The sequence below is a fragment of the Pelodiscus sinensis genome, chromosome 15 (assembly GCF_049634645.1).
Source record: "Pelodiscus sinensis isolate JC-2024 chromosome 15, ASM4963464v1, whole genome shotgun sequence".
Lineage (NCBI taxonomy): Eukaryota > Metazoa > Chordata > Testudines > Trionychidae > Pelodiscus > Pelodiscus sinensis.
The window spans coordinates 27,061,273-27,205,451 of record NC_134725.1 but is presented as its reverse complement, the minus strand read 5'-3'; the positions used below and the strand labels follow the sequence as shown (position 1 = coordinate 27,205,451).

Here is a 144,179-nt window from a genome sequence, read left to right as displayed (position 1 = left end):
GCTCCCATGTGCACAGGCTTCTGCGTGATTCCCAGACCACAAAGGCCAAGCAAGGAGCGTGCCCCAGCTCCTCTCCTCACACCCCCTCCACACTGTGTGCATGGGTTACATGATGGAACTCCCCTGGTGTGGATTCCCCAGCCTCAGACAATGCCTGGGACACAGCCAGAGCATGGGGGACTGGTTCCAGGGTCAGGAAGGTGACGGTGCTGGCCTCATCCGGCTCCTCTTCTTCCTCCACCTCTTCCTCCTCCTCCTCTGCATCTCTGTCCCCTGGGAGGATGACAACAGGCATCTTGAGACCCGAGTACACTACCAAGGTGGGGAAAGGGACTGCCCTGTCCCCCAGGATGTAGTCCAGATCCTTATAATAGGGGCAGGTGTGGAGTTCTGCACTCTCGGGCCCTTGCATATGCCTGGCAGAGCTCCTTTACTTTCATCTGCACCTGCTCTTGGGTGTGGATGTGCCCCCAAAATAAACCGCCTTCTATTTCAAAATAATTTTGAAATAACACAATTGCTGTGTAGACTCTTGCATAGTTATTTCAAAATAACAACCATTTTTCTGAAATAACATTGCTCTGTAGTCATACCCTTAGCTAATTGATTCCATATTCACAGTATCGAAAGCATAGTCAATTTGGTTACCAATAACATTTTCTTCTCATTTTCAGACCTTAAGCATTGAGTTAGCTGTGCCAAAACAGACCACTACTCCAAATTTCTCCATTTTATCTCTTTTCTGTAAGGTTTATTAAGATGCAATCCTACTTCAGGCTCATCCTATTTTTCTGGCTCATCTTGGTTCAGACTCTTTTAACATTCACTTAATTATGTGAAATTGGAGGACTGGTGATTCTGTCTCTTTTCTGTTTGGTTTCACAAGAAGCAATCCCATTCGAGGCACATCCCATTTTCCTGACACAACCAAACCCTTATGATGATTTACCAGGAAACTGCATACCCAATTTGGTGGTCCTAGAATTTACCCTTTAAGAGGAGTTCTTGATCAAACAGCCAAACTCTCTAAAACATATAGTAGACTAGAGAGAAGGATGCTTTTGCACTCCAATATGTGCTCACTGGCTCCTTGACAGACGTGTCTCCTCTTATATCTTCATTTGTCCTACATAAACGGCTTGTAACCATTTTTTTCTGTGTGGTTGTATATGATGAAAGGTTACTGCATGATGGCTGCAAACAGCTCAAAATATTTTCCCCTGTCCACTGCACCATGGATGTGTTGCTCAAGTTTAGCATCAGCAGCTGCTCTTCATCCAGGAGCTGATCTTGACTAAACATAGGACCATCTTGGTGGAAATGGTGTGGTGGCATGTGAGAAAGGATAGATAGAGCCTGAATCTGTGTTGTCTGAATGCTTCATCTCATGAGTGCCTGTACATGCTGACAAGGACCCTGAAGAGAGTGGAGCCTTGTGGGGCTTTTATGGTGGAAGTTGTGTCCCATCACTATTCAGGGGCAGTCTGTGAAGTATTTTAGTGCATTACTCAACCCTTCTGCTACCTCTCACAAGCAACACAGTGGAATCTTATGGGTGACAACATCAAATGCTGCAGAGAGAGCAGGATGAGATGGGTGTTTGCCCTTTATCTGTGGACAGCAGGGCTACGTCTACATTGGCCCCTTCTCCGGAAGAGGCATGTTAATTTCCAACTTCAGAATAGGGAAATCCGTGGGGGATTTAAATATCCCCTGAGGGATTTAAATAAACATGGCTGCCGCTTTTTTTCTGGCTTGGGGAAAAGCCGGAAAAAAGCGTCTAGACTGGCCCGATCCTCCGGAATAAAGCCCTTTTCCGGAGGATCTCTTATTCCTACTTCTTAATTATAAGAGCCATACATTGACTAAATGCAGTTGCACAGCTAGACTAATAACTTTTACAGTGTCAGACAGGCAGACATGCCTCTGGCCTGTCGACATGCATCTGCTCACTCAATTTCAGGGGGTACAAGAGTTTGTGCCACTTATCAGATGGTTAACAGGTATACCCAGGGGGGCACTTGTGATATCACTGAGTGGGGAAATTGTTTTTTCTCTAAATGTGAGGCTTTATCAAGGTTTGTAGGCACATTCCAAAAAGGCACCCACATTTAAGTGAATCCATCAGTTCAGTCTCAAATCATCATTGTTAATACCTTAGGAGATGGAAAGTGATAATCAAAATTGCGTGTGAGACATTTTGCACCTAAGGCAAAGCTTCTCTCACTGCCAGCTGGAAAAATTACCACTCTCAGCCAGGAGTATTTTGTCACTAGACACAATAACTTACAAGGTTTTTTTTAATAGTGATAGAAATGTAGCCGTGTTAGTCTGGGGTAGCTGAAGCAAAATGCAGGACAATGTAGCACTTTAAAGTGCTACATTGTCCTGCTTTTTTTTTTAAAGCATAGCTTTGTCTCTGCTACCCAGAGCACTATTCTGGGCAAAGGATGTCAAAAGAAACAATAATATGGATGAAAATAATAGTATATTGTAAAAAGAAAAAAAAAGAAAAGTGTGTAACAGTGTATTTCATTCTTTGCTTGGTGTGTATGCATGCAAGGGATGCACATACCTAAAGAGAGGAAATTCTGGGAGTGTCAGTAGAAAAGCAGAATTCCATAAAATATGAAAGGACAAAGTCCAAATGGGGTAAAAGATAAAACTACCTAACTGGGAAGTAAAAGTACTGATGCTCTGCCCAGCCTGTCATATAATCAGGATCAGACACAGGACTGCTCTAAACCAGCAAAGCTCCACTGAAGTCAATACGCCTATGCTGAGTGATAGTCACTGGGCAGGAGCTCCAGGATCAAGGCTGAAGATAAATTAACTTAAAGTAAATCCAAGGAAGTTTATTGTTCCAGACACTGACAAAGTTAAAGGAACTGTAAGCAGGTGTGACTACTTACACACACACACACAAAAAGTGACATAGATGGCTTGTCTTATCAGACAATAAAATTCCCAAGGCCAGCTAGTAGGTCACCAAATAAATGCTGCAATGATGAGGTATCAAACAAAGATGGGCATGTCAACAGCATATATTCAACACATATGTCAACAGCACATATTCAGCTGAGCAATGTAACTTAACGTCCTTCCTCTCTGCTCAGAGCCACTGATCAGACAAAGGGCCAAGGCATTAACAATCTTTAGACTGAGCTTTCCCCAAGAAGTTTTCTCACTGTTTTGTGACTGATCTTATCAGCAAAAACATCAGGGTAAAGCACGTGCAATGTTATTACTTCCTTTGCCTGGCTTATTGTTTATTCACATACATTTTCCTTAAGATAAACACACTTAACATAAATTGTATCCTTTGGTATATATGGTTGTGACTACTTTCTTCCACTATTTGATCTGAGGAAGTGGGTCTGGCCCACGAAAGCTCATCATCTAATAAACCATCTTGTTAGTCTTTAAAGTGCTACATTGTCCTGCATTTTGCATAAAGGATAATTATTCTTTATCATCTATTTTAAGGATCATGAAGAATTGAAATAGGGAGAGATCAGGGAGGGGGTAACCTTTGTAAATTAGCAGAAAAGCTGCTGTAAATTCCATCCAGAGACACATGGCTAAATGCAGCTGTGCAATATTTGCATCATGAGCCTAGAAAACGGACAAATTTGCCCTGTTCTCTATTCTCACCTGCTGGCAAACATTTATGTTCCCAAGATGAATACTTACGCTTGTTTCAACCCCAGTCATAACTAACAGCCCACTCTCCAACCATCATTGGACAAATAAGACCAATACTCTCATGTTGACACACTTTATTTAATTTTCCTTTGTGGGAAACTTTTTTTGTGTTTGTCTAGAATTAAAAGTAACTTGAAACTCATAGACTCAGTGCTGTTTTCAGTATTGATCCCATAGATTGCCTTTAATGAAAATACCAACTAAACGAAATTCTGAAATATTGACAAATAGCTTAAATTCTCAATCTTTCTTGCTCTTTCTCTTACTGTAGCTCTCTTGGTTGTATAATTAATTGGCTCTGTTGTACAGATAGTGATCTATGAATGACAAAAAAGGCAACAAATGGTCTGGTAGCACTTTATAGACTAACAAAACATGTAGATGTATCGTGAGCTTTTGTGGGCACAGGGGCGGCCCTAGACTAGCTGCTAGCAACTAGCCCTAGGTGAACCATGCAATCGGCACCCCCCCCCCACCTCCCCCAACCCCAAGGGCAGATATCGACTGAGGGTTTTGGTTCTGTGCTGGGGAGGAGGCGCTGGGGATGGAGTTGTGTGGCTGGGGGCCAAGGGGGTTGGGGGCTGGGGGCCAGGAGGATGGAGATGGAGTTGGAGTTCTGTGGCTGATGACCGAGGGGCCAGGGGGTTGGGGATGGAGTTGGACTTCTGGGGTTGGGGGCCGGGGGGTTGGAGTTGGACTTCCGGGGCTGAGGGCTGAGGTCCGGGGGGCTGGGGATGGAGTTCTGGGGCTGGGGGCTGGGGAGAGGTAACAGGGTGCCAGTCGGGGGAGAGAGTCCCCTGCACCCACCTCCTCCCAAGATCCCCACCCCAGAGAGAAGCCGGCATGCGCCTCACCCGGGGCAACCCCCCTCCCGCAGCGCAGGGGAAGCCAGTGCCTGCCTCCCTCGGGGCCGACCCCTCCCTGTGGGGTAACTCCCCGTGTTCCTCCTCCCCTGGGGCTGACCCCCCCTCCGCTGTCCAGGGGAACCCCGTCCTGCGTTCCTCCTCCCCCAGAGCCAACCCTCCTCCCTACCCCACATTCTTCCTCCCCCAGGGCCGACCTCCCCCCCCACGGCACAGGGGAAACCCCCCCTTTTGCTGCCTTTCCCAGGACTTACCCCCCTCCTAGCCACAGGGAAGCCGTGCTCTAAGTAAGGCACCGGAAAGGGAATGGGAAATGGAAGGGGCAGGGTTTGGAATTTGGTGCCCCATGTAACTTGGCTCCCTAGGCGGCTGCCTAGTTTGCTTATAGGCATGGGCCGCCCCTGTATGGGCACAGCCCACTTCTTCAGATGAACTGAGTTTAAAAAAAAGCAGGGAAGACATTAAATTATCAAAAACAGTGGGCAGTCCTGTGGCACCTTAGGGTATGTCTACACTACCCCACTAGTTCGAACTAGGAGGATAATGTATGCATACCGCACTTGCTAATGAAGCCCGGGATTTGAATTTCCCGGGCTTCATTTGCATAAGCGGGGAGCCACCATTTTTAAATCCCCGCTGGTTCGAACCCCGTGCAGCGCGGCTACACGGGGCTCGAACTAGGTAGTTCGGACTAGGGTGCCTATTCCAAACTATCAGTACACCTCGTTTCATGAGGAGTAACGGTAGTTCGGAATAGGAACCTAGTCCAAACTACCTAGTTCGAGCCCCGTGTAGCCGCGCTGCACGGGGTTCGAAGCAGCGGGGATTTAAAAATGGCGGCTCCCCGCTTATGCTAATGAAGCCCGGGAAATTCAAATCCCGGGCTTCATTATCAAGTGCGGTATGCATACATTACCCCGCTAGTTCGAACTAGCGGGGTAGTGTAGACATACCCCCAGAGACTAACAAATACATCATGAGCATTTGTGGGTAAACCCGACTTCATCAGATGAGTTGGAGTTTGAATTACAGAATCCAGACTATTTATAACGGCAAAAATAGTTACCTGTCAATTGTAGGACCAGTGATAATGATGCTGACTGCGTCAGGCTGGATGTGTCCCATTTATAGCTTTTGATGTGTAAATGCAAATATTAAAGCTGAGGAAAATTGCTTTTGTAGTGTGTTAACCTGTTAATATCTTTATTCCAGACCATGTTGATATTGCTGAACTTTAAATGATTACTCGTTTTTAAATTACAGACTTTAAAGACTAACAAGAGTGCTGCATAGTCCTGTCTTTTGTTTCAGCTAGACCAGATTAACACGGCTACATCTCTAGGGCTATCGCTCTGAGATTAAGTGAGCAGTTACTCCTGTTGGAATTCTATAGCTGTTCTCCACCCACAAGAATCCCAGCCACAGCAGTCCACCAGGGATAATCAGCTGGCAAGAGCAATTGATTCAGGTAGGATTTAACTTTAGAACTGAAGACTCATGACTTTCCTCCAGTTTCAAAGTCATATAGGCTGCCTCTATTATCCACATATTACCACAGGATTTGTTTAAGACCAAGGTTGCTTATATTCTGAATTTTTAGCATTGACTCCCCAGGGAATAATTCCAAAGCACCTGAAAAAACAAACTTGATTTTTAAAGGACTGATCCTACCCTTTAACAGGAGTTTCCCTCCTCATAGTTCAACTCATGTCCTTCTCTGAAAATGTCCTATCTAAGTTACCGCATATTGCCCGAGACACCATACCATTTCAGATGCTAATCCTAAAGGGTGGCCCGCTATTCAAACATTAGTGCGTGTATAGTGTTATGGCAGAGTTCACCAAATGGCAGCATAATATAGCTTTATAAATTCTTTTCTACAGTGTGCAAGGAAAAAAATAATAATGGAAGAGATTCAGTAGTCCTGGTGGTTTCTGATGCAGATCTCTGGAGGAGTTGTGAAAACCAGCAAGAGTTGTGGAGACCTCTCTACTTAGGGTTAATTCTTGGGGCTAAGTTGCTCCCTGGGAGCCAAGCACTAGTGTTTGGATTGTGATCCCTGAATGGCCTGTGTGCTGTTTGTGATAGTCTCTGTTGCAGGACTTGTGTAAATAAAACAAGATGTAATAAAAATTCACCCAGATGCCTACTAACTTCTCCACCGGGAAGCTGACTTGTAAGGTGCCTGATCTATTACTGTATGGCAGAGGACGGGCAATATATAATAACTTTTATACCACCATTCCAAACAGGATGGACAAAAACACAACAGATGTGGTGTAGGTATTTTTGGTGCTCAGTGCAGAGGCTAGACTAGAAGATCTCTTGACCTCTCTTGTAACCCTACATTCCTCTTATGCATTGGCTACATCTCATAGAATCATAGAATACTAGGACTGGAAGGGACCTCGAGAGGTCATCGAGTCCAGTCCCCTGCCCCGCATGGCAGGACCAAATACTGTCTAGACCATCCCTGATAGACATTTATCTAACCTACTCTTAAATATCTCCAGAGATGGAGATTCCACAACCTACCTGGGCAATTTATTCCAGTGTTTGACCACCCTGACAGTGGGGAACTTTTTCCTAATGTCCAACCTGAACCTCCCTTGCTGTAGTTTAGCCCATTGCTTCTTGTTCTATGCCCAGAGGTCAAGATGAACAAGTTTTCTCCCTCCTCCTTATGACACCCTTTTAGATATCTGAAAATGGCTATCATGTCCGCCCCTCAATCTTCTCTTTTCTAAACTAAACAAATCCAATTCTTTCAGCCTTCCTTCACAGGTCATGTTCTCTAGACCTTTAATCATTCTTGATGCTCTTCTCTGGACCCTCTCCAATTTCTCCACATCTTTCTTGAAATGCAATGCCCAGAACTGGACACAACACTCCAACTGAGGCCTAACCAGTGCAGAATAGAGTGGAAGAATGACTTCTCCTGTCTTGCTCACAACACACCTATTAATGCATCCCAGAATCATGTTTGCTTTTTTTGCAACAGCATCACACAGCATCACACATAGTCTACTATAACCCGAGTACTCCGTCCTAGACGGTCACTTCCCATTCTGTATATGTGAAACTGATTGTTCCTTCCTAAGAGGAGCACTTTACATTTGCCTTTATTAAACTTCAGTTCCTGGATAATCGCAGCATAAGAAGACAATTAGATCTTGCATTCAGACCCATCATTGTTTTCCTGACAGAGAAGTGGAGAGGAAAGACAAATACAAATACAAAAATAAAATACTTAAGAATTTTGAGTCCATTTAGGCTTTTGCAGAGCTCTTATTCACATTCTCACAGTGCTCGTTTTTCTATTAAGACCAATGCCCCATTAGGAGAGGACAAACTTTTCACGAAATATTAGATTCCCTCTGCATCTCAGTTCTGAGGCTAAGTTTAAGTCAATCAAAATATTTTTCTAGGGATTTTAAAAATTGCTTTGAAACTAGGAACAAGGGACAATGGGTTTAGAAGAAAAGAACATAAATTTCATGTGCAGTAATAATAATACAGAAATAATCATAAAAGGCACATGTGCGTGCATTAGCACAGGACCCACAAATATATATATGGCAAACTGTCCCAACTTTTTTATTAAGCTTAGAAAAGAAATCAAATCAAGTATTTTTGAAAGCCCCAGCTTTATAGATGGCATAATGACCTGTTTTCCCGTATCTTGCCAATTTGTCCAGATTGATGTGCTTTTTGAATAAGGCATCTTTTCTGAACTTTAGCCAATTAACAATTAGCCTTTTGACAAATCACTTAATATTTTTGAAATTTGGAATAGATGCAGAAACATTGTTCCTCTTTTCACTTCTTGCCCTCACTAAAACAAATTTAGTCTTTTGCTGAAAGTTAGCTTAGATGTCTCAAAAGATACACAGGTTTATTTTAAAATATTTCATTAATTAAGGCCAGAAGAAACCATTGAATCATCTAAACTGTGCCTCTCTTTGAGATCGGAGAGGTGAAGAGAATGTCCCATGGTCACACACATCAGCTCAATAGGTCACCTAGGAAGAGGACCAAGAAGCCTGTAGTAGGGCCACTCAAGAATACTGCCTCATAAATTCCATCTTTCTTGGGTCATTTGATATCTTCAGAAGACATAATCTGGAAAGAAGCCAAGCAAGAATTAAGGAACTAGGTGACATGGTGCTCCAGGGAAAATATGTAAAAGCAAAGGACTGGAGTGGGAGAATAAAACAAGTTGCAATAAATAAGTTGCAATGGAAACAGAAAGAAATGGGATTGGAGAAACATCCCAGATTTTTCAAGGTTTATCTTTAGTGAATCTCCAAGGCCCAGATACTCACAGATATTTAAGTGATTAGCTCCTTTGAGATCACAATGAATAGTTCTGTAATACATTGTAGACTAACAGATTTATTAGGGCGCAAGCTTTTGTGGGTAAAACCCACTTCATCAGATGAATTGGAGTGGTTACAGAAGCAGGAATATATATATAAGGAAGATGTTTGTGTTAATGAAGCTAATCAAGTCAGGGTGAAAGTGGGTCATTCAAAGCATTTGATCTGGAGATGTGAATATTCAGGAGGGGAAATTGCCCTTGTAATGAGTTAACCAGTTCAGATCCTTATTCAGTTCTAAATTGATAAGAAATTGTCATCAAGATGAGCTATACACAAGTCATCTGAGGCCTAATAATCACTTCTCATCCTGCTTCAGCTTCCTCTTAGCAATTTAACTGGTTCCGTTTGGGGATGTTTGATCCAAAATTTGCCCAAGAAAAACTCCCATGGATTGTTCCTGATTCAGCTCTTTAGTTTATTTTAATGGAGATTTTGCCTGAGTCAGGGCTGCATAAAGGATCTCAACTGTGTCCTTAAAATAGGGAAGTTGCTTGACTAAAACCCAAATTTTGCAATCTGATGCTAGCATAGAATGGCCATTCATGTCACTGACTGCTCCTGGTGCTCTACAACATGGTCTCTGTAAAATCAAATCTTTTTCTGATTCTGTGGCTTGATAATTCTCTTGGCTATTGTAAGGGTTCAGATGTTTAAATGTCATCTTGTAGAGCCTATTTTATATATTTAATATATATACAATTACTTGCTCTCAAAGTTATACCTGGTACATTGCCTCTCTCAGGACCTTTCAGACAGGTTCATTGAATACAGGATTATTCAGTCTACCAAAGATGCATAAATGGAACATGAAGGCTGAGATTTAAACACACAGAAGTCTAGAGGCAAGTTTCCCTTATTTTGTCCCCATTTCCCATCCTCTATATCTCCATGTTTTGTTGCCCTCTCACAGCTGTATTCCTCTCCCACTCTCTTTAACTCTATCATTGATGGGCAGTAGAGGTTAGTGAGTGGGCCACGTGAGTGGACCTCTTCATCTAAGTGGCCATGAGATTGTTTTAACCAAAATGGTCTCCTAGGATAGGGAAGTTTTGCTAATTGTGCTTGCACATCTGGAATTTCTGGGGTGTGCTGATTAAACCGTAGCAGCACTTTGATGTAATGCAGAGGAAGTACATGGCTTTTGCAGTCACTGTTGCATGCAATCAGCACATAGCTCATGTCATGATCCCTTGTTTTACATGCATGTCAATTTAATAATATCAGGAAAAAACTACATGGCCAGAAACCAACAGAATCTGGCAACCCTGCATGTGAGCAAGCATAAACAAAATGTCTCACAGGCCACACATAGAACCCCAGTGGGTCACATGTTGCCCACCACTGCTCTACAAATCTTCTGTTATTTCAATTGCTGCCAGGGCACCTTGGTTGCAAAAGAAAGCATGCAAAAGGGTGCCCATAGTGAGGCAGAGTGGCCGCTCACTGACCCAAAGGGGGAAGAGCACCTCCTTGAACCCTGAGGGGCTACATGTGGTGGAGAATGTGAGCACAACCTAACCTCTGAAGTAAGAAGCTTAGGAGGTACCTGTTTTGGAGGGGAGAGGGGAGGGACCATGGATCTGTGCAAAGTCTTCAAGTTCCTGGCTGAAAGCCAGCAGGAGCAGCAACAGTTGGTACAGCAGATGGAAGCCCCACAGCAACAAATTCTGCAACAGTTGGCATCCCAGGACCAAGAGCTCCAGCTGCAGTGTTTTCAGCAACTGACAGCCCTCTCAACCCACCCAGTGGACAGCTACCTGCCTCCCTCCAGGAAACTGACCCCACTGCCCCATCCGCCTCTCCAAGATGGGGCCCAATGAAAATCCAGAAACCTTCCTGGAAGCCCTGGGAGCAATGGGCCACTTTCTTGACCCCCTATTTAGCTGGAGTGGCCCAAACTGCATAATGAGCACTCCTAAATGAGGCAGTCCAAGACTGGGCAAGTGCAGGCTTTTCACCAACAGCTCTGGACTGTAAGCTACCCTACCAGAGCCCAGCCCTGAGCAGTGGCTCATGAGATAAAGACTCTCTGAGAGCTGTGCCCAGAACAGAGATTGGCTGAGGAGACTACAGAACAGATTGCTCTGGAACAATTTTCTCAGATTCTCCCTGCCTGTGGCTGCGCATGGATACTTTGGCACTGTCAGACAACACTAAGGCTATGTCTAGACACGTCCACTTTTTGGAACAGTTTCTGGAAGAAGTGGACGTGTTCTTTCGGCATCCCTGTATTCCTCCCCCTGGGCCAAATTTTGGAAAAGGCTTTTTCGGAAAAAAAGTGGGAAAAGATATGCAAATTGTGGTTCATAATTTGTGTATCTTTTTCTGACTTTTCTCTGCAGTGTAGACATAGCCTAAGTGAGGTTGTCACCCTGATGGAGGACTTCCTGGCCATCAAAATCCCTGTTGGGCCTGGGGTCCACACTCCAAGCTCATTGCTGGGCCTATTGCCAACCCCAAGACCCATATTGAGGCCTGAACAGTGCTCTGGCACCCAGCTACCCGTAAGTCATATCTGGGATGCCCCGCTGCAGTCCAGGCCCCAGGCATGTGAAATTCCAAAGGCTCCCTATCCTGTGTACCAAGAAAGTTGACACAACCCTTTGTCTGATGGCCCAATGCGAGTTGCAAGCCCTGAGTTTGGGCTTTGCTTCTCCTGCAGCCATCTTGGACATTTGCAGAGGGACTGCCCTGAAATGGACTGTAGTTTTGGCTGGATTTGCATCACAGAAAACTGGGCCGCAGATCAGTCCCACCAAAACTAACAATACCTGTAGGGGTAGACATCCAAAAAGTAGTAGCCCTCCTGGATTCAGGTGTGGACAGACCCTTGTGTGGAAGGAAGTCACTCCCGCTTCCATGATGTCAGAAGGGGCGCTACAGTTGTAGTGCATCCATGGAGATGTGAAAGCGTACTCCCACAGGAGAGTCCTTCTTACCATAAATGAAGTAACAGAGGAAATGGTAGTAGGGGTGACCACCACTCTAGCCTATCTCATCATCCTTGGCCAGGACTGGCCTAGATTTAATGACCTACTCTGAAAGGCCAGCCTCAGAATACCTCCTTCCCAGGTCATCCTAGAGGGAGATCCTGTTAGAGATAACCAGTCTGAGACCAAAAGTGTGGATCCTTCTGGAGAGAGAAAGAAAAAAAACACAGACATGGAAGAGCGTGAGACTCCCAGCCAGTCCATCCCTCCCCCACTCTCTCAAGAGAGAACCAATGAGGGTAAACTTGTCAGACTTCCCCCAGGAACAGCGGGAAGATGCAACCCTGAGGTCAGCATACGACCAAGTGGCCTACATCAATGGGGAGACAACAAACTCCCAGGGAGCCAAGTAGTAGCCCCATTTTGAGTTGATGTCAGATCACCTTTACTGGGTGGCCTGAGATCCTCAGATCCAACAAGTCCAGTCCTGGCTATTTGTCCTGCCCTGCCACTATATAAAGACTGGCTTATGACATCCCTGCAGCCAGTCATCAAGGACAAGATAAGACCTTTGGGATTCTTTTCCAAATGCATTTATATCATTTCTAGCAAACTCAAAAATATCCACTTGATCCAATGAAAATTGTGTTTTTAATCCACACAAGCAAAGCATTTCTCGTTTAGCTTCCAATGTTTTCCTTTCTCATCTTCTAACCATATGTATTATCTACTAAACAAAAGGCAAAAAGGCTTGTGTATATTCAAGTTCATAGTCACAAAACAATTAACAAAATAATGTACTTGTCTCCAGTGTGAATGTGATAAATTTCATCCTGGTGTAAGCACATGCATCTCCATTGAATTCAGTAGAGCTATAGTGAACAGATGTTTTTAACTCTGTAGCCAGATATTGCCCAGCAGAACACTATTCTTAGCAGATGTGCTGCTTTGGAGAATGTGTGAAGCTTTAGGGATAACACTATTTTCATTGCTCCCATAAAGTTCATTCTTAAGTGTTAAAAGAATTCTATATAATTTCTTCATTGCCACACTTCCTGATTGTTTTGTTCTGTGATGCATGGCCATTTTAACATGACTCTTGCTTCTCCAAAGCTGTATAATATTTTGAGTCAGTTTGTTTAAAATCCTTGCCAGGCAAAAGGAAGAAGCTCAGCTTTTAGAAGACCCAATCACTTGTGGAAACAGAGGTGGAATCAACAGGGATATTTGGGGCAGGAGGTTAAACTTCCATTACTTTTCCTAAAGGTGAGGGAGACTCCAAAGAGAGTTGATGATTTCCCCATGCATTCCACACCTTTAGTGAAAATGATGGGCTGCAATTACACACCTTTGTGCACATACACCTGTGTTCCCCTTTGCAGGACTGAAGTTATTTTCTCTCACACTGCTGTATTTCGCCATTTTAATTATTTTTTTCCAATTAGAGCTGGTAAAGTGATTAAAACAACAATTACATGATTAATCACAGGATTAATTGCAATTTTTTGAATTGTACATTTAATCACAGTTAATCCTACAATTAAACAATAATAGAATACCATTTGTTTAAATATTTGTGGATGTTTTCTATATTTTCAAATACATTGATTTACATTACAACACAGAATACAAAGTGTACAGCATTCACTTTAGATTTCTATTTGGTTACAAATATTTGCACTGTGAAAAAGAAAAGAAACGGTATTTTTCAATTCATCTAATACAAGTACTGTAATGCAATTTCTTTATCATGAAGATTGAATTCACAAATGTAGAATTACATACAAAAAACTGCATTAAAAAATAAAACATAGTAACCCATAAAGTAAAATTTAGAACCTGCAGGAGCACCCAGAGCTCCTTCCCATTTAGCCAGTTGGTCAGACAAACAAGTTTACTTACATTTACAGGAGCTAAAGCTTCCTGCTTCTTGTTTACAATGTCACTGGAAAGTGAGAACAGGCATTTGCATAGCACTATTGTAGATGGCAATGCAAAACATTTACATGCCTGGTGCATTAAAGATTCATATGTCACTTAAATGCTTCAACTACCATTCCAGAAAGGATGTGACCATGCTGATGATGGGTTCTGTTCAATAACAATCCAAAGTAGTTCAAACTAAGGATGTTAAGGACCGCAGCTTGGGTGCTGCTGGGTTGGTCCCGTAGCACTGCCCCTCGGCGCTGCGGGACCAACCCAGCAACACTCCAGCTGCTCTACCCCAGGCATCCCCAAGAGCAGCTGGGGTGCTGCCAGGTTGGTCCTGCAGCCCTAAGGGGTAGTGCTACGGGACCAACCTGGCAGCACCCCAGCCACTCTGCCCCCGGCTTCCCCGATTCAGCTGCTGGTTAGTTTCAGCAGTGGCTGAATTGGGGAAGCCCGGAGCAGAGCAGCTCCAATTGTCTGGCTGCCCAGAGCACTTCTGGGTTCCTGATAGTGCCGGACCATCAGGAGTGCCGGAGCATTGGATGCCGGACCAATGGAGTTTTACTGTACAAGAGCCCTATTGGGAGCTCTTGTACACTTCAAAGGAGGAATGCAGAAGTGCCTGTCGAGTAGTCAATAGAAATTCCATCAACTAGTAAATTAACCACTAATTAATATCCTTAGTGCAGACTGCCACATGTTCATTTTCATCCTCTGAATCAGATGCTACCAGCAAAAAAAAAAAGGCTGATCTTTCTTTCTTTCTTTCTTTCTTTCTTTCTTTCTTTCTTTCTTTCTTTCTTTCTTTCTTTCTTTCTTTCTTTCTTTCTTTCTTTCTTTCTTTCTTTCTTTCTTTCTTTCTTCTCCCACATCACAATGTTGCTCTTTTACGTCTTCTGAAAGCATGTTCTACATCTTGGCCATCTCAAATTTTGGAAAGCACTTCAGATTCTCAAATCTTAGGTTGAGAGCTATATCCAGAGGCATAGCAAACGGGGGGGGGCAGTTGCCCCCAGGCACCACACTGGGGGGGGGGGGCGGCGCTGGATTGGTGTGGGACCAAGCAGCGCGACCACTGTTCTTGCAAGCTGTGGGCTAAGTGCTGACACCGCTCTCTCCAGAGTGCAAGCCAAAGCAGCCAGCTGGGTGGGAGGAGCAGTGCTCTGAAGAAAGGTATGTTCCTCTGTGCCTGGCTGGAGGTGGGGGGGGGGGGGGATTTGATTGAGGGAGTGCTCCTTCCCCCTTTCCCCCCCCCCCCCCAGCACTGGAGGTGCCTTGCTCTGGGGGGAAGAACGGGGGGGGGGGGGGGACTGGCTTTGGGGCAGGGGTTAGGTGAGTGTATTGAGATAGGGAGCACTTTCTGCTTACTCCCAAGGCATCCATAGGTCCAGCCTTCTTTCAATGAGCCCACTTCACAGGTCCCATTCTTATTGTTCTTGAATCTGGCTTCCACCTTTCTCCAACCATTGCAAGTGCCCAGAGATGCTTTTCTTTCATGCCTTATCCATTCACACCTCATTTACTCATCAGGACAATCAGTTTAGCAAAGGGGGAAGGGTAAAAAGACTACAAGATACAAGGTTTCTATGTAAAAAGGCTTAATGCAAAGTTTCTATGTTCTGTAAAAGTATACAAAGTTTCTAGAAAGGGACATAATACAACAAACTAAAGACTTATTACAAAACTAAAAGGACTTGATACAAAGTTAAAATAAAAAATGAGAAAATGATTAATACAAAGATTAATGAGATTCACCTATAGTTGCATTGGTATGGAGGGGGCTGAGGTGCCTGTTCTGGGGAAGGGGTGTTGTATTGGAATGGTCACGGCTCGACAAATAATGTAATCTACTCACCCATGGAGAGTAGATTACAACCTGGAAGAGCTGGTGCAGAGAGACCTGCACATGCGCAGAACACAGAACTGCATGAAACTGCGTGGCTGGCAAGTGGGGTTTGACGCCACTTGGCAAGCCCTGGGAATCAGGGTGCCTGGCTCTGGGGCAGGGGTGAGTGTGGTGGGGTTACTTATTTTTTTTTAACAAAAGGATAAACCTAAAAAACAATAATCTGGTAGCACTTTAAAGACTAACAAACATGTAGATCAAGCATGTCAAACTTGAAGCCCTCTGAGGCCACACAATTGAAAACTGATAGCTTTCAGGGACACCAAAGAGAATGTACTTCTATAGGACAGTTGTAATTATTTATTATTATAGATTATGTTGTAGGTATATTTTATAATATTTGTCAGGTCTTTTTTTAATATAATACAATAATTTGATGTGTAAAATTATTTTCTCATATAAAATTATTTTTAATTTAAATATAAATTTAAGGTCCTTTACAAATTTTTATGTGATACATAACTTGTTTTGTTGAAATGAAAGCAGGTATAGACCATGGTCAATCAAATAGGACAGGCTTTTGTGAAAATTTCAGATACTTTGTAAGTCTGAAATTTTGCATAAACATATACTTATTCATGCAATTGGAAAAAACTGACACATTTACTGATATAAAATTAATATACATAAAAAATAGATTTTGATGACATAATTATTCAGTTTGATATAGCTAAGGCAAGAAAAATTAAACTTACTTAACAAAAGTTTTTAATGGTAATGTCCCGTTGCTTCTGGTGTTGAATGCATAGATGACTTTTCAGTCCAACGTTTCATCCAGCTTACTCCAGACATCATCAAGATAGTCCTACTATGATCTACTAACTGATCTAAGGATCTGTGGCTAGTAGTAGTGTTTGTGATTATTTTTTCTTATGTTCTTATTTTTTTGCTGACTTAAAAATAACAGATCCACAGTAAAAAAATATGATTGGGGGAGGGGTGCAAATTTGGCCTTTGTCCCCGGGCGCAAAACACATTCTCTACGCCTCTGGCTATAGCTATTGGCCATTATTCCAAAATAACTATGCAAGCATCTACTCAGCAACTGCATTATTTCAAAATTATTTTGAAATAATGGGAGGCTGATTCCGAAATCTGCAAACCTAACACTACAAAGAATAATGCATCTTCGGAAATAGTTATTTCAGAATAGAGGCTGTGTAGACAGGGCAGCTGCAGTTATTTTGAAGTAAGAAGCCTCCAGCCCTTCCCAAGGTGCCCTGCTGGCTGCTCTGTCTACACTTAGACAAACTCTATATCCCCCACCCATTCCCCTGGAGCCCTTAAAGCTGCAGCCTCAGCTGAAAGGGTTTGTGGCAAGCAGGAGGCCCTGACAACCCAGAGCCACCCTGCAACTGCCCCTGCCTCACTTTTCCCCAAAAATGAGACAGTCTTCTGCTCCCACCCAGTGCTCCACTGCTCCCAGGAACAGTCAGGCAGCTCCCAGGAGCCTGCCAGGGGCTGAAAGAGACATGCACCTTCCTGGTCTGGTGTGGAGATCCTGGACCTTATCAAGGTGATGAGACCAACCTCATCACTGGTGTGGTGATGAGACCAACCTCCAGGAATTCCTCACCAGATGCAGGAATGCAGATGTCTATGGCCAGATGGCAAACAGCCTGGCCAACAAGGGGCACATCAGCACCCAGGAGCAGATGTGGATGAAGGCCAAAGAACTCCACCAGGCACATGCCAGGGCCAGGGAGGGCAGCTACCTCTCTGGGGCAGGCTCCACATTTCAAAGACTTTGACAGCATACTGGGGCGTGGGGCAGTCCCTTCACCCCCCTGGTTGTGGACTCAGGGCTCAAGATGCCTGTTGTCCTCCTGACCCCAGGAGAGAGATGAGGAGGAGGTGGAGGAGGAGTCAGACAAGGCCAGCACCAGCACCTTCCTGACCCTGGAGCCAATACCCCTCCCAGTGGACATGTCCCAGGCGTCACCCGAAGCCAGGGAAGGAACATTATGCAAGTGCCATTATGTTCCCTTCACACAGGTGGTGGAAGGGGTGGATGGCAAGGGGTATCTGGGCGCTCCCTCCACAAGCCATCTCTAGAAGGAGACTGGGGACACACACACACGGCACATGGGATTGCCCACACTCTTGGGGCATCACCCATTCCCGGGGACATCTGGGCCTCTGTAAGAATGGGCCCACTGGCCACAGTGTACATGGCCTTGCTTCAGGCAAATCGCCTTTGTTAGAGCTGAGAACTGTCACTCTTGGCTCACAGATGAGGGCAAGGCTTCAGGATCAGTGCCTCCTGGGATGACTGACCATTTCTTTTTATTCTCCACAACAAGACCAGCTGTGAGAGGGGGAGGTCAACACCACCCAGACATTCTCCCGAACCCAAGGGAACTGCAGGTGCTGGAGGCTCATAGATGAGTTCCAGAGGGAGCACCGCACGGCACTCCAATCCCTGGAGCAGACCATTGACCTCAGGCTCCAGGAGAACATCCAGCTGTGGCAAGACACCTGGCAGAAGCTGCTGGAGCAAGGATGCACCATGTGTATGGCTGTGCAATCCCTCGTTGCCAGCATAATGCCTGTTCCTGCTCTTTCCCCCACTCTTGTTGTCACTTTAGCTCCTCATCCCACTCCCACTCCTGCTCCCACTGCTCCTACTTCTCTCCCAACACTCTTCTCTCCCTGTGGCCACCGCACCTGTGGTGGTGTGATTACCAGAGCCAGGTGCCACTCCCAGCCCTGATCCTCTCCTCACCTCTCCTCCCACTTCCAGCTCCCTCTTCTCTCTTCCAAAGTTCTCATCCCCCCTCTCTTCTCCCCTCTCCCAGGTTCTTTCCCTAGTCTCTCCCCAGTTTCTTTGGCCCCAAATGAAAAGACACAGAGATTTTATTTTTTCCAAAACAAAATCTTTGTTCATTGTCTCAGCAGGGAATGGAGGGAGGAGGGGGAAGGGAGGAATTGTTGAAGGAAAGGCAGAGTGGGGCTATGCACAGGCCTCTAGTAGGACAGCCCAGGGGAGAGTGTCCCTGAGCCCCCGGGGAGATATTCTCCCTCAGGGCCTCCCAGATGCACACAGCCCCCTGATGGGCCTGCCAGATGGCAACTTTGTGCGGCTGTTCGTATGCCCTGCTGATGCAGTCTGCCTCCGCCCCCACCCTGGCAGGAGTGCCTCCCCCTTCCACTCACACACACTGTAGAGCACACAACATGCAGCCACCACATGAGCAATGTTGAGCTCCCCGAGGCCCAGTTAGGTGAGGAGGCATCTGAAATGTGTCTTCAAACAGCTGAAGGTGCCCTCCATGACCATGTGGACCCTGCTGAGCCTGGCATTGCAGACTTCCCAAGAGGGGGCTAGGTGGCCGGTGTATGGTTTCATGAGCCAAGGCAAGAGAGACTGGCATGTCCATGTCCCTAACACCGATGGTGCAATTGTGGAAAAAAGTTCTTCATGCAGCTTCTGGAACATGCTAGAGTTCCTAAAGACACTTGCATTGTGAGCCTTCCCTGATCACCTAACACAGCTATCGGTGAACTGGCCCCGGTAATCTGTGACAGCCTGCAGGGCCATTGAAAAGTATCCCTTCTGGTTGATGAAGAGAGATGTTCTGTGATCGGGAACCAGCATGGAGATGTGGGTGCCATCAATAGCTCCCTGCCGCAGTTGGGGAAGCCCATGTCGGCAAACCCAGCGTTGATGGCATCCACATCACAGGGGCAGATGACCCTGCACAGCAGGATGGTCTTGAGGCCCTCACCGCCTGCAGAAGAATAAAAGAGAATCACAGAAATGCCAGGGTACCTGAGAGTTCCCCCAGCCCACCCATCATTACCCTTCTCCTCCACTCACCAGGAGCAACCCTCCCCACTCACCCCAACCCCCGCAGGGCTTTGTGAGGGCAGGACTGTAGAAATCTCCCAGGGAGGGGGCTTGCACCGCCTTTCCACCCCCTTTTCCCTAGGGAATCACATTCCTGCAATACACACACACACACACGCACCACTCAGAACAATAGCCTAAGAATGCAATGGTTGATCTCCCTACGCCAAACTGGTTCTCCATGGTTTGTTAGCTATCCAGCATGGCAAGCTTCCAGAGGGCAATGGCAACACACCTCTGGAGAGGGATGGTGGGGCTCATGTGAGGGCAGGGGTGAATCACTCACAGAGCTCCATAAATGTGTCATTTCTCATCCTGAAGTTCTGGAGCCATTTCTGGTCTCCCAACCACTCCATGACAGTCCGGTCCCACCAATCTACACTGGTGTCCAGACAACATAAGCAATGAGGCACAGTGTACAGAGGAGTGTTGGAGGGATCCAGCTGCATGAACTGTGCCCTCAAAGATACAAGGAGGGTCTCCCAGAGGAGTTGGGGGCTGGGTTCCTGCAGAGCCTGAGAGGCAGCCTGCAGAAACTGCTGCATGGGGTGCAGCATAAACTGCAATAGCCACAGACTGCCCAGAGGCAGCTATGGCTCCATGTTTAGAGAGCTGAGGGGTCCAGAAGGGCAATTGCAGCAGGCTGAAGAAAAGGCTTTGCTGTCCCTTGTGGAGGTAGGCAAAGAGAAAAAGCCTGAGACACAGCTGTACAGGGGGATCCCTTTAAGCAAGAGCCTTAAGCAGCAGCCACACAAAGTAACTGCTGTCCTGATGTCCTGCCTGAAGTGGTTCAAGGTTGCCTTAAATCCAAGTTAGCATCCAATCAGTGTGGACACTCTATTTCAAAATAACAAACCGCTATTTCAATGTGCATTTTGTGTGTAAACATGTTATTTCGAAATAAGCTATTTCTGAAAATATCTTCAGCAATAGCTTATTTCAAAATTAATGTGCAGTGTAGAAGTAGCCTTAGAAATCTCACATAAGTACTTTCTTTGCATTTTGTCAAATCTGCGGTGAAAGTGTTCTTAAAACAAACAATGGGCAAAACATCATCCAAAACAAATAAAACAGTGAAATATATCAGAATGTGGGTAAAACAGCTAGAGGTATACAATTCTCCATCAAGGATTTCAATCACAAATTTAATTAAAGCATTATTATGAAGATGAGTGTCAACAGTATAGGAGCATGTCCTTTGGAATGGTGGCCAAAGCATGAAGGGGCATATTTGACATGTAAATACCTTGCAATTCTGGCTATAAAAGTCCCATGTGAATGCTAATTTCCATTTTCTGGTGACATTGATAATAAGAAGTAGACAGCGTTCCACTTTCTGTAAAGGTAAACAAACTTGTTTGTCTTAACAAATGGCTGAATGAGAAGTAGGACTGAGTGGACTTGTAGGCTCTAAAGTTTTGCATTGGTTATGTAACAAAAAATGCATTTGTAAGTTGTGCTTTCATGCTAAATAGATTCTTGCATGAGGTGAATTGAAAAATACTGTTTTATCATTTTTACAGTGCAAATGTATTCAAAAATAATTAAACAAAACAGTATACGCTTTGTATTCAGTGTTTTAAATGAAATAAATATATTTGAAAACTTAAAAAAATCCAAAATATTGAATGCAATTCACTTGGTATTCTATTGCTCAACAATGAAATTAAAACTGTGATTAATTTTTTAAATCACGATAATTTTGTTTTATTATGTGAGTTAACTGAAATTAATTGACAGCTCTATTTCATAGACTTAAGTATTTCCAAACCTATTTTACTTAATTAACCAAAATAGATCACCAATGAAATGCTTAATGTGAGAGCATAAGGTATGGACCGAAATGAATGTTTAAACATTCACCAGAGCAACTTGAGCAGCAGCCAGATCACACTAATGTAAATCAATCTGATGGGAATTATAAATCAACTAGTATAGGGGAAATAATTATGCACAAGGACACAAGATAACACTTCAGTGAAGTAGGCATGGGCAGCTGACTCCTTCTCTAGGAAACTGACTATGCAAAAACATTCATCACCTCAGAACAACTCTAATAAGCCAAAAGCCTCACCTTTTGAGGTTTGCATACTTCACACAATTATGCCATGAGTACCTTGCATTGTATACAGCCCAGTCTAGCTTTAAAAAGTACCGCCCTCTGTTGAAAACCCACTGATTTTATGTTGTACTCTGAACTAGATTTCTCTTAAGTGATGCTTTCCAAAAAATTGAGCTCCATTTTGCTTGGGAAGTATCTCTCTCTAATGTCTTAGCTTCAGGGATGCTTGGGCTGCATGCAACTTTTATGTTTTAAATATCCAAAGTGATGATTATGACACATTTTGGATGGGATGTCATTACCCCTTGTGTATCAGGGCTTAAGCTAATCACAGAAGCAACCATGATGAGCCCCAGTGTGTGTGTGTGGAGGGAAGAAACTGTCCCAGAGCTGCTACTGTGCAGTTCTTACACCTGCGGAGGAATCTGGCACTAGTCACAGTCAGAGTCAGGGCACTGGATATGATAGATCTTGGGGCTGATTGAGTGCAGCTTTGCCTATGTTCCAATTAGGGCATCAAAATGGCCTTCTTGCTAGAGCAACAGAAAGATTAGCCCAGTTCCTGTTTCCTACCACAGTCCTTGTTTTGTTTGTTTGTCTGGTAACTAGACAGTCCACGAGTAGTTTTTCAGATCCCAGTGCAGAGGGAAGTCCGTGGAGCTCTTATAATTTACATCTGCTGGCAATCTGGCCCCCTCTCCTCCATCCAAGATCTCTTGCATATGAGACATCACCACATCTGACAAGGACTGGGGTGAAGTAATGCGAGCCTCAGTGCAGGACACTGACTGAAACCAAAGGGCATCAGAGTCCTTCCTTAGTTCATCCACCCACGCATGTTACAGGCACAACAAGTATATCTTTATAACATGGCCAGTGAAATATATGAATCTGAGGTAAATATAGTCAGCTCCTCAACTGTGATTGTCCCATTTGGAGCTACACCTACTTACAGCAGTTGAGCTCTGGCATCTAATGTGCTCTGTTAGTGAGTGAACAGATGCTAATGCATATTAAGGCTAAATGTTTTCTGAAATTATGCACTCAGATGAGGTTGTATAACTCATTCATTTGAATTGTAGGGGACCTCAGATACTGATTCAGTGCCCTGATTCTGTATTGCCTGAACACCATTAAATAAATATACAATATGTGTCCAGATCAATCAGATCTTTGTGAAATTAGCAAAACTCAGCATATGCTGTGGCTTGTAAAGAATACATCAAAATAGGGCTGATACACTCTGTAGTGACTGGGCTTCTCTCAACACCCATTGATGTTTTGCATTTACAAATTCCAAACTTTCAGTCCTTCAGCATATAAAACTGTCCTGAGAATGGAGTGGGGACTGTGCAACATACAACAAGCTCTGCCATGATGAGTGGCAAGTAGGTTTTTCCCCCCTCTCTGTTACATGCCAAGGTGGAACTTTAATCTCCTATATCACCCTTACAGGATATCTTTGGTACTGCAGCCTTGCTCCACCTACCATTTACAGTTCATACTACTTTGCATTTGTATAATACTTTACACATGCAAAGCTTTATGCAGAAATTATTTAGTGACAACACCCTCATACTCATAAAGCAGCTAATTAAAAACTAGCTTTCATTGTACAGCCTGGTGAAATTGAGGCAGAGATTTGCCCATTCCATATAGTAAATTAGTGCCAGTATGATATGCAGTCAGGTCCTCCTGACTGCCAACACTGGTCTCATCACTCCTGACTCGCAAAAGAGCAATCGATTTACTGATCTTACCGTCAATATCTTCTTACTTGTACATTGCTTTAAAAAATGATTCACACTTTCAGCAGAAAACTCAATAGCTCCAATCTAGAGGGTGCCCCTCCACCACCCACTCTCTTGAGAACAGTACAATCACAATAACTCTATTTTCTGACAGGGAGCTCTCACTATGCCATAAAAATGACACCTTGAGTTGTACATTACATATATATACACACTTCTCTGACACTGATACTTATTCAAGCCTGCAGGGCCAACCTAGTTTCTAAGATCCAAAGCATCTTCTGTCTCCTTCATACATCATTGTGGGTGACGGACAGATATTAATAAAACCCAGACATAGGGAATGATTATTGTTGGTTATGTCAAATAAATTTAAATGGTTTTCCCCGTTGGCAAATCACACCTGACAGACTTATTTCATAAGTTATGTTGATTCCCTAGGACTGGGACTTTGTGACTAACAGCTGTTGTTTTTACTAAGTGACTTCTTTGTGCTGGGAGGAAAATGAAGACAGAATAAACATAACATGATTTGTAGAGTCGCTTAGCAATGGAAACTTGTCACACTCGGCCATCTAAATCCTAGCAATGAATGGGGGGTAGCTGCTGATCAAAAGCCCTTCAGTTGTGTTAAGCACCACTCTTGCTCCAGAGAACACAGCAAGTTCTCTTTTCTGGTCAGTGTTCTGGACTCCTTTTCCAAAATGTAGCATGGTGTGGGCAGGAGAGTACAATCACAATAACTCTGCAGGATAATGTGTTGCACAAAACCTGGGGGGCCTGGATGTCAGAATCTGGTCTTGCTTGAAAAAAAAGCTGAGTACAGTTTCTAAGAGGCCTCTGTGACACATGCAAAAAACTCCTCCTCCATACAAACAACACACAACAATGGCTGTGTAAGGACCTCTCACAGTAGCCACTCTTGGGATGCTCTGAGACATGCAGGACTCCTGCCCTGAAAAGCAGGATAGGGTGACCTCCCTGCTCTTCTTCCAGACTCATGGAGTAGGAAAAACAAGCAGCTTCATTACAATACCTCTAAGATTGAACAGCTCCGAAGCGCTTCCTAGTGGACAGCTACTCTGCACCATCCCCTACATTGTGGGGTGGCATTTAGGCCAAAATCTAGCCCTAATTAAGCTTTAGCCCAGAATGCAGCACTTCCAGAGCTTGACTGGGAGCCGCAAACAGGAACAGATCTTTGCTTATGTAAAGAGAGGCCTGGATGTGGAGGCATATTAAGTTTCCACAGCTCCTAGCACAGCCTCTGAGTCAGCAATTCTCTTATGCCTCTGGTGTGTTAGCTGAGGCAACCAGAAATATAGTATATGCTGCAAGAGTCTACACCTGTGTACATCATGCATAGACACAGTCTGCGTCAGAGAAGCATATGGCTTCTAGTTGGATCAGCAGATGCTGTAGGTACATGTGCCAAAAGCAGCATATAGCCACAGGAAAGGGCAAATAATGCAACAGCCTGAAGAACACCAGGCAAGCCCTGCAGTGGAACTTGATAATACCACCATTATCAAAGCATCATCAGGGTTAGCTGCTGGCAGGCCACCAGAGGCTTTGTTTACCTGAGCAACTGTAGGCCATGGTTCACCTTTCCTGGACAATGGTAGTTGCAGGAAACAGTGCAGGCCAGGGCAAGTCACCGGGTGAGAGCAAAGGGGGCAGGCAGTGTACATCAGCAGTTGGTCATTCTAGGAATTCAAACCTGTAAGATTGGTACATCACCTTTAACACCCTTGCCTTTGAGTGATCCTGGAAGTTTAGATCTAATTTTCTGGCTCACGAACACGACAGCAGCTGAGCCCATCCAATCTAAGCTAGGTACATAGGTATCAAAAGTGAAGGACAGATGCAATGGAAAGAGGATTGATAACTAAGAAGTGGCTTGGGTAATGGGACACAGGTGACACCATTTCGGCTATAGATCACCAGTCCTGAGCTAGCCCAGCATGATAGTACCATGTGAAATGGTTTGGTGCTCTCGGTTTAGCTCCTAGTTAACGTCACAACTGGAAATCAGCAAGCAGTCTTAGCAGAGAACTTAAGAGTTAAATCAAGTGGAAATTTTAACTAAGCTTTCAGCTCTATAGCTATCCCTCCAGAATAGGGCAAATCCCCAACAGCAAGGAGGAGGTAGGGGGAAGAAGCATGCAGCGCAGCTAAATAACTAGCACAGCACTGCAGTTCCAAGAACTGTCAGCCAAGCACCTTTTCCCCACCATTAAAACTCAGCAAATCAGCTTTTCCAGAGGTCTGACACTTTGTGTGGGCTGTCACAGTGGTACTCGCTCATTTGGTATTCAAAGCAGCAAAGAGTAACACAACGAATTTGATATTCATAGTGACATTATTATGCATTTTCAGAAGTGTTGATCTGGATGGTGTAATGGACAGTGCATTATCTACAAATGTGTTCTCAAGATCAGAGATGGTTTAAAGGTTATTCAACCTGGGAGAAATTATGCTGTAATTGAATTTATCTTGCATTTATCTATTCAAGGAAACATAACTGCTGCTTAAGGGGAGAAGGGGAACACATTTAGGAGCTACATTTTATTATCAGTAGCACAGAGGCTACAAATTAGTCAATTTCCCTCCACTGAGCAGTATTATTGGCCTGATAATATGGGACCTGGCTCAAAAGAAATCTCCTTCCAGATAAAGGTAATTGTCGACAGGGGAACAGAACAGCATGGTAACCAAACCAGGCTATCTAGTAAAATATAACACCAGGATTTGGGGCTTAGGGTTTCAGTTATGGGACGATTCTGGTTGTAATTTTCAATTCCGAGAAGGTCAGCATGAGAAAAGAAGCGGTCACCTTGTGAGGTGCTCAGTTCTCCCTCAGAGGTCTACATGAAATTACTCCCATCCTTCGACCACAAAAGCACACTGGGTCAAAGTGTGCTCTGACTCACATTTCCGTAGTATTGTTGTGATTTACAGTGGGCCACTTTGCCCAGGACTAACCAAGCCGCGGGTTCAATGAGCTTTTCATGTATTAAGGTATTTGCATCATCAGGCTCTGAATGGGGACTGTGCGAATTTAAAATTCCAGGAAGTAGGTCTAAAGCAGGGATATTGGAATATTTTTATAGTGGGGGTGGGGGAAAGGGAGTGCTGAGAGCCTTTGAACCATACTGTAAGCCCCATGTATCAAGTAATCTACTTCAAGCCAGAGGATGTGTTAGCATCCCCAGGCCTACCACCTTTTATCTAGAGCAGTAATGGGCAACCTAGCCTAATGAGCCGAGTGCATGTGTGGCCCTCCATCTCAATGGGCAGCAAGATTGTTGTAACCAAGATGGTCTCACTTGCGTACCTAGAATTTGAACTGTGGCAGAACTTTGATTGGATGCAGAGGGAGCACATGGCTCCCACCATCAATGTTGTATGAAATCAGCATGCACCTCGCTTCATGTGCTCTTGCTTTATGTGTATGTCGCTCTAGTAATATTGGTAGGAAAAAGATTATGCAGACAGAAACCAGCAGAATCTAGCAACCCTGCATGTGGGCAATGGTAAACAGAATGTCTTGCGAGCCACATATAAAACCCTGTGGCTGCAAGCAGCCCATGGAGCACAGGCTGCCCACCACTGGTCCAGAGAGTCCAGGAGGTGCATGGAACGTACTGAAAATATATTCATGGGGAAGATAGAGGTGTTTCTGGAGGCCCTGATGTGGTGGCATCCACTCCTTGCATTCACCTATCACTCCTTCCTTTAAAAGTGACTCCCCCTCATGTAAATATCTTAACTTTCACATCATAACAGGTATCTCAATTCTTACCACCTTCTTCAATCCCTTTCCCAATTACCTCAGTCACCTCTCAGCAAACAAACAAGTCTCCACCTCCTTTGCCAGATGCCCAAAAATCTTTCTGGAGCTAAGCAAAATATAATCTCTGCATCCCCTTCTCCAGCTCCTCTACTCACTGTCCACTCCCACTTCCCTCCTGCTGCTAAAGCCCACCGGTGACCAATAGCAGGACAATAAAATGCTCCCTTTTAGAGTACATTTAAAAAAAACACCCTCTCTCCTGTGAGCAGCCTCCTTAGCCTGAGGTTTCTGCAGCAACAGTTGTTTTAGCAACACTACAGTCAATATTTGGAAAGCATAAAAGAGGCAGCCTAAGCCTTGCAGAGAGGGGACACACAGAAGGGGCAAGCAAGCCTTCTGTTTGCACTGTAGATTGACAAATGTTCCTCAGGAAGACCTTGTCTTCGTTAAGCCAGCCATTACAAAAACAGAGAAGTGTCCTGAAATCCCAGCTCTAGGAGCCTTTCGGCCTCCTTCAATGCTAAGAAGAAAACAGCTACCCGCTGCTTGGAAAGAGCCAGCCTTGCTTTGGCATTACCCAGTCTGGGCATGGAGGGGAAACAGTACGTGGATATTTAGGACACAGGCAGTTCTGTGTTGGAAAAGGTTTGATCTAAGGATAGGCATCTGGAAAACAAAGCCTAGAAATGCCTTGTCTCTAAGCAGGAAGATTGCCCTCACAGGCTGTGTCCAGACTCAGGGTTTTTTTCGAAAAAAGTAGCCTTTTTTCGAAAAAACTTCACCTGCGTCTAGACTGCAGCTGTGTTCTTTCGAAATTAAATCGAAAGAACGCGGCTTTTCTTTTGACGGCGGTAAACCTAATTCCATGAGGAAGAATGCCTTTTTTCAAAAGTGCTCTTTCGAAAAAAGGCGTTCTTGAAAGCAAACAGGGCTTTTTAGAAAGAGAGCATCCAGACTCACTCGCTGCTTTCTTTCAAAAAAGCGCCTTGCTTTTTCAAAAGTTCTGCGTGCAGTCTAGACGCTCTCTTTCGAAAGAGACAAACATTGGACAAACGTCTCAGACACGTCGCCAAAGAATCAATGCCCACAAAACAGACTTTAGACAGGATCACAAAGAAAAAACAGTTGCTTGCCATTTCAACCAGAAAGGACACTGTCTCAATGACCTACTGACCTGCATCCTACTTCAGTAGATATTCAAATCTGCACTTGAAAGAGAATCCTCTGAACTGGCATTCATGCTAAAATTCGACACTCTCCCCGGAGGCCTGAACAAAGACTCCAGCTATCTTACTGAGGGGGAAATCTTGCTCCCCTGGGGTACAGAGCCCCCAGAAGGGTCCGAGGCCGGAGGTCAAATCAGTGAGGCAGGAGAGAAATCTAGAAGGAAAAACTTTATGATGCATGCATGCAGGCTGTTACACCAAGAGTGAAAGCAGCCCTGAGTTACAGGTTTTTGGATCCTTTATACAGAATGCTTAGACAGTTCAGTTGGGGATTGTTTTTCTTTAACATATCAAAGTCTTAGCAGAAGTACTTTGAGAATTCTGTTCACCCCAGGAGTGCTAGAAGTAAGTTTTACAAAACAAAGGTACACGAGAATGTGGAGTGGAAAAGTCTACAAGGCAAACTGTGACAAAGATAAGGGTTTACATGACAAATTGTGACAGACTAGGAGTATTCATGAACTTGAGATAGGCATTTGTAAGGGTCTTTGATTAGAGCTAATTTGATTTCTCTCTGTTACAGGGAGAGAGGCCTGGAAAACTTTTAAACCTTTACAGCAGTTTTCTTTAGAGAGTTTTGATTTCTGCACAGTCCCCCCTTTAGACACAATTGGAGTTATTTGATTTTTCTCCCACATTACCAATTACAAAGATAGCTTCCCTAATGATCACGTCTAACACTATTAACTCACAGACATCTACCCTTCCCCACTTCTAATATCATTAACTCACGGGCATTCACCTTCCTTCCCCCCACCCCCTGCATCCTCCTTCTGTTCTGAAATGTGATTTGTCCTTTTCATACGTGTTCACTTTTTTTTAATTGTATCCTTCTGTATATATGGCTGTGACTATTTTCTTCCACTATTTGATCTGAGGAAGTGGGTCTGGCCCACAAAAGCTCATCATCTAATAAACCATCTTGTTAGTCTTTAAAGTGCTACATAGTCCTGTATTTTGTTTCTCTTTTGAAAGAGGCTTGCAGTCGAGACATAGCCACAGTTAAAGAACTGGACTAGGACCCACAGAATGAGATTCAAATCACAGCATTGCTACAAACATCCCATATGACCCTGGACAAGTCATTTAATCGCTCTGTGCCTCCATTTTCCATCTGTAACACAGGGATAGTACTCTCTTTCCCTGCCTTGCCTATTTTGATTATGAACTCTTTAGGTTAGGGCCTCTTTACACATTTGTGCAGTACTTTCCACATGCAGGCTCTGTTCTCAAATGGAACTTCTAGGCACTGTTGTAATACAAAGAACTGGACAGATTATACTGATTAGCAGGCAGAATCCTGGGATAATGAGCATACCATAACTAGAAGTCAGGAGAACCCAAATTCTAATCCTGGCTCACTCATAGGCCAGAAGGAATCATCTAGTTTAATTGCTTACATGTTGCAGACCTCCAGCTTCTGTAATGGAACCAAAACCTGTGAGTTACTGAAGTCTTTAAATCACGATTTAAAAGCTTCAATTTACAGAGAATCCAGACTCTGTCAATCTGGAGGAAATTCCTGCCCCACCCCACATATAGCAATCATTTGGACCCTAAGCATGTCAGCAAGCCCCAACAACCAGACACCTGGGAAAGAATTATTGGTAGCAACTCAGCATTCCTCCTGTAGCATTCCATCTCCAGCCAGATGGGGAATACATGCTACTAGCCATCACAGACAGCACTTGCCTCCCCTTTAAACAAGCTACTAAGAGTATATCTGCTCTGCAACATTATTTCAAAATAATTAGCGCTATTCCAAAATAACTTAGTCCACATCTACACAGCAGGCAGATACTGAAATAGTATCAAAATACTGTCAAGCTATAAATGAATGGAGATTGCCTATCTCCTAGAACTGGAAGGGACCTTGAAAGATCATCAAGTCCAGCCCCCTGCCTTCACAGCAGGACCAAGTACCATCCCTGACAAATTTTTGCCCCAAATAGCCTTGAGGATTGAACTCACAACCCTGGGTTTAGCAGGCCAATACTCAAACCACTGAGCTATCCCTCCCCCAAGAAGAAATAAGAAGCTGGAAGACTTCTTACTCTGACTCCTGTAACCCTCATTGTACCAGGAATAAGGAAAGTCGGAGGAAGAGTGTTCTTTCAAAATAAGTGCTATGTAGCTCAATTTGCATAGCATATTTCGAGATAAACCCTGCAGCGTAGATGCACCCTCTGTCTCTGCCTCTCACTTCCTCACCAGTCCAATAGAGAGAATTCATGGATGGTAGAGACATAGTAAAGAAACATGCTCAAACAAACCATTTCCCAAGTATTAAAAGTAGAAGCTACTTGAGCCCATTAGTTTAAGAAAGAATGAGTGCTGAACTGACACACAAAGCCATCCAAAGGACAGTATTATACACTTCCTCATAGGATGACTCTTCCCTTCCGATACTTTGTTGGCGTGGGGGATATGATAGGGATGTTAAATATCAGTTAATGGAATAGTCGAGTAACCTTATGTATTTTATAGGTTAGTTGACTATTCTATAGTCCCCAGGGTCGGAGCCAGCAGCCAGTGTATCAGAGGCATCAGTGCAGGGTGCCAGGAAGAGCTAGTCCATAAGGAGAGCCAGTTTAAAACAGCTCCCCTTCTGCACCAGCTACCTGTCGCCCAGTGCTGCTGTCTCTGACAAAGAGGCAGCAGTGTGGGGTGGCAGCAGCCTCTGTCTAAGGGGGATCTAAACTCCTGACCTGGCACAAGCTGGAACTGAGCCAGGAGGCCTACTCACCTTGCTCCTAATATACTTTAAATGCAGAGCCACAGCAGGGGTAGATTCTGAACCTGGCAGGAGCCAGAACTGAGCCGAGCTGCTGTCCAGACTGCAAAAAATATACTGGCAAGGGTGGGGGGGGGATGAAATGCGTGTAGTTTATAGCATTAACCTATAAGCTTTTGCTTATTGGTTAATCAACTACACTATTACATACAGGATGTGACAGTGGCAAGAAGAAAGCACATTGAATAACTACAGAAGCACCAAGTGTGTGCAGTGACAGAGACTTTCTGAATGCTTTGTTTCCCACTGCTAAAAGTGCTTCCATGCTTCTACGATCCTGTTAAACAGCCTTCTTCTTCTTTGAATGGTTCTGCTCACTACATCATGCGCCACATTAAACCTCCAATTCCTTAGAGGGCAGATGCTAGGCACTCAGGCTGCAATGCCCGTGAAAAATGTAAACAGAGCCCTACCATGGCCTGCCACTGCTGTGCATAGCAGCTGCTTAACAGAGTGTTCATGCTGTCCAAACAGGAGTATGAACTGTTCAAATGTCTCTTCCTAATCTTAGCTCAGCACTGATTTACTATATTGTCTTAAGCAGGCAACTGAGGGGAATAGGGGAAATAAAAAATAGCAACGGGGTATCTAAAATCATGCTGAAAGCCTTAGGAAGTCTTTGCAACTTTATGTAAAAAGAGGTTTTCCCATCCTGATATAGATCTCTGTACATTTGCATTCTTCACACTTAGGGTTTGATTTTTCACAGCACAGATACTGAGTGTTGAGGCCAAAGGAAAATTAAGAGCATATAGTCCTTGACCCTGTATAAATAAGAAGGCTACAGGACCAATGCGAAGGTATTCCTGAGGGATATCACAGAAGGGAGTGTATCTAATATCCATAACTTCCCCATGGAGATCAAGAGGAGTAGTCTTTCTACTTGAGAATTTTACCTGATTTCCAGGGGTGTATATAAGTTTCTTTTGCAGGATTGATTTCCTGATCCTAGTGGTATCAAGTTAAACTAAGGAAATTCAGTCCAACAGAGGTAGATGAAGCATACCACTGTTTCATGCTTCAGTTTATTCATTGTGCACTCATTTTTCATATTTTATTTGAATTCCAGATATGAATCTAAGCCCTTATAAGAACATAAGAACTTAAGAATGGCCGTACTGGGTCAGACCATAGGTCCATCTAGCCCAGTAGGCTGTCTGCCGACAGTGGCCAATACCAGGTGCCCCAGAGGAAGTGGACCGAAGACAATGATCAAGCGATTTGTCTGGTGCCATCCGTCTCCAACCTCTGACAAACAGAGGCCAGGGACACCATTACTAACCCCTGGCTAATAGCCTTTTATGGACCTAACCTCCATGAATTTATCTAGCTTCTCTTTAAACTCTGTTATAGTTCTAGCCTTCACAGCCGCCTCTGGCAAGGCGTTCCACAGGTTGAATACACACTGTATGAAAAAGAACTTTCTTTTATTAGTTTTAAACCTGCTACCCATTAATTTCATTTGGTGTCCTTTAGTCCTTATATTATGGGAACTAATGAAGAACTTTTCTTTATTCACCCTCTCCACACCAGTCATGCTTTTATAGACCTCTATCATATCCCCCCTCAGTCTCCTCTTTTCCAAACTGAAAAGTCCCAGTCACTTTTAGCCTTTCCTCATATGGGACCTGTTCCAAACCCTTGATCATTTTAGTTGCCCTTTTCTGAACCCTTTCCAAGGCCAAAATATCTTTTTTTGAGGTGAGGAGACCACATCTGTACATAGTACTCAAGATGTGGGTGTACCATAGTTTTATACAGGGGCACTAAGATATTCTGTGTCTTATTTTCAAGCCCTTTCTTAATAATTCCTAACATTCTATTTGCCTTTTTGACTGCTGCAGCACACTGCATGGACGTTTTCAGAGAACTATCCATGATAACTCCAAGATCTCTTTCCTGATTTGTCGTAGCCAAATTAGCCCCCATCATATTATATGTATAGTTGGGGTTATTTTTTCCAATGAGCATTACTTTACCCTTATTCACATTAAACTTCATTTGCCATTTTGTTGCCCAATCACTCAGTTTGATGAGATCTTTTTGAAGTTCTTCACAGTCTGCTTCTGTCTTGACTGTCTTAAACAGTTTAGTATCATCCACAAACTTTACTACCTCACTGCTTGCCCCTTTCTCTAGATCATTTATGAATAAGTTGAATAGGATTGGTCCTAGGACTGACCCTTGGGGGACACCACTAGTTACCCCTCTCCATTCTGAACATTTACCATTTATTCCTACCCTTTGTTTCTGCCTTTTAACCAGTTCTCAATCCATGAAAGGACCTTCCCTCTTATCCTATGACAATGTAATTTACACAAGAGCCTTTGGTGAGGGACTTCGTCAAAGGCTTTCTGAAAATATAAGTATACTATATTTACTGGATCCCCCTTGTCCACATGTTTGTTAACCCCTTCAAAGAACTCTGAGGGTATATCTACACTACCCCCCTAGTTCGAACTAGGGGGGTAATGTAGTCATTTGGAGTTGCAAATGAAGCTCGGGATTTGAATTTCCCGGGCTTCATTTGCATGATGCCGGTCGGCGCCATTTTTAAATGACGGCTAGTTCAGACCCCGTGCCGCGCGGCTATACGCGGCATGGACTAGCTAGTTCGGACTAGGCTTCCTATTCCGAACTAGCTGTATGCCTCATGGAACTTCATGCAAATGAAGCCCGGGAAATTCAAATCCTGGGCTTCATTTGAAACTCCGAATGACTACATTACCCCCCTAGTTCGAACTAGGGGGGTAGTGTAGACATACCCTAATAGATTAGAAAGACATGATTTCCCTTTACAGAAGTCATGTTGACTTTTGCACAACAAATTATGTTCTTCTACATGCCTAACAATTTTATTCTTAACTATTGCTTTGACTAATTTGCCTGGTACCGACGTTAGACTTACCAGTCTGTAATTGCCGGGATCACCTCTAAAGCCCTTTTTAAATATTGGTGTCACGTTAGCTATCTTACAGTCAGTAGGTACGGAAGCCGAATTAAGGGATAAATTACAAACCACAGTTAACAGTTCTGCAATTTCCCATTTGAGTTCTTTAGAACCCTTGGGTGAATGCCATCCGGTCCCAGTGATTTGTTCACGTTAAGTTTTTCTATTTGTTTCAAAACCTCCTCTAATGACACTTCAATCCAGGACAGTTCCTCAGATTCATCCTCCAAAAAGGACGGTGCAGATTTGGGAATCTCCCCACCATCCTCAGCCGTGAAGACTGATGCAAAGAAATCATTTAGCTTCTCTGCAATGGCTTTGTCATCCATGATTGCTCCTTTTGTATGTCCATTGCCTAGGGGACCCATTGGATTTTTAGCAGGCTTCCTTCTTCTAATGTACTTAAAAACATTGTGCTATTGTTTTGGGAGTTTTTGGCTAGCTGTTCCTCAAAATCTTTTTTTGCTTTTCTTATTACAGTGTTACACTTAATTTGACAGTGTTTAAGTTCCTTTCTATTTATCTCACTGGGATTGGACTTCCATTTCTTGAAAGATGCCTTTTTGTCCCTCATTGCTTCTTTTACATGGTGGTTAAGCCATGGTGACTCTTCTATAGGTCTCTTACTATGTTTTTTAATTTGTGGTATACATTTAAGTTGGGCCTCTATTATGGTGTCTTTAAAAAGTTTCCATGAAGTTTGCAGGGATTTGTCTCTTGTCACTGGGCCTTTTATTTTCTGTTTAAGTAACCTCCTCATTTTTGTGTAATTCCCCTTTTTGAAATGAAATGCCAGAGTGCTGGACTGCAGAGGTGTTCTTCCCCCCACAGGAATGTTAAATGTTATTATATTATGGTCACTATTCCCAAGTGGTCCTGTAATAGTTACCTCCTCGACCTGATCCTGTGCACCACTCAGGACTAAATCGAGAATTGCCTTTCCCCTTGTGGGTTCTTGTACCAGCTGTTCCAAGAAGCAGTCATTTAATCTATTGAGAAATTTTATTTCTGCATCTCTTCCTGAGGTGACATGTACCCAGACAATATGGGGATAATTGAAATCCCCCATTATTATAGAGTTTTTTATTTTGGTAGCCTCTCTAATCTCCCTTAGCATTTCAATGTCACTATCACTGTCCTGGTCAGGTGGTCGATAATATATCCCTACTGCTATATTCTTATTATTGGAGCATGGAATTACTATCCATAGTGATTCTATTGAACATGTTGATTTATTTAATTTTACATTATCTTTCACATATAGTGCCACTTATCTCTCATGGGGGGAGGGGAGAAATCCAAGTAGCTGGAGTCATGTACTCTTTTCAACCAATTCATTCAGTGGTTGCAAAGTTAGAGCATGTCTAGACTACATGGCTCCGTCCATGGAGCCATGTAGATTAAGGTTGGATGCAAAGGGAAATGAAGCGGCGATTTAAATAATTGCCACTTCATTTCAATTAAAATGGCTGCCACGCTGTGCCGATCAGCTGTTTGGCAGCACAGTACTGTAGTCTGGACACTCCGCAGTCGACATCAAAGGCATTTGTCGACCTCCTCATTATGCCTCATGGGATGAGGTTTACTGGGGAGGTCGACAAACAGCTGATCAGCACAACGTGGCAGCCATATTAATTTAAATGAACCAGCGATTATTTAAATCGCCGCTTCATTTCCCTTTGCTGAGTAAACAAATCTACATGGCTCCATCAACAGAGCCATATAGTCTAGATGTGCCCCTATAGAGTTACATCTCACAGGCAGAAATTCTGCATAGAAAGAGATGCCAGGCTTCATCCAAGGTGAATATTTGTGCCTGCAGAATTCATTGATAACTGGACATATGCATAACCTTTCATTTGGCCGGCAGTTTGGAAAATGCCAGGATGCTATGGGTTAATAAATGAGATGAAATACCCTACAGCCCCTGGCAAAGCTAAACAGTCCCATAACCTTTATTTTTACTTTTGCAAAAGTACAGGTCTGCTATTATTTAGTAAACGGGCTTTCCAACTTAATGCCTCTAGCCACCCACAGCCTGAAACCACACACCCAAAGCCCAGAAAAATGATAATGTATTAATGCATGCAATTTCATGTCTCTTGGCTGCTCAAGAGGTTTGCCTTGTGTCTCCCACAGGGTGACAGGAGCACTCAGCTTTGCTTCACGGTTCTCACACCTTAACACAAAGCAGAAGGCACCACAGCTGACAAGTCAAGAGAGGCAGAAGCATATGCATTGATTGATATAGAGCAGAGCTGGAAAATCAATCTGATGGAGAACAAAAGAAGAATTCCTAGTCACATAAGACAACTTGTTGGTGGTTAAGCAGTCATCACTGGCCACGCATTCTGAGTAACTGCAGATAGATTCTGTAGCTCAGAGCCAGTAAGATGGAAACAATGGGAAGAAAAGCAGAACTCCAATCATACACATTAGAATGCCAGTCAATGGCTCAATAGCTGCCTGAATCGCGTTAGCTCTCTTCCAGACGCACTCCTATTTCTTGATGAGGATATGGGCCACGCAAACAGCAGTGGTTCAAGCTGAGACATGGAATGAGTTGCGTTTTAGGTGTTCAACTTGAGGATAGCCCCGAAAGAATCTTGGGGTGTGCTAAGGTGTGAATCTTGGGAAATCTGAACATTTATTTCTTGTGGGCAGATAATGTATCTCAAAAAGCCAAGCAAAATCATCCAAAACACACTGCAGTTTGGAGCAGTGCTAGGAATTGCATGCCCAGAAGTCAGTGTGGCTAACACCACCGAGTACAGCACAGAGCGTAACTGAGAGTACGAGTTCAGCAGATGAATGTGGTGTGACAGGGTGCGGTCACAGAAGATCCCGGGGGCTGCTTCCTAGTTTGCTGATAAAGGCAGTGATACTTCTCTCCTGGCTCTCTGGGGCTTCTCACCAGCCTGTCTGGATGGGTCAGATCTTCTGTTCTCCCTCAGCCAAGGCACAGAGGCGAGATAACTGCCCCTCCAAAGAGCAAGCAGTCACTGAATTGCTTTGCATTCTCCTCAGAGTTAGTTTCAGGCACAGCATCCAGGAAACCAATCACCCCCTACCCCATGGGATCAGAACCCCAAATAAACCATGCAGTATTAATTTGGTAAGGAGGATGGGCTTTCCCATTAGCCCCCTCACCTCCTAATTCTTTTCAATAGGTAAATCCAAATGTGTATTATTGCAGTCAGCTATTACTAATTTTAAACTTCTCAGTATAGGGTTTTCATAACATCCATGCTGTAGCAGTTGATTTATGCTGCTGACTCTGGGGTAGATCACTTGACCATGCTCTGTAAGGAGATTTATGTTGCAGAATGTGTCTCCTTGTTAGGGCAGATTTAGCTTCTAGTGATTACATCTTCAAATTCAATTCCCACTATTTGGCTTTTAGGGTGGCTTTTTCGTCCCCCCCCCCCCCCCTCACCGAGGCAGATCTTCGAATACAAGCAATTATGAAGCAGTTTATATACTGTCTATTAAATATAATAACAATAACAATTAGTCTCCTTCCCATTACAAACACCAATGGCTAACAGTTATTTAGTTCCACCCAGATGCTCCTTATCTCAAGGTCCCTACCAGAGTCAGCATTCTATCCTTATCTCCGTATGGAGGCGAGAGGCGAAGGCAGCGTCTAATTACAGATCTCGCGTTGTCAGGCCACAGACTTAGCCTGACTCTTGCTCTCTTGTTAACAAGACCAAGATGGCTGCACACAAATTCCCTTATTCCCTTTTCCTGCCTCCACATCTGTTAGTTCGAATTAACTTTGTAGTGTAGACATACCCAAACTGTTCTTATTTCTTGCAAAAAAAACTCCAAGCCAGGGAAGAGGTTTTCTTCTGGGATTTCCGGCTCCCTTAGGATGTGTCATGCCTGCCAAATACAAAGAGACTGAAAACTTTGAATAGACTTCCTTTTGTGCAAAAATTCTTTTTATCCACATTTCCCCCTTCCATTGGAAATTACCTGGTCAGAACCTACCAGATGGAGTGGTCACATGTCTTCTTAAGACCAACCACTGCTTAGACTTAAAGGAAAAAAGGAGGCTGTTCTCTAGTTATTAAGTTGATCACCCAGTATTGGAAACACCCTTGTTGGCTTTCATTTGCACATTTAAAACCATAAACCATTCCATACCCCATATTTCTAACTTTATATATAAAAAAAAAGATACATACACCAAAATAAGATATACAACTCCAGCAGACTGTGACATTGAAAGTGATAGGTTACACAAGGTATTTTGTCCAAAGCATGTAACCCTCCTTTGTTCCCATTGGAAGAAGAGTACAGAGGTGTTAAAAAAGTGAAATCCCTCTTTCTTTCAGAGGCCCTTGAAGAATGTAGAATCTGCTTTTTTTCTGTCATGATTGCTCTCTACACTTTGCATTCCACACTGTAGCCATCTGCGTATGGAGGTGTTTTAATCAGACTATGAGTTCACAGCATTTTGTTAGTACTGCATCGTAAGCAGGTGTGAAGTTACAGCTATTTATTTGTGGCAGAAATGCTATCTCCTTCCTCCCCCAACACAAACACCACAAAAAAGTGTCACTAAGCTGTATCTCCTCCTGGAATGCCTGAAACATTCAAATATACAGGCAACATCCTTGCAGGGTGCGAGACTCTGCAAGAGGGAACATAGTCCACTGTTGACATAAGTTTTTCAGCCTGACATTAGCAGATCCTGCAAACTTGGTACAAAGGCATTGAAAAGACATTTAACATAGGTGACAGGAGCACTAACTGATCATAAATACAGCAATGGCTTCTCCCTGATTGCCTCTTTTGTACTGGGAATAGTAGGCTATGAGACTGATATTCAATGAGGACAAAGGACACAAACACAGGAGGCACCGAGGATATACTGAAGTGTCACAAATAATGTAATAAAAATATGAATTTATGTGGAGGGGAAAAAAATCCATCAAGGTCCCAGTGCAAGGTACCATATGGGTTGGATTGGCCAGAGTTTGACACACAAAAAGAAAAAAAAAGTCACCTCTCCTCAAAGAGCCAGCACAGTCTAATAATGTGTAACTCGCACTTGAGAGAGTGTCCTTTTCTGTGGATTCCTCAGCCCAATATGACATTCAGAAAGCAAACGTAACTGGGGCACCATCAGTCAGGGAAGATTTATTATAGATTCTGAAAACTGCTTTGCCAGACTTCTCCAGCTCTGCTTAGTTCTGCCCAACAGTCATTTTAGAAGCAGCAGGATTGAGCCCAAGGGGTAGCCAGCGACAAAAAATGTCTGCTGAGTAAATGATAGCAGTTTCAAGGTACTTCTCAGTGACAACAGAACAGGCCTCAACATACTGCTGAGTGGTGGATCCATGTCATTATAACCATTATAGGGTATGTCTTTACACTACAAAGTTAATTCGAACTAACGGAGCGCTTAGTTCAAACTAGGTAAACCTCATTTCACGAGGACTAACGCCTAGTTCGAACTTACTAGTTCGAACTAAGGGGTGTGTAGCCCTTTAGTTCGAACTAGTGGGAGGCTAACCCTTCCCAGCTTGCCCTGCTGGCCACTCTGGCCAACACCAGGGAAACTCTACTGCCCCGGTCCCGGCCCCGGATCCCTTAAAGGGGCACGGGCTGGCTACAGTGTTTGTGCCAGTTGGAAGCCTGCCAGCACCCAGCCAGCAGACCCTGCATCTGACACCCCATGAGCCAGCCACCCAATGCCCCTCAGCCCTCCCCCTCTTCCCGGGACGAGCCTTGCGGCTCCCAGGACCCTGCCCGGGGCCGCAAGAGGAGGGCGCCCTCGTGGTCTAGTGCGGAGATCGTGGAGCTCATCCAGGTTTGGGCGGAAGCCTCCAATGTCCACGATCTCTGCACTAACCACAGGAACGCGGCAGTGTACGGCTGCATAGCTGCCAGCCTGGCCGCCAGAGGCCACCACCGCAGCAGGGAGCAGGTCCGCTGCAAAATAAAGGACCTGCGGCAGTCCTACTCCTGGGCCTGCCTGCCAGGGGCCGACCCGGAGGCTTGCCCCCATTTTCTGGCTCTGGACCGCATCCTGGGGGCTCACACCGTCCCTGCCCCCAGGGTGGTCATCGACCCCGGGGCAGAGGGACCACTCAGTGACACGGAGGAGGAGGAGGAGGACACCAAGAGCCAGGAGCCTGCCGGCAGCCTGCCCAGGACCCAGGACCCCCGAGGCACCCCACAGAGCCGATTGCCTGTGTCATCAGAGGCCAGGGAGGCCTCCACATGTGAGTACCATCATGCTCCCCTTAGGTGTACAAGGGGTTGGGGGGAGAGGGAGCCCAGGGACCATGCGCCTGGCCCTTGCCCACCATGGAGCAGCAGCTGGGGATCCTGCAGGGGCCCTGGCGTTGCAGAGGGGCGCTGGGTTTCACACACCTGGGCCCCAGGGAGAACTGACCACTGCTCTTGTTTCAACACAGCTGCAGCACCTGGGATTGCAGGGCGCACCACCCCGCCTGCAACAGCCGCCTGCACCCAGGCCAGCAGGAGAGCCAGGAACCAGGAGGACTACCAGAGGCAGCACCTCCAGTTCATGGACCACCAGCTCCGTACCCAGGACCACTGGGTCCAGGAGGACCTGCAGCTGCACCAGCGGAGCTTGGAGGCACTGGAGGAGCAGGGCCGTGCCCTCAGAGGCCACCTCCAGAGCCTGCTCGACCGGGTCCCACCTCCTCCTGCCCCTGCTCCCCCCGTCCCTCCTGCCCCACCCTCCACGCTTATTCCCCCCCCCCCGAGGCCCCCGCACCCGCAGTGCTGCAAGATGGGAGAGGCATGCTGACCCCCACCCCTGAGCTTTCCATTCCCTTCCCTCCCCTTCCAGCTCCCTCCTCCCAGGTTTCCCCCTCCCATCTCCCTCCCTCCACCCCACTTATGTTAAATAAAAAGAGATTTTTGTTGGCAAAACAGGTGTCTTTATTTGACATTAGGAAGGGGGGTTAGGCAGGGGAAAGGGGAAGGGGGGAGGGTGGAAGAAGGCCCCATTGGGGCATGCAGGGAGAGTTCAGTCCTCTTCCTCCTCCACCAGGAAGCTCTCCCGCAGGGCTTCCCGGACGGCGGTGGTGCGGGGCTGACCATAGTGGCCAGCCATGTGGTCAGCCTCAGCCATCCAGGCTGGCAGGAAAGCCTCCCCCTTTCTCTCTCACAAATTGTGGAGCACACAACATGCTGCCACTACAGGAGGTATATTGTGCTCGGCGAGGTCGAGACGGGTGAGGAGGCATCGAAAGCGGGCTTTCAGTCGCCCGAAGGCCCCCTCCACCACGATGCGGGCCCTGGTCAGCCTGGCATTGAAGGCCTGGCGGGAGGGGTTGAGGTGCCCCGTGTAGGGCTTCATCAACCAGGGCTGTAGGGGGTAGGCCGCATCCCCCACCAGGCAGATGGGCATGTCCACGTCCTCAACCCTGATGTGGCGGTCGGGGAAGAAGGTCCCGGCCTGCAGCCTCTGGCACACGGAGGAGTTGTGGTACACCCGGGCATCGTGTGCCTTGCCGGACCAGCCCACATTAATGTCCGTGAACCATCCCCGGTGGACACACACGGCCTGCAGGAGGATGGAGAAGTATCCCTTGCGGTTGACGTACCGGGAGGCCTGGTGTTCCGGGGCATGGATGGGGATGTGCGTCCTGTCGATGGCCCCCCCGCAGTTGGGGAAGCCCAGGGCGCCGAAGCCCCGGATGACGGCGTCCGGGTTGGCGAGGTGGACCACCCTGCGGAGCAGCACCCGGTTGATGGCCTTGACCACCTGTGGAGAGACACAGCAAAACGCGAATCAGTGGGGTGCCCGGGTGTCTGGGAGTGTTCGTGCCCTGGCAGTGCCCCGTGCCCCACTCCCGGAAGGAACCCCCCCCGGGCAGCGTATAGTACGGCTGGGAGAGACCAGCCCCTCCGGTGCAGGGCACTTTCACCTCCTTCTCCCCCTCCTCCCGTTTTCCCTGGGGCGGCCCATTCCCTCCTTGCAGCCCCCCTCGCCCCCGGTCCAGTGGCCGACGAGTGCCATACCTCCATGAGCACCGCTCCGACGGTGGATCTCCCCACGCCGAACTGGTACCTGACGGATCGGTAGCTGTCCAGTGTGGAGAGCTTCCAGAGGGCGATGGCCACACACTTCTGGAGGGGGATGGCAGGCCTTATGCGAGTGTCCCTTCTTTGCAGGGCAGGGGCGAGCCACTCGCAGAGCTCCAGGAAGGTGTCCCTCTTCATCCTGAAATTCTGGGTCCACTGTTGGTCTTCCCAGCGCTCCAGAACGAAGCGGTCCCACCAGTTGCTGCTGGTGTCCAGACGCCAGATGCGGCGGGGCATGCCGGTGTCCGGGCACCACCGCGGCTTCTCCATGGCCCTCAGGGCGGCCAGGCGGAGAGGCAGGGGGCTGACGTGCACCAGGTGGTGCCAGGCAGCCTCCAGCCATTGCTGGCAGGCTTGCAGCAGCAAGTCCACAAAGTGCACCAGAAGGTGCAAGGTGAGCTCTGGCTCCATGTTGCCACCTGCGGTGGTGTCCCCGAAGGGAAGCACCAACACACACGGGCGCAGAGACCAACGCTTTGCTGTCCCTTGGCGAGGTAGGCAAGCAAGCAGGAAAAGCTGAGAACCGGCTGTTCAGGGGGGTCCCTTTAAGCTCGAGCCTCAGATAGCCTCAGACAGCAGCCACACAAAGCAACTACTGACCTGATGCCCTGCCAGAACCGGTTTCAGGTGCCCTTAAATGCCCCCCTGCGTCCAATCAGTGTGGACGCGCTAGTTCGAATTAGCAAAATGCTAATTCGAACTAGTTTTTTAGTCTGGATGCACTAGTTCGAATTAGCTTAGTTCGAATTACCTAATTCGAACTAAATTAGTTCGAATTAGCGCTGTAGTGTAGACATACCCATACAGAACAAGAGAAACTGAGGCTCAGATTAAGAGATTTATCCATGATCAAAGGGCATATCTATAGAACAATCAGGAATAGAACATAAAAACAGCCATATTGGGTCAGACCAAAAGTCCCTCAAGCCCAGTATCCTGTCTGCCAACAGTGTCCAATACCAGGTGCCACAGAGGGAATGAACAGAATGAGCAATCATCAAGTGATCCACCCCCTGTTGCACATTCCCAGCCTCTGTCAAACAAAGGATAAGGACACCATCCCTGCCTAACCTGGGTAAAAAGCATTGATGAATCTATCCTCTGTGAGATTATCTAGTTCTTTGTTGAATCCAGTTTAAGTCCTGATCTTTACAATATCCTCTGGCAAGAAGTTCCACAGGTTGACTGTGTGTTGCATGAAGAAATACTTTCTTTTGTTAGTTTTAAACCTGCTACCTATTGATTTCATGTGGTGGACACTACTTCTTATGTTATGAGAAAAAGTAAATAATTTTTCCTTATTCACTTTCTTCACACCAGTCATTTTATAGACATGGGATATCTTGGTCCCTGACCACTGCTGTAATCTCTAAAGAATACTTCCTCCCAGTTGCCATCTTATCACAGTCAGTCTTTGTACAGCTTTCATACCTTGACAAGTAAATTGCTTCTCCAGGTTACAGTGTAACTCCCAGTAACCCACTTTTACAATATATAGTCATTCATTTTCATAGCCACGATACTGTTTCCATGGTGACTGAAAGAAGAATAGTAGAGAAAAGCAAAAAGTTGAGATGCACTATGTTCCCATGACAGGAAAAAAATGTCACAGATGCTGTAAAAATTGCATGGTACGTTATGGCCAGTCTCATATTTTAATCCTTGAACAGCTTTGTGACTTAGTAGATGGGGTAGTGAATCAAGGAAAAGGTTCATATTTGGGAGAGAGAGAAAAATGGCAAGGAAAAGGCTATGTTAGCTCCATTAGGCCCAGACATCAATATGAGCTTATCATCCCCATAGAAGTCTGCAGTACTTTAATCTCAAACATTGATGCAGTTGAGCTAAAACAATGAAACCAAGTCACCCAATCTCAGAATACTATCACCTTCACTCAGACTTAAGGGATCCTGGGAAAATGCAAACAGGATGCAAAACCAGCCTTTTGGTTCTGATTTTGTAAAACAAAAGACAGCAATAAGCTTGCTCAAATTCAAGTTGCCTCAGTCTCCCCAAGAGTGTCTCCCCATCCTACAAAACAAAAAATTGCATCTGAGAATAGAGGAATCCAATAAGTTAAAAAACAAACAGACAAAAAAACTCCAACAAACCTTCCCTCGCAAGCACATGATGTACAAACAGGCACACTATCAGTATATGCCCTTTACCTCTTTCTCTATGTGGATATGTCTACACAGCAAAGTTATTTTTGACATAACAGCCATTATTTCAAAATAACTTTGCTAGCGTCTACACAGCCAAACTGTTATTTCAAATTTTTTTCAAAATAGCAGAGGGTTTATTCTGAAATATGTAAACCTTATTCGATGAGGAATAGCGCCTATTCCAAAATAGCTATTTCGGAATAGGTGCTGTGTAGACTGGGAATAAGGGCTATTTCAAAATAGGGGGCCTCCAGCCCTTCCCAGGGTGCCCTGTTGGCCACTCTGGCACACATTGAAAACTCTTCTCCTTCCTCCTCCCCGCCGGACCTTTTAAAGGTCTAGAGTCTGTTCAGAGCCTTTGTGGCTAACACCAGGCCTGCCAGCCCTGAGACATTCTGCTGCTGCGCTGACCTAGTAGCCCTGAAATGAGCCAGCCAGCCGATACCAGCCAGCCCTTCACCACTTCCTGGTGACGTCAGGGAGTCGGAAGAGACAAGAAACTCCTCCTGGTCTAGCGTGAAGGTCATGGACCTTATTGAGGTTTGGGGGGATGCCACCAACCTCCAAGATCTCCACCCCAGATGCAGGAACGCAGCTGTCTATGGCAGCCTGGCTGACAGAAGCCACATCTGCACGCAGGAACAGGTGCGGATGAAGATTAAAGAACTGCAGCAGGCCTATGCCAGGGCCACAGAGGGCAGCTACCAACCTGGGGCAGAGCCAGACAGCTGCCCCTACTTCGATGCCCTGGACCGCATGCTGAGGGGCAGGACACTCCGTTCTCTGCAGGTGGACATTGACTCCAGGGCAGAGCCGGTCAATGTCGTCCTTGTTGGGGGCCCTGATGACAGCACGGAGGAAGAGGGGGGCCAGGAGCCAGAGAAGGCCAGCATCTCCACCCAGCTGAGCCAGGACCCCTGAGCCATCTCTGTGGACCTGTCCCAGGTGTCATCTGAGGCCAGGGATGGAACATCATGTGAGAGCCATCACTATCCCCTTATGCAGGGAGGTGGGTGGAGAGTGGAAGACCAGGGACTGTGTGCCTGGGCCTTGATGGCCACACAGCAACCTGTGCACATGTGAGCACATGCTGTGCCATTCCTGGGCACATGGCCCCTGCTGGCTGCCACACAGGGGCCTTGGTCTGTTAGCCACAAGGATGTTTAGAGAGACATGACATGCTCCTGACCCCGGGGTAGGACACAGCAGGATGCCCTCCCTCCACAAGCCCCCTCTACACAGAGGCAGGGAATATCTTCTCCACTCCCTCCCCCCACACACACTGATACACAGCACAGGGGCATGGGTGCAGTCTCGGGGCAGCTCCCACTCCGGGGGATAGCAGGACATCCAGAACATGGCCTTTGTGAAAGCACATTGGCTCTGATGGTGCAGAGAACTGTCATCCTCACCTTGCAGAGGGGGGCTGGGCTTCACCCACTGTGTCCCCAGGGAGAACCGACCACTTCTCGTGTTTCTCTACAGCCGCACCAGCTGCGAATGGAGCGTGCACCACCCCGCCCGGGACATCCTCCTGCACCCAAGGCCTCCTGGATGCGGACAGCCCCCCAATGGGCCAACCACCCAAGGGCTCTGCAGGCATGCCTGTCCTTTGGACGACTACCAGTGGTAGCACCTGGAGGCAGTGCAAGCCCTGCACTGAACCCTTGACCACTGGATGAAGGAAGGCCTGAAGCTCTGGTGGGAGAGCTGGCAGGAGCTGCTTGTCCAGGGCTGGTGCCATCTGTAGACCCTGGTGCAGAGTGTGCTCCCTCCTCCCACTCCAGCCTCTGCTGCCTCCCCAGCGATCCCTCTTCCTCCCACTCCTGCTTCTCCCTCCACACTGTCCCTACCCCCTGGGGAAGCCGAGGCCCTCACACCCACAGTGCTGGGAGCCAGTGAGGCTAGTGCCACTCCAACCCGGAGCCCTAAGCCTCTCCTCTCCCTTCCTCTACTTTCCTCCCCCTTCCAGCTCCCTCCTCTCAGTTTTTCCCCTCCTCTCTCCCATCTTCTCTCCTCCCTCTCCTGCCTTCTTTCCCCAGTCTCACATGAGTTTCATTCCCCCTTCCCCCCCCAGTTTTATTGAATAAACAGAGTTTGGTTCAATGAAACCACGTGTCTTTATTTGACATCAGGAAGGGGGGTTAGGGAGAGGTAAGTGGAGGGACATGAGGGAGGAATGAGGCACAACCCACAGTGGGGCAGACCAGGGAGCACTGTTATTGCTTCTCTGGGTAGAAGCTCTCCCTGAGGGCCTCCTGGATGCGGACAGCCACCCGATGGGCCTCCCAGATGGCAGCTGTGAGGGGCTGTGTGTACAGGCTGGCCCAGTGCTCTGCCTCCGCCACCCAGCCTGGCTGGAAGGCCTCCCCCTTCCGCTCACACACATTGTGCAGCACACAGCACGCTGCCACCACGTGAGGAATATTCCGTTGCGTGAGGTCCAGGAAGGTGAGGTGGCACCTAAACTGTGCCTTCAGCTGCCCGAAGGCACCTTAGACCACGATGCAGGGCCTGCTGAGCCTGGCATTGAAGGCATGTTGGGAAGGGTTGAGGTGTCCCGTGTAGGGCTTCATGAGCCAGGACTGTAGGAGATAGGCTGCATCTCCCAACAGGCAGACTGTCATGTCCACATCCCTGACCCTGAAGTGCTGGTTGGGAAAGAAGGTCCTGGCGTGCAGCCTCAAGCACACAGAGGAGTTGCGATACATGTGTGCATCGTGTGCTTTGCCCGACCAGACAACATTAATGTCCAGAAAGTGGCCCAAGTGGTCAGTCATGGCCTGCAGGATGACTGAGAAGTATCCCTTCCGGTTTATAATCATGGAGGCCTGATGGTCTGGGGCATGGATCGGGATGTGTGTCCTGTCAATGCTTCCCCCGCCCCCCCCCCCAGTTGGGGAAGCCCAGGGTGCCAAACCCCTCGATGACCACATCAACATCGGCGAGGAGGACTCTGCAGAGCAGCACTCTGTTGATGGCCCTGACCACATGCACATGGACACACAAAACCAAGAGTCACTGGGGTGCCAGAGTGCCTGAGAGTGCCCCCTCCCTGCCACTGCCCGCTCTCCCACTCCCCAGGAGCAACCCCCCTGCAATCCTGGTCACCGTGGGCAGTCCTTAGAGCGGGAGGGACAGAACAATCCCTCCTGGGGAGGGGACTTGCACTACCTCCCCCCCTCCTTTCTCTAGGGCAGCCCATTCCCTCTTTCCACCCCTCTCCTGGCACAGTCGCCATAGATTGCCATACCTGCATGACCAGGGCACCGACAGTGGATCTCCCCATGCCAAACTGGTTCCTCACAGATTGGTAACTATCTGGTGTGAAGAGCTTCCAGAGGGCAATGGCAACACACTTGTGGCGGGGAATGGCAGGCCTCATATGTGTGTCCTGTCACCTCAGAGCCAGGGCAAATCACTCGCAGAGCTCCAGGAAGGTGTCCTTCTACATCCTGAAGTTCTAGATCCGTTGTTGGTCTCCCCAGTGCTCCAGGACTAATTGGTCCCACCAGTCAGTGCTGGTGTGCAGATGCCAGATGTGGCATGGCATGCCGGCATCCAGGTGCTGCAGCTGCTCCTCCACATACTCCAGGAGGGTCTGGAAGAAGGCTTGGGGGTTGGGTTTCTGTGGATCCTGCGAGGCAGCCTGCAGAAAGTGCTGCCGGACATGCAGCAACATGTCCAAAAGCTGCAGAGTGCCCAGGGGCAGCTCCGGCTCCATGGTACAGAGTGCTGTGGTGTCCTGAGTGAGGGTAACCAGAGCATATAGAGAAAAAAATGCGTTGCTGTCCCTCAGTGAGGTAGGCAAGCAAGCAGGAAAACCTGAGAACTGGCTGTCCGGGGCAGAGGGGAGGGGTACCTTTAAGCACGAGCCTCAGATGGCCTCAGGCAGCAGCCACATAAGGTAACTCCTGACCTGATGACCTGCCAGAAACAGTTCTGTCCGGCTTTAAATGCAATTCAGCATCCAATCACTGTGGACACTCTATTTCGAAATGCATTTTGTGTGTAGACACGTTATTCAAAATAAGATATTTCGAAATAACTATTTTGAAATACTTTATTTCGAAATAATGCTGTAGTGTAGACACACCCTGTAAGAACAGATAATGCTGCAGGACAGGAAAATAAGCAGCAGCTAATTTGAGATGGCCATTTAGGGCTTTTCTTTTCTTTTTTTTTCTTTTTTTTTTTTGGTAATTGAGAAACATTTTCAGCAGTTTGGACAAATTTTGTTGGTTTTGAGGAACATTTTTCTTACTGAGCTAAGTTTTTTCCAGCCTTTGATTGTCAAAACCAGAAAAAAATCAAGTTTTCAACAAATAACTTTCAAAAACCAAACAAAAATTAGACAAACTCCTGATCTTGTCTCCTCTTTTGATTTTCCATGAAAAACACCATGTTTCTTGACCAGGTATCCTAGAGATCCAGGTTCATCTCTGTATGGCTTTGGACAAATCACCCAAGCAACTCTGTGTCTCAGTTCCCACTAAAACAGGGTGAAATGTCCTTCCTTCACTGAGATAATGTGATGATAAAATCCCTTCACAACTGTGAGGTGCTTAGATACCATGGTAAGGAAATCCCGCACCTTGGCAAGGGTTAGACAACCTTTGTGGTCCCTTCTAATCCTTTGATACATCTCACCCACCACTTCCACATCTATTGATTAGTCCTCACAACATCCTGCTTTAAAGCTCATTTGATACTATAAATTATTGCAGGCACTGAAACTACCAACCATGGGCTGAATTTCAGAAAGTAGCTGTTATCAAGGATTTAATGTAGAATCATAGAACCATAGAACTGGAAGAGACCTCAGAAGGTCATCAAGTCCAGCCCAGGACTGACCCAAATTCTGTGTCCCAGGCTCTTCTGTTGACTCTGTCACCACTTTGCCAGGAGACTTCTGGCAAATCACTTAAGAGCTGATTTTTCATCAACGTGGCCTCAAAGTTTAGGTCTCATGGGTCTAATTTTCAAACTGTCTGTGACGTGTGAATACTTTGGGCGGGGGAGAGGTGGAGGGACCCTCAAGAGACCAGATATAGATGCCTGTTTGCCTCTTCAGCACCTTAATCCATCATTCAAGCACCGCTGCTCAGTTGCTGCCTCATCCCCAGAGGTTGTTCATGTTTCCTAGCAGGAAAAGTTGCAAAGTTACCTCAACAGAGACGGTTGGAACTACTTAGAGCTCCTACTTAAATGGCACTATAGCAGTATTCTCAAGTCAGGCATTTCTCCACTTAGTGTGTCAGCCAGGCCCAGTGTTTTCAGCGCATGGCTAACACCTGACATCTGTCACAAGAGACAGCTGCAAGGACTTGTGCCCCCTCTGGGTGGCAGAGACTCAAGATCAATTCTCTGCTCTGATGGATTTGGAGACAGGCCCTGAATCTGGGGCTCCCAACATTCCAGGGGAATATGCAAACCAGCATGTTGTTTGCTATAACGATCCATCTCTCTTTTCCTATTCCCTGGAAAGAAAGGTCTGTATTTTGGCTAGGAGGGCATGTGTTATCTTAGCATCTTTGATGTTCAACTCCAGGAGAGGGTTCACAGGTCAGGGGGAAAAAGGCAGAAATTTAAAAAGGAGATGTGGAGGGAGAAATATATTTTTAAAAGAATTCTCTCATTATTTGAGCAACTGCAATCAGCTCAAGCTCTCCACACCCAAGAGGCCAAATCTGCCATTTGTAATTTCATCTTGACACTTTTCACAAACAAGTATAGGTTGTACCTCTCTTAACCAGGACTCTCTGATCCAGCAACATCCATGGCCCTGCTGCATATGTAAGATTCTCATCAGTGTCTTTTATAGTATTTCAGAGTGGAGAAGATGCAAGGAGCTGGGTTCTTCCCTCAGCTATGGAAATACCACTCATTTTAAATCCTGTAAAGTGCTCCTGTGCAGCACAAAGCCCACAGAAGCAAGTCCTGACTACACCAGTCTCCAAGGCACAACTTCAGGGGATTGAGGCATCATTTCATGAGTTGTCTCTCTCACAGATTTTGTTGAGGAGTGTGTGTGTTCGTGGCGGGGGGGATTGAACACATCACTCAACAGGAAAGCTGTATCACTGCTTTTCATTTTAAATTGCCACACATACATGAAATAACAGGGAGAACAGGATTTTCTGTCTGCTGGAGACATCCATCAGGTCAGGGAGAGCAAATAACAAAGCATTGTTTAACACATTGTAATAGGCCTTGCAAATATTTAACAGTCTTAATATAAACCACCTCTGTGTCATTTTTATTAACTTAAAAGATGCAGACTCTTGTGCAGCAGGCAAAAGAAAATGCATGTGTTGTATGAGAAAAAGAGAGAGGAAATTGAGGGAAGATGTTATGTTTTTTTTACCTATCAGAGAGTCTGTGTAGGCCTGCCTGAGTGATGCAGTAATACAATTTTAATAGATTATAGACAGTGCCCATCATGTCCTACTTATTTTCAATATATCTGCATTCATTCAGCTCACCCCAGGAATCTAAAGCATTTAAAGAGAAATAAGCCACTCATTTCAGCGCAAAAAACTCTAGCAGAGTTTTGTAGAAGCCAAATAAATTAGCCAAACTAGATTCTATTAAGTACAGTAAGGACTTTGCTATAGATGGCCTAATTTGATTGAGGTGAAAGACACTCAAATACTACAGGTAGTCCCCGGGTTACGTACAAGATAGGGACTGTAGGTTTGTTCTTAAGTTGGATTTGTATGTAAGTCGGAACTGGTACATATTGTAGGGGAAACTCTAGCCAAACATTTCTCCAGAGTTCAGTTTTATTCTCCCACACCTCACTTCCCTCAGTCCTTTATTCTCAAGCTGAGGTATCTGCTGAGAAAAGCCGCTCCGCGTCTCCCTGGTCTGCTGGGGGGGGGGGGGGGGGCGCTAGCTTCACGTCTCTCTGGTCTTCTGGGGGGAAGCAGCTAGTGCGGGGTTGCCTCACCCCGTTTGTAAGTAGGGATCCAATGTAAGTCGGATCCATGTAACCCGGGGACTGCCTGTATAGTGTTGGGTAGGAGTATAAACCCCTTAGTTATGTCAGGGGTGGGACCAAATCCTCTCTTGCACTGGGAAATACAAGATTACTTCATACTCTAGACCAGTGGGGTTCCCAAACTTTTCGGCGTCACACCCCCCTTTTGATTTTTGAGAAACCCTCACGCTGCCCCACCTCTTCTTTACCATCATCCCCTTTTAACAAAAAATTCAATTTGTAATTTAAAATTAAAAATAAACACAATCTTGGTATAAAAAATTATTTAAAATTAAAAATACTCACAAATAGTTTTCTTGGCACAAAAATTTAATAAAAATGTAATTTAACATAAGAAATAGCAGAAACAAATCAAATTTAATGTGAAGGATGCTACTGCATTTTCTTCATGAGTTGAGAAATCCTAGGTTTGAAACGAGGGAATGAGGGATTTGGGTATAGGAGGGGGTGAAAGGTGCAAGCTCTGGGAGGAAATGTGGGTGTAGGAGGAGGTGAAGAAGGGGCTGCTGGCTCAAGGAAGGGTTTCTAGGCTGGAGAGTGTTGTCATCACGTGGAATGTTGCAGGTGCTGAGCAAACCACAGGTTTGTGGATGTGAGGGTGCAGGAGTTCAGGTTGGAGTGTATGAGGGGCTCAGAGCAGGGGGGTTGGGAGTATGATGGGCTCAGGACACAGATTTGCAGTGTGTGGATTTTGCAATAGTGTTGCAGCAGAAGACTGGGGATGTGAGAGGCTCAGGACAGGGAGTTCCAGTGTATGATAGCCTCAGGGCTGGGGTATGTGTGAAAATGCAGGCGTGTTATAATGCTGCAGCCAGATGGGGGCTTGCCTCTAATTGGGGGCTTGTTGGCCAGGTTTCATTTTTAAATAAAATATATCCAAAACAAACGTTTCAGCATTGTCTTTATTTGTGGGAGGGACGGGGAACCTGTTTTGGGTTAGGGGTCACCGAACCACAGAAAAATCAGTCAGGGACCACACAAGCGAGATGTAATAAAATAAATAAATAAATAAATAAACCCTCCAATCCTCCCCGCCTCCCAAGCCTCACTGATGTGGCCCCAACTGAGACACCTTCCTCCCCTGGCACGCCAGTCCCATGGTGGGAGAGGAGGTAGGACTGAGGTTCAAGGCCTCAGGCCAGATTAACTCTTCTGGGGTTCCAGGGTTAGTGGAATTTGTGGGTGTTCAAAAAGGGTGGTTAATGTAGTCATACGGAGTTGCAAATGAAGCCCGGGATTTGAATTTCCCTAACTTCATTTGCATAAAGCCGGGCGGCACCATTTTTAAATGTCCGTTACGAGGAGTAACGGAAGTTCGGACTAGGGAGCCTAGTCCGAACTACCTAGTCCGTGCCGCGTGTAACCGTGCAGCACTGAGTCCACACTAGCGGACATTTAAAAATGGCGCCACCCGGCTTTATGCAAATGAAGCCCGGGAAATTCAAATCTTGGGCTTCATTTGCAACTCCGTATGACTACATTAACCACCCTAGTTCAAACTAGGGTGGTAGTGTAGACATACCCTGAGGTGGAGCCAAAAATGAGGGTTCCAGTGTGTGGGACAGGGGATGCAGTGTGCCAGTGAGTGGGATAGGAATGGGGTGCAAAATCTGGGCAAGAAAATAGGGTGTAGGAGCAAGCTGGGATGGGTGTCTGGCCAGGAGGGAGTGGGCAGGAGGGTGTCTGGCTCCGAGGAAGAGGCAGGGTGCTGGTAGCGTCTGGGCAGGGTGCTGACTGGGATCTGGGCAGGGGGCAGGTGGGGCACTGGGCTGTGGGCAGAGTACTTGTGGGGTCTGAGCAGGGGGGCAGGGTAATCATGGGGGTGTGGGCGAGGGGAAGGGATAGCTAGGCTGGTACCTGGGAGTCCTGCAGCTGCCTGCCAGGTCCGTGGTCTCAGGAAGCACATGCGCTGCTTCCCCTCCCCAAACAGCTGGCGTGTGTCCTGAAAAGCCGGGTCTGTTGTGTACCAGCAACTTCCTTCTGCCTGCTGCCTTCCTGTGAGGTGGGAGAGGGAGGAGAGAAAGAATGGGAGTTCTTGGTCCGCGCCAGCTCCAACTGCTCAGGCAGCATGAAGGGACAGAGGAGCAAGAAGACAGAATACTGGGTTGGATGGACATTTGGTCTGACCTACTGTGGCTGTTCTTATGGTACAGCATCAACTCCCTATAAAGTGGCTGAAATCATACATGCTGCACTCATTACCCATTCCCAAAATGACTCCCACTCAGTGTTCCCTGTAAACTGAGTGCTTGGGCAGCCATCCAGGAGACATTCAAATGCCACCAAGGTGATTAGCAGAGTGTTCGCAGCCAGCACAATGTGTTTTTACAGGTGCTGCATGCCTCAATGTGCATAACAAAATGCATTCCGCACATGGATAGAAAAGATTAGAGGATAATCTTGACATTGTTTTCAGTGTCAAGCAGGGTTCATTCAGTGACATTATTGTGGAGCAGGGTTTCCATGTGATGAGTCCGGGGGATCCACAAGAAAATATTCATAACAGTTGTATGACCTGTTATTTTGATATTAATTTTCTGATACTTTTAGTTTTTTTCAAGAAAACAAAAAGAAATCATAAGAAATATACAAGAAATAAAAATAGAATTCCAAAACTTTTCTATTTATTTGGGTACCTATTGAATTAAAAAAATCACAATATTTTTAGGGCTCCACCACATTTTCAGGACCCCATGGGGGCAGCAGTCTCCAACATTTTTAAGCATAAGATCACTTTTCCAATTTAAGTCAAGCCAGGATCTACCTCAAACCCAGATACCCTTATCCTACCTCCTTCCCTGCCCCTTCTCCAAAGCCCCACCCTGTTCATTCTGTGGAGATGGGGGTACAGAGATGGGGAGAAAGAAACCCCCTGACATCAGTGGCCCCTCTCTCCTGCCTCCCCCACCCCAAAAGGCAAACAGAAGCCCCCAGGGGTCCAGCTCCAAGGCAGAGGCCAGGAGCAGCACAGCAGTGTATGTGGGGAGGGTGGGGGGAAGGGCAGCTGAAGTACTCTAGCTCCAAGCCAAACCAGTCAGGATCCCCAGGGGGCTCTTGCTACATTTCAAAGGGAGAAGCGTAGCAGGGAATACGGGGTGAGTAGGGACTGCTTCAGTCCCAACTCGCACCATTTCCTTGCAGTGCCTCTGCCTTGCCTGCCCCCCTCTGTGGAAACGGTGTTGGGGGGAGCTGGATTTTAAGCCAGCTCCCGCTCCCCACCCACTGCCTCTCTCAGGGTATGTCTACACTACAGCGTTAATTCAAACTAACTTAGTTCGAATTAGTTAATTCGAACTAAGCTAATTCGAACTAACGCGTCTAGAACTAAAAACTAGTTCGAATTAGCGTTTTGCTAATTCGAAGTAGCAAGTCCACATTGAGTGGACCCTGAACAGGGCTTAAGGATGGCCGGAAGCAGTGCCGGCAGAGCATCAGAGGAGGACTTAGAGCGTGGAGCTGCTGTCTCAGGCTAGCCGAGGGCTGCGCTTAAAGGGACCCGACCCCCACCCCAGACAGACAGTTCTCAGGGGTGCCCCGCTTGCAAAGCAGTCCTGGCTTGGATTGCCCGGATTACCCACACTGGGCACATCACAGCACTCGGCCATCAGCCCGGCTGCACTTGCCGCAGGCTGCCATCTGGGGAGAGGGGGCAATCGGGGGGCTGCAGGAGAGCTTCCACCCCCAGAAGCCCACAGAGCCAGCCCAGTCCTCCCCATCGGGGGCTCATACCCCATTCCTCCCTCACCTCCTTCCACTTACCCTTCCCTAGTCCCCCTTCTTATTGATGTACAAAATAAAGATAACGTTTCTTCCAACATTGACTCTGTCTTTATTGAACAAAACTGGGGGAGACTGGGAAAAGGAGGTGGGAGAGGGGAAGAGAAAGGCTGGGAGAGGGGAGGGCAACTAACATGATCAGGGGTTGGGAACAGGTCCCAGATGAAGAGAGGCTACAGAGACTGGGACTGTTCAGCTTAGAAAAGAGGAGATGGAGCGGGGACAGGATAGAGGTCTCTAAAAGCAGGGGTTGGGTGGAGAGGGTGCATTCAGAAAAGTTCTTCATGAGTTCCCATAAAGAAGGACTAGAGGACACCAAAGGAAAGGAATGGGTAGCAGGCTTGAAACTAGTAAGAGAAAGTTGTTGTTCTTGACAAAGCAAATAGTTAACCTGTGGAACTCCTTGCTGCAGGAGGCTGTGAAAGCTACAACTAGAACAGAGTTTAAAGGGAAGTGAGATCAAGTCATAGAGGTTGGGTCCATGGAGTAGTCTTAGCCAGGGGGTAGGAGTGGTGTCCCTGCCCAAAGTTTTTGTGGAAGGCTGGAGAGGGATGGCACGAGACAAATGGCTTGGTCACTGTCTTCAGTCCATCCCCTCCAGGGTCCCTAGGGTTGGCCGCTGTCGGCAGACAGGCTACTGGGCTAGATGGACCTTTGGTCTGACTCAGGACGGCCATTGTAAGCTCAGGGCTCAAGGTCGGGGGTCTCAGTGGACCCCCTTGATTTTCATGCACACATGCTCCTGGGTGGCCAGGCTGGCAGCTCTCCTGCCCTAGACGGCCACTTTCCTGTGCCTAGTGCGGAGATCGTGGATGAGGTCCACGATGTCCGCACTAGCCCAGGAAGGTGCCCGCCTCTTGCGGTCCAGGGGAAGCTCCCGGGAGCTGCCAGCCTGGTCCCGGGAAGAGGGGGTGGGCTGGGGGACATCTGGTGGGTGGCTCTGTGCCGTGCCAGGTGCAGGGTCTGCTGGCTGGGTGCTGGCAGGCTTGCACCTGGCATGGGCACCGTAGCCAGCGCGTGTCCCTTTAAGGGGTCTGGGGCCGGGAGGGGGGCATAGAGTTTCCCTGGTGTTAGCCAGAGTGGCCACCAGGGAAAGCTGGGGAGGGCTAGCCTCCCACTAGTTCGAATTAAGGGGCTACACACCCCTTAATTCGAACTAGTAAGTTCGAACTAGGCTTAATCCTCGTAAAATGAGGTTTTCGTAGTTTGAACTAAGCGCTCCGCTAGTTCGATTCAAATTCGAACTAGTGGAGCGCTAGTGTAGTGGCTATGAATGTTAGTTCGAACTAACGTCCGTTAGTTCGAACTAACATTGTAGTGTAGACATACCCTCTGATAGAAGCAACATGGGGAGGGGGGAGAGGGAAGCAACTATTCAAGTCACTATTCGACTACCCGATAAACATATGCTTATCGGGTAGTCAACTAGTCGTTTACATCCCTAGTCCAGAAAAAAGCAGGGACTACTGCACATTATTGTTATTGAGTTCGCAAAAATAAAAATCAACCTACATAAATAAATTACAATGCTTTGGCCATATGTATGTGCATATTTATTGGGTTTTCCTAAAATTTAACATTTTCGGGGAAATTGACAGAGCAGCCATCAACAAGAGTGGGTGGCCATGCTCTGAGGCCACCAAAAGATTTGTTGTGAGAACTCCTGCATTAAACCATGATGCCTTCCATTCTCTCTATTCTTCTATGATTCTACAGAAATAAAGGGACACTCTTTCTCCGAGTGTGTCACTAAACTTTTCCACTCCAAACACCGAGACAGCCCTTTTGTTTGTGACCTCCTGGAGATTAAGGCAGTAACACTGGCATGACAGCAAGTCTTACAATGTCTTAACATTAAATTCAAATGTTACATATTACACCTGGAGAATGGTTCAGTCTGAGTTGCACTTTTATATCACAAAGGTATTTGACTCTATTCTGGAATGAAGTCCCTTATACTTGAATACATATAAAAATATTTGAAATGTTCCAGCAGTATTAAAGCACTCTGTAGTGCACACAGCAATTTTAAATTATTGCAGTACTTCACATATTTTCTTTTTATAAGTACTTGGTTTGCACAGTTTTGTACCATGTGGAGCAATTTAATAATATTGGAGATCATCAAATTTTATGAGTGGGAGTTTACAACTGATCAAGATTCTGGATGTGTGCAATGTAATTTTAAAACCATTAAACTTTCAAAAACGCTTAGCAGCATCAGTGACAACTTTATCCATGCTGGACCCTGAATGGGCAATGTTAGTACCCATAAAAATATTAGACTTCTATGGACCTGACATGTTGGGTATAATAAGAGTACTCTGGGAAAAATGAAGATTAACATATCGGCAAAGGCTAAATAATTAGTTTTTCTAAACAATTCTGAATGTTATGTCCTTGGACCATTAATATCTATTAGGTGAAGTTTTTTGCATTTAGTCCTATGCCAGCCTAGATGAGACAGGGGCTTTTCAAGCACTGGCCAAGATGCATGACAAGAATATGGGAGGATGATGCCAAAAAATATCCTTCTGGGTTGTAGGCAACACATAAATACAGAAATATTTTGCAGAGCTTCTATACGTTTTAGCAGTATTTTAACTTGTACCCTCCAAGCACTTGACACATACTCTCCCAAGTCAATCATATTCTCTCTTTCTCTCTGGATGCGTCTAGACTACATGGCTCCGTCGACGGAGCCATGTAAAAAAGTTTACTCGACTTAGTCAATGGAGCAGGGATTTAAATAATCCCCACTTAATTAAAATAAAAATGGCCGCCACACTGTGCCGACAATCAGCTGATCCAGCACAGCACAGCCATCTAGACACGGCGCGGTCAACAAGGGAAGCCTTTGTCGACCGCTCCGGTAAACCTCGTTTCATGTCGATGGAGCCATGTAGTCTTCACACACCCTCTATGTATATATATATAAAAGTTTTTCCTGTGGGATGATAGAGTAATGTAATCACATCATTCTACATCCCACAGCTCCTCCCGCTCAGCTTCCTGCTTCTTCCCCTGCCTCCCTCCTCTCCACTCCTAACCCAGGATCAGGAACCTATGGCTCCCAAGCAGCAGCAGCAGCACTGAAGGTAAACTGCAGCTGCTGGTGGGCTTGTGGGGTGGGGAGGGGGGAGTTGCAGGGCTCCTGCAGTGGGGGAAGGGGTGACAAAGAGGCTTACTGCAGGGCAGGCCCCAGACTGGGGGACACAACAGCCCTTGAGCTGTGAGTAGTGGGCCGTGAGCCACATGGTGGGCAGCTGCTGGACTTTTAAAACGTGCTGCTCCAGTGGCTTGGGGGTGGGGGCAGCGAGACCCATGGCAGGGGGCTGTGGGAGAGGCCCTCTGCAGGGGGGGCCAGGACTGAGAGACACCCCCCACTGTGGGTCTCACCCCTACCCCCACATGCTGCCAGCTCACCTCACTTTACACCTCACTTCACCTCCAGCAGTTCTTGAAGTTTTTTTGTTGCAGGTTAGCTACCTTTAAATCTGCTACTGTGTATCCAGGGAGATTGAAGTGTTCCCCTACAGGTTTTTGTATATTACCATTCCTGATATCTGATTTGTGTCCGTTTATTCTTTTGCATAGGGACTGTACAGTTTGGCCGATGTATATAGCAGGGGGGGCATTGTTGGCACACGATGGCCTAAATTATATTGGTAGATGTGCAGGTGAATGAACCCATGATGGTGTGGCTGATCTGGTTAGGTCCTGTGATGGTGTCGCTGGTGTAGATATGTGGGCAGAGTTGGCACCGAGGTTTGTTGCAGGGATTGGTTCCTGAGTTAGAGTTACTGTTGTGCGGTATATAGTTGCTGGTGAGAATTTGCTTCAGGTTCAGGCAGGTTGTCTGTGGGCAAGGATTGGCCTGCCTCCCAAGGCCTGTGAAAGTGAGGGATCATTATTCAGGATGGGTTGTAGATCTCCCTGGACACACAGCAGCAGATTTAAAGGTAGCCATCCTGCAAAAAAAAAAACTTCAAGACCAGACTTCAAAGAGAAACTGCTGAGCTACAGTTCATCTGCAAATTTGACACCATCACGTTAGGATTAAACAAAAACTGTGAATGGCTACCCAACTACAAAAGCAGTTTCTCCTCTCTTGGTGTTAACACCTCCACATCAGCTGCTAGAAGTGGGCCTCATCCTCCCTGACTGAATTGACCTAGTTATCTCTAGCCTTACTCTTGATTGGTACTCTTTTCTTATGCCTGCATATTTATACCTGCCTCTGGAATTTCCACTACATGCATCTGACGAAGTGGGTCTTTGCCCTGTGCAGTAACTTCTGTTCTTCGAGATGTGTGTCCCCATGGGTGCTCCACTCGAGGTGCTGGGCTCGTCCCAGCGCTGCAAACTGGAGGATTTTCACTAGAAGTAGTCCCCACCGGACCATGCACGCGCGACTGTTGCCTCGCACCACTCAGCTGAGCGCGGTCCGGTCTTGTCAGTTTCCTCCTAACTGGAAGCATCTGAGAAGAGATAAATAGAAGCTCTGAAGCAGGGAGGAGGGTGGGACATGGAGCACCCACAGGGACACACATCTCAAAGAACAGATGTTACTGCACAGGGTGAGTAACTCTCTCTTCTTCGTAGAGCAGTATCCCCGAGGTTGCTCCACTCGAGGTGAGTATACAGTAGTGGTCCAATGCTACACGTGTGCTTCAGGCTTATAGCCTCTGTGCTGTAGACAAGACAGCCTAGGCCACCACTGAATCAGTATGTTCAGTATGTTCGCGAGGGCATAATGTCTAACGAAGGTAAGAGTAGATGACCAGGTTGTTGTATGGCATATGTCCTGCAATGGTACTCCCCAAAGGTAGGCAGTGGATGTCGCCATGCCCCTTGGGGTACTCGGCTATGGACAGGAAAAGTCGCTGAGACTTCCTAAAGACCCATGTTCTGTCAAGGTAAAAGACTAGCGGTCGCCTGACATCCATGGTGTGCAGGCGTGACTCTTCTGGCAAGGAACGAGGTTTTGGATAGAATGTTGGTAGGTTTATGGGTTCATTTCTATGAAAAGCAGAGCTGACCTTTGGCAGAAAGACTGGGTGCACACAAAGTACCGCACCATGGTTGAAGAACAGTGTGTATGGCGGGTCAGCCAAAAGAGCCACTAAGTCATTTAGGGTATGTCTACACTACCACCCTAGTTCAAACTAGGGTGGTAATGTAGTCAACTGGAGTTGCAAATGAAGCCCGGGATTGAATTTCCTGGGCTTCATTTGTATAAAGCCGGGTGGCGCCATTTTTAAATGTCCGTTAGTGCGGACTCCGTGCCGCGTGGCTACATGCAGCACGGACTAGGTAGTTCAGACTAGGCTACCGTGAAACGAGGAGTAACTGTAGTTCGGACTAGGAAGCCTGGGATGATTGAGGGCTATAAAACAATGACTGTTTTGGAAAAAATGAATAAGGAAAAGCTATCTACATGTTCCCATAATATAAGAACTAGGGATCACCAAATGAAATTAATAGTAGCAGATTTGAAACAAACAAAAGGAAGTATTTCTTCAGGCAGTGCCCAGTCAATCTGTGGAACTCCTTGCCAGAGGATGTTGTGAAGACTAGGACCTTAACAGGGTTCAATCAAGAGATAAATAAGTTCATGGAGGTTAGGTCCATCAAGGGCTATTTGCCAGGAATGGTGTCGTAGCCTCTATTTGTCTGGAAATGGATGACAGGAGAGTGATCACATGAAGAATACTTGTTGTGATCCGTACCTCTGGAGCATCTGGCATTGGCCACTGCCAGCAGACAGAATACTGGGCTAGAAGGATCTTTGGTCTGACTTGGTGTGGTGTCGTGGGGGTGCTGTCTGCTCTGTGACCCGGGGTGCCCCTGCGCTGTGATTGGAGATTCTCACTGACTCTCCCAAATGTGTATTAACCCAGACACCCAGGCTTAGCCTCCCAGGGAGGGAGACAAAGGAAGGAAGGCGGAGACCAGCACCTGGCTGGGGGGCAGGGCTGGAAGAGAGGTTTTAGTTTCTGTCTGGAATCATGGAGGAAGCAGCCTAAGCAACAGGCTGGGATTTAGGGGCCCAGTTTCCCCCATCTCCAGGGGGGCTGAGGTACCCTAGGCCTGCCCTGTAACCGGATTACATCTGTGCTGTATCCTGGAGAAGCAATAAACTCCATCTATTCTACTGGCTGGTGGAGTCTGTTTGTGCCACTGCGGGGGTGCAGGAGGTGGGGGAACCCTGACGCACCACCACAGTGGTGTCAGGAGCGGGATGCACTGAACCCCGTGAATGAAGCTTCCAGCAGTGAGTGTCAAGGCTCAGTAGAAGCAAGGGCCTTAGAGCCAGGCATGCTGGAGACAGAGCGAAGTGGTTCTTGGGAATTGTGCGGTGCTGCAGCACTAGACCGGTAAGTCCAAACCAAGGGGACTGGCAGGGAGATGGCCTACACCCGACTCCTGAAGGCAGAGCTGGTGAGGCTTTGCAGAGAGAGGGGCCTGCCCATGGGAAAAGCAACCAAGGCCCAGCTGATTACCGGCTAGAAGAGAATGACCAGCCACAGGGCTGGGACCCTGTCCCTGTGGGGAGCAGCCAGACCCCACCCTGGGAGCATCTCAGGCTCCAAGAGGGGGCGGAGCACTGGAGCCCGCCAGGTAGACGGGACAGCTTCCCAGGGAAGCCCTGCAAGCTGTAGTCCGTCTAGGGCAGGGGCCAGCCCAGCAGAGCTGCGGCAGCTGGAGATCCAGCTGCAGATGAAGAAATTGGAAGTAGAGGACCGAGAGAAGGAGTGCCAAGATCGAGAGAGGGACCTCCAGGACCGAGACAGGCAGCGACAACTTGAGTTGGCCATGGCAGAGCAGAGAAGCGGTGGCACCCCAGCTGCGCTGAATGGGGAGGGGCCCCAGGGGTCCAGGGCTGCCAGATGCTTGGAGAAGCTCGTGGTGGCCCAACTGAAGGACGTGGGTGACACAGACGGGTTCCTTTGAGAGGGCCTGTGGACTGCAACGGGTCCCCCCAGCTGACTGGCTACAGGAGCTCATCCCCGCCCTGAACCAGGAGGCTCGCGGGGTGCTCAATCAGCTGGAGGGCCTACAGCCAGGGGATTACAACTGAGTCAAGAAGGCCCTGCTGTACAAGTTTGGGCTGACCCCCGAGACATACAGGAAGAAGTTCTGGGGGGTGCAGAAGGGGCCACGGGAGACCTATGTGGATCTGGCCTCCCGCCTGGTTCAATACGGCTGCAAGTGGGTGTCCAGGGTTGGAGCCCAGACCACAGAGGACCTGCGTAAGCTGATCATGATGGAGCAGTTCTATGAAGCGTGCCCGCCCAGTCTGAGGCTGTGGCTCAAGGACCAAAGTCCAGGGGATCCCCAAGAGGCTGGGAGACTGGCAGATCAGTTCACGGAGAGTCGGTCCAGGTGTGAATGGGAGTCCCCAGGAGAGAGGGAAGCATGACGAGATCGATTCCTGGCTAAGCAACGGAGAGAATCACCGACGAGCCGAGCCCAGGAGACCAGAGAACCAGCCAGGACCTGGACAGAGCCAACCCAAAGGGGGCTGCAGGACCTAACTTGCCATCACTGCGGGCAAAGGGGCCACAAGGAGGCTCAGTGCCCCAGGCACCGGGACAGATCCCACAACCCAAGGCTTGCTAGGATTAACTGGTGGGGTGAGGGGAAGGACAGGCCGCCCCAGAGGCAGGGGCTGGCAGACAAACCTCAGCTCAGAGTGGGGGGAGGGATGTTCAGTGCCTCTTCCCTGGGAGGTCTGACCCTCGGGAGGCAGTTTTCTCCGTGTATTGGGTGGGGGCAGGAAGGCCCCTGAGGAGCAAGTGCCTCATGCCCCTGCAGGTGGATGGCAGGGAGGTGATGGGCTACTCGGACATGGCGGCGGAGGGGACGCTGGCCCGGCCCGAGGTAGTAGCCCCAGACCACATGGTACCTAACACTCAGCTGACCCTGAGGGGCATAGATGGGACCCCGTTTAAGGTGCCCGTAGCCCGGGTGCATCTGAAATGGGGAGCCAAGGAGGGCCCCAAGGAAGTGGGGGTGCACCAGCACTTGCCCACAGAGATGCTGATGGGGGGTGACCTAGACGAGTGGCCAGATGGACCCCATAGGATCCTGGTCACCGCCCGTAGCCAGAGCCAGCTAGGGGCTGGCGACCCTGACCCAGGGGAGGGCTCCCTGCTGGGGGCTCAGGGCCCCATTCCAGGGGACACGGAGTTCAGCCAGGCTGGGACTCCGGACCTAGGCAGAGGTGGGGGACAGGTCCCGATCCCTGCCCCAGAGGCTGAATTCCAGGCTGAGGTGCAGGCAGACCCCTCCTTGCAGAGGCTGAGGGACCAAGCTAGCCTCCATGCAGCTCAGCCCCTGGTGGGAGGTGGCCAGGAGAGATTCCTGTGGGAGCTGGGATTCCTGTTCCGGGAATGGCTTTCCCCCAGGAAGGTGAGGGCATGGGGGGTCCAGCGGCAGCTAGTAGTCCCCCAAAACTATCGCCTCAGGCTGCTGTATTTGGCCCATGATGTCCCCTTTGCAGGCCACGGGGGATCTGGTGCACACGGCTGAGGCTGCTCCAACACTTCTACTGGCTGGGGATATTTGCGGCTGTGCAGTGATATTGCCGGTCCTGCGACTCCTGTCAGAGGGGCAGGAAGGCCCAAGATGGGAGGAAAGCTGCTTGGGGGCCCCTACCCCATATAGAGGAGCAGTTCTGTAAGGCAGCATTGGAGATAGTGGGGCCTGTCGGTCAGGCGACCCAGACGGGGAACACATACATCCTGGTAGCTGTGGATACGGCTACCCACTGCCTCAAGGCTGTGGCTCTGTCCTCTAGCGAGGCAGACACGGTGGCAGACACACTGCTGGCCCTTTTTGGCAGGGTGGGGTTCCCTAAGGAGGTCCTCACGGACCAGGGATCCCATTTCGTGTCGGCCCTGCTCTGGTGCTTATAGGAGAAGCACAGGGCCTGGCTTACCTGGACCCCAACGTATGGTGCCCGGCCCAGCAGGCTGGTGGGGGGTTCATGGGGACCCTGAAGCAGATGCTGGAGGCCTTTATGCTCCGGCACCCACAGAACTGGAATAAGTACCTGCCCCATCTGCTGTCTGCACAGGGGGAAGCACCCCGAGGGTCTGCCAAGCTCTCCCAGACCGAGATAGGGTGCAGAAGCAGGAAGGACCCCCTGGGCTTGCTGAGAGAGTTATGGGAGGAGACAACCTCCCTGGATGGAACGTCGGGGGTGGAAGATGTCCTGGCTTTCTGGGAAAGGCTCGCTGGCTCATGGGCCCAGCCGGAGAGACCCTGGCCAGAAATCAAGGGCAGTGGAAGGGCTGGTACAGCCACCAAAGACGGGCCTGTGCCAGTCCCACCAAAGCTGTGCAGCAACGGGACGGGGGGAGCCGGCTCCTGCAGGGCATCACTGCAGCCAGCCCGAGCCAAAGGGACCACCAATGTCACCACGGCAGCTTTCCCGGGCAGGGGACCTGAACTTCCCTAGGTCACAAGTGGAGTGACCCTGCTCAGTTTGCTCTCGGAGGGGGGACAGCTGTGGCGTAGTGGGGGTGCTGTCTGCTCTGTGACCCGGGGTCCCCCTGCGCTGTGATTGGAGATTCTCACTGACTCTCCCAAATGTGTATTAACCCAGACACCCAGGCTCAGTCTCCCAGGGAGGGAGACAAAGGGAGGAGGGCGAAGACCAACACCTGGCTGGGGGGCAGGGCTAGAAGAGAGGTTTTAGTTTCTGTCTGGAATCATGGAGGAAGCAGCCTACACAACGGGCTGGGATTTAGGGGCCCAGTCTTGCCCATCTCAAGGGGGGCTGAGGTACCCTAGGCCTGCCCTGTAACAGGATTACATCTGTGCTGTGCTGTATCCTGGAGAAGCAATAAACTCCCTCTATTCTTTTGGCTGATGGAGTCTGTTTGTGCCACTACGGGGGTGCAGGAGGCGGGGGAACTCCAATGCGCTGCCACATTCGGTATGGACATTTTTATGTTTTTATGTACAGTAAATAGCCAGGCTAGACAGAAAGATGGTAAAATTTACCATGTGGTGATTTTATTCAATTTTCTTTCAACCACTTTGAGTAATTTACCTCTCATGGTGCAAATGCGGTATTTGCCAGAAGAGAAGCACCTGTTTGATGTTCGTACCCGATCATGTCCTGCTGCCTGAGGTAATCCTCTACACCCCAATTTAATTCCTTTGCACCTGGAGCATTTCAGGAAATCCCAAAATGAAATCTATCAAAATTTAAGTTGCATGCCAGCAACAAATTCTCTCTCAAAATAACACTACCAGTTTAACTGATGCAGTATAACTTGCCTGGTTTCTGTATTGCAACACAAGAGCTTTTCCAAACCATCATGGATGTGTGACTGCACCTTCCCCCCTACACTCCCATTGGGTGCTTCATGACTCTCTCAACAGGTGATTCTTGAGTATGAAATGCAGTACAGGCAGTCCCCGGGTTACATGGATCCGACTTACATCGGATCCCTACTTACAAACGGGGTCAGGCAACCCCGCACTAGCTGCTTCCCCCCAGCAGACCAGGGAGATGCGAAGCTAGCGCCCCCTCCCCAGCAGACCAGGAAAACGTGGAGCGGCTTTTCTCAGCAGACACCTCAGCTTGAGAATAAAGGACTGAGGGAAGTGAGGTGTGGGAGAATAAAACTGAGCTCTGGAGAAATGTTTGGCTAGAGTTTCCCCTACAATATGTACCAGTTCCGACTTACATACAAATTAAACTTAAGAACAAACCTACAGTCCCTATCTTGTACGTAACCCGGGGACTTCCTGTACTACTTCAATAAGCATTTGGCTACATAAACATAGAATCATAGAATCATAGAATCATAGAATAATAGGACTGGAAGGGACCTCGAGAGGTCATCGTTGTCAGCTAACCCACCAACAATTCCCCCATCATCCGTATCTTGCTACAGACTTACAAAGAGGGCTGCAGCAGGATAGATCTCTAACCTTTACACTACTGAGGTAAGAAGAGAGTTCCAGCCCTCCTTAATCCAGCAGCTCCAGCCTTAAGATCTAAAACGAGAAACAGCAGGATGTCCTAACACCATGCTGTTTCCCATCTCTCCTCCCCATGCCTTCAATGCCAAAATGCCCAATGTCAGAGTCAGCCACTACAAGGCAGTAACAGGCTCCTAGTCATTCATCAGCACTCTAATAAGACGTGATACAGAATAAATTACATCAGAAATCTGACATTAAATATAGCTTTTGGACCTACCAAACAGCATATTTCACACACTTTATGATGAGCTGCCTAGCAATTATTTTGACAGGAGGTTATCAGTTAGCAACCTCTTAATAAAAAATTGACAATGACTTAAAGAGTGACTCTGGAATCTGCTGAAGTCAACACTGATATTTGCATTTAGGCAGCCAAAAGCTCAAAAGTTTAGAGAATATAATTTCATAATAGCATAACTCTGTGTCATCAACCTATTAAGAATTTGTGTATTTTTGACTTGATGCATTCCAACTTTCCTATTAAACTTAAGGCTAACTGCCTTAAGACATAGTAGCCTCAAAGAGAGAAGAACATCCTCTTGCTTCCCCGTCAACAACGCAAGTTTACTATTAGCAAAAAAATCAGATGTTTCCACAGAAATAAGCTAGGAAGACAATCAGACCAATTGTGTATTAAGTCTGATATGATGTAGATATGTAGCAGCACAAAACATTATTTAAAGATGTAGCCATCACCTTTCTTGAGAGAATGTTTTCTATTGCTTTGTTAATGTGAATTTGATTGGTTATCACTCCACACCACAGAAGTTGCTTCATATCAGTGCTGTTACAAAGATACAAAGGGCTTTGGAAATGACAAACAAAAAATTTTAAAATATAAAATTGTGCAACACCTTGTTCCCTAGATCAGCAGTTATCACAGATCCATTACAATCCTTCCAATAAAAAGTTGGCCAAATCTCACATCCAGGCCTGTAAATACTTCCTGGTTTATCATCCCAGTAGTGGGAACTGGATCAGATTTTGCTATATGGAATATCAGCATGTCAGGCTGCTTCATGAAACTGAACCCTGAATGTGAAAAAGTTTCAGAGTGGTAGCCGTGTTAAGTTTTTTCTCTTACAGACTGAGCAACAAATAGTCCTGTAGCACCTTAGAGAGTAACAAAAAATGTAGATGGTATCATGAGCTTTCGTGGGCATAACCCACCATTCATCTGAAGAAGTGGGTTGTGGCCAGATAGCTCATGATACCATCTACATTTTTTGTTACTCTCTAAGGTCCTGCAGGACTATCCCCTGCATGTTAAGTTAGATTTAAAAATAAGATAAAAATAAAACCACAATTTCAGTTGCCATAGTATCACGTTAGCAGTGTGAAGAAAAATTAGGGATTTGACTGTGTGTAGAACACTGCTCCTTGCAAAAAGTTAGATTTTACTATAGCCTAGCAATGAAAATGTTTGTCCCCAAAATCCATGGCAGGTAGCTTGTAATTTTGACACCTGCACTTTATAAAAATCGTTCTTTGAACATAAACATAACAATGGCCATACTGGGTCAGACAAAAGGTCCATCTAGCTCAGAATCCTCTCTGCTGACAGTGGCCAGCACCAGATGCCCCAGAGGGAGGGATCACAACAGTTAATCTTCACTTGATCCCTCCCGTCACCCACTTCCAGAAAAACAGAGGGCGGGATAGAATTTCTATCCATCCTGGCTAATACATTCATGGAAGTTGGATCCATCAATGGCTATCAAGTTCTTTTTAGAACCCTGTTAAAGGTCTAGCCTTCACCACATCCTCTGGCAAGGAGTTCCACAGGTTGACTGTGTGCTGAGTGAAGAAAAACTTTATTTTATTTGTTTTAAACCTGTTGCCTATTAATTTCAGTTGGCAACCCCTAGTTCTTATATTGTGGGAATAAGTAAGTAACTTTTCCTTATTCACTTTTTCCATATCAGTCATGATTTTATAGACCTCTATTATATTCCCCCTTTGTCTCCTCTTTTCTCAGCTAAAAAGTCCAAGTATTTTTAATCTTTCTTTATATGGGAGCCATTCCAAACCCTTTTCCGAAGGTTTTCCAGTTCCAATATTTCTTTTTTGAAATGAGATGACCACATCTGAATGCAGTATTCAAGATGTGGACATACCATGGTTTTATATAAAGACAATAAGATATCTTCTGTCTTATTCTCTATCCATTTTTAATGACTCCTAAGACTATTTCATGTTTTGATGTGCCAGTTTTTGTATCAGCAAGGGTCAGGAGAATCATTCTGGAGTCTAGAAGTTTCTAAGAGAACACAGAGCAAAAAACTAACTAGCTCTCATAAAAGGAGAATTAGATGGGAACTCAGTTACATACCAAGTATTTTTTAAAAATCTATAGTGCCTGAAGTCCATAGATGCCCTAATTTCTGCTAATGAGCATCCACACAGCAACCTCAGTATAGGCATATAGGCTACAATGCCCTGCCCCATCTGTTGTATGATGAACAGGCCTAAACCCACAAAATGAAGACCACGGTAGCCTCTCTTATAGCTTCATCTAACCAATGGACTAATGGATATTCTGGCATCTCAATCTCTCTTGCAGCAGCCACTCTATTGTGTATCAGTAATTAAATATGCATTGTGCTGGCAAGAGAAAAAAATGGCTGTTTGGGGTAGGGATGTTAAACATAGGTTAATTAACTAATCGACTAGTCAATGGATTTTCTCTTGACTAGTTGATCAGTCAATAAGCGGGGGAACCGCAGCAGGGTTAGCTCCCGGCCAACCCCACTGCAGTTCTGCCTTTTAAATATATTAAGAGCCTGCCAGCTCTTAATACATTTAAAAGTCTAAAGCGCAGCAGGAGGGGGACTCAGCGTGTCCCGGGAATCAACTGGCTTGGCTCGCACTGGGTCCCCCTGCTGAACTTCTGATTTTTAAATGTATTAAGAGCTGGCAGGCTTATGGGATAGTCATTTACATCCCTAGTTTGGAGTCACTGGAGGTGGGGAACTAAATACAAATCCTGTCTTCATATCACACCTGGGTCTCACATATGCTGAGTGAGTGCCCTAGCCTCTGAGACAAATGTTGAGGGAGGTTGCTGCATCTCTTCTCCCTCCAGCATTGCTTAGATGCCCAACTCCAAAGACTTCATCACTCAGAATCCCACCCACTGACCCTGACTTAGGTGCCCAGAGACAGAGCCTAGTTCCCAACCACCTCCTTTGGATTTCCTACTGGCTACCTTAGGGGCCTCTCTGCTCAGGGCGCTGGCTTTTGTTGATCACATTCTTGGACACTTACCTCTGCCTATCCATAAATAGGGAGTGTTGGCACTAAACTCTGGGCTGAGGATTCTACTAGGATGGTAGGAGTTAGGCAATACAATAACAGGACCTCCTCTATACAGGAGTTACTACACACAGGGTTGAAATACAGAGTTGGCAGGTGTATAAAATATATATGTGGTAGTGATCCCTGTTTTTATCTGCATCACTGCATAAACACGACAGAGTGCTGCAATATCTATGTCCTTTTGTGGATCTAGTCCTCGGTCTTGTGCACGTGTGTTAATCTGACAGGGAAATGTAAGTTTCATAGACCTAAGCAATGTTTGCATTTTATTCCTTGTTAAAGTCTGAATTATTTTGCTGACAGTCCAAGATGATTTATGGACTCTTTTATATCACTAAATCACATTACTGAGGTAAGAGGGCTAGGAAGCCTTATCAATAAATAACCTTGTATTCAGAAAACTGAAGCATTATACTACTGAATACGGATACAGGATGAACAGGAAAGAGATAGCAAGTGTTTTATTAATATTTTGACCTCATTTGCTATAGAAGATTTTCATAGTAAAGTTTCTAGGACTCAAAGAAAATCCTAGTAGTTTCTTTAAATCACCCCCCCAAACAAGACACGCAAAACCAATTTTCTTCCCAGTGTAGCTATTCCATAACTACCTTCTGTAGGGTTATTTCCATCTTCCTCTGAAGTATCTAGTACTGATCACTGGCAGAATCAGGATATTGGGGGAGATGAACCACTGCAGTTCCTATGATCCTATGTTTGTGTAAACATGTTTCCATCTCCTCCTCCTCCAGAGTACAGGTTGCAGATCACCATTCTCATGCTACAGGACTATTGTAAATCTGATACAGGGAATCTAACTTGTCTCTAACCATGTTTTGAGGACTATCCTCAATACACATTTTGTGAACGTGCAGTATATTCTGCAATAAATCTAGTCTGGACAGAAATATGTTCAGCCACATTCTGAACACTATTCTTAACTTGAAAAATCACCATACACCCAGACTACATCAACTAGCACTTCACCATTTTTATTCAACCATTATTCAACACCATTTTGAAACTGGTAGGACCTAGAGAAATGCATCCTTATACACGTATTTATCCTTCAATGGTATTGCTTGCCATTCTTTTTATTTTCTGTTCATTCACTGTAAAGTTATGTCATTGCATTGTCCCTAGAAGGAACCACAAACTCTCAAATAGATACATTAAATCACCAGCAGAGACTAAAAATTCTCAAGTTCCATAAGGACATTTACATCTCAAGCTCTAGTTCCTATGAGGTTTGTCTGTACTAATATAGCCTGTCTTGCATGCATGTAAGGACACTTGCTAATGTGACTTAGTTTTTAGAAAAGCATAACCAATTTAAAATAAAAAAACAGTTAAGAAGTCCACGTATCCATAAGCAAAGGTTTACTACCAAGCCAAAACTTCCTTTGACGAAGTTCAGTACTGAGCAACTTTTACAATAGAACTAAATAGTGAATATAATGGAAATGCTAAAAGACTTTTAATACTGGCAGAAGCCAGGATGGCTATAATTAAAGTAATTCACTCAGAAGTTTTGTATAAAACACAAGATCGATGGGGACTTTCTTTTAAATTCCCCCTTGTCTAAAAAGAAATTGTTAGTTCATTCCATGTAACAGGTACCCGCAGTGAGAGGAAAACAGGTTTTTGCATATTATTGAAGATATGCAAAAAATTAGAACATGTGAAAAAGCAGTATATCTATGCACTTATCCCAATGAAATACTAAAAAACTATACCTCATGTTTGTATGCTATTCTTGCACGTAAGCCATGATTTATTGCTTATTCTTTGTATACTTTGTTGTAAACAGTAATTACAGTAAGCTTGAAAGCGTTACATAGTCTGATGCCCCTAACAATAAATATGAACTTCTTGAGGTTACATTTTAAATTAAGAAGATACCTGAAGCAGTCAGGTGCTTACAAATGTCCTTTTACGGTGACTCTTGTGAAGGATCTTTTTACAACAATGGAAAAAGTGAACATAACTAAATTTAAATTGTACACTTCAAGGTATTTCATTAATTAGCTATAGGGTTCAGTCATGAAGTTAATTGATTAATCCTACTTCTGTGAATGGAGTGGAAACACTAAAAGATAAGGCCCGGAGAATGAATCAGCTAAGCCTTTTAGTCACAAAGACCTTATCCCTTTGATGAGAAGTGCCAGATTAATCTTCATAAATGGTCTAATTACTTGTGCCTGGAGCTCAGCCAAGTCATTCCAAATAAAAATTAAATTATACAACTGATTGCATGCTCAGTTTCCTCTCCAGAGTTTTAGAACAACCATACAGCCTCACAATATAATCTGACATCTACTGTTTATTTACGACAGTGAAGAACAGGGCTGGGCAAAATAAGGCTCAGGGGCCAGATCCAGCCCACCAAGCCACTGGATCCGGCTTGCAGATCACCTTGCTGGGACCCTCAGAAACACAGCTGCTGAGGTTTAAAGTGCAGTCCAAGTAGCTCTTTGCTCGGAGGGAGCAGGAAGCTTCATGTGATCACCCCGCCCCCAGCCAAATTCTCTGCTCTGATTGGTGAGAAACAACCAGCCAATAGGAACTGACCCCCAGCCAATCTCTCAGCTTGTATTGGCTGGAAACAACCAGCCAACAGGAGCTGAATGACTGGCTTAGGGGTGGGGGTAGTTCAAGCTTCCTCCCCCTCTGGGATCTGTGTACTGCGGTTCCCTGGCTGGGGGGTGCTACAGAGCTGCTAGCCAGGAGATACTTAGGAAGTGCCTCCCAGCCAGAGCCTTACTGTGGCACCCCAACCCCTCCTACACCCCAACTCCATTTCCCAGGTTACCATACAAACCCTCTGCCACCCAGTCCAAATCACAATTCCCTCCCAGATCCTGCACCTCCTCCTGCACTCCTTCCCCAGGTCAGAATCCTCTCTTGCACCTCAACACTCTCCCAGACCCTGCACCCCATTCCCCTTCCCCAAGTCACTACCCAAACCCTCTGCAGTCTGCACCCCCTTTTCCCTTTCTCCAAGGACACAATTCCCTTCCAGACTTTCCCTCTCCTAGTGCTCCTTCCCCATGCCAGAATCCTCTCCCTCCCTGACCTTGCACCCCAATCCTCTGACCTAGGTCACAATTCCCTCCACCCAAACTCCCTCTCAGACCTCACACTGTCTCCTACACTCCAGTCGCATATTCCACACATCCGTCTTCATTCAACCTTCATCCTAGACCTTGCACCCCCTTTACAGGAAAATGTGGCCCTTGACCACTTTCCAAAATCTTGGAGTGGCCTCTCTTGGAGTAGTAGATTAAAGACTAACAAGATGGTTTATTAGGTGATGAGCTTTCATGGGCCAGACTGGGTCTGGCCCACGAAAGCTCAACACCTAATAAACCATCTTGTTAGTCTTTAAAGTGCTACATAGTCCTGCTTTTTGATTCAGCTACACCAGACTAACATGGCTACATTTCTATTAGTATAGTAAACATTCTCCTATTACTGAACAGGAGAAACTAGTCAAGACACTGTTTTTATTATGGTAACATCCAAAGACCCACTAATCAGAACTCCATTGTACTAAGCAGTGTGAAATACAGACTCACCTGGGTACCCACATGATTTTGGAGTCTAAAGATAGGTCTAATCTGCATTGTGAAAAACCAGTGGTGCCAGATCTCAGGTCAAGTGGAGCAAAAAGAGCAGTATAGCATTTCTCCTGAGGATGGATCCTGGGCTCAAACATGGTGAGAGAGGAAGGGCTTGGAGCCTGAGCTATTTTGAACCCTGCAAAACCAAGTCAATTGACTGGGGCTCAGAATAGGAGCTGTTTTTTCTCTGCAGCGTAGACATACCCTATGTGACTCTAACCATGGAAAATACTACCCTTTGTTCATTGTACAATCTGAAGACAAGAAACAATCTCTGGTCTCCCTTCTGTTAACAGAGGTAAATTACTTTTGAGCTATTTGATGGTCCTCAATAATTTTAAATATAGTAAAACTCTAATAGTCCGGCATCCAATAGTCCGGCTCTCCTGATAGTCCGGCATCAAAATGGCAAGAGCCTAGTGAGTGAGCTTCGGCAAAAAAAGAGTCACAAGGTAACAGCGGCAGCAGCTGAACTGAGCAAAAAGGGTAAAAAAGGCTTAAAAAAACTGAAACGTTACAGTATACTGTATACAGTATATACAATGAAAAGGGTTAAGAACACTTTATATACAGTATATAATGTATACAGTATATATATAACCTGTTTATAGTACCTCCTGATAGTCTGGCATATTTGATAATCCGGCACCACCTAAGTCCCATAAATTCCGGATTATTGGAAGTCTACTGTAGTTCCCTAGCCTAACATAATGGACTTGATTTCCCTCTCTCTCCACCCTGATCTCATCCCCATTTTAAAAGTGACCTTGAAGTCACTGTATATATATTTATATTTTGCTATAAGCAAACCCAAAGAAGCTCTGAGGAGCAGAGTCAAAAGTGAGGAGGATACACAGGACACACGAATCCAGAGCCTATGTCTGATAAGCCAGCCAGCCCAGCCAAATGGAATTCTCTAGGAACCTAAGGTATATTTTTATTCTCCACAATTGAACCTAGGTGACAACACACGCTTGGCAATTTGTCAGGGCAGAGGATACAACCTGAACTTGTTTCATTAATTACTCTCCATCCTAAATAAATATGGTTTTTGATTAGCCCAACTGAGTGTTACACAGTTTAGGAATTTCATGCACATCACTGGGAATCTTTGAGCTCCAAAAAAAGCTAGTGAAGGAAGTTTGCTCCTCTTTGGGAAATCTCTATCAAGGGGACCTTATAGTGTCCTTGCCCATGTGTCTCATGGAAGGCCTACTGTTCCATGATCACCACAACAGCATTTAAAAGGAGACCAAAGATGACACTTCTGTCTCAGACTGATATGCATTACCCTCTAGCCCCTGAACGGGTTTCTTGAATAAGGAGAAGACAACTCAAACCTCCAGATGAGTAACTAACAAGAAGGGCTCTCTAGGAAATGTTTGGAAAGTAAGCTGATTGCATACTGCACCGGTAGATCAGTTTACATCAGGGATTCTTGTATCACTCTGACTGAAAAGAGGAGGTTCTGGTATTCCTTTCATGAGACCCAAGATTGAAATGAAAAACACTCAGTCCCCCAAAAAGGAGAGAAACATGCTAAGTAAAATGTATATAAGGTACTACCCACTTTTGGATTAAGCTAACTGAACCACACTTAAATCTTGTCTAACCCAAAGAATTTAATCTGTGGTAGACCTACTGTAGCAAGAATCCAGTACCTTCCAAAACTGCCATTACCAATTCCCTAGAGTAGATACGATCTTAACATACATCTTACTCAACATATAAGTTTCCCAGACCAATGTGAAATGGAACAGTTCTATCATCAAGGATCAGGGTTGAGAATAAATTCATGAGATTAACCCACCAGTGCAGATGGGTATCTGCAGAGAATTCTGAAAACACATTGGCTATGTCTACATTGCACATTCTTGCGCAAGAAGATATGCAAATGAGGCACCATTTTTGCACAAGGGGCCTTTGTGCAAGAGGGAGCTGTCTACACTGCTCCTTCTTGCGCAAAACCTTCCTCTTGAGCCAGAGCCATTCTGCCTGATAATAAGTGGCAGAACAGCTCTTGTGCAAGAGGGGGTTTTTGCACATGAAGGAGCAGTATAGACTACTTCTTCTTGCACAAAAGCCCCTTGTGCAAAATGGCAGCTCATTAGGTATTCAAATGAGGTGCGGTGATATTCATCACCGCGCTTCATTTGCCTATCTTCTTTCGCAAGAATGCGCAATGTAGACGTAGCCATTGAAAGAAATTAGCTAAAGCATATAAGTATTTACTGGCATAACAGAGTAACAACGAGCTGCACAGCAGTTATTTTGTGAAACTACAAATGCTTCTGAAATATAAACCTGTATTTATATGAAATCAAACCTTCCTGATTCATCCCATCCTTAGAGTTCTGTCATCTTAAAAAGGAAGATCTCTAGATAAGTAGATTTTTAGATAGTCATATGATTCTTTTGTAGGCAACTCCAATCTTTGCAAAGAATATTAATCCCACCAGACCACATTGGTTTTTAATGTGATGTACCACAAATAGGGGATTAAAAGCTATATAGAATACAAATTACATTAGCCAATAGGGAATATTTAAAGTTTTGCTTACAAGAGCTGCAGATCTTATTTGTACTCTTCTGTTCACATCTTATATCACACTCAGGAGGCAGGTAGGGACTTACAAACTATTACCAAACTTACTGGGTGTATGTCTTTTACCAAAACAACAAACAGATGTAATTACTCCCAGGCTCATCCCATACTAATACACATTCCATTGGGTGGCACAATTAATAGGATTTCAAAATGCATCTGAGGAAATAAAGACCAAAGAACAATGGATATATGCATTGTAATTTTATTCACCTGGGAACAAAGGGTCAGTCACAGCACAAGAGTTTGTTTTGCTTTGTAAACTCATTAAAAGGACATTCTATGCACTGAAAAATGTTTAACATTTAAATGTGAAAAAAATTGTAAAAGCTCACACACATTACACCATTTAATATTAATTTTTCAGTTTGTTTTCTTTATAATCACTTGCAAAATATTGCTTTCTATATCACCTTGCATATGCAGTCTTAAATACAAAAGGGTGAAGCAATTAAAGTTGAACAGCCTGAAAGATTGAGAATTACATTTACTCTGTAATAGGAATGTGTTGCTGAAAGGTACTAGCCCTGTAACACATTAGCAAGAATTACATAAAAGACACCAGGATTTTAGGGCTATGAGACCTCCAACAGATATTACACATTCATTTACTAAGAAGCCAAGTGAAATTCAATCTCCAATTTATTTTCACACCCTTGAAAAAATTGAAGTACCTTTAAATAGAGATAACGAGAATGATAACCTTAGATAAAAGACTTAGTTGTTCAAAGGACACAAGTTTCTCATATGATCTAATAAACCTAACTGTGACCTAAAAATAAAATAAATTCTGGAATAGAACCTGTTCAGTCCCCCAAAGTGTTTAACATGTATCAAAAATTATAGCAGCTACAAAATAACCTACTGTATCTTCCAAATGCACCCAAGGCCATTTATGTTAAATACTGAAGTGTAGGCTTTAAACATTTGTCCTATTTGTAACAGATTAATTACATATAGGCCATCCCTTTTTATCCAGGCTAATATAAAGTTCAGATTGCTCCCACCTGCCCCAAAACTGACTTGTACAATTTAGTTGCCTCAATTTTTTAAAATTTAGAGATTTCTTACTTATTTCACTGAGCCTCTTGAACTATACCCAGAACTTCAAGAAATTAAAGTATTTTATGGAAAAAACCAGGTGCCGTGAACATAATAAAGACTGCTTAAAAGTATCCTCTTCCCCCATCCACCTTCCTTAACTGAACAAAGTTGTTCAGCTAGGAGTGAACCTTATACTACAATGGTTTCCGTACTAGTTATGTTCAGTTTCCAAAGATGTTAAGTAGTCCCAATGTCAGCATGAGCACAGCACCTGTAATACCTAGAGTTAATGCACTTCCAAGATCTGAATTTGCCCTACCAATAGGGCATACGAGCTTCACCAAATAAGGCACTTACCTACTGGGAAAGGGGAAAGAATGAGAACTCATGTAACATACAAGCTTAAGGAGCAGTCCCACTGGAGAACAGTTTTAAGATCTTGCAGTCAGTTCATTGCCAGTTAATTTATTGTGTGCTGGTCTAATAAACTGTTCTTCCACTTCACAGAATATCAGGTCCTCCTACTGGCAGTCACTCCATTAGTCCTTGATCTCTGATGATCATATTTCACAGAAACAATAAGGAAAAGTAGGAGGGTTGCTCCTTGGATAGCCGCCAGCAGGAAAAAATAGTAGTTTAAAAAGCAGCCATTAATGTTACCTAGAGAGAATTGGAGAGGAAAAATATGTTCACATGGGAAGTATACAAATAAAGATGTCAATCCTGATCAGTCCTATGAGTACTAAGATTTCTCTCTATAAAAGTATCAGCAAAACCAAACCCAAAATCATACTTCTATCATGTAACAAGTATTTCTGTTTTAGGCATAATCTAGAAAAAAAAGTGCATTTCTAGGAAAATATACATCTTGCATGCTATGCTTTGTATTTTGTTCTTCTACCTCTTAAGTTAGTAAAGTCCTTGCGAAGTTCAGACTCCATTAGCCCACAAATAATAGGATTTCTTCTCAATTACTGCACAAAACTCCTCAACTTTACAGGTATTACATGTGTATAGCACGAAGCACAAGCCACTAAAGCCTAAACAGTTTTTAAAAAGAATTAGCAGCCTGAGAAAAAGTACATTTATAGACAGGAAGGCTATGAGGATGCCTCATTTTTTACAGTTGATTTTCAACTTATGCAGAATGTGAATTCATTACATAAACACCTAAAAGAGAGAGAGAAATATAAGCACTTACCAGAAGTATTTAGAAATGATGTTCCTATGCAATGCCTTGAAATACAAAAGCATCTGAACTTAATGTGCTTTCAATTTACACATCACAGTTTCTTAAACTTGAAGCACAACTCATTCTTCTGCTCTACTCTGCGCTAGTTAGGCCTTAGTTGGAGTATTGTGCCCAATTCTGGGCACCGCATTTCAAGAAAGATATGGAGAAATTGGAGAGGGTCCAGAAAAGAGCAACAAGAATGATTAAAGGTCTAGAGAACATGACCTATGAAGGAAGACTGAAAGAATTGGGTTTGTTTAGTTTAGAAAAGAAAAGATTGAGGGGGGACATGATAGCAGTTTTCAGGTATCTAAAAGGGTGTCATAAGGAGGAGGGAGAAAACTTGTTCATCTTGGCACCTAAGGATAGAACAAGAAACAATGGGCTTAAACTGCAGCAAGGGAAGTTCAGGTTGAACATTAGGAAAAAGTTCCTAACTGTCAGGGTAGTCAAACACTGGAATAAATTGCCCAGGGAGGTTGTGGAATCTCCATCTCTGGAGATATTTAAGAGTAGGTTAGATAAATGTCTATCAGGGATGGTCTAGACAGTATTTGGTCCTCCCATGAGGACAGGGGACTGGACTCGATGACCTCTCGAGGGCCCTTCCAGTCCTAGTACTATGATTTTATGATTCTATGAAAACAATTAAAACCAAGTTTATACAAAAAATTATAAAGTCATTGCCCATCTCTAGTCATTAACAGCCTTACAGAAGATGAGATTTTTCTTCTGAGTAAACTGAATCATTCTCTTTTAGCTGTCTAGTGTTCCAGTTAAATACATCCACAATTCTTAGCCAATACTACCTAAACTTCTATTTTCCACCAAATAATTTATGTAATGAAAAAGCTAAGTGATCTAATTTTAGTGAACTCTTAGAATACAGTGAAACCATAAAGCTTGAGGTTAAAAACATGTTTTACGAAATCACTAAAAAGGATGAAGCATAAACAGAATTCTGAATTTCATGTACTGGAATTTCTTTAGAAAACCTCTTAGTCTTGCTCAATATTACATGGTGCCTATATGTCTAAAGACCTCAATCTCCCTCCCTGATAGGTCAAATGGGGAGCGGAGGTGGGGAGGAGGAGAACAAAGGAGTCAGGAAAAAAAATCAATGCTATCATGAAAAATGTAACATTATCATACAAAGCCATTACAGCAATTCTCCTTCAACCCTCTCAAAGTTAGGAATCCATACAACAAAGTGGAAAGTCTTTCAGGTTTAGCTCACATCTGCCATTTCCTGAAAGTTGTTTTAAACTAGAGATTTGTGGCATATTACATACATCTAAATTAAGAAAGCTTATTGGTAAGCCTTTTATTAAGAAATAAACTCAGACTACTGCTGAATTTTCAGAAACAACACATTATAGATCACTACCAACATAACACAATAACTACAGCCAACTGGACTATAATAACCGTTATAAGCAGAAGGAGGGGAAGCATAAAATAGAGAAGCATACACGAATCCTTACAAGCTTTGACTGCAGCATACACATATGAGTTGAGATTAAATTATGAAAATTTAAGATCCAATTAAAATGAGTTTATAATAAAAAAGCAATAAAAGCAAAAAGCAGTTTTCTCTTGATATTTAAAATACAACATACTTCTAAAACTCCATTTGAAGAGCAGATGTGTTTAAAAAAGTATTAATTTTCCTTTGTGGGGTAGGATGGGATAGGATGTTAACTACATGAAATCTTGATTTTTATCACATAAATAATTTAATAATTTCAATATAGGAATCAATACTTAAGTGTCACCAGACAGTGTACTCTATCACCATCAATGGGAAATAGGAGCAAGCAAATGAGAAAACATTTAATGCTCTTAGTTTATGCTTCATTTCTCTAAATATTTATAGGTGTAGAATACCTCATGAAAAATGCCCAAACCCTTAATTCACAATAAAGCTTCTGTCTCACAACTGATGGGAAGGACCCTTGAAGTCCTTAGTAGGTCTTACTAATTTAAAATTTGATTAATCATTTGCTAAAAATTTTTAAAGTATAAATAGTGAATTTAGTACTTTGAAAAGTACCCAGTAGCTATAAGAAATGAAGCCCTCTTTATTCAGTGGAGAGAAACAGTCCATGTAGAAGCAAGTCAAGACAGCACAACCCAAAGCCATCCTACTGGTAGCCTCAACTCTGATTCCAAGTACAAACTCTGAGAATGCAAGAGGTTAGAGCAGTGTTCCCCAATGCGGTGCCTGCGGGCGCCATGGTGCCCGCTGGGGCATTTATGTGCACCCGCCAAATGATTTGGGCCGCATGCGTGGTCCCAGCCCCGGGTGTTTGGTGCATGGGTGGCTCCTGCCCCCAGACGCCCGGCGCGTGAGCGGCCCCGCCCCCAGACGCCCGGCAGCCCTGAAAGGTTGGGGAGCCCTTGGTTAGAGTTTTACAGTTGCTGCTCAGGGCCAAAAGCAACAGGGATTTTTGGCAATTCCCTGGTAACAGATGTCCCCTGGGAAGCAGACTGAGCATACCTGGCTTATTCTGCACAGCTGATCAAAGTAGCCCCCGAGGCAGCACTTATCAATCTTAATCAATTCAGGAAGCATTTGAGTCAATCTAGTTTTACACGAGGGGGCTACCTTTTCTGAGGCTGTTTTATCATAGCTTAAAGCAGTGGTCACCAACCAGTAAATTGGGATATACTGTTATAACTTGGAGCCTCTGACAGGTGATCCTGACTGGATTGTCTAAGAGGCTATCAAGTGCGGGCACTTCAGCTGCCCTTCCCCCCACTGCTGTGCACTTCCTGCCCTTTGCCTTGGAGCTGCCTCCTCCCACCCCCAGGAGCTTCCAGCTTGTTGTGCAGGGCAGGGGAGGGGAGGGAGAAGAGGGATGCTGATGTCAAGATGCACCCTCTCCCACACTGTATCCTATCTCCACAGAGCAGAGTGGAGGAGGGGGGAGGTGCGGCAGGGCCCACAACAGGACTTGGGATGGAGTTTGCTGGCTGCTTTTGGGAGTGGTGCAGGGCCAGGGCAGGGGTGAGCCTGCCTTAGCCTCACTGCACCACCACCTATGAGCCATCTGAAGTAAGCAGTGCCCAGCTGTTGCCCACATCCTCCCAGAGCCTGCACCCAGAACCCCGTCACCCCAAATGCCTGCCTCTCCCAGCTCAGAGATCCTGCACCCCAACCCTCCGCCCCAGCCTGGTGAAAGGGAGGGAGGATGGGGGAGGGACAGTGGATGGAGTAAGCAGGGGTGGGGCCTCAGGGCACAAAAGAGGTGGGGGGCAAGGGTATTTGGGTTTTAGGTAGATCTTGGATAGCGCTTAAATTCAAAGTTTTAATTCAAAGTGATCTCATGCTTTAAAAGGTTGGAGACCACTGGCTTAAGGGAAACAAAACGGGATGGATCATACTGGAAAGGGGGGAAAAAAACAAAAAGTCTCAAAAAAGCATTCCTAATTAAAATTAAAGATGTTAAATTATGGTTATCTGACTAATCGTGTAGTGATACAATTTGTATCAGCTACATGATTAGTCGATAAGGGCCGCTCTGCAGAGCCACAGTGAGGGTAACTCCAGGAGCTGGCTCAAGTAGTTGATACTCCAGTCGACTACTGGATAAGCTTATGCTAATATCCCTAATTAAAATGTTCAGGGTGACAAACATTTTAATACTTATAACTTCCTCCAGGCTTGTGCACATTTCTTGTATTATATTCATGCAGTAAGAATGTACAGATTTCATCTCCAATATTGCCATGGCAGAGCAAATCTTGTTTTTAAAGTCTTTTTTTTATCTTCAGAATGAACAAACATCCTAACCCCACAGGCACCAAGTCTCTCACTGAGAATTTGTAGGTCTGGTCCTGCACTGTTCAACCACTGGTCTAATAGTCTTCCATGTAGCCCAGGGTTTAGCAAGAAAGACAAGATGGGTGAGGTAATAAGTTCAAAGATCTCACAGAAACCAATTTCCCATTCATGTTACCTGAAAATCCCAAACTGAAGTTATAGAAGAATTTTTTTTTAGAAAAAAAAGATTACTCCCATGAAAGCCATGACAAAAACCCTATGTTCTTAGAAACTCAACAGCTACTGGTGTGTCAAAATAAAATATTTGTTACTACTGTGCAGTTGAAATGCTGGCCCTCAGTCTTTGGAATAAATGTTGCATTGGTTAAGACATCTGTTTTTAAAGAAGGAGCTTTAAAATGAAGATGTCAACTTATGACATGAATACAGTTCCCAGAGTGTTAAAAAAGCCTAAGTCAGATTTGATATAGCAGAAAACACAAAAAATTCAGCTCTAAATTTAACTTTGGACATATTTAGGGGCTACAAACTACGCCTGAATATCAACATTCAATTTAATAAATAAGGGTTTTACACACTCTTCTTGCTGGAGCTAGTCAAGCCAATGAAATCTGTAAATGATTTTACAAAATTCCCAAGGTGCCACCTACTGGTGCCAATGATTTTGTTTAATTTCAACTAACAGTGAAATGCATGGCTTGGGTTAAAACTATTATACAAATAAAGAGATTGCAAGGTAGAAATGCAAAGCACATTGAAACATAAGGTGCAAATAGCACTCTGAAATAAAAAACCTGTTTTATTATTTTTACTGAAAATGTGTAATTTTAAACTGTTCAGAGAGAATAAAAAAAGAGATTCAACTTTCTTTAACTGCTCCTACTAATCTAGACACTTCATATAAAATATTCTTAAATATACAACTATCTTCTGGTGATAAAAAATAGTAACACAGCTGAGCAATTAACTAAATCAGCTCTTTTATAAAGTCCACTTTACAACATATGCATTTCTGATTCATTCATCATTTAAGACTATCTCAGCTCCAATTACAGCAAGATGAAATTGTGTCTTTGCCATATTAAGAGGGCTTACAAAATTCAAAGTGCTAGAATTCTAAGATAAGAAAGTTCCCACCCTTGAAATAAAATGACTTGATTAAGCATTTTACTGCATCGTCCTCTAATACACTTAGGATAACTTACCAAAATCTGTATGACTACTCATCCAGCCAATTGCATTAATAGACACTAACGCCAGAAGTCCTGAGCCAACAAATGACCCAATCCCAGAAAAGAAAAAGAACAGCCCCATAATGGCACTCTGCATGGATTTTGGAGCAGCTGAATATGCAAATTCTAAGCCTGTGTTAAAAGAAAAAAAAAGAATTAACCTGTAAGAAATTAACGTACTTGGTTAGTAGCTCAATGTGCCTGCTAATGACCAATATCCACAAACACAGAAAACAATACATGTGTCCAAGGTTAAAAACAATAACTTGGATTTTCAAAAGACTAAGGGATTTGTGTAACCAACTCCCATTGATTTCCAAGTATCTAACTCCTAGGCTGCTCTGAAAGTCTTAGTCAAGGTTATTAATGTTTTATATTAACTCATTAAGTCCTGAACATCTGGTTATTCAGATTTTTATTTTATGTGCTGCACCATTCCTTTCGTTCTCTTTTTAGCAAGTGTAAAGCCTTTTAGCCAACAAGTTTTCTCAGAAATCGTATGTATTTCCAGAACATACTCATTTTATTTTACAAGTCAACTGATATCAATCATCAGTGTGTACCAGAGTCAACATACTATCTAGAGAATTTACATTATACTTGGCTTCAACCTTATCCAAAATGAGTTAAACCGTTAAGATGCTCTCCAGCCAAAATGTTTTAGGACAATGGTTAAAAGACCATGATTGAGTCTTGATGGACTGTGACTACAATATGATGTAAACTTGAAAATGTATTAAAGTTGTTTTTGTAACAAAGCCAGCTCTCTTGACTTTCACTGCAGTTTTCTCAGACAGACGATTTTCCCTCATACATCTGGTGTTAAGTTGGGAACCAACTGGCAAAGAACACTTGTTCGGAAATTGTCTATGGCAATCACTATCCTTTCCCTTCTGCCTGCTCAAAAAGTGGCTTCAGTTGGTGAAGATCCAGGTTCACTAAGAAAATTGTTACTGTGACAGGGAATTTAAGGGAATCTGATTATTATCTTTCCATCATTTCATTCTTGTTTTGTGAGGCTGCCATTTGAGTTTTACTGAATGATATGTATAAACGCACTGCCCTTTCTGACAAGAATAATGGATGAAAGAACTGACTGTGGCAAATGCCCCAAGGACATGAGTTTCATTCAACCTGGAGCAGTTAGAATAAGTCTAAATAATTTTTAAAAACATTGAGAGAAGAGGAAATTTACTTAGGAAGATGGGATCTAGAATCTATATATCAGTAAGGTCAAGCAGCCCCAGTGCCCCAACATGATACACTGTTATAGGGCCTGATCCCACAAAAATTAAGCAAATACTTAATTTTACACATTTATAATCCTATTAAAGTCAATGGGACTACTTATAGAGTGCAACAGAAAGCACACAAAATTCTTTGCAGAATTGCAGTCAAAGTATGGTCTATCAAAGGGGTCAATTATCTTTGGCATGTGGCCCATCAGAATAATCTGCTGGTGAGCGGCAAGACATTTTGTTTACTTGGAGTCCCCATGGGCATGCTCTCCCATCCCCCAGCAGCTCCCAGCGGCCAGACCAGCAAATGTGACTAGGGTTATCAGACGGTTTAACCAAAAATACCAAACACGCCCCCTCCCTCCAAAAAAAAAAAAAAAAAAAAACACCACCGGGGAAAAAATTCTGTTGAGAAAAAAAAAGGGGGGGGGGGGGGAAGAGGGAGAGACAAAACTTGTTGACATTTTAGGTGTCCGGTATTTTCTGAATTTTTTTACTGGACAGGAGGCGAAAATACTCGACTGTCTGGGTCAATATCAGACACCTGGCAACCCTAATGTGGCCATTGGTAACTTCTGGGGGCCATGCCTAAAAACAGTCAATTACCACCAGCAGATTACCCTGATGGGCTGCATGGTCTACAGATAAGGTAAGGTATAGGAGACTTAAAACAGTCTGTATCTTTTTTAAATTAACTGGAAGGACTCTCCACCCTCACTTTTTGCAAAGACATGGCCGTGCCCATAAAGCAAGCTCAGAGCCACCTTCTGTTCACAGAATGTTGATTATTACTATTCATCCACACATAGCACTTAATAGGAACACAATGGTGTTTTCCTTTAAGGAAGGCTTAAAGCTTTAAGCCAGCTGGGTCAATTACTCAGGGCTAAAGGGAGCAGTGCTGTTCAGAAAGGTAAGTACATCAGAACTACATGTTTTCCCTTACAGATCTGATAGTGTTGTGTCACGCCACATGGGAAACTCTGTCTGAACCACCACATTATTTCCCTTCTCCCTTGAAGCAGAGTGCACTTGAATGTTATAAAATGGCATGGCTCTGATAAAGGTAAATCCAGAATGTGATGCTCAGTGTCCTTACAGATAAATGGAAGACAACAGTATGTTTCTAGAGGTATGTCTAGACTACATGCCTCTGGCGACAAAGGCATGTAGATTAGACTATCCGGCTTAGGAAAATGAAGCATCGATTTAAATAATCGCCGCTTCATTTAAATTTAAATGGCTGCCACACTGAGCCGATCAGCTGTTTGTCGGCTCAACGTAGTAGTCTGGACGCTCCGCGGTTGACATCAAAGGCATCTGTCGACTTCCCAGGTATGCCTCCTGAGATGAGGTTTACCTGGGAGGTCGACAAATGCCTTTGATGTCGACCGCGGAGCATCCAGACTACCGCACTGAGCCGACAAATAGCTGATCAGCTCAACGCAGCAGCCATTTAAATTTAAATGAAGCAGCGATTATTTAAAATCGATGCTTCATTTTCCTATGCCGGATATTCTAATCTATGTAGTCTAGACATACCCTGGGTGAAGAATATTTCTTTTTAACATGATGAACACTAAAATATGTCAAAAATTTGTTCAAATCCTAGGTACTGGGATGTTTTGCCATTATTATTACAGTTGAAATAATTTCTCATTCTTACTTAGCCAAATCCTGATTAAAAATGCAGCAGTCTGTAACCTTTCACTAGTTTCATTTTAGGTAAAAATAAAATAACCTTAGCTGTCAGAAAAATTCCCAGCCTATCTAATTCAGTCTGGTAGCCATATTGGATACTATTCACACAACTTAAACTGAAGTACACTTAAAGAACTCCAGTCTGATTTTTTTTCTTGTTTCCTTCACAAAAGCATTGGATTTGAGTGATACTGGGAGAAAAATACAAAGTTTATAATGCTATATACTTCCATAATTTAAAAAAAATATCATGCTTTCAAACGTGAATAATGTTCATAGTAACCCAAATATTTAATCTAGCCTAAAATACATAATCTTTTCTTCGCCTTCAGTGAAACTACTGCCTGCTGGCAGCCATTGATAGCAATTTCATGCTACTTCAAACAAGCAGTTTTGAAATTAAACCCTCTAGTTGGTGTTGTCATGTGAGATTATGATTCCCAGCTAAATAAGGGTGCTTTAAGAGGATTTCAGGGAATAATACACAAGATTAATGCAGTGTGTGTCATCTTTTTAAAAGGTACCTGGAGTGAAACTAATATGGATTAATAAAAGTATGCTCAGCTTTACTGTAAACAAAAACAAACTTATGTTTCTGCTTTTAATATATTTAGTCTTTTTGAACATAGTAAGTGCTTTCAAATCAATATAGTACTGTAACCATTAACATTTCATTTTTAAACTGAATTTCATAGTACAACATATGCACCTATCACACACTCACACACACACACACACACACACACAAAATCACATTTTCCCTGAAGTATCTTGTGCTCAGTCTTCCTTATAGCCAATTGTGTCATTTGGATAATGATTAGAAGACTGAAACAAAGGATAACAGAGAGCAATAAAGATGTGTATGAACTGTTGAAATAGGAACATGTATATTCCCCACCTCCAAAAATTTGGCCAATGAACAGGTTTTGAAGTTATAAAACCATTGTTACAGCTGCAGCAAGTGCAAAAGAACAGTGTACTTGCTTGAGAATAGGACAAGTCTTAAATTATTCTGCTTCCTGTCTATTAATCCAAGCAGAACAATCAACCCTGAACTTAAGAGCTCAACTGAAGATTTAACTTTTTTTGGTAAAATCACTGATCCTTTGACAAATAAATTGCATATATTGGCTACACTTTCTTTGGGAACTTCTATTAACTGTGTAATAAGTCTGAAAGTCAAAAGAGAAAGATGACACTTCAAAACAGTGAAGCATCTAATACCTGTTTTCAAGTATACAAGCATTTCTTGTAAGTCAGTTGCATACATGAATTCAGACAGAGTTAACACAATTCTCCTAATGTTGCTAAGCAACTACGTATTGCTTTTTCTCTGCTTTAAGCTTTCGGTATAGTTGAGAAAGACATTAAGACAGAGATGACATTCAGAAAGTGACTTAAGCAAGAATTCCTATCACTTATTCTGAAATGATAGAAGCAGTCATTAGGAGCTGGGTGTAGAAAAATATTATAAGGTAAAAGGAGATGTTAGGGATGTTATTAAACATTTAATAAAAGTTAACATGATAGAGGGCAGCACTGATTATTGCAAAAGATCAATTTTGCACTCCCACAACACATCTGCCACAGAGGTTAGTGTCTTACATTGCGCCACCCCCATTTTACAAAAAGTTAAGCTGAGACAACACTGTCAAGGTGCTAAATTTTCATTTCTTCCAGTCCAAAACAATGCCAGTCTAATTATGCCCTAGCAGCGGACAGAAAAAAAAGATAGAGGAAAGCTTGCACCAGCTAAGCAGGCCAGTTTTTTACCCTTTAAATAATGAAGAGCAACACTAAAATAAAAAGCCAAATATTGGGGAAAACATGTGAAAAGGCAAGTGCCTCAGAAGAAATGGATAAAGTAGCAGGAGGTAAAGAGAGTTAAAGGCTATGAAACACACATGTAAAAAACATGAAATGGACACTACTGATCCCTTCTGTCCCCCCAAAAAGTGTCAGGTTTGGAATATAAAATTGGTACCAAGGATGTCTTTTTTTTTTTTTTTTTTTTTTTTTAAATAAACGAGAGAGATGTTTGCTACAGCCAGAAGGCCTCTGAAACAATGTTTCATCTTGAGATGGTTTGATGAACATTCATGTTATAAAAGTTGATCACAAATTCCAACATTCAATATGTATTCATGTAAATATACAATGCTTCTTTCATATGCAAAGTAAGTTCTCTTCCTCTTTTGCTCTAAAACCCAACTCTGAGTAAGTCCTAAAATTTTCATACCCTTTGCTCCTTGTTTCCTGCTCTCTTCCATTTTTTCCCTCCTCTCCCCTATTTATTTTGGGTCTGCACACCCTAAACTCAAAACTCCAGTCATCTGAATAAGTGGGCTGTGCCCCCGAAAACTCATGATACCATCTGCATGTTTTGTTAGTCTATAAAGTGCTACCAGACCATTGGTTGTGTTTTAAGTTTATCACGTACAGACTAGCTCGGCTATCCCCTGAAGTTTCATTTCCTAGTAGTAATGTGCCATGGCAGGAGACCAGTGGGACATAGATTAACAAGCTAAATTCTCTCTGCTGTTGTACTAAGAAGGAAGCATACTATGTTGGAACTGGAGGTAAGACAAGCTACGCGTTCTAATTCTAGTTGGACAAAAGGGAAGATTAGCCTCTGAAAACCCTCTTGTCCCATAATGGGGAAAAACAAAAAAAGCTAGGAAATCCTATTTGAGGGAAATCATCTAAGAGGCTCTCAAACGCCCTAAGAAGGTTTGGACATGAGCCAGTAGGTGCCAGCTGCCTGTCTTTTGACCAAGATGTGCTGCCAAAACACAGAGTTCCACTCAGTGTAACGGCTAAACACTATGGGAAGAGGCTCTACTCAGTGCTCTGCCCCTCAGCTTGGGTCTGCCACAGAAATGATTAAATACAGGGCCTGTTTCCCCATCATGCTTTGACCAGCCCTCCCCCCAGTGTTCCATTCCGCACGAGAGCTGGTCTCTTCCATCTTCTCCTGTGCTCTCCTATTTTGCTGAAGCATCCTATACAGTATTACAAGGGTTTCCCCTCCATTCCTGTAGGCCACCATCTCATCCCCACCCTATTCTGAGGGCTCCCCTCCATTTGCGACTGAACTGCTGCTCATCATGAGCAGTGGAGCTGGGCAAACTGGGATTACCAACAGGGTTTCTTTGTGATCACCTGCAGTAGTTGGCTTCCAGTTCAGCATCCCTATCATTGCAGCAGATCCTGGCACCACCTTCCTCCTTGTTCCCTTGTTCAACAGGGTCCCTCTGCCTGGTCAGGTGCCAGAGAGAGCCTGGCTCCAGCACTGTTCCTGCATGAAGTGATGTGTTGCCTTCTGCACGGTGCTAGTGTAGCTAGAGAGTAACTGGTTGATGTGAGCCAGCTATAGCCCCAGCTCCTCTGATCATGCTATGGCAGAAGCCCATCCCAGCTACCCACTATGCTCCCATATCAACTTTTGCTGCACTGGACCAATGCACAACCAGCTCAGGGGGATGGTGAACTAGTGATTGCCCAAGAACCCCACTGCTCCTGCCCACTTGCTCTAAAGGGGCCTAGCACCCATGAGCTCCACTCTGTTCTGAGCAGAAAACTGAGGAGTTATAGTGTTAATTGGTGTTACATTTTCTGAAAGTATTTGGACAGTTACTGTAGCTGGCCTAATCTGTATTTTCAAAACAGAACTGAGAGAACAGAAAAAGGTGCTTTATGAAATATAAATAAAATTAGTACTTCTGACACAAATACTCATACTTAGAATTAATCACGCTTATTAACACAGTAAACTATGATAGAGGAAGGGGAATTATTTTTGCTTCACTGAATTCCTATACAACAAAGTTTAAGAACCTCTGAGCTAAGAAGAAGAAACTAAGCTCAGTGTTTAACTTTAAACATCTATACAAATGAAAATAGTAAATAATTGCATCTATTAATATATACAGTCACGTTATGGCTCTAAGCAAAAGCTTCATGTGACTATGTTCACTCCCTCAGTGACCTTTATTCAGTTCTCCCACATTAGGACTAGTTGGCTATACTTTACTCATACTGTATTAAAATATCTACTTATAGAACTAATCCCAATATATTGGTTAATGCTATTAACTATTGTTCACAAGCTCCAATAGTAAACAGAAAAGTTTATTGAAATAATTCACAAAAGCAATTTGTTTAATTATAAGAAGAAACCAATGCAAGCCATATCACATACAAAACAGATGCAACAGATAAATGGTCTGTGAGTTTTTTTGTGCTAATGAACCCTAATGTGCGTGAAACAGACCAGAAAATAAGATTTTATAGTCTCATTCACACTCTCCTCCCACTTCAGCTTCAGCCTAAAAATCAATATGATCTCACATTGCTGTTCACTACACCACAGAAGAATGGCCTGGAGAAATTTACAGACACTTGTGATTCAGTTCCAGGAAGATGTGGCTTGAGTAGTGCTTCAGTTTACTTAGTATTTACTACACGAAGTACTAGATAAAATGCGCCTCCTGAACAATTATCCTAAAAGCAAAAGCATGTCTTTGAGATCATTTCCAGAAGATTCCTTAAAGCTTTACTAGTGCTACTTATTTGTAAATAGAAAATTGCTAATCTAGCCTTGTTGGTTTATAGATCAATGCCTCCTGACCAGCATAGTGACAAATTAACTATCAACTCTGCCCTAAGAACAAACGAGTAGTCTACATACCATGCCAAGTCTGTGATACTGAAAGTTTTTTTTTTTTAATCCAGAAAGTTTTATAAAAAATGTTTGTTTATATCATGGCCTAGATCGGGGGTGGGAAATAATTTTTGGCCAGGAGCCACTTCAAAAAGTTCTGAAGTGGCCCTGGGCCACCCGGAAGGGGCGAGGCCTAAACTGGAATGGGGGGGGGGGACCAGGAGATTCTCGGCTACCCCACCCACGGACCATGATTTGTCTGGGAGTGGGGGAGCCCCTTTGCCACCCCCTTCCTACTAGGCACTCATGCCACTTGTGCTCCGCCCTGCCACATATTCCTTGCATGCCGGGCGTAGGGCAGGAAGAGGCTTCAGGTGCTCCCCTCGGCCCCAGACCAACCAGAGACTGGGGGCAGGGGAGCGCTAGAAGCTTCCTTCCACCGTGAGAGGAGCGCGTAGCACTTTGAAGTGCCATGTGCTCCTTGCAGGGCTTGGCCAGGGAGAAAAAAGCTTTGCGCAGTTCCCCCACCTTACCCACATCCTGTGAGGAACACGTGGCACTTCAAAGTGCTACATGCTCCTCACACAGTGGGAGGAGGCTTCTTTTGCCCTTCCCCCCACCCTGCATGAGCGTTTGCCAGTCTGAAGTGCTATGCGCTCCTCGCAGGGCGTTGGGAGGGGAGGGCGAAGGAACCTTTGCATGCTCCTCCTGCCCCCAGGCCAATCAGGGCTTGGGAGCAGGGGAGCACGTGACGTCTCCTCCAGCCCTGCGAGGAGCTCATAGCACTTTGAAGTGCAGCGTGCTCTGCGCAGGGCGGGAGGAAATTTTGAGTGCTCCCCCGCCCACAGGCAATATTGGCTTGGGGCAGGGGAGCGGCATGGCCTCTGCAGGCTGGATTAACCCTCTTGGTGGGCCAGATATGGCCCGTGGAGGCCCTTTTGCCCACCCCTGGCCTAGATGACTGAAAAATGAATGCTTTTTATTTCCAAATGTTATAGTTAATTAACAATGAGCAATATTTGTTTTAACTTTTCATGGTAAGTTTCATGCTTGGGAATGTAAAAGATTAAGTGCTTCACTAACAAGCCATGCAAGAGCTTTCCCACATCATTTTTGTCACCTTTAGACTAGCCTACCTCCTTAGCTTTTCTTAAGCAGATATTCCAAAGGGCGCTAAATTGTGTGGCAGATTATGTGGGGAAAAGAAGAGATCAGGTTCAGTTTAGATGGGAAAATACCATCTTACAAAACCAAAACCAGACTGCCTTCATGAGACTAACTTCTTATGTTCTCATACTAAACACAAGAATGGCTATACTGGGTTACACCAGAGGTCTATCAAGACTAGTATTCTGTCTGCGGATAGTGGCCCATGCCAGGTGCCCCAGAAGGAATTTACAAAACAGGCAATCATCAGATGATCCATTCCTTGTCACCCACTCCCAGCTTCTGACAAACAGGGGCTAGGGATACTATCCCTGCTCATCCTGGCTAATAGCCATTGATAATCCTATCCTCCATACATTCATCTAGGTTTTTTTTGAACTCTGTTATAGTCTTGGACTTACAACATCCTCCAGAAAAGAGGTCCACTGGCTGACTATGTATTATGTGAAAAATGTGAAGGGAGCAGGTTGCCAGGCCACAGGGCAGGAGCGGGCTGGGGGCAGGCTTCCTGGTAAAGGGGTAGGAAGGTGGCTGCCTGGCCAGGGAGGTGAGGTAGCGGGGAGAGGCATTCTGGCAAGGGGGTGTCTGGCCAGGAGTCTGGGGTAAGGGAGTATTCTGGACAGGGGGCTTATGGCAGGGGGGAACAGCAGGAGGTGTCTGGCCAGTGGGCTGGGAGGATTTTGGCCAGAGGCTTGGGGCAGGAGAGATTCTGGCCAGGCGGGCAGTATGGGGAATTGAGGGAAGGGGTTGTCTGGCCAGGAGACTGGGAGTGGGATTTTGGCCTGGAGGCTTGGGGCAGGAGTGATTCTGACTGGGGGTAGGAGGGAGGATTCTGGCTGGGATGTGCCTGGGTAGGGGGCTGGGAGTAGGCGGATTCTGGCCAGAGGGCCAAGAGGGAGGCAGGGAGGGATGATGGGGAAGCACAGGGGACAGGTAGGGATTCTGCGCAGAGGGGATTTTGACCAAGGGGGCAGGGGCTGTGTCTGGGGTGGTGAGTGAGAGACTGGGGGTCTGGGCTTGAAAGGGTTGGGGGGACACTTACTTGTTTGTGGCAGGCACCATGTAACATGCCTCCTGCTGCTCTCATTACCCAGAAACCCCCAGGAAGGATTTGCAGGGAAAGCCTCTAGGAAGGGTTTTCCCAGAGGGATGAAAAAGGGCAATGCGCATGGAGCCATTTTGGCTACTTGTTTCCCACATGCGGAGGGAAGGAAAATAACTTCACACAGACACATCTTTTGCTCCGTTTGTTGTCTGCATGCCAGATCCAGTGCAGAGTTTAGGGGGTTTCTCCTCTCCTCCCACCAGAAGTGGGCACTGGCGCTCCAGTCTTGTGTGTGTGGGGGTGGAGAGACATAAGGTTGTAGCACCAGTGCGGGTTTCCTAAAGAATTAAAATATATGTCCTACTGCATATTAATCATACCAGAACTGGTCATTTAATGTAATGGGTAAACGTCAAACAATTAATAGCAATCTGCTAATCTTATAACCCAGAGTAACTTTCAAGAATTAGGTTCTTTCCCTTAAAAATTAGTTTGCATTTTTTAATGATTCTGTGCATTAGGAAAATGATCAGACACAAACAAAAGTTACATGAAAACCTGACTTTAAAAAAAATAAAAAAATAAAGAAAAGAAAACAGAAAACAGAAAACTTACCTGCTATGCTTGCAAATATTTCACTAAATCCAATCAGTACATATTGAGGAATCTGCCACCATATTGGCAAATCAGCAGCATAGTATGTAACATTTCCAATTGTCTGATTAATTGTTTTAACCTTTACAATATTCAGTCTGTTACCTTCCAAAATTCCTAAAAGAAAAAGAAATCCTAAAATACAAGAATTTTTTCACACCTAGACCTAAATTAGGATCCAGATACTGCATTACATGAGTATCTGAACCATGCAATAAAAAGCTTAGATACCATGAATAAGTACTTCATAACATTCCATATCAAGTACTACAAAGTAATAGTCAAAATAGTCTTATTTCAGAATATTCAGTTCCTCTGCCACAGGACTAGTTATTCTATTCTTCATCAACTATAATTTCACAAATCTTTACTCCATTTCAAGTGGTTTATCTCACAAAGCCATCTGATACAAACTTAATTTTTTTAAAGGCAAATTACTTTGCAAAGTTAAATTATTGCATGTGCAAGCATGAAAGTACTACATCAGTGACTATTTTTCTGTTTGAAATAGTCAGTACTACACAAATGCAGTTTACCTTATTCATAATCGCTTACTGTTGACTTTCATTTGTATAGCAACTTTCATCACACTGAATTCCAAAGCTTCTTATGAACTCTCTTATAAGTTACATTGCACATTGAAATGCAGACACTAATTTGATTTCTGTGTCATGAAGAGAGTGAAATGCAACTATTTAATGGTGCTCATCAACACAATTGGGCATGTTAAAGAAAGGAACTCATATCTAAATGAAGCAGTAGGAGAAATTTCAGCAGGTAGTGAATGGTTCGCCCAGACTGAAATTAGGCATACAGTTACAAAGAATGCTTAGGATCTTTAATAACCAAAACTAAGCATGGCTTCTAATTCATGCCTTACCTAAAGGAATCCACTTCTGGTTAGCAATACAACTGTGTCCACAACCCTATCAATCTGGTACACTAGCTCATTGCTGATTCAAAAGGCAGAACAGTGCCTATTGAATCATTAATACTAGTTCCTGAAGCACTCAGATTGAAAAGGTAGGTCTCCATCTGAATGCAGTTAAGGATCAGCCCTGTTTTGGTTAGAAGATCAAGATCTGACCTTATACCTAATAAGAAAAATAATGTCAATAATAATAAAGAGTTCACACATCTGTAACATGCCATGTATACAGAGTTGCTGACAGTGTGCTTAAACGACTAAGTATTATAGTCAATTTCCCCACTTATCAGATCCAGATAAAAAGCAATGGGTGCAATACCCAGACAGGTGCATGTGTGCCATAATGCTGAGTCCCTGATAAGATAATCACGTATATGAAATCAGCCCAAGATTTGAAGGGAAAAAAAAGTCTGCTTTGTTTTAAAAGCCTGACTGTGGTGCAGAAATTGAGCAAGAGAATTCTAGAGCTGAGCCGCTTACAGTTTCGGACTAAAAATACTGTTGTAGTTCACTACTGTGCAATAGGAATGCTGGGGCTCAAGCTCTGGAAGTAAGATAAAAGGTTCACGCGTATTTATAGGTGCATTAAGTGGTCTATAATGTTCTTTTCAGAAGGGTGGAAAGCTTCCTATATGATAGCACAAGTTTAGCCATTAATGTTAGTTAAGAACGGGGCTGCTGATAAAAGAGTGGGAGGGAGACGGGAGAAAAGGACTGCTGCTCCAGGACCTAGCGACTTAGAAGGGCATGGGACTCCCTGCTGCAGCTGCCACTAACATAGCGGTGGCTGATGTTCCAGGCAGTTCAGGATGGGCAGCAATGAAGGGCTGGCTGGTGGAGGCTAGCCCTCAGACCTGCACTTTCCAGGGGCTCAAAGCTGTGCACTGCCCATTTATCCCTGGGGCCCACCAGTTCTGTCAGCATCCTTGGTCAAGAATCAATTGTAGAAAAGAAAGCTCCTAACTGTTCCATTGCCGATTATATTGAAAACAGCAAGTGTGGAAAAAATGGGTACTTTTATTCCTGAAACTACTCCAATTATACCTTGCTGATCCTACCACCACCTTTAACACATTTCAAAATATACTCCCCACTGTAACAATCAGAGCCCGAACATCGTAAAGGGAGCAGAAGTACAAACACTAAAGAATAAGCAATTGGATCAACAGGTTGAATGTAAAGTTACTGTGTATAAAAACATGCCAAAATATGTCTTTTATGAAAGGTTGTAATGTTCTGAACTTGATGGCCCTCATGAGATATGTATAAAGACTAGTTTGCTCATGAGTATTAGTACAGCAAAGAAAAACTCCTTCCAAACCAGTTGTTCACATGATTGTCAATTAAAAGTACTCGTTTACTGTCCAGCCAGGAAGAGACAATGGTGGACCATTAGAATAAGTGGGAAGTCATTGCACTAACTTGAAACTGAAAAGAAAAGCTTAGTCTTGGAAAACTGAGGGTATGCCTATAACAGCTGCAGCCATTGTGCTGTGGTTGGAAGCAATGGTAAATCCAACTTTCTTCCAGTGACCTATTGCTAAAGTTGACTTATCATAAGCTTATTTACTCATAAGCATTATAGAGGATCAACAGAAGAAATCTTCCAATCTAGAGTTGTCTACACAGGGATTCGTCCCTGGTCTAGGCTACAAATTTATTGGCATAACCAAGTCACTCAAGGATATGGAAAAATCCACACAATCTCTACCGACCTAATCCCTGGTGTACTCAGCACTATGTCAATGGAAGGGCTTCTCCCATTGATATTGTTTTCCCTTCTCAGGGAGACAAAAGTATCGACAATGATCGGAGAAACTCTCCCCTTAGCACAGGTAGTGTCTTCACTAAGCACTACAGCAGTGTTATAAGTATAGACAAACCCTTAAATTGGATTAACTACACCACTCTGGAGGATGGATTTTTCATACTCCTGAACAATAATTATTTCTAGGGTAGATTAGGGCTACACCTAAAAGCTGCAGTAGCACTCCTGTAGCACTTTAGTAAAAATGCTTAAACTGATGGAAGAGCTTCTCCTGCTAATGCAACAGTGCAAGAGGCAACAGATATGCTGATGGGAGATTACAATGGGATTAGGTTTGTACAACTGTTGTCCAGGGGCATGGATTTTTTATGCCTCTCAGGGTATGTCTAGACTACATGGCTCTGTCAATGGAGCCATGTAAACTAGTTTACCCGGCATAGTCAAAGAAGTGGGGTTTTAAATAATCCCCGCTTCATTAAAATAAACATGGCCGCCGCACTGTGCCGATGATTGGCTGATCCGGCACAGCGCGGCAGTCTAGTCGCGGATCTGTCGGCAGGGGAAGCCTTTCAGATGTATGAATTTTTTTATACCCCTGAGTAGCATAGGTAGATCAACCCAAATTTTAGGTGTAGAACAATCCCAAGAAAGGACAGAATTTCCCTCACCATGAGTCACCATAGACTGAGAGAAAGAAAAAACTGCAAATCCTTCAAAGAGAAAGAATCTGAAATGAAAGGCAAAAGAAACTGAGGGCCAGCATGTAGGTGAAACATTGAATCTATTCCTTGACTATTCAGAAGCAATAATTAGATAAATTTACTTTTTTAATATAAGTTAATATAGAACATCTGCTCAGTTAAAGTCTTGCTGAAATTTAATTGCGTCAAATATAGTATAAAAGTCTATGGCGATGCTTTATGTATACTCAGTTCTTGTAGCTACATGCTGCTGATGCTTATATTTGGCCTCAAGACATGGCTACTATTTATGAACCTTCAGACTAATTTACCATAAATTTACCTTCAAACCTGAAGATTTTAGAAGCTAAAATCCACTGATTCTTTGTTGGACTATACTTGAATGTGACAAGTTACGAGTTTAAAATTCTTTTAACTATTAAAACTTTAAGATTAAATTCTTGCTACAATTGTTTAGAGTCTCTAAATGAAGTTGATTTTCCAGTTGAATAACCTTAAATACTGCTATTAAGAATTTACAATAGAATGCATGAAGTAAGCACAGCAGATGTTCATTAAATGTAATCAGTTGTATTCACTCAATTTATAAAAGGTATTTAAAATAATCTAAACAACCTAATTGGCAGTCTAACTCATGTCCAGAACTACTACCAGTTTGGCAAATATATTAAAAATAAAAACAAGGCACAAACAAGTTAAGTTGCTTCCAAGACTGCAGATTGAAAGATATTGGTATATTTATATTATTCCATATTGTCATCATGATTTCTGTATAAGAAAATGGTGGTCAGATAGATATACGGCAGTTTAAGAGTCAAAGATAATAGCTTTTATAAATGCCACTCATTAGCCTGCCCTGTAAAATGAAACACTCCATGAATTATTAATATAATTGGAAACAAATTTGTATTAACTTCAGCCCCAGAAGTCCATCTGACTTGGGTTCTCACATTCTAGAATGTTAGCTTACTTCAATCAGAGGTCAAGATTGAATTTCTCCACCAGGGGCTTCAGATCAGTGTTTCCAAGGCCAAAGAACCAAAAACCCTGCTGATACCATATTTCTAAGTCAGATATTAATCCTGAAAATTAAGTCATTTGAAATTTTTTAGAATTCGAGTATATGAAACCTGACTCCAATTATTTTATTTCAGAGTGCTTCTGTTTCAGTAGTAGTGGATACTTGACTTTTAAATCAGTTCATGTAAGAATTCTGAACCAGCAAGTATTTCAACTTAAGGCTAACATTCAACATTTCTTGACACTGCCCTCCTATTAGCAAAGAGGAGCTCCCCAAGTGTGCTTAAGTGCCATTGAATAAGAGAAAGATTCCTATTTTAAGTTCAGATGACTTTCACAGTAAGAACTTTATTTTATTAGGCCATGGTCATTTTTGTACGTGGGCAAGTAATTACCTTTCCCGTTGGGAAAAATCTTGATAGCTGTATGAAGTATCCCACTTTCCAAAATACAGAAGAATAGGAGAGAAGAGCTTAATTTTATTTAATGCTATAATGCTTTATCGATATGTTCATTACTGTGATACTTGGTGAAGGGTATAGGGATATAAGACACATTTCTCAGAAATGTTCAGTTCCACATCAGTGCTTAACAACTTTAAACCATCCTCATAGGAGATGATTTATGGTTTGAAAGTGATGCCATCTTTTTCCTTTCATGCCATAGCTAAGCTATTTTACACTACAATAATTCCAAACATTAGGGAACATTAACACCGGGGGGAGAGGGGGAGCGAAAGTAGGGGAAAAGTCTTGCTCAGAAATAAGCAAATTTTATTACTTCTTCTAAATACAGTTCTAAAATAGAATCTCGAGTTTGTTTAATATTTGAAAATCAGACTATATTAAGGACTAACATTAATTTTTATAAAAATCTTGTTTTTCCTGTGCTTAACATTTAAGTGAAGTGATTTTAATAGTCAGATGATATTGCTTTGGGGCTTCCTTAATATTTAGAATATGGAACTAGAATTTTGTATTTATTTTATGAAGTGGAATGCTTTGCAATCTGATCACCAGTTGCAAGCCAAAACAAGCTGAGTTCATCTTCAGTGATACAATGATAAAAGTAGCTCTCTGGCTACTTTTCAGTATGCTTAATCTTGATAGCAGCTTATCAGAGAAGCAAAACCTTCATCTTCGAGACTGTGATTAATCAATTGCTGCAATTTATGCTTCTTTAAAAGTGCTAATGTATAACCTTGTTTCAAGCAGAAAAATGGTCTAGTAGTTTTATACATGATAAATAAAAACATGAAAACTTAGCAATGGTATGAGTAAAACCTCTTTGATTAGGCACAAACATTCATGCAGCTCATCCAACAGTTGAAGACTCCAGCACTATTTCAGATACTCATAACAGGACTCTGCAGAAGTGAATCAAATGTATATCTAAGTTGCTTTCTTACCTGCTGCAAGTGCGGAGCACATCACAAAGAACATTCCAACTGCAATCCTCTTCAAAGATGATGGGAGCAAACCATTCCTTTTTAGAATAGGGTCTACCAGTTTATCCTTTAAGGGTATTAGGATCAGAATAAGCACTGCATCAAACATAGTCAACCAGGCTGCAGGAAACTGAGAACAGAGTAGATGGATTAATTCAACTATGTATTACTTACCACCTGATTTATTCTTTTATTTAAAAATAGCATTGTATTTTTCATGCAATATTGAAAACCTGGGAGAAACCAAAGTATTGGTCACAAGTTATAGACTCTCATTAAAATAAAATATTTGAGTCTTTTGTCAGCACTTAGCTTAGCTATTCACGTTTTACTTAGCTACAGTTTTTTAAAATTCTTCTGGCTTAAAATATTAAAAATAGTGGCTCTCCAAAGTAAGTAGGATACCACTGCATGCTCCCACTTCTGGAATCACATCCATCTATGCAGAGCTTTGTGAGCTTCCCAAAAAGCAGTGGGGGAGTTGCACAGGCATCCTCTTGCTCGTGACAACATCAAATGTTTAAAATCAAAATTATAAGATCCAACTGCCTCAATTCCTTCTGCTAAACCTAGTAGTTCTAAAATCAGAATGCCAAGGAAGAGGGAAAGATGGAAAAGAGTGTGATTATCAAGAGACATTCTCTGAAAGCCACCTGATCCATAAGGAACCCTTCTGCTTTTGAAAATAATGGCATAGCATGATTGCACATTTGGGTATAGTAGGAATGGTATCAATGAAGTATCTCAGCTATTTAGATAGTTGGTCATTTGCAGATAAAAGTGAAACAGGTGTTCCACAAATCAAACCTTTTCATACCTCTAAGACCGTGGTCCCCACCCATCGATCATGATCAAATGGTCGATCCCAGGGGCTCGACTGGTCAATCACAAGGCTTTTGGGGCCCCCCAACTTCTCCCCTAATCCCCAGGAACCCCGCTCTGAAGCTACCTCCAGCAACAATGGAGGTAGCATGGGCTTCCTGTGAGGTGAGGAGCAGTTCTGCAGCTGCACACCACGTCCAGGAAGTGTGTGGGCTGCTCTTCCTTCCTCCTCAAACAGCCAGTGCCATACCTGAAACTCCGGCTCCATTGTGTACCGGGGATTTCCTTCCCCTGGCTGCCTTCCTGAGTGGGGGGAGGGGAGGAGTGAGGGAGGGAGAGAGTAGGAGTCCCACGCCAGAGACTTCTTTCTCCCTGCTGCCTTCCTGCATATTGGGGAGGAGTGGGAGAGAGGAGAAGGAGTCCTGGGAACGCACCAGCTCCAACTGCTCAGGCAGTGCCTATTCCTGAAGGGAAGTCCCTGGCACAGGATTCCTACTTCTTCCCCATACTCCCCCCCGCCCCCCAAGCAGGAAGGCAGCAGGGGGAAGGATGTCCCCAGTGTGCAATGGAGCCAGGGTTTTAGGTACCGCACCAGCTGTTTGGGGAGGTGAGAAGAGCAGCCCGTGCACTTCCTGAACTTGGCACGCAGCTGTGGACTCCCCTCTTTTCCCCCCAGGCGCAGGAAGGCAGCAGGGGGAAGGAAGTCCCCACGCGCTACCAACCCAACCTTTCAGGTACTAAGCTGGCTGTCTGGGGGGAGGGAGGGCAAGCAGGGGAAAGGGAGGATTCAGCCTATGCACTTCCTGGATCCCCAGTTACTAGGTTGAGCTGTACCAGTCCCCTCCCCGTCCCAGACCCACACGAGTCCTCAGGACCCTGCTGCAGCCCCCACCAGCACCTGCATTTGCACCCTGCCCCAGCGCACAGCAGCAGCCTGCCTCAGCCACTACCAGCATGCTGCCTTAGCACCCTGTCTCAGCTTGCCCTAACCCCCATCAGCAGCCTCCACCTGCCCCCTGCCCCCTGCCCCCTGGCCAAACCCCCATGAGCACCCTGCTCCTGTCCCCTTCCTCCTGGTCAGACACCTACCCCCAGCTTGCTCCTGTAACCCATTTCCCACCTAGATTCTGTATCCCCATCCTTATCCCACTCACTGGCACCCCTGTTCCATACACTGGATCCCTCATTTTTGCCTCCACCTCAGATTGTAGAGGGCCCCACAAATGCCACTAACCCTGGAACCCAGGAGAGTTAATTTGGCCTGGGGCTGGACTGCCAGAGGAGTGAAGTGTCTCAGTTGGGGCCACGTTAGCGAGGCTTGGGGGGTTTTGGAGGGGTTAGTTTTTTGCATCTCACTTATATGGCCCCAACTGACTTTTCTTTGGGTCAGTGACCCATGAACTCAAAACAGGTTCCCCACCCCTCTCAGAAATAAAGACAACGCTGAAACATTTTGTTTAACATATTTTATTTAAAAATTAAGCCTGGCCCACAAGCCCCCATCTGGCCACTGCATCATAACACTTTTGCACCTCTGCCAGACCCCAAACCTGAGCCTCTCACAGCCTCAAACTCCTGCACCCCCACATCCTCAGTCTTGTGCCACAACACTCCTGCACCATTCACACACTGCAAATCTGTGTCCTGAGCCCATCATACTCCCAACTTCCCTGCTCTGAGCCCCTCACACACTCCAACCCAAACTCCAGCACCCTCACATCCACAAACCTGAGGCTGGCTCAGCACCACAATCCTCCTCCTGACCCCAATACTCCCCAGCCTGGAGCCCCCCTCCGCAAACTAGCATCCCCTTCTCCACGTCCTCCTGCATCCAAATTCCCTCCCAGAGCTTGCACCTCTCATCCCTTCCCACACCCAAATCCTGCACCTCCTGTCTCAACCCAGTCAGGGTGTAGGATTGGGGATAGCAAGTGATGGAGAAGAGGGGAACAGAAATGCAAAATGCAAAAATATCAAACATTTAAGAGCTCAATTATAGAAGGCTGGTAAAAATTATCAGTGAAGAGGCTGACCGGGGCTGTTGCAATACATTGGCCATGGTCCACCTGCTTAGTATCTGAGCCCACCCAGATGTGAGCACCAGGAGCAATGTTTAAATTGAGGGAGGCTGCAGACCCAGAAAAGGCAGGTTTATTTAAAGATTGAGCCAGGTTACTGAGGGGGACAGTTTTATAATAAAGCTGCTGCTGCTGCTGCTGCTGCCTCAGACTGCTCATCTCAGCCCACTTGCTTTTTAAACACAGGTTCAGACACTGGCTCATGCCACCCACATCTAGTTACTGCCCTACCTCTCCATTGGATGATTGTTTGGGAGATGAGAGCAATAGGCAGGACAGACCTCTGCTAATGGGGAGGAAGTAACTAGAGCCAGGTGAGGTGGGACGCAGCTGGAGCTTGTGTCGATGGGAAACAGAATGAGCCCTTGGACTAGGAGGAGCTCATGCATGAGGTCACAACACACAGGCTCAACCATCTCTCTATCATTCATTCCGGAGAATAGATATTAAATCATTAAGCTAGGTGGCTTAATGGTGGAGTCGTTTTCCCGTTGGCATGATGAAAGAGTAAGTGTGCCAAATCTGTGCAGGACATCAACCACTCAGCTCTCTAATGGATATAGGTTTCACAACATATCTATATACATATAAGTATTTGGTCCTGCCATGAGGGCAGGGGACTGGACTCGATGACCTTTCGAGGTCCCTTCCAGTCCTAGTATTCTATGAATATGGAGCTTGGATGGGAAACAGAAGACCCACAAATAATGTCATTCAGTTTTGGTCCAGCTGCTCCACTGCCATGATATCTGGCAAGGGGTTCTGGCTATTAGGCACAGATGTGGAGACTAAGCCCCTCTTACTCTACCCAGCTGCTCTCTATGGGTATGTCTACACTACAGGACAAAGTCAAATTAACACATGCAACTTCAGCTACGTTAATTGTATAGCTTAACTCAGCCTTTGGCCTGTCTACACTGTTGGAAGTTGAAGAAAGAACACTCTTCCTTCAACTTCCCTTATTCTTTGTGAAAACAGGACTACCAACATCAACCAGAGTGCCCCTCTCACTTAAAATTAGCGGTCATAAGTAGTCCGCTAATTCAAACCCTGGAAGATCGACAGCAGCAACTTTGATCTTCCTCTGTAGTGTAGACGTGCCCTACTGGATCCACACCATAAGCCACCTGAGCATTCCACACCAATGAATTTCAGTGGGTTTGAGTAGACTGGAGTGATGTCTAGAAGTGCTGGCACAATGAGTTTCAGAGTGCTGGCAGAGCCAGACTCTTCATCTGAATCAATGAATAAGGACAAAAAAAGGAATAACTGACAGAACATCATGATCACTGCTAGAAGGATTAGCTTAATTTTAACATCTGTATTGTGTGTGTCTTGGAATGTACTTAATAGAAAATTCATTATCCTGAAAGAACTTTCATGTCATTAAGATCTATGAAATCACAGAACACCTATCTGTTGAATTATCGATTGTGCCACTTGTCTCTGGTAAACAAATATTTACACATTATTTAAACAAATATACCAAGATGCATCTATAATAGCAATCAAAGGCAATTTTAATGGCATATATGGCAGATGGTGGTTTAATACAATTAGGTATTCCCTGCTTGTTTATTTTGCTTCCAAAGAGGTGTTCTTGAATCTGAAAATAGGTTTAGATTTTCATTACTCAATTGTTTCTATTCTAATCATGAGAACTATTTAGTAGACAGATGCTGTAGATCTGCCATTCATATTATGACTTTTCATAGTTGCTGCATAGTAGAAAGAGTATTTTACTAATATAATGCAACATATAATTAAAATGAAATTATAATTGTCAAATGATCAAAGTGTATTTTGTGACACATTTATTCTAACATCCAAAATTCAGTAATTCACAATAAGATCCCAAGTCTACCAAGCTTTAAAATATTTTGAGTCAATTCTAAATGGATAAAGATATTCCATTATGCACTAAGGAAATACTATGCAATTACAAAAATAGCTTTAGAAATATTCAATCTATCCAATTGCACTATTTCCACCATAAATAGTATTCCAACTAATAAAATCCAAATGAAAAATTTAGGGAGTGCAAAGCATAAATCTCTCCTATAACTATTTTTTTTTTAAAAAAGAGGACTCTAAAAGGCAGAATCTTTGTATAAAAAGCCTCATGATAGCATCAGCAACTAGGGCCAGTCCATGTAAGTCTTGGAGGCACATATCTGATTTGGACCTCCAAAGAGAAGATGCAACATTTTATTATCAAGTCCTTCCACCAGACCTAGCTGAAACCAGTTGTGTTTGGGCAGTGACTGCATGTACAAGATAAACATTGTGTCTGTAATAAATATTCAGAAATTGAGTTAGAAACCCAGATTTAATTTTTTAAAGATAGAAAAATTAGATAGATTCTGTGCAAAGAGTTATGATAACAGTGGATATAAGTTTCCTGGCGATTAAGCAGAAGGAATAGGTGTCTGCCTCTGAGTTCTTTTCAACTCTGCTAAGCTGGACTGCTGCTTCTTGGAATTCAAGACTTTTTTAAGCTTTTGTTTTCAAAAGTTGCAATCTTAAGTTTTATCTTCTCATCTGACTGCATTCTGTCAATTTTTTGAGTCTTTTTGATAACATCCTTGAAATGCTATTTTGGGCATCCTTTACAGGGAACTGACATCTGGCAAAAGACCCAGAGGATGCCCTTTGAGATGTGCCAATAATTCATTTGGCAAATATGCTCAAGTCAGCACAGACATCTCTGTTTGAAGAGTGTTTGAATGCTGGGTCTGTTGGCCTGCTTTAGCACCTCAGTGTTGGTGACTGTCCCGCCAGGAGATTCCTAAGATTTGACCAAGGCAACACATATGAGAGCTGTTAAGCCTCTTTTCTTAACTCCATTAAGTTATGAAAATCTGGAAATCCTCAAAGACTGAACTATTATATCTCACTGTGCTGTACACGTTTTCATGGAAGGACAGAATTATGATTAAGAGCTTGTGGGACAAACAGTTATCTTGAAAATTAATTCAACAACTAAGAATTCCTATATTACACTCTATGCTTTGAAACCATTATCTTGAAATAATCAAAACACTTGGAAATATTTAACAGTTTGATCTGCTTGAACGATTAACTGTTCAAAGTAGTAAGATTATGGTTAAAGGGACCATCATGTATTTTTGACAAAAAATATTGTTGCTTAATAATTATGTACTGGTTATCTTTTTGCTTTCCAGTAGAGACTCAGTAAGTATGATTTAAAGTTAAATATTTTAAAAATTAAGATTATTTAGATAAAATATGAAATGAACCCACTACAATAATTTAAATATTAAAGATGCATGTTTACTGCCATGCTTTTAAAAAGTCAAGTCACTGAACTGGTGAAAAGTCACTAGGTAAGCACCTGACACCAGAATCTGTTGCACTGCTAAAGTAGCTTTGTTGCACCAGTAGCCTTTTTGTAAGTGAGTGCAGAGGGTATAACTACTTAGGCTAAGTCTAGACTACAACCCTTTTTTGAAAGAGGGATGTAAATTGGAGATATCGAAATTGCAAATGAAGCTGGGATTTGAATTTTCCGTGCTTCATTTGTATAATTGTGTCACAGCGTTTGTTTCAAAAAACGCTATTTTGAAAGTGAAACCACAGTCTAGACACGGTTCTTTCAAAAAGAAAAGCCTTTTTCGAAAGATCCTGTACTCCTCAAAAATTCAAATCTTGGCTTCATTTGCAATTTCGATATGTCTAATTTACATCCTGCTTTCGAAAGAAGGATGTAGTTTAGACATACCCTTAGTTATTCATGCTAAGTTAAAAATCAATTAAGAATTAAGAGTAGGAAAAATGGTTTCTCTTCAAATCTTTGAATAAAAGCCAGACAGGAAAATCTAGTAGTTCTAAAACTCTGAAGAAAATGGGAACCAAAACCAGTTTAATTCACTAGCAAAAAATATTTCCTTTATTTAATCAGCTTTAAATACAAAATGTTTTGATACATCAAAAAAAAAAATCAATGTATGTTTTACTGAAGTTTTTTTTTAACAACAAACCATCCCCACCACCAAAAATGTATTTAGCATAACTGACTTTTACTATCTCACTACATTAACCAAGAGCACAAAACTTGAATAAAAAATACTGGTTTTGTACATTAATTGAATCTGAAATACCATCCAAACAGAGCTTGAGAAATAATAAGTAAATAAGTAATAAGTATATATAAATAAATAAGTATCAATAAGTAAAAAGGTTAGTCTAATTAATACAAAATGGTGAATGATGCATTTTGTAACATAATACATGTAAGAATTAAGAAACTAAATGTAAGTTAAACTATATAATTGCTTAAATGAATGTGTGTAGAGGTCATGTGTGTTCCTTGTTAGAAAAAGGCAATAAATGTAGTGTAAAAAGCTGTATTTTAGTTGGTAATCCATGTGTATTAATGGTTAAAAAATGAGAAACAACCTCTCTTTGGAAAATAAATAAGTAAAAATGCAACAAGTGACTGAAATTGATTTAAAGTGGGGTTTCCTGCTTATTTATATCAAAATTAAAATCAGTGGTTTAAAATCACTTTGAATTAAATCAATCCATCCAATTCAGAAAAAATTTCAGTTAGATTTCCCTCCCTCCAGCAATCCAAATATATTTAGCATAACTAACTTTACCATATCACTACATTATTAATCACTATTACGAAACTTGAACAAAGTAAAAAATGTAGCAGGTGTTCTGGTACTACTGAATTTTGTAAAGGAGAACAGAATGTGCAAGTGTCCCCAGCATTCGTGTTCTTCACAGAATTCAATCAGAAGTTCTTCAGAAAGTACCCCGTTCCCATTTCTATTTATCAGGAGTTGGCAAATTGAGAGTATTTACATGTTTACATATTCTCCTGCTCCTGGATAAAGAAACTGTATACAGTATTTATCCTGCTCACTTTAGAGATACATTGCGATGCTTACACAGAAAAAGATGGGGGAAAAAACCACATTCACAGGAAAATGTAGATCTGAAGAAACATGACTCAACTCATCATTTATTTAGCAACCACAAATCACCATGTCCTGATGGTTAAAGGCACGTATGATAGCTTTAAAAGTGACAGAACATATACACATATTTTTGGAAATGTAATGTTCTACTATGATGCCTTTTACATGACCTAAACAGAAAAAGTGATAAAACCACAAATCTACTTTTAGATGGTTTTAAAATATAAGCACAGAATTAGTATGAAGATTTCAAAAGAAAGCAGCAAAAGAACTGCAATAGAAACATTGCAGAAATGGGAGCTGACATTTATTTATAAACTAGGTGGTAAAAAAACCATTTAAAATATCAAGACAGACACGAAGATGACTGTTTCTATAAAAATGCCATATTATTTAATACTAAATACAATTAAAGTGATTTGTAAAAACACAGTTTAAAGTCAGAAGAAATAGTCATATGGCATGAGAGGTATCTTAAATCCTTTTCAACAAATGCTAGTAATAGTCTTCATTGCTTATCTGAATCAATTCAATTTCTGAACCTACCATTCCACTTACTAAAGAAAAAAAGGAATGAACATGGCAAAGGCTAGAATAGGTTTGATTAGCAAAGTTTATTCCCAGAGCAGAAACACAATATATTTAAAGTTACAGTGCATCTCTAGAGGAAGTGGGTGAGGGGGATGGGTACACACTGCCTACTATAATTCATACATATTTATATGCATAATATTATTTAGGGGCCTAAACGGAGAAATATAACATTGTGCTTTGTTTAAAAATAAAATTTACTGCAAAAATCAGTTCATGCTTCATTAATTTCCCCATATTAGATAAAAGCGTGAATATTTCATTAAGTCTTCGTTAAGTTAGAGGACAACTTATCATTTTGTTCAGTCTAGCAATCAGGAAGCTCAATTCTGAGACTTGTTTAATATTTGAAAAAGTCATGAGATTGCCTCATGACAAAAAAAAACCCCCTACAGAAATGCAAGAATTAATATTAATAAAGGGCAACAAGGGTTTCACAGTAAGAATAAAGTAAAACTTACTTGCAACTATCAGGGACCTGTGGTCAACTGAAAGTGAGCTGTGCTCTTTTAAAATGTACATCTCAAATCTGGCCCGAAATTTGATTATGCTAAGACCTTGTTTACACTGGGAGTTTAGGTTGAGCTTAACCACATTAGGTTGGAGGTGAATTATACCACCACCATGCCCATTTTGTCAACTTTAAGGGCTAAGTCGATTTCAGTACTCCTGCTTTTCACAAGAGCTAATGCTGAATTCGACCTTACACAGTCGACTTAACAGTAATACAGATGCAACACTATGGAATTTGAAGTTCTTGGCCTCCAGGAGATGTCCCACAGTAACTGCTCTGGCCAGGACTTTCAATTCCATTGTTCCCCAGGGGCATAGTGGGGTGGGAGAGTTTTCAATTTCATTCCCTGTGTGGCCAGCATGGCACATAGATCTCTTAAGCAGGCCTAAGCAGCACACCTGACCATGAGTTCTCAGGGTCTCAGATGAGCACCAGCATAGAGCTCACAGCAGATCCTGGACTTCACTGTTGCGTGAGGAGAGGAATCTGATCTTGCAGAATTACAAACCAGCAAAATAAATTCAGACATCTATGCCAGGATCACAGAGGGCATGGAAAAGAAAGTACCCCAGGGATGCCCTGTAGTGCCAAGTGAAAATAAAGGAGCTTGTTGGAGGTAAAGGAGGAGCAAGGGGAGAGTTAAAATGGTTGTTTTTCTCTCTCTCACCTGTTAATGATGTTATTTGGTTCCCTAAACTGTTGGAGTGTTGTCTGTTAACCCCCTATCCCTTCCCTGAGTGAATGCAGAAGAATGTCTGAGGTAAACAGCAGGAGTAAACAACAATGCACATGGCTCCCAGCAGGGAGTGCACATTCCCCAAGAGGTCCAGAGACTCAGAGGCTGCATGTGGCTGATCCTTAAAGGAGAGAAGGACAAAGACACTGTGGGTTGACCATCAAGTGGAGCCTCCCAGAACGCCCTCTGCTCAGATTGCCTGGCCAGCGGACCAGCTTAGGAGTCAACTTGGGAAGATCAAACAACATGAACTGCCTTCTGCTCGCCTTATTATCCTGCCTGGCACTGTAACTGTGGTTGAGTGTATGACTGAGATCCTCCTCCCTTCCCAGTTTTAACTGAATAAACAAGCCCTTTACACTCCTATGTGGTGATCCCCTCTCCTTAATGTTTAAAGCAGTTGCAATCCACATCCCCTTGCAACATTTTTGGTGGAGATGCCGGGGAAGAGGGATAAGTGAAAGTCCTTTACCCACAGGAAGTTGAGACGGTGAACTTTGGGGGACTGGGGTGTGTTGAATCGTGATAGGCTAGCAACCCACGTCACACAGTCCAGGTTCCCAACAACAAGATGCCCATTTGGGGTAAAGGAATGGGAGGTGTAAAAGACTCCCAGAAGGGAGGAGAAGGGTGGAGTGCAGCACCTATGTCCGGACCCCTGAGGTAATGGATCCAAAGTAAAGAGGATGACCCCTGAACCCAAAGGGCGGTGCTCTCTGGTGCTTCAGTAACTGATTAGGAACTAATGATGGAAAAATGTGTTACTGTATAAGCCAGACAAGGGAGGTAAGGAGAGAGCAGCTGCCTGGCTGCTATGACAGGCAGTACATCAGCGGCAGGCAGCTAAGAGTCGGCTAGCACAGGATGTGGAGCAGTTGAAGGAACAGAAGGAGGAACTGGAGAAAGAACGAGATATGTGGAAAGCTCAGGCACTTACAGCCAGCGCCCAATCCTCTTCTCTTTCTGTTGCCGCCATACAAGTGGCAGCTGCAGAAGAGGAACGGGATCATGTCCAGGAGGAGAATAGAACTTTAAGTGAAAGGGTGCAGTGTCTCAAGGAGTTGGTTTTGGAAGACAGTAGGCCAGAGGGAAGGCTGCTTTCTAAGGAAAGAGTAGTGGCTGTAGGGCTTCCTAAGAGAAGTGATCAATCAATATCCTGGAGCTCAGAGGCGTTTTTCCCACCACCTTCAGAATGGACCCCATGGTGGAATGAGATAACAGGCACGCATGTGAACCATTTCAACATTAATTCAACTCTGTGGTGTATATCAGCAGCTCAGTTGGTTTTGTCACTGCTGATGGAACCACCTTATCCATAATTAACCCATCTGGCCATTTAGGAGCAAAGCGGGGAGGGAACCCATACGACATGGGTTCCATGGCTAGGCCTGAAAACCCAATTAATGTGTCCGTGGTGTGGCCCAATTGTTCCCGGATGGTGAAAACATGGTTGAAATTGGCTCTTAACCCCCCTTACCATGCTAAGTGGGATTTGGGAGGCTTGGGCACAGGAGCAGGCATTTTAAATGCGGTAGACATCGAAGTGGTGGCCAACAAGTTACCTGCCACAGGGACCCTATTTCAAAAGGCCCAAAAGACGGCTGCTAGTATTTCTGAGGACTTCAGCGGCTGGGCAGAGTCTTGTTGCCTCAATGGGAGTTCTACCCCTCCATCTGTTAACTAATACCCTTTCGGCCTTGGTAAAATCTTTTGTCAATCATTCCCAGAAGGAACAGTGTTTAACAGTTCAGCAAGTTTTGTTTGTAAGCTGGTTCCAGCAACATACCCTCCTAGACTAGGGTTTGGTTCCACGGTGGTGCAACTGAAATCGATTGGAAAGATGCTCATCGTATATCCTATGTACCTAAGGAGCCATGGACAGGGGTTTTGTCATTATTGGCAGTTCCCCAAAAGTTCCCACATTTTACCCTGTGTATCCTGGTTCCTATGCCCAAAGCTTTAGGACTGTCTCTATGGATTCCCCGTAGTGTTCACAGCCATCACCACCCACAACTGGGATTTTTAAATTTAGGCAAAGAGTGTGTAAGTCCAAGCTTTGGTCGATGGATATGTCCTGCCAAAATGCCAGCCAAAGATGATTCTTATTCCCCATGGGATGCCGAAACCATGTGTGTGTTGCAGTGATTACAAGAACCAGTAGTGGTATTGACCCCCAGTCCACTATTTATGTGTGGGGTTCGGGCAAACTTATCCACTGCAGTGGTGTGGACCCCATCTTCCAATGCATCTTGGTGCGCACTCAGAAATTATACTTATGTATCTAACATTACTGGGGTTGTTGTGGATGGGATATTTTCACCTGCCTTATTGCCTCCCCCAGTTGAGAATTTCGCTGTACAAGCAGTTATGTGGTCATACCGACCCCCCACCCCCCAAGCATTAACTTTATTGTTTGGGCCGAACTACAAAAAGATGCCCAACATAGTCTTCAGAAAGCCAAGGCTGTGGCACAACAAATTAAAAATAAAGAAATACACATTATTCAACAAAGTAAGTGCCTTTCAAATTACTCAACATCATTGGTGGAACATTTTTAAAGGGTGGTTAGGATCTACCAGATCTATCTTAAGAGTCCTGGTCCACCCTATTCTGTGACTCTTGTTATTGTTAATTGTGTTCTTTATTGTATTTTTATGTCTATTTTGTTATACTCATAGATTGGGAAACAGGGTAGTACGCCTTCAACAGGTAACCTTTGCCCTCCAACGACATCACCTAATGGACTGTTCAGTAGATCAAGGGGCGGGGTGTTGGAGGTAAAGGAGGAGCAAGGGGAGAGTTAAAATGGTTGTTTTTCTCTCTCTCACCTGTTAATGATGATATTTGGTTCCCTAAACTGTTGGAGTGTTGTCTGTTAACCCCCTATCCCTTCCCTGAGTAAGTGCAGAAGAATGTCTGAGGTAAACAGCAGGAGTAAACAACAATGAACATGGCCCCCCAGCAGGGAGTGCACATTCCCCAAGAGGCCTGGAGACTGATCCTTAAAGGAGAGAGGGACAGAGACACTGTGGGTTGACCATCAAGTGGAGCCTCCCAGAATGCCCTCTGCTCGGATTGCCTGGCCAGCGGACCAGCTTAGGAGTCATCTTGGGAAGATCAAACAACATGAACGGCCTTCTGCTCGCCTTATCACCCTGCCTGGCACTGTAACTGTGGTTGGGTGTATGAGTGAGATCCCCCTCCCTTCTCAGTTTTAACTGAATAAACAAGCCCTTTACACTCCTATGTGGTGATCCCCTCTCCTTAATGTTTAAAGCAGTTGAAATCCACATCCCCTTGCAACAGAGCTGAGGAAAGAATATCAGCTGCCAAAGGAGGCAAACAAATAATCTGGATCATTGCTGCTATGAGCAGCTGCATGTAGTCCTTGGCGAGAATCCAGCCTGCTCCCCCTAGCCAGTCAATGGATTCTTCCTAAGACACTCTTCAAGCAGCATCAGGCAGTAGCATGAAGGACACCATTGATGAGGAAAAGGAGGACAGTATTTAGCAGATGAGTAGAGCAACCAATATCACTGATGCCAGAATACTATTAATAACCCTACCAGAATGTCTTGCAGTCGGGCACTAATTATGGGAAGGACACCTCTGGTGAGTTCACATTTTTCATCTTGCTACAAGTGAATTAAGACAATCAGGTGTGATGTATGGTCCCTACATGAGGTGGGGTACGGAGTGTCCCCAGAACAGCTTGTTAACCTGTCTGCAGACAAAGCAGGAATCCTCTCTGCATATCTCCATATAGCTCTCATAGAGGAACTCTTTCATTCTTCTCCCAAGGTATCTGGGGAGGCCTGCCTTATTCTTTCCTCCACAGTAGGACACCTTTCCATGCGAAGTGGTCTCGTGTTGTTGCAACACAAAGCATTGCAGTGTAAGGTCCAGGTTTCTGGCCACAATCAGTCAGCACCTGCTTCTCATCACTACGTGTGATTCCGAGAAAACTGATATCTCTCATGGAAACTGGATTAAGCAGAGGAAGCTATTAGCAGATTCCTCTTCAGTAAATCTCTGTCGGCTCATCCCACTGAAGAATGGCATGAGCCTGTGCACTGCCCTGCCCCCACACCTGGAACCCCTATCCCACTCCCACCCACATACTCCCATGGGAATGGAAAGTTGCATTCTACTGGCAAATGGAGGGGTGCCAAACACACAGGCACCATGTGAGCCTCTGCCCAGCCCTGATGCCTGAAGCCTCCCCTATCCACACGCTCTTGCAGGAAGGGAAAGTTTCACTCGCCCATGAAATGGAGAGTGCCAAACACACCAGTGCCCTTCCCCCACAGGCATGAGCCCTGGCCTGCACCTTACAATGTCTGCCTCCAAGCCCAGTCCTAAGAAGCTGTGGTGTACCTGCTACATAGTGGCTGCTTAAAAGCATAACTGTGGCCTTGTACATAACACATCCCTATTGTCTCTAGACAGACCTTCCTTTTATGCTAACAAATTAAGTTTTATGTATCTCCTGTACAGTCTGCCCCTCACTTTTTGTTACAGCAGGAACAACAGTGAGCGTGCTTCACGCTCCTCCAGCTTTGCCAGCTGTCCATCTTGAACAAATCTGCAAGCAAAAACAAAGTAGGGATGACACATTTAAGGAGCAATCTGCCCACTTGAAGCACTTAAGCAAGTGGAGGAATACGCTGCTGCTGGAGATGAAAGTGGACTGTGAGGAAAGGAAAGCATGTAGGGAGTTGTAAGTTAAAGGCCAGCGAGTCTTGAACTCCATGGCGGATGTGATTAATCACATGGCAGCCTTCCAGGACAGCTACATGCACAGACCCTATCTGCCATCCAGGCCTGTGGAACCACATTTCATAGAATAGAATCAGAGCTGGAAGAGACCTCAGGAGGTCATCAAGTCCAGCCCCCTGCCCACGTTCCATAGCCTCCTCTCCTAGGGGCCTTAGAATGTGAGGGAGGGAGAGTCAACTGCAGCCACATACTTAACCCCCAGGGATGCATCACAAAGCAAAAAGGCTTTATGTCTCATAATTGTTATCAGCACTGCCAAGCCTCCACCATGAACTTCTTTTCTGTCCCTATATAAAAATGCATGATTTCCAAACAACAGTCTCTTTATTGCTTGTGTTGAAGGGGGGTACAGTAGGCCTGGGGCCGGATGTAGCCTGCAGCATGCCTAGATACAGCCCCCAAGGATCAGGGCCCTCCTTAGCACTGGGGGGCGTGTGCTGGCACTCCAGCCCCACCAATGTCCCGCTCTAGGGCTTTCTCATTTGAATCTACGAGGTTGGAGTTCTCTTAGGCTCTGGTGAGAGAGGGGAATGTGGGAAGTGTCTTCCTCCTTCTCAGTTGCGGGCCACATCAGTGAGGGATTTCTTTTCTTCTCATTTGCATGCAGCCAGGCCCTGACTGATTTTTTGGTGGGTCAGTGGCCCTGACCCAAAAAAGGTTCCCCATTCCAGGTTTACAGGCAAGCACACTGAATGCAGGGGCACCTTGCTAAGAGCAACATGCATGGCTTTTAAAACTGGCCATTCATAAAACGCTCTCTCAAAGCCTCTCTGATTTGCAGCGTCCTTGCTGTGCTCTCCTTATTGCCCTGGTGTCTGGATTCTCATATTACTGGGAAGGCAGTGTGTCTTAACACCTCACCCTCCCATATAAAACTTTCCTCCTTACTCTCATAAATATTATGGAGCACATAGCAAGCTGCCACTACAATGGAAATGTTGCATTTGTTAAGATCTAATCTAGTCAGTAGAATTCAGAACCTTCCCTTTAAATGCCCCAAAGCACATGCTGCCACCATTCTGCACTTGCTCAGCCTGTAATTGAAATGCTCCTTACTGCAGTCTAGACTTTCCACGTTTGGCTTCATGAGCCACGGGAGCAAGACTGGGCTGCTAAGGATCACTATTAGCATCAACCTTTCCGGTGGTAATTTTCCAATTTGGGAAGAAAGTTCCAGCTTGCAGCTTTCTGAAGAAGCAGACGTTTCTAAAGATGTGCACTTCATGCACGTTTTCCAACTATCCCACACTGTTGTTGATGAAACAGCTCTTGCAATCCACCAGTGCCTGCAGCACAATTAAGTAGTACCCCTTATGGGTCATGTACTCTTTGGCAAAGTGGTCAGGTGCCAAGATAGGGATGTGTGTCCCGTCTACCATCCCACCACAGTTAGGGAACCCCATCACAGCAAAGCTCTCCATTATGTCCTCCATGCTACTTCAAATCACTACCTTCCATAGCAGGATACTGATTGCTTTGGCTACTTGGATCAAACTGCCCCCACTGTAGATTTCCCCACTCCGAATTGATTCCCAGCTGACCAGTTGCTGTCTGGCATTGTAGGCCTTAACAGGACTATTGCCACTCACTTCTCCACTGTCAGAGAAGGTCTCATTATGATATTGCTGTACTTCGGGGGTGCAAAAGCAATTCATAAACTTCCATCAAGGGTCTTACACATGCAAAAGTTTTGCAGCCACTGGTGATGATCCCATAGCTTCATCACTATGCATGATCCCACCAGTGGCATTTGCCAGTTACTCAAGTGCTATGCAGAAAAGTATGTTCATGCCTCCCAAGATTATTCCTCATTCCAGCAAACCCTAGAAACTCTCTGAATATATTCCAATATAAAGCTCATCATGGTTAATACGATTGCCATGCTTTGATGTTCAATGTGATCCACGATTGAATCCATGCTTATATTTTTATGGTGTTTGCACAGATAACCAGGGGGGGAAAAAGAGTGCAAAGAGACTGTTTGCCATTGAGGAGATGAGTGTATTATGAGACACTAATGACACCTACCCAGAATCACCCATTGCATAGTTTTGGCCCCAGTGTGCAGTGAGAAGATAACCCAGATTGCAAAGGGGTACAGGAACTGTGTGATAGTTACCCATTCTCAATGTGCATCATTCTCAAGCCATCCTACTGGAGACACACTACTTCAAACTGCACTGAATTCTTAAGCACAGTGGGGACATGCACCTTCTACTTTACAAAAATCAGATGCTAAAAAAAAAAAATCTACCTTAATAAATTTGGCCTTATCTTGTAGTGTACATATGGTCTAAGGCTAAATTTAACATACCCTAGGGACCAATGAAAGTATTTCCATTTTTAAAAGTTTCTATTCAAATTTTAAAATGAATATTACCTTCCAATAACTGAAAATCAAACACTGCAGCACTAAAAATCTGGAAATGAAGTTGCTTTGACAGTGAATGAAACGGTGTCCAAATTAAGTGAAATTTTAAAATAAGCAGCAAAAAGTTAGCGAATCAGCTGTTCAAGCTCTGGGAGGGAGGGGAAAAAAAGCGAGGACAGAGTGTGAATTAATAGATCCGCAACATTTCGAAAGTGCTGAGAGGAGAGGAAGGAGTAGGAAGTACAAGGCTCCGGTGCTCCAATCCACAAGTGGCATATGAGGGGCAGACAGGCTACGTCTACACTGGCATAATTTTCCGGAAATGTTTTTAACTGAAAAGTTTTCCGTTAAAAGTATTTTCGGAAAAGCACGTCTAGATTAGCAGGACGCTTTTCCGCAAAAGCACTTTTTGCGGAAAGCATCCGTAGCCAATCTAGACGCACTTTTTCGCAAAAAAGTCCCAATCGCCATTATTGTGATCGGGGCTTTTTTGCGGAAAATAAATCTCTGCTGTCTACACTGGCCCTTTTGTGCAAAAGTTTTTCGGAAAAAGACTTTTGCCCGAACGGGAGCAGCATAGTATTTCCGCAAAAGCACTGATAATATTACATGAGATCGTCAGTGCTTTTGTGGAAATTCAAGCTGCCAGTCTAGACAGCTAGAAAGTTTTTCCGCAAAAGCGGTTGCTTTTCCAGAAAAAAGTGGCCAGTCTAAACACAGCCACAGGGTATAGGCAGGGGGACCCCAAAGGGCTGCAAGCTGCTATGGTCTACTGAAATGAAGGAGGACCACTCATGAGGCCCACTTACTATTCCAACACTAGAATAGAGTTAGGCAAACAGAAATTATAGGTTGATAAAAAGTTGGCTTGATGCACCTAACCAAATCTTATTTTTGCAAATGGTTTCACTGATGAAAGAATACGAAGATGATCGAAATACAAAGATGTTTTCAAATATAATGTTACTTTAATTTTACCTATGATGCAGTTTACAGTACACATATTTCATATTTGCATTTGTGAAAAAAGCAGCGAAAGCAATTTTGATATTGTTATATCACTAAATTTATGCCAGTGGCTTAATTTCAAAGGCATATTTAGCAAGCCTCATAACTAATTTATACCGATAATCATTATTTCCATTTTACACAAAAAGCGTGTTTCATTAAACACTTCATGTTAGACTTTGCAAGTTCTTCCTTGAATAAGTTGTTTCCATAACTTCCTTCAATATACTAGATCCATGGTCACCAACAGATCAATCGCGATTGACGAGTCAATCGCGAGGCCTCTTGTCCGCCCCGCTCCCATTTCCCTCCCACCCCTGAGAAGCCCCACTACCTACCTCAAGTGAAAATGGAGATAGTGCTGGCTTCCCGTATATGGACAGAAGTCCCGCAGCTTAGCTCCACTTCCACTGCGGGAGGAAGCATTGGCTCCCTGCACCGCACATGAGGGGTGAGTCAACCCCGGGGGAGGCGTGCGCAGGGGAGGGGGTTGGCCCCGGGGCAGGCGCGTGCTGGTTTCCCTCGGGGGGGGGGAGCGGCGGGAATCCTGGGAGGAGGCAGATGCAGGGGACTCTGCCTCCACTAGCACCCCACTCCCCAGCCACAGAGCTCTGTCCCCACTCCCCTGTCCCCAGCTACAGAATTCTGCCCTTATTCCCGTCCCCACTCCCCGAACTCTGTCTCCACTGGCACCCTGTCCCCAGCTGCAGAACCCTGTCCTCTGCCCTCTTAGCACCTTGTTCCCTCTCCCCTGCCCCCAGCCGCAGAACTCTGTCCCCACAAAATTATAAACGCTTCATTTTATATTTAAATAGCATGAATAAAAACAGACCATTTATTTCATAACTATAAACACATGATTTTAATTTTATATATTGCATAATTTAAAAATAAACAGTTTATCAGAATGTGTAAGTAAGGGCTGGGGACAGCAAGTGATGGACAGGAGGAGAATAGAGAGGGCGGAGCTTCAAGGAAGGGGCGGGGTGGTAGATCTTCCCCTGTTCTAAGATTTAAAAAGTGATCTTGGGTGTAAAAAGGTTGGAGACCACTGTACTAGATTATCCATTTCACCCAGGATTACTGATTAATCAAGACAAGATGCAAATATAATTAAGGGTATGTTCACACACCATTTTTAAAAAACTGCAACAAGCCCAAAGCAGGTAACATAGAGTAAGTGGCTGTTTAGTTGCACCACAGAAGGTAGGGCATGAGCGGGAGCCTGGATTCTAGGACCCTGAAAGGCAGGAGGGTACCAGAATTAGTGCTCAACCCCAAATAACTATATTGCAATTTAGCAGCCCCACAGCCCAAACCAGATAAGCCCCATCAGCTGGCATGGGCAATCTCTGTTTTCTTAAGTGTAATGTAGATGGCCTATACTTCACTTTTAGCATGAGTAGTTCCACTTGTGTTTATTTACAGATCTCTTCTAAGGACCATATTTTGCCACCAAGAGACACGGAGACCAGTGTACCCTCTAAGATGGCAGTAGCATAGCTTCACATGTGATTGATCAGCTCTGGCCACTCAGTAAGCTCCATGCATAGAAGCCCTGAGCCTCTTACTGGGTGGGGCTGATTAATCATCTGTGAAGCTGTGCTACCCTGCATCTTAGAGAGAACACTGATGGAGATTCCCAGTGAAGTTAGCTACCTGCATTCACTGAAGAGCAAAACCAGGCTCTCAAAGATAGTAACCACAAATACATTCTGATATTTTACAAATTTTAGTTTTATACTAAAAAATTGACATTACAATGAGTTCATTTAACCCCAACAAAAGCGTTTACTGTTCATATCATCACTTGTTACATTGGACCATTTGCTTGGCTCAGGGAATTTCAATTGAACAAAACAATTTAAAAAGAACAAAACACTCTCCATATTTTGCCCAGCTTACCGTATGAATATGGGTAGTGACACTTGAAATTTCAGGGATTTTCAGATGAAGACTCTGCAAAACATATGTAGTCTGCATCTAACATTAAGAAAAAGTAGCATTGTTACTTGATAAAGTCATACTTTGAAATGAAATACAATATCAGTGACTTACAAGAACTGCATTTTAATGTGCTAAATAGCTGTTAAAACAAGGTAGACAATGAGACACTTCCACATCTCTTCAGGCCCAAAACTGAAGTTTTGTAAAAACACAAGCTTTTAGACTCATAAGTCGGAAGGGACTATCATGATTATCCTGTATGATCCCCTCTACATTGAAGGCCAGAGAATCTCACTTCTCCACTTGTGTGATAGACCCATAACCTCTGGCTGAGTTACTGATGTCCTCAAATGGAGATTTGAAGACTAAATTACAGAAAATGCATCACTTACACTAATTTAGACCTGCATGTGACCCTCAACCCATGCTGTAGCTGAAGGCAAAAAGCTATCAGGCTCCCTTTCAATTTAACCCAGGAAAATTCTTTTCTGACCCCCAAATATGACGATAAGTTAGACGTTGGCCTTCTCTTAAAAAAACTCCAAGTACTGCTAAGGCAGATTCACACTGGTGCTTTGTAGAGTTGTACCTGGCTGTACTTGGGAGGGCACGGAAGGATAAAGTTATTAAACAGCCAGAAAGTTGCTACACAGGCACTTTACTATGCTGATTTAGCCTTTGAGCATATCCAAATTTCAGCTTTCTACTGAAAAACTCACACCAATGAAGTTTCCCTACAAACTACATTTTATTCCAATAAAAGCAATTAGTGTTCATATCATCACTGTGTTATACTGGACCATGAGGTTGGCTCAGACCCACGAAAAACACACCTGAGAAAAAATTCTCTATAGTAGCCCAGAAAACTCCCCAATCCAATATCCCAATCCCAGTTTTTGGAGATATTTGCTACTGGCAGCTGCGGGTTACTATAGTGGCATGTAGGCAGTCTCATCATATCATTTTCTCCAGAAACTTATCAAATTTAGTCCTGAAGACAGTTAGGCTACCTCTACACAACAAGTTTTCTCGGCAAAAAATATGCTAATGAGGGACTCATTTGCATGAGTCAATTTTCATATTTTCTGCTAATCCATTTTTGTGCTAGGTGTTTATGCGCAAAAACAAGCAGCATAGATATTTTATTTTTGCGCAATCCCCTCCTTTTTTGGGGCGTAAGGATCTTGTGAAAAAGGGGTTTTTGCTCAAAAAGAAAACATCGGCACTGCTTGTTTTTGCATAAAAATCCCTACTGCAAAAAAAATGCAAATGAGATTGTGACTCATGCAAATGACTCCCTCATTAGCATATTTTATGCCGAGACAACTCACTGTGTAGACGTAGCCTTAATGTTTTCTGTCTCACACTGCTCTTCTTGGAAGCCTGGTTCCAAAACTTCACTTTTCTGATAGCTAGAAACCATAAACCCTGAAGTTGTTCATGACCAGTAGTATTCTGTTTAAGTGTCAACACTGATGCCTATCTTAAATAACTGCTCTTTATAAATACATCAGAGGGATAAATACCAGAAAGGGAGAGGAATAACACCTCTCTTTAATTTGACCAAACAAAAGCTAATCAAGCTCTCCATCTTCTCTTATAAGGTTGGTTCTAGGGATATGAAGGATTAGTCGCTTCCCCCTCTCCTCACATTGCTGCCTATCAAATAGAGGCAACAAAGGAGGAGAGAAGAGCAGCGTACTTCAAAGCAGCAGGACTGCTCTGTACAGCACTGCTGCTTTGAATGACGTGGGGAGCCCGACGTCAGAGTCTTCACAGCATTTCAAAGTGGCAGTGCTGCATGGAGCCCAGGATCATGGGCTCCATGCAGCGCTGCCACTTTGAAATACCACATGGAGCTTAGGATCAGCTGCAGAGCTGGGCTCCGCATGGAGCTGATGCTTTAAAATTCCATGGAGAGCCTGGTGTGGCATTTCAAAATGGCAGCACCACTTCAAGCCTGGGATCAGCTGACCCTGGGCTCCCCGCAGCACTGCTGCTTTGAAATGCTGCGAGGAGCCCAACACCCAACTTCCCACAGCATTCAAAGTAGTAGAGGCCTGGGCTCTTTGCAGCACTGCTGTTCTAAAGCACTGGTGCAGTGTTTCAAAGCGGCAGCACTGCACAGAGCCCGGGGCCAGCGGGAGAGTCCCCAGCTGATCCTGGGCTTCGGTGCTTTCGCCTTTGAAGTGTAGCCCTAGGGCTGTTGCTACATTTCAAAGGCGGAGGTGCCCTATTGACTAATCAATAGTCAGTGCAAAAATGCATCGACTATTCGATTAATCAGTAACCCGATACTTAACATCCTTAGTTGGGTCTCCATTCCTCTGACCTTCCTAGTAGCTCTTCTCTGCACACTGCATCTATTCCAGTTTGAATTTATCATTCTTAGCCATGGGAGACCATAATTGCACATAGTAGTCCAGATGAGGTCTCACTAGTGTTTTGTATGATACTACCACTTCTCTGTATCTCCTGGAAATATCTCCTCTGATGCATTCTAGGATGGCATTCACTTTTTTCATGGCTACATCACACTGGCAACTCATAGTCAGCCTGTGATCAACCAATACAACCAGGCCTCTCTTTCTCGATCACTTCCAATTGATAATTCCTCAACTTATAGCAAACATTCTTGTTGTTAGATCTATTACAAGAAGATCTAGATGATCCTGACAACTAGAGTAACAGAAATCAAGTGAAATTATAACATGTAAGGTCACATCCTTTGAGGTTAATAGCAACAGAACCATTCACGGAGCTTTTTAAAAAAGTGACTTTAAAGCTTTAAGAATTTCCACATAAAAACAGCCAGCCATCTAATGTGTTTGCAACCTAAGCTCTGCAGCATGCTGCCAATATAAAGAAACAAAGTGCAATGGATTAAAATAAAGTGACTTGACTAATACTTTTTACTGACTAAGATAAGTGAATCAGAAAAGAAAATGGTTTAATGTTGAAAAGTATAGATTTTCTCTAATTAGGAGATTAAAATACATATTTTGAAAATATTCTCAAAATCCTTTTAGACCATTTATTCATCCCTCAACTTCAGAGGGAATTTTACATTTGTGAAGGACACTATGTAGCACTTCACATTTAGATACAGATTGGACCTCCCTGGTCTGGAACTTTTGGGACCTGACTAGTCCCGAATAAGGGGATTTTGCTGAACCAGGGGAGGCCCCCTGCCTTTGGCCTTCCAGCCTGTCTCCCCTCATGGTCTGTGGCCAGCCCACTGAACCATGTTCAGGTTCCAATCCAGCCATCAGTGGAGCTAGGGTTCCACAGCCACTGCCGGCAGGGGAGCTCCCTAGCCACCAGGTCCATGAGTTCCCTGCTGCAGTGCCTGTTCCCCTTGCCAAGGGGCTCCCATCCCTGCCACCAGAACTCCCTGTTCTGGGCTCTGTGGCCCAGGAACATCCAAGTTGCCAGACCAGAGAGTCCCACTTTAGGGATGTGCAACCTGTACTAGGACATATTGGTAAACCTTGCTCCATGACCATTTTGCTTAAAAAGCCAATGAGCTAGCAAACGTTTTTGTCATTACTAATCACTGGCTTGTTACATAATTTTAGCTAAATTGTGCTAGCAAACATACATCTATGAGAACTACTTTGGAATAAACCCTAAAACTAACAGTGTATATCGTGTAAGAGTCAGCTAGTCTACAAAAAATAAGGCTACACAAAAATTGTTAGATTTCCAGCCTCTCTCAGAATTTTAGGCATGGACATGTTGAACTATTTTATTTAACAAAAGCTCATGGAACATTCCCCCCCCCCCTTTTTTTTTAAACATTCCTTCCAAACTGAAGGTTTCAGTGCAACTTTCAGAGGAATGAATTTTTATCATCTAAACTCACAGTTGTGATCCTATTATAGCATCTACAGAGCTTCTAATTGCAGAGTTGAAAATGTAAAGTTATAGTCTTTGTTTCACTGGAATCACTCACTTGAAAATACACGGTCCAGTAAGGTATCAGAGCCAAAAAGACAGGGATAATCTTGACAAGGGCTTTCACATCTTCCACTTTATCTTCTCTGAACGGCCCTCCACGAGAGATCTTTGCCATCTCAAATAGGCTTTGTTTACGAGGTTGCTGCAGTACTTCCTGAATTTCTCTTTTAAAAATAAAGTTAGTTCAAAAACTCATTGACAGGTCTGGACTGCCTTTTCATCATAAAAACACCTTGTGCATTTCAGAAGTAGAAAATGCTTTTAGATTCAGAAAAAAATCACATGCCAGTCAAAATGGATCAGAAATGGGTGAAAGGCACAAATTAAACTAGTATTCATAAAAAAATTTACTAGACATGTTATAATCTTTCTTCATTCACTGAGCATAACTGAGTATTACAAATGCAACATTTGAAAATAATAATTGGTTTACTCAAAATATCAAAAAATAAGTTAATCTAACCGATTTATACACCTGATTCTGGGGCTGTGTCTAGACACATAGGCAAAGGCAAATGAAGATTAGACACATAGATTGTAGATTAGACACATAGGCAAATTTACATTTACATGGCTGCCGCGCTGAGCTGACAAACAGCTGATCAGCTGTTTGTCCGCTCAGCACACTAGTCTGGACGCTCCCCTGCTGACATCAAAGCCCTTTGTCGGCAGACGCATTATTCCTTGTGGGATGAGGTTTACTGGGGCTGCTGACAAAGAGCTTTGATGTCGGCAGGGGAGCGTCCAGAATAGCGCGCTGAGCGGACAAACAGCTGATCAGCAGTTTGTCGGCTCAGCGCGGCAGCCATGTAAATGTAAATGAAGCCGCGATCATTTAAATCGCGGTTTCATTTGCCTTTGCCAAAACAACAAATCTACATGGCTCCGTCAACGGAGCCATGTAGTTTAGACGTACCCTGGGTGTGTCTAGATTACAGTTGTGTCAACAAAAGTGGACTTTCATCGACAAAACTATACCTGCGTCTACACTACCGCCGAGTTCCATCGACATAACATCGTCAGAACTCAGCAGTTTTGTTGACAGCGGTAAACCTCATTGTACAAGGAATAACGCCTTTTGTCGACAGAGTTCCGTCAACAGAAGGCGTTATTGCATCTACACTGTCCTTTGCATCCACACTCTCATGTCGACAAAGCAGCTTGCTTTGTCGACAGAACTGGATGCAGTCTAGATGCGCTTTGTCGACAGTATCTGTCAACAAAGGCTGTAGTCTAGATGTACTCTATGTGAACACATGAAATTCTGTAATGGGTGAACCACTTGAAACCCTTTGCCAACCTAAGGAGGGTAGCTGAAGCTACCATTTCATGAGGACCTCTTTCTGTGGGGAAGACAGTAGCTCTACAAAACAGTTAGAAAATGGTTATACAGCTTAATTGCCTCATCATGTCTATTGGGATACGAAGGCAAATAAATACAATTTTAAAATGAAGATGTGTCTATAGAGTGAGCAAAGCAGAAAAGAAAAATTGTTAGTGCTCTGTAAAAATTTTTTTTTACAAATGTTAGTCTAGAGTCTGAGGTATAGATAGATTCACTGGGAGTATGCCTACACTATAGTGGCATAGCTACAGTGCTGGAACTGTGCACTGTGAAGCACATGCTCCTATGTTTACAAAAGGATATTTTTTCCCCTCCATTTACATAGCTAAATCCACCTCTCTGAAAAGCATGGGCTTGTATCCTTCTATTGACCTAGCCATGTTGCCAACAAGGACTAGGATTAACCAAACTATGGTGCTTAGGGAACAAAATTTTTCATGACATAGCTAGGTAGACCCAGGGACAGGACTACACTTAATAGTTAGGTCAAACCAGCTATGTCCCTCAGAGGTGTGAAAATTCCATATCGGTGACGGTTAAGCCAACCCTATTTGTAGGTTGATGTAAGAATTCTCTCATCGACCTAGTTATCTTTCTGGAAGACAGATTAATTATAATGAAGCGATAACTCCATCTGCTGTTGTAGTGTCTACAGTGAAGTGGTAAAGCTGCAGCATTTCTACAGAAGATATAGAGCAGGCCTGAAAAAAGGAGCCACATACAAAATGTTATAGAGCAAGAACAGCAAATCTGATTTTGCTGTACACAGGAACAAGATGAAAAAACAAAGATATATTGTTTATAAGGACACATAACCGCCCCTCACCTTCACCCCAAGCACTCAAAGATATAAATTGAAGTCCAAATCTAAAACTGTATAAATAGACTAGAATACACAGCATTAAACAAAGTGGCTTGAGACCTTTGTTTAATTTGAAGTGGGTTAAGCCCATACTGAAGAGTTCTTTACAAACCTGTTAGTTCGGTGTTCCCTGGATCTCTTTCGTGAGCAACACGAGTATGCCAGAATTTTAAACATGTCCGTTAAGGCGCTACCATCAGGTGGCTTTGTGATGAAGAAACTCTGACCACACAAAAATACCATGAATGAAATTCCAATGCAAACTGTTGGAATAATATATCCAATAACAAAGCTGACATTTTGTTGAATGTACGCAATGCCTCCAAGGGAGACAATAGCCCCCAAATTAATGCTCCAATAAAACCAATTAAAAAATCTTCTTGTGGCTTCTGGACCTCGGTCTTTGACCTATAAGAGATTAAAAAATAGGCAAGTCATTAGCTTTCTGATGACTGAAGCCTACATACTAGAATTCAGTCAACCACAATATAGACTCAGACGTTAGGTGTAATACTAAAATGACTAAAGTGGGCTAGGCTTAGTATGGTATTTAATGAAGCAACACTGCATTGTGATCTCCGTAACATCACTGGTCTTCCAACGAAATTAGTACATATTCAATGTGTGCACAGAAGAGCTGTACCAGACCTATTCTGCTCTTACTTGCAGATAGTCATTACTTCCACAACATTAGTATACGTTGGTTGCAATGCATCAGTGAAAATGTTTTGACAACTAAGCAGTCTATGTAGGATTCAAAATAATGTTTATGTTTTAGGTTCTGATCAGACAGTTATAAATTTTTAATAATATTTTTCTAATACACATACTTCAATTATTACAGTTTGATTATCTGAATTAAGTTCTCTGGTTTGCATTGCAAAGTTGCAGATATTTTAACAGCTTTCCCCAAAAAATTGTAATATAATTATAGAGAAAAAGTCTTAAGAGTAAGTTGCTCACTACTTGAAGAATAAGGCATTTTAAAAAATTAGGTATTATCCCTATTGCAACGGTAGCTTAACTGCATACAGAAGATAACCAGTTTTCAAAGATTTCTCTATCACCAACAGGCCCCACCAAACCAAGTAAAATATATATTTCCCCTTGCAAGAAATAAAAATTAAACACAAGTCATTCTTCAGCCAGAAGCTTTAATTCAACATCTCTACAGTCATTCTACAAACTCCATAAGTTTATGATTTCCCCCCTATGAAATTCCAAGTTCTCCTTATTCTACTATTTAGAATTACTATTTCAAGTTAAGTACAGGCAGTCCCCGGGTTACGTACAAGATAGGGACTGTAGGTTTGTTCTTAAGTTGAATTTGTATGTAAGTTGGAACTGGTACATATTGTAGGGGAAACTCTAGCCAAACATTTCTCCAGAGCTCAGTTTTATTCTCCCACACCTCACTTCCCTCAGTCCTTTATTCTCAAGCTGAGGAGTCTGCTGAGAAAAGCCGCTCCACATCTCCCTGGTCTGCTGGGGGGAAGCAGCTAGTGCGGGGTTGCCTCACCCCGTTTGTAAGTAGGGATCCGATGTAAGTCGGATCCATGTAACCCGGGGACTGCCTGTAATAAGAACCTTGTATAACTCAGGACAGGATGCAGTTTATCAGAAGTTCAAATTTGGAAAAAAAAAAAAAAAAAAAAGCCTTTACTTAATAAGCCAGCTATTCTCCAACAGACTCCATGGCATCCTATAACTCTAATGACTGAAACATTTAAGTCAGCAAGCACCCTTTGGCTGAAAACTGACAAACTATTAACCAATCAGCATCACATATCAACTTAATGGAATTTGATATCCCATGACTGATGATCAAAAGCTCCCACTTTTTAATTTGCCTGGCACTCAGAAACCTGGAAGTACGATGTGTCTCTGATCCACATGCTGTGTGTCTGATCCGCATCTGAAAACCCAACTTTTTCTACAGGTAAGTTCTATTGCTGGTACTGCTCTATATCTTCTGCACCCAAAACAGTGACAAAAGTACTGTTCAAAAACTTGATTATGCTATTTGACTCAACAGCTGTAGGAGGAGGCACAATTTAGCCTGACAAAGCTGCTGTGTGAACCCTGGAAGTCTAAAGGGCCCTTGCAATTTCTATTTTTCTTCAAATTTATATATAACTATCAAAGAAAAGGTGTCTCACTACAAGGGAGATGGAAGTGGGCCTGCCCTGAGTTTCACCATGGTAGGGCATGGAAAGGTTGCACAACTATGGGGTGCTAACATATCTTTGGTTTTCTAGCAAACAACTTGCCTAACCTGCACAGAACTACAAACCACAGCTCCCATCTATTCTACCACTAAGGGACAACTAAAGAGTCCCAATTTTGCAAGTTTAAGACAAGGACTTCACAAAAGAGAGTGAAAGGATTGACATTAAGTGAAATGTAGGTCATGGGCCAACAGGACAATGTGGAAAGTAACAGATACATTAAGTTGGAAGGGACAAGGTGTTCCCATCCCCTAAGGTATTCTAGTCCATAATAGAACAAAGGAAAACTAAGACTGTACTTTGATTGCTGTTGAGGTTCTTGTGCTCTGTTCCCATTAAATACACGCATATCGTTCCTCTCTAGGAATCTGTATTTCTTACAGTAATGAACTAGCGATGTAAAAATTTGTTTAAAAATATAACAGCTAAAAATCAAAACAGTTACATATATTGTGGGCTTAAATTAATAAGCTTTATACTGCAGAGCCTGCAGCAAAGCCTCCCTGAGAGAAGGGGGGGCAAAGAGGCTTCACTGGGGACTCTGCAGCCAGCTCCCCAGTAAGGATGTTAAAGGCTAGTCAAAAGGTCAGGTGAGCCCATAGCATGGAGCCCAGGGTCAGCAGGGAGACTGAGTGCCGCGTGAAACTGAGTGTGCCACTTTGGGCTCAGCTGGGAAGCCCCCAGGTGATTCCAGGCTCAGCTGCCTCCCCTCTGAATCACATGGAGGCGGCAGTTTCAAAGAGGTAGCTGCCACACAGCTCATCAGCTGTGTGGCAGATGTCCCTTTGAAACTGCTGCCTCCGTGCAGTTCAAAGGGGCAGGGAAGCCCATAGCATTGAGCCCGGGGTCAGCAGGGGACTTATAGGCTCTCCGTGGCTTTTAAATGCACACGAATTCCCACTGGGGACTCGTGTGCATTTCAAAGCAGGGACCCATGTGCAGCCCAGAGTCAGCGGGACTTCCTGCTGGCCCTGGGCTGTATGCAGAGTTCCACATTCCTCTTTTGAAATATACAAGAGGGGACCACGGGGGGTTCTTGTACATTTCAAAGGAGGAATGCGAAAGTGCATATCGATTGGTCAATGGAAATTCTGTCAACTAGTCTATTAACTGCATTTTAACATCCTTACTCCCTAGGGTGCAGGCTGGCCAGTGTGTAACCTGCGGCGGGGGGATGAGGATGGGAGATGTCACCACAGACAGAAGCTGTTCTGGCAGGCACAGCAGGGATGGAGCAGTCCCCTGTCCAGGTTAGGTTGGGAGCTGCTCCAGCCGCTATCAGTTAACCAGAACTGGTTAGCCTCACCCATGCCAGTAAACTGGTTAACCATTTACATCCCATTTAATGAACAGACAATATGCAAACTGTAAAAGTAAAGACATTCTAATCACTGTTTTGGCTACATGTAACCACTAGCATTGTTAAACATTTGAGCAGATATACTACAGGCAGTCCCCGGGTTACGTACAAGATAGGGACTGTAGGTTTGTTCTTAAGCTGAATCTGTATGTAAGTCGGAACTGGCATCCAGATTCAGCCGCTACTGAAACTGACCAGCGGCTGACTACTGGAAGCCCGAGGCAGAGTTGCTCTCAGCCGCTGATCAGTTCAACAGGCTGAATCTGGACGCCAGTTCTTACATACAGATTCAACTTAAGAAACCCAGGCGTCCCCAAGTCAGCTGCTGCTGAAACTGATCAGCGGCTGATTCCAGGAAGCCCGGGGCAGAGCAACTTTGCCTCAGGCTTCCTGTAGTCAGCGCTGGTCAGTTTCAGCAGTGGCTGACTTGGGGATGCCTGGGGCAGAGCAGTTTGGGTGGTGCTGGGTTGCTCCAGTAGCGCCGCTCCTCCCAGCAGCACCCAAGCTGCTCTGCCCCAGGCATCCTGATTCAGCCGCTGCTGAAACTGACCAGCAGTGGCTGAATCAGGACGCCTGGGGAAGAGCAGCTGGGGTGCTGCCGGGTTGGTCCAGTAGCGCCCAGAGCGGCGCTACGGGACCAACTGGCAGCGCCCCAGCTGCTGTACCACAGGTGTCCGGAGCAAAGCCGCGGAGCACAGGGGCAGCGGGACAGCCCAGACGCGCCGCGGCTGTCCTGCTGCCCGCATGCTCCGCGGCTTTGCTCCCCGTCTTCCTGGTCTGCTGGTCTCCAGCAGACCAGGAAGACGTGGAGCAAACCCCGTTCGAACTGCGGATCCGACATAAGTCGGATCCACGTGACTCGGGGACTGCCTGTATAGGCTAACAGACACAGCCTCAAGCTAGCAATTTCAGGCTTCAGGACAGTCAGCACAAATCAGATATCAGAAATAGTAACACATGTAAACCTGGAGGGGAACATTTTAACCTCCCTTGTCACTCAAATCAAGGATTTGAAGTAGCCGTTCTTCTGCAAAGAATTTTCACCACCCAATTAAGAGAGAGACTGCAGAATTGGATATCTGCAAATTTGGTACTGTTACCCCGGGCTTGAATAAAGACATTAACTGGCTAATTTACTATATACAAAGCCAGTTTCCTCTGCCTTTGACATCAGCATTTAGACATCAAAAGCTATAAATGGGACACATCCAGCTCACTTAATTAGCATCATTAACACAGGTCCTACAATTCACAGGTACTTCTTTTGCAGTTATATACATCTTGGGTTCTCTTGTTTCCACTAACTCATCTGATGTTATAGATCTGTTGGAGTAAGGTGCCACAAGACTACCCGTTTGTAAAATTAAAGACTAACACAGCTACCCACCTATTCCTGATTACTTTACTGGCATCAGTTCCACTTTCAATATTGCTTCACATCGGCTTTACTTTTTAAAAGCAAAATGGTATACATGCCAGTGAATTATTAATGAAGGATATACCATTTATATTAAAAACAACCTTCCAACTTGCATAAAAGTAGATTAAGTTTCTGACAAAGGACTTCCCTTTTTCCTTTGCAGAGTGAGAATTTGACTACTCCTATTAACTCCATGCCTCTCTATGCAAGTAGCTAACTCAGTCACATTATCAAAAGAGAAAAATGGGGAAATTAAAACAGAATTTGAAAATGGAAAAAGAACACTGGGATCTACCTCCATGATGAAGTAGGCTTACTAACCACTTCCTTAGACAAAGCATATTTGTCTCTTAAAACTGTATTAAAACTCCCTGCTAGATAAACTAGATATAGCAAAGGGACAGAAGAGAATTTCTTGTCAACTACAGAAAATACAGCACAGTTAAAAAGCATTCAATGTATTTTCTTTCAAAATGAAGCATTGGTTCCTTAACAGATTAGATATACTAGATACGTACAGTTCTCCACCCTCTAATTCTCCTTGCTGGCTATAACTTGAATTGAGTGACAGCAGGAAAAATACTAATCTACTCTCTACAGTTTCTAAAAACCATGTATTAATTGACTAAAATAGTTTCTTATTTTAAGCAAACCTACCCCTTCTGCTGCCATCACTTAGACACTTAAATTTTACTATGAGAACAAGTACTAGAGAATTGCAAAAGGACTTTTATTAACAAGTAAATATTTGTCACAACCCTGAAGGAATCCTACTTTGCCTCCTTCCTCCCCCTCCATTTTCCCATTATGTTCATTCACCCGAGCAGAAAAATGTTAGTTCACTCTACTCAATTTCATCTGTGCTCAGGCATAACACCACAAATAGTTTGATTAAATTCTTAAGACCTGCAGCAGGACAGTGCTATCATGCAAGAGCCACAGGCATGGCCCTTTTCCTATGTTTCCAATAATGTTCTGCAAGTACACCGAAAGCAGAAATTGGTATTACTGAAAGGGCTCATACCTATATAGTCTTGTGCATTGGAGGGGAAAGCAGCTGATGTGCTGTATCTTGATTTTAGTAAGGCTTCTGATAGTGTAGCTATCAGAAATGTAGCTTAGAGATGCAACTACTGCAAGGTGAGTGCATAACAGGTTGGAAAACTGAGGCCAGGTCTACACTACAAGAAAAAGTCAAACTAAGATACTCAACCCCAGCTACATGAAAGCATAGTTGGAGTCGATGCAACTTAGCTTGACTTCTGGGAGACTCTCCCATCACCTTCCCTTACTCCTTGAAACCCAGTGAAGTACCAGTCAATAAGGGCATGATCTGCACCTGATTTAGTGGAAACTATGCAAGATGGATCGCCACCACATCAATCTCCTGGTAAGTGGATACAAGGCCTAAAAATAGTTATCAGTGGCTCACACTGAAACTGGAAGAGATATTTAGGTCTCAAAGGAATTGTTCTTGGGCCCAATTCTGTTTAGTGTCCTGATGAATAAATTTAGATAATGGCAGAGGGAATTCACTTATGAAGTTTACATAATATAACCAGGTGGGAAAAGTTACAAGTGCTGTGGGGAATAAGGAATAAAATTCAAAATGACCTCAACAAACCAGAGAAATGGTTTGAAGTAAATAGAGTGAAGTTCAGTAGGAAAAATGCAAAGCAGTCCACTTAGGAAGGAACAAATCTGTTGCACACATACAACAAGGGAAATTATTTTTCTCAGTACTCCTTCCTAAGCAATCATCTGGAGATTTTGGTTTAGAAAATATGGTCACCATGACTATAATTAAGGATATGTTAGCCACCCCCCTCCTCCCCAAACCTCCATTAGCCACACCCTGACAGAAGTTCCAACCCTGGAGGTAGTACTCCCAGCGTCAAGATGGACACATGACCAGAAGTAAAGGGTGTTGTGTGACTCCTCTAAGAATTCCTACCACTATCCTCTTACCAAAAGGGATGGGTTTGGCCCCCACTGGAGTCCCCAAGCAACTATCCTGCAATTTCATTAACCCAATTTGCATTGCATTAGCTTGAGGGAAGGGAGAGGCTGAGAGAAAGTGTTCCCTCTAAGATTTTCCTACTATGAGTGGAGTGAAATTTGTCTTGTGCACCAGTATTGAGTTCATGTGCACTTGTTCAGATTTGTGCTACGGTGGCATCCAAATTATTAATAAATATCTTGTAAACCTCTCCCTTTTCCCTCTGTTGCCACGTCTCCCACCCTGCCCTGGTGCTTGGTTATTTACCCCCTCCCCCAAAACACACATGTAATAGTGAAGTCAATTACTCGATTAACCGATAAGCAAAAGCTTATCAGCTAATGGGTTAATGCTAAGACTACACGCATTTCCTCCTCCCCCTACCAGTAATTTGCTGGCCAGCAACCTGGCTCAGTCCTGGCTTGTGCCAGGTCCAAGACCTACACCTGCTGCAATTCTGCATTTAAAGAGCATTAGGCAGGCAGCAGCACATGGTAACAACAGGAGGTGGTTTTTAAACTGGCTCTACTTATGGACCAGCTCGCAGCAGGGGGCTCCTCAGGAGTGGGGCTGACAGCACTAGCTGCCAGCAAAATAGTCAAGTATCAATAAAGCTGTCCAATAAAAGTAACCGATCAGCAATAAGTTTCACTACAAAAATTCAAGATGTTTTAGTTGTGAGCATTCACAATGAAGAGTTGATACTTCAGTGTACCACTTTCTTTCATCTGTACCAAGTCCAAGGAATTCAAATGCCACAAGATGGAATATGATAATTATTTCGTCTCTTTGATATTTAAGTCAAACAATTCAATTTATTATGGGCAGCTCCACCTTAAAAAAAAAAAAAAAAAAAAAGACTCCAAGAGAATAAAGTTAAACTCATCACCATTTTAGAGATGGGATGCATCACGTGAATGAAAACTACCAATTTTTAATACTTACAAGTCCTTATCTAAATTTCTATAAAAGTTACTCACACTTAATCATAGGGCAGATTTACAGACTTAAACTTTGATGATCTGACAAAGTCCAAACTTCTCACCAATATCTAGGTGTTTAAGTGTTGGGGAGGTTGGAGTCTAAATCTAATGAACAGCTGCTCTATACCAATACATTTTGCCATTTCTGCTGTTATAGACGCCCTTCTTCCAGGCTAAGTAGGCATAACAACACTGACACTTGGACAGCATGCTCAGCTGCCATCTTGGAGCTAAGGTAAGGTCATCTTGCTAGTTTATGCAGACTTTGATTAAAACCCGTTACTAATACAATTAATATCACAGAAACTCCATGGCTGAGACTTCCTAATACAGAGCAGTAACTTCAAATAGTTTGGCTTCCAAGGGAACACAGACTCCGCTTATCAGAAGCAAATAATAAAACACTCGGAACACTCCATATTCACTACAGATAGTCCCTGACTTACGAATGGGTTACGTTCTGAACACCTGGTCGTAACTCAATTTGTTCATAAATCAGAAATACCCTTATACAGTACAGGTAGCTATCGACTGCCCACTACCAGTTATCTTTACACATTACTGTAATATTAATTCACTAGCACTTCAAACATAACAAAGCACCTACAAAACAACAAACAACAAAAGAAACATGAAAAAACTGCAGTGACAGCAAACTCAAATTGACAAACATGAACATGAAATACTGTACAATACACAATGCAATAATGTGAATACTGTAACGTGATGTAAATATTGTACAAGAACTTTTCCTTTATTCCAGGTATTGTCGTACACACTTGGATTGATAATTACTGTATGAAGGTGAATGAACTGAATTAATTGGATGAGGAATTGGAGGAAGTAGGTGACAATACTCCAGGATCATCATTATCAACAGCAGATTCATCTTCTACTTCAGCAGTGCCTTTGCTTGTAGAAGACATTGGTTTCTTCAAAAAAATATTCATTTTAGACTGGACAGTTTGTTCTTTCCTCTCATAATACATTTCTTTATAGCAAGCCACAGCATTCTGAATTAAACGATCCACTTTTGAGAATCTTGCAACATTAGGGTCCATTTTTTCAAATGTTTGCATTCCTTCATTTATTTTGCTGAAGGCTGCAGCCATCTCTTTCATCACAAATTTTTGGGGGGCTTCTTCTTCTTCTTCTGGGGCTTTTAGTCTCTCTTCTTCTACTACCCTCTTTGACTCCAGGTCCATCAAATCTTCATTGCTCCTCCTCCCCAACAGCCTCAACCAGTTGGCGTATGTCTTCATTATTCACTTCCAGATCCACTTCTTTCACAAGCACTACAATATTATTGGAAATTTTTTCTAGTGCCTTTTCTTTTTCAAAGCCTGTTAAACTGGTGACATACCTTTTAAGATTGTCTTCCATATGCCATTCATACATTGTTGAGTGACTTCCTCCCACACAGCAGCAATGTTCCTTATGCCATGCAGAATGTTGTAGTCCTTCCAAAATTCATGTAATGTTTTGGCATTTTCGCGTTCTGTGGCAGCTATTGCCTTTGCAAATGTGTTGCGAAGATAATATGCTTTGAAAGAAGCTATGGCCCCCTGATCCATGGTTGGAGAATAGATGTGGTGTTGGACAGAAACACCACTTTCACGTTAAGATGTAAGTCATAGGTATTGAGGGTGACCCAGAGTATTATCCAAAATAAGCAAAAATTTTTGAAAGGAATTGTTTTCTCGAGAAAACATACCTTGACTTCAGGAATGAAACAGTTTGTGAACCAATCTTCAAAAAGTGCAAGCATCATCCATGCTTTCTTATTAGTGCAATAACCAGGGCTCAACAACTTTTGGAAAACACTACTCGCCAGACAAAAATGGGACTTGCCACCCTTCCCCCCCTCCCAAAGTTTTTTTTAATGGCATAAATTCCTAATAAGAATAAGAACAGTAATTACTAATACGTTCTAATAAATATCACCCAATCTATTAATAAATATCTTCTAAACGTCTACCTTTTCCCTCTGCTGCCATGTCTCCTCCCCTTGCTCCATCAGCTCCCCTAGTACCTGCTGCCCCCCACCACCTCCTCACCCTCCTCTGCTGTCCTGACTCTTGCCCTTCTCGCTGCTCTCAGCCTTCCTGAGACCTGCCCCCCTCCACCAGCCCTTCTCTCCCCCGTGCCCACTCCTCCAGTAGCCCCACTCTGATCAAGTGAGCTACCCCTCCTCATCCCTTCTCCTAACACCTTCCTCTACACACCTGCCCCTCTCCTCTGGTGCTGGTCCCTCCCCTGCATGTGTCTGCCCTTCTGCTTCACCCCCAGAATCTCCTGGCACCTGCACTCTCCTGGTGCCTCCCTCTTCCCTCACTGCCCCTGTCCCCTCTGCCCTCTTTTTCCCTGATACCCACCCCCTCAGCACTCTTCCCCCATTTCCCTCATGCCCCTGCGCCCTCACACATGCCTTGCTCCATCCTCACCTTCCTCATGCCCACCCGTTCTTTCAAACCTTCTACCAGCACCTCCCTCTAGCCCCCAGTGCCCTTACCCTCTCCTCTCCCAGCATCACCCTGTTCCCCCCTCCCACTGACACCTCCCCTCCTGCCCTTTTCCTCATTGTCTGCACTTGGCTCCCTGGCATTTGTCTCTCCTGCACCTGTCCCTTGGTGCGGGGTGCGGTGGAGGCACAAGGAATGGGATGTGGAGAACGGGAGGGGCAGAGGGATCGGGATCTAGGGGCAGTGCAGGGAACGGGCAGCACAGAGCTGGGGGGGGGGACAGGGATCAGGGGGAGCAGGGTACGGGGTGCAAGGGTGGCACAGAGCCAGAGGGAGAGCAGGAGATCCAGGGTGCAGGGGCGCCGTGGGGAATGGGTGGCGGGAGCCAGATGGGGCGCGGGGCGGGCGCAGCGAGCCGGGTGGACAGCCGGGGGCGCTCTCTCGCCGGCAAGGGGCTGGGGCTGTGGCAGGACTGGAGCCGGTGGGGCGGGGCCTGGCTCTGCCACATGCCGCAGCCAGCTACCAGGGACACACAGCCAGAGCCGAGCTGCCCTTTAAAAGAAGCGGGGCCACGTCATGCCAGCATCCTGGCAGCTGCACGCAGGCAGCCTGGCACTGAGAATCACCATGGTTCCCCCTCCCCAGCAGCGCTCTGCTCCTCCGCCGGCTGGCGGATTGGATGGGGCTGTGCCGCCCGTAGTGCGGGCTTCGGCCAGCCCGTTAAAACAGCCCACCGGGCCAGTCCGCCCCTGCACTCGTCAGCTGGCAAAATCTACTCATCATGGGCGAGAGGGCAAGTGTATTTGTCGAGCCCTGGCGATAACGACTGGTAAAGTAGCCTAGCTGATATTCTTGAAGGCTCTAGGGTTTTCAGATCGATAAATCAATAAGGGTTTCAATTTATATCCAGAAACATTCCCTCCTAACAAGAGAGAGTTAGTCTTTGAAAGCCTTAAAACCAGGTATAGTTTTTGCCTCCTTATGTATGTAGGTACGGTCGGGCATTTTCTTCCAAAAGAGACCTGTCTCATCAACATTAAAGATCTATTCTGGCAAATACTTTTCCTCTTTTATTAGCTTATCCAATTCTTCTACGAAAGTTTCTGCTGCTTTCGAATCAGCACTGCTGCCTCCCCACTTACTTTCACAATGTGAAAGTTTGCACGATTCTTGAAACTTTTGAACCAACCATGACTGGCACTGAAATTTTGGTCGTAGTCATGCCGCTCCTTTTTCTTTAAGTCTTCAAAAAGACTACAAGCCTTATCCTGTCTCATCTGGAGGCTTAACGGGGTGCGTTTTTAAATTTGGTCTTCCATCCAAAGCACTAAGAGTTTTTCCATGTCATAGATGGGACCTGTTCTTTTCTTTGTTATAACCGTTGATTTCATAGGTGCAAACCCTTTCACTGCTTCACAAACGCGATCACTATCCTTTATAATGGTGCTTATGGTGGATTTCGATAGGCCTAAATTACGCGCGATGAACGACACTGTTTGACCCTCTTCCTATTGCCTCACTATCGCTATTTTCTGTTCTAAATCAATAGCTTTTCTCTTTCTTTTCTCACCATCCTTAACACTAGCACTTTTCCTATTACTTGCCATGATAGCCACCAGCAAACACAGAAAATACTGTAAGGGCAAAATACTGTATACAGTATGAGGGAATGACACGTGAACACACTGCCCAACTGCAGACACGCAAACACAACATGCTACTGAGGAGAAACACAAAACGGGGAGTGAGGAGGGGGCAGAAGAACACGACCATGACTGAGCTGTAGTTCTCATACCACGCTGCCCGTGCTGGTCGTAAGTATGGATGGTCGTAAGTCAATGCGTTCGTAAGTCGGGGACTACCTGTATTGCCTCTTCTGCAAGTGAGGTCATGAATAGCCCCTGTTTTCCACAGGATGAGCTGCTGCTGGACAGGTTTTCACCAAGTTTTCTGAACTTGAAAGATATGCACAGAACTGGAAGGGTATGCATTGAAAGGCTGAACATAGGGTGAGTGCTCCCATTGCCTGACATCCAGCCTCAAGTCTCCTAGAGTTGTGAGTTCACATGCAAATCACTTAACCTACATCTCCAACTGTAAAATGAGGATAGTACTTTTTTCAAAAGAGAGTAAGGCATAATTTATACAGAGCTAGAATGCACTACATAGAGACACGTATTAAATAAGGGATCAGTAGAAGAGAAGCATTTATTGGAACAGGAAGAGGCAAGGCCTCCAGACCATGCTTTCAAATGCAAAGTATTTTACTTAAGATTTTGATTATTGTCAGAGATGTGCATTTACATGTTCCATCCTGAATTCCAAAGTACTTCAACACCATATTTCCATCAATGCAGACACTAGTGAGAATGAACACCCTAGCTCAGGGGTGGCCAACCCGCATTTTTGCCGGGACAAAAATGAAAAACAAAACAAAACAAAAAAAACCATTGCAAAATGCAAACATGCATAAAAGACTACAAAAAAGGGAGGGGGGGGGGAAATGTTTTGCTTGGGGCAGAAAAAAAACCTAGAGCTGCCCCTGGGGGAAGGGAAGGAGCTGGGCTGGGCTGCAGGGAGAGGAGGGAAGGGGCTTGTGCTGAGGGGAGGGAAGGAGGTCAGGAGAAGAAAAAGAAGAACAGGGGTGCAAGAGAGACAAATCCCAGGGGGCCAAGTGCAGACAATGAGGAAAAGGGCAAGAGGGGAGGTATCAGTGGGAGGGGGGACAGGGTGATGCTGGGAGAGGAGAGGGTAAGGGCACTGGGGGCTAGAGGGGGGAGGGGAAGGTGCTGAGAGAAGGCTTGAAAGAAGGGGTGGGCATGTGGAAGGCGGAGATGGAGCAAGGTATCTGTGAGGGCACTGGGGCATGAGGGGAACAGAGGAAGAGGGTGGATATCAAGGAAAAAGAGGGCAAAGGGGGTAGGGGCAGTGAGGGAAGGAGGAGGCATCAGGAGGGTGCAGGTGCCAAGGGATTCTGGGGGTGAAGCAGAAGGGCAGACACCTGCAGGGGAGGGACCAGCACCAGAGGAGAGAGGCAGGGCAGGTTTGTAGAGGGAGGTGTTATAAGAGGGGATGAGGAGCGGCAGTTCACATGATCAGAGTGGGGCTGGAGGAGTGGGCACAGGGGAGAGAGAAGGGCTGGCGGAGGGGGGCAGGTCTCAGGAAGGCTGACGGCAGTGAGAAGGGCAAGAGTCAGGACAGCAGAGGAGGGTGAGGGGTTGGGGGTAGCAGGCACCAGGGGAGCTGATGGAGCAAGGGGAGGAGACATGGCAGCAGAGAGAAAAGGTAGAGATTTATAAGATATTTATTAATAACTTGGGTGATATTTATTAATAACTTACTAGTAATTACTGTTCTTATTCTTATTAGGAATTTATGCCATTAATAAAACATTTTCTTGGGGGAGGGTGGCAAGTCCCTTTTTTGTCTGGCGAGTAGAGTTTTCCATAATTTGTCGACTCCTGGTTATTGAAACTGCAAGCTTCTTAATCCAAGACAGATACTTTCTGCATATGTATATAAATATATATAGATATTATATAAAATTATGTATCTGACAGTTTGTGAGCAAATGAGTTTCTGTCCATCTGTTTATTCAAGAACTAAAACAAAAAGAGCTAGGACCCCAAATTTGGTATGAAGCTCCCCCTTATTGTAATTTACAGCATAACTTAAGTGCGGGTGCAGTGGGTATCATAAGGAGGGGAAGGAACGGACTTCCCAAACCTCAAGCCTAGCCCAGCCCAGACTCTACCCCCAGAATACTTACTATAGGTATACTGGGAGTGGAGTTGCTGCCCCCAACTGACCATGCACTCCTCCCCATGGTGCTTGGAGGTGGGAGAGCCCTTAGGTCCTGGGTCTGGGGGGGGGGGGAGTTAGGGGAGCTGTGAGCTTGCCTTCCCCCAGCTCAACCTTAGCTCACTGCTCATGCTTAAATGTTTGGTTGTGTGAGGAGAGAGCAGCTGAAGCTTCTCCCCTTTTCCCCCAATGTATACAGCCGTGGTCACCAACCAGTAGATCGCGATCTACCGGTAGATATCAGGGGCTCTAAGAGTAGCTCTTGAGCCCTCTCTGAACTGCGCACCTGCGCAGTACATTTACATTAGATTTCATCATGTAATGTAGGCAGGGCTTCAAGGAAGGGGCGGGGCAGTAGATCTTCACCTGTTCTGAGACTTAAAAAGTGATCTTGGGTGTAAAAAGGTTGGAGACCACTGGTATACAAGGACTAAGGATATGAAAGTGTAACCTTATGTATGATTAACCAATGAGCCTAGGCTCATCTGTTAATGTGCACAGTTACACACAGCACACACTGGAGCTGCTACCTCTGTATCAGAGGCAACAGCACAGTGAGAGGAGGAGAGGACAGGAAGGAACCAGTATGTACAGGGAGCTGACTTTTAAGCTGGCTTGTTGGGAGCTGCCTGACCTTCCTCTCCCACACATGCAACTGCTGAAGGTTTCAGTTTTTAAATGTTTACTTTAAAACAATTTAACATCCCTAACAGGGACTCAAATTGTTACCGAGAAGAGACAGGATTACCAGGCAGGTAAAAGGGGCTAGCTGGAGTGCCACCCTCCTGGGAATGCCCCAATCCTATGCCTTCCACACTATGCTCTTTAGGGGGGACAGAGGAGCTGCAGTTCCCTCCTCCCATTACTGGCTGTTCCTCTTTGTCAGGGAGGAAGGGGAAAGTGAACAATTTCCTCCATTTCTCAATCTGCCTGAGCAATGCAGGAGGCAGATGAATCTGGACCTGCCCCAAGCAAGGGACATGCACCCCTCCCTTGCCTGCTGGAGCTGTAGTAGCCATGAACAGGTACTCCTCATCAGACCCTAAGATGCTGTGGTGAGAGAGGGCTGGGGTAGTTCTCTCCCAATGAGACAGCCTGCATCCTGAACCCCTCATCTCTAGCCCCACTCCAGAATAATTTAAAATGAAGAAAAACAAAAATGAATTGAATTAAGGACCTGAGCAACCATGGGTAAATCCTCTAGCATGTATATACGATCAGGTGGTTATGCAGCTGAATTCTACACCAACATAGAATTCTTATTTGGTACCAATAAGCAGGTGAATATAATGAAGTCTGATCCCAGCATCAGCTGCTAATGACTTCTTGTACTCTGGGTCCCTGAAATTTCTTCCAATGAAATTTCAGTCCTTCTGCTTATCCTTTGCTGAGTCATGAAAGCCAGTTCAGCATCCTCCTGCTATTTTTTACCAAAAATAATAATAATAATAATAATAAACAAAAAACAAAAAACCACCACCCAAACAGAAATGTGTGTTTGTTTTCAAAATATTAACACTGTCAATGTTCACTTACTGACCAAGTAAAGTCTCTCTGAAGGGCCGTTTCCCACAAAGCATTTTCTAGCCCTGACAGGCAGATGCTGCAGATGGCAAAACAAAACAAAATCCACTAAAATAACCTCAGCCATCCCCAACACAGCTAAAACTATGAGTGGCCACGCAGAACACCAAGGACTAACTATTTACCATTTTTCCTGTTTGTCCCCAGATTACAGAAGTAATGAGTGATGGAGGACAGTTCAGCATTCAAATTCATCTTTACAAGATTCATGAAGCTGTGCTTTCACATCTTTCCATTCATTACTATAAACAATCTTTTTTTGTTGTTTTAAAATACACTGACGAAGTTTATGCAATATCAGTACAACTCCATAATTTCAAACCTTTACCCTGAAATTTGGACAGTTTGCTGTTAGGCTTCACCCTATTCCATGATCACTTCTGTATTTAACTTGCCTGTGCAGATTTTTTTAACCCACTATTTGAGGGCATCAGGGATTTGAAGTCCATGCTTTAAATTAATCAATTAAAGACATATTTACACTAGGAAAATATGCTTAAATGCTTCCTACCATTGTTAGCACTACTTTCAGTGTTACCAACTTCAAGATTTTTGCTAGGCCGCTAGCTGCCATCTGAGTTAACCACCTGTTAGATTTTTTTCAATACAGATGTGCCAGTCCCTCTAATCTTCAGTTGAAAAAAACCTTTTCCAAGGAAGTCTGATTGTCCTGATGGATAAAAATCCATCTACATCACTGCCAGTGTTATTCTGATGGAGCTGAACTAGCTTTAGCAACAGTTTAAAAGCTTTGGAAAAAATCTCCTAGAGCCTAAATCATCAGTCCTACACAGCAAAACAGGAAGTAACTGAAATGTACTTACAATAAAAAGGGGAACTGGAAAATACCAGGTTAAGTCACATGTTTACAAACACTATTCTAAGAAACATCAGTGTCAGAATTAAGTCAGTATACTGAATCACACCAACCATATAGGAAAACAACTCTTGCAAAATATTTTTTGGAATTTACATCAAGAATATACATTTAATAATGAGCTCATCACACTGACAGAGAAATGACTGGAAATTGAAACTAAACAAATGAACACTGGGCATAAACTCTTAACAGGGAGAGCTGTTAACCACAGGAACAATTTACTAAGAGTCATGTTGGATCTTTTAAATCAAAATTCCATGTTTTTTTCTAAAAGATATGCTCTATTAATTGCTTAAGGTAAGTTTGTGGACTGTAAGACACACAGAGTCAGGCTAGATGATCACAATGGTTTCATCTGACTTTAGAATCTGGGAATAAGCAAAATTCAGTAGCTAAATTTACAATAATTATGGGTGTTAAACTGACAGACAAAAACAGTTTTGTACTAAAAAGCCACTTGTAAAGTATTTGTAAATACCTCAAAATCTGTATATTTAATATAAACACTTTGAATAATGTCCTAAGTTGGATTAACAGAGTCCTAACTTAAAAAGCAAAGTTCTATGATCTGTATTAGGCAGACAGCCAAACTAGTGGATCAAATAGTCCCTCTTCTGGCCTTCAAATCTCTGATTCTCTACAGGCAGGTAGCACATTCCCCACAAGCTGGCTGACTCAAGGCCAGTGTTCCCTATAAGCTTGTGCAGCTGCTCAGGAGATTCAGATGCCACCCAGCTAATTAGCAGAGCACCCTCACATAGCCTTTTTTCTTTGTACTGGTGGTGCACATTCACACACACCTCAGTGCATATACATTTATTCTGCACATGAATGGAAAAAAATTAGAGACACCATTGCTCAGAACCACCAGGCCCAGTCACCAAGCATTCCCTTCTCTCCAGAGCCCAGACTTCACCTGGTCAGCGCCGAAGGGAGTGATGTTGGCTTTGACAGAGCCCACGCTCAAGCCCACGAGGACCAAGCCGGCGAAGACCAGGGCGGAGCAGTAGCGGGTGGCTCCCTCCGGGGCGCAGGGGGCGAGGGTGGCGTTGGCAGGCGGGAAGGAGCAGTTCTCGATGGGGGAGAGAGGGATCTTCCCGCAGAGGGCCTCCCGGGTGCCCGAGGCAGCCAGGGCCGGGAAGGTCAGCATCCCTAGCAGATAGAGCGCCATGCTGAGCAGGATGGTGCCGAATTTGCCCAGCAGGGCATCGGCCAGCCAGCCGCCGAAGGGCGAGACCAGGTAGGTGATGCCCATGAAGAGCAGCAGGGCCTGGCTGGCCTGCGCGCCCTCCCAGGTGTAGGGGGGCCCGTTGAGGAAAAGCACCAGGTTGGAGGTGATGCCGTAGAAGGCCACCCGCTCCAGCAGCTCGGCCAGCAGCACCGCGGCGCAGGCCAGGCGCCGGCCCTGGAAAGAGCTGGGGCCGCCGGGCGGACCTCGGCCCCGCCACCGGCCGCTGCCCCCCAGCAGCGGGCTCCGCTCGCCGGGCTCGGCCCCGCGGGCCCCTTCCATGGGGGCGCCCTTTGACGGGAGCCCGGAGCCCCCTCGGCCGACGCTGCCGGGCCAAGAAACTTCTCCTCCCCCTGCCCCGCGTCTCCAGGCTGGGGCGCGTGCCCCGCCCGCTGCGCGCGCTGATTGGCTGCTTCCGTGGTCACGCTGCGATGGCGCTTCTGGGCTCGGCATGCATGTGGGGAGCAGGGGCTGCCCCTAGTCCCGGTCCCGCCCCCGTGGCGGTGACGTGGTGGGTAGGGCGTGGCTGAGCGCCTGGGGGTTACTGCAGCGAGCCAGTGAGTGGTGGGTTGCTTGTCTATGCTGGGGGCAGATGCCACAAGGATGGGGCCACGTGCTAGTTACTTATACTCACCCCGCTAGGGGCCAGAGGTGGCCCTGATGCTCGTGGGCCTGCATTCACTTTACAGGGCCATGAACTGCTGACTTATAATTGTCTTTTTGACCTATTATTCTAGGTGCAGACTATTCTTATTCATTGTGCAATCAAGTTTTATTTTATTTATATGGTCCAACAGGTGCCTGCAACACTTTACAGACGGTGAAACGACTGAATCAGAACATTATGTGGTGATTTGACACTCAGCATAGCAAGAGAGGAAAACAAACAATGGGACCATACCATTGAAGTAGAAGATATAAC

General features: G+C 44.5%; 1 protein-coding gene across 1 annotated transcript; it reads right to left on the bottom strand.

Annotated features, from left to right (window-relative positions):
* Positions 1-75,910: 75,910 nt before the first annotated feature.
* SLC15A4 (solute carrier family 15 member 4) lies at positions 75,911-143,652 on the bottom strand. Its single transcript, XM_006120489.4, has 8 exons — positions 142,946-143,652; positions 125,425-125,720; positions 123,101-123,269; positions 119,104-119,181; positions 99,312-99,480; positions 93,448-93,603; positions 82,992-83,150; positions 75,911-77,425 (listed from the first exon to the last, which is right to left on the bottom strand). The coding sequence occupies exons 1-8, from the start codon at positions 143,537-143,539 to the stop codon at positions 77,277-77,279; spliced, it is 1,770 nt and encodes a 589-aa protein (XP_006120551.4). The 5' UTR covers positions 143,540-143,652; the 3' UTR covers positions 75,911-77,276.
* Positions 143,653-144,179: the final 527 nt, after the last annotated feature.

Coding starts and splice junctions, on each gene's coding strand:
- SLC15A4 (XM_006120489.4), bottom strand. CDS start 143,539: ATGGAAGGGGCCCGCGGGGCCGAGCCCGGCGAGCGGAGCCCGCTGCTG. Junction 99,481..119,103: donor TCACTACCCATATTCATACG/GTAAGCTGGGCA, acceptor CTCTGTTCTCAG/TTTCCTGCAGCCTGGTTGAC. Junction 83,151..93,447: donor AATATTTGCAAGCATAGCAG/GTAAGTTTTCTG, acceptor CTTTTAACACAG/GCTTAGAATTTGCATATTCA.